Genomic DNA, 121,896 nt, shown 5'->3' with positions numbered 1-121,896 from the left:
TTTATCCTATAATCGAGTCGATAGGAGGGAATATGTTTAGCTCTATGAAAACTTCAAGGTTGTATCTTCCTGGTCGAATGTACTTATTGTAAGTGGCTTTGGATAAAAGCGTCAGCTAAATGCAATGTAATGTAATGTAAACACTGATTTAAACCACAATTATATTTCCTTGCATTTTAAAAACAAAAAAACAAGACAATTGATAAGAAAAATACTATTTATTAAAGAGAAAATAAAACAATCCTATTAAAATTCAAATGCATAATCCCTTTCTCTCTCCCAACACAGACATCCCAAACCAACATACAAACATTTGAAATGAATCGACCAAATGACATTCTTAAAGAGTTAATATGGCATCCCTTTCAATTTCATAAAATACATATAAAATGTAAATAAAGTCAGTCAAATGTTTGATGCTACAATACCACCACAATGTTCTTGGTTGCGATCAATTTACAAAATCCGATTGAGTTTAACAATATTTGAGCAGACAGTCGTCTAATAACAACATGACTCTAATTCATGAGCTTCAAAATGGCTACAACATACTGTAGACTCATGAAAAGAGGTCCAGTTTATCAGGAATGTGAACTTAGGAATCAAAGTTATTATGAAGTTGTGAAAAAATAAATAGGAGTGGCTCGAGTACACTAACCATTCGTCACTATAGTTAGTCATATTGCTCAGTCTTAGTTTTGATGGGCGGATAAATAAAGAGAAAACATGTTAAAGTTGTGACGTACCAGCAGCTACACTACCGTCAGAATATCATTTTAAATAAATAATTGTATTTAATGTATTTGATATGAGATCATAAGTAAGCTAGACTGGATTTTTTTCACATAACGATTACAAGTATTGATTGGACAAAAGAATACTACAATAATTATGTCAAGTTCATAAATAAGAATCAACCATCATTTCATTTCTGCATAAAAGTCTAGCATGTAAGGCCTTACTGAATATATATCTTTGAAGAATGTGCATTCAAATAAATCTGAACGTTAGGGCTCCAAACAATGCTTTACAAGAGAACATTTTGATCATCAAAAGAGAGGTTGGAGTTATTAGGTTCTGGAAATAAAGCCAGTTGGCACACGGCATCCCAAGCCTTAGTGTACGGCCTAAAATATTAACAAGAATGTCATTTTATTTTTGACGTTTAGAGCGCCTTCAAAATTAAATTCACTCATAAGCTTCTCATAGCTGAGCAAAATCAATATGAATGAGTCATTTCCAAAAGAATGTATTATAATTGAATATGACTTGGTATTATCAGCCCTCTGTTTGTGGTTATTGCTATTCAGCGGTACTTGAGTTTTCCCTTTACTGCACACAATAAGATGTTTTCCTTATATACCCAATGAAATCACTCACGTTATGAAATAGAGCCGTAATATTAACAGCAAACATTAGATAATGAAAACCTCAGATATTGGTTTTAATATGTTCACATCGTCCCATCGGTTGGACCCCACAGATGCATTCACAAAAACAATGATCTAACACTTGGTAAGTAGTGTTTTATAATCAATGATTTGAGTATATATATATTTAGATAAATTCCTTATTTAAATTAGACAATCATTTTTGTTAATCAGGGTGTAAAAAAAGCAACTATATAGAGCTCCAAAATGAATCAGTCTGTGTCTCCCATAGTCCTGAGACGGGGCGTCATTGGGCAACATGAGTGACTCCTCCTGTGTCTGTAGGGGCTTCAGAAAAAGGCCAAACAGAACGAAGCACAGCAAATACACATCGTTCATTTGTTTTCAGTTACCAACAATCTGCATGTTTTATGCCGTACTTTTTGTCACGTAGGCAACCGCATAATGCATAATTGAATGGCAGTTTGGCAGATAGAGGGCCGCCACATCTTGGCCCTCTTTTTTTAAGCATGCTGGTAACAATATTCAAACACATAATGCAAAAATGTGCAAAAAAACCTGTTAAACTTAAAAAGGTAACCTATTATGCAAAATCCACTTTTTCATGTCTCTTATACATAAACATGTATCCCCTCTGTTTAGAGACACCAACCAAGGTAACCAAGGTAACCCCCCATTGTGTTCTTTTTAACCAAATATCTCTCAGAGGGGCGTGGGGAGTGGCTCCTTATTTTCATCTAAAGTAACAAACAGAGAATCAGCACTTTTGAAACAGGGCTGAAACAGAGGGGATTATGGGTAATGCTGCAATGATCTGTTTGGTGTTTGGAGCCAAACACTTCAGAGACATGTTTTGTATATATCTGAGACCTATAATATATTGATGAAAAACAGTATAATAGGGGATCTTTAATTTAATGATGTAAACTTATCAAATCAATGTGTATTTTGTGTGCTAAATGTGGAGTCTTGTACACACATATAGCCTTTCTGCACTGAGCGGCCGAAACATTCTACATCAAATATATATTTGAATATCTTTTTTTGGTCACAGCGCGGCTTCCTGTTTGAAATCTCAACTCAGTGGCTTACCAATGTCCACGGTAACATTCACATATAGAGGGAGCCTCTCCAAGGACATTGTCTTATATGTGCAGCTGTTGAGTCCGTCCTTTCTCCAAACCAGCGGCGTACGTCCTAACAATCTCATTCTAGGGAGATGAATGAAAATAAATATCACAGATGCAGCATCAGATACAAACATTTCAACAAGTCAAAACACATTATCTGCATTGACTTACCTGTCTTTGTTTATTTCGTTGCCACTGTCCCGTTTGTGAAACACCATGGTGTAGCGAGCTATATCAGCGGGGGGGCGCACAATCTTCATTTTCTGCAGCTCCACCCTGCGCCAGAGGACGGATCAGTGTCGATTATTCAATGTTGGAAAAATGAATGAAATACTGTTTCACTTGCTTCTGTCTCTCACCTGACGCGGAGGTCATCATCCTCTCCGCCCCAGCCCCAGTAATTGTTTGAGAATCCATTCACTTGGAAAAACTGCTCTTTGTTCATAGCTGTGACTCCTCCAAAGTAGCCTTTGTAACGCAGCCTAGGAGTGGAAGAATAAGCAGGACAAATGAAAGTTCTTTGTTTTAAGATTACATCAGAGCTTTTATGATTAGGTCAGGTTAAGGACAATGCCATTCGCTATTATTGTGTTGTGTTTTCACGAGGGAAAAATAAAGTGTAACTGCGCTGACTCATGAATTACACTTACTTGTATCCTGTGGCGTTCCGGCCCACCACCAAGTGTTTGGGCTGCTTGTCACAGACGTATAAATTGTGATCGTTTTCAGGAACCAGGTCCACGTCATGGAAGATGAAGCAGTCCCAACTGTAGTCCTTCAGCGCCTCCAAATACCCGACATTGAGTAACTTGGCACGATTAAAAGTTACATCTCCAGCCTTTAAAAGAAGACAGAAGTATATCAATCACAATCTGCTGCTGTCCTTTTAGAAACCATCTTTAGTCGAAAGTTGAATATTAGTGTATCATTTCTACACAACAGCCACAGCTTAGAAAATATGTAATACTATTTGTAGGCCAGTTAATGGGTAACTTGTATAGTTGTAGTGGCGTCATTACATTCAGGCTGTTATTGAAAGAACGGCCTGGCTGGTGAATTGGATTAAGTAAACACCATCAAATGCCTAAGTAGTGCACCAGATGACCATATAACCAAAACATATAGACGTTCATACGTTTAATTATGAAAATTGTCTGTAATGAATACATATGGGGCTGTCAATTCAAATGTAGTAGTGCCTAAACTAGATAGCTGTGGGCGACTGTGGCTACGAGGAAGTGCGGTCATCTTTCAACCAGAAGGTTGTGGGTTCGATCCCAGCCCGTGTAGTCAACATGTCGATGTATCCTTGGGTGAGATTAGGGATGCACGATATTGGTTTTTTGAAACCGATACCGATAACTTCCTGCTTCTCAAGACCGATAGCGATAACCGATAATAATATAATATATATATATATTAAATGTACCTGTTGCCTTTTTCCCCTCCTCGTGGAACTTCTACATTGCATTTGTTAATACAAATAGCAAGCGAACTATCTAACTCTGAAACTTTGAAATAGTCCCATACTACCGACGACATGTTTGTTTACTGTCCTGGCATCACGGGCGCACACCATTTATGTCACAGCCAGGCATGAGTTAGGGAGCGCTGGATTTGTGAAAAACTCCCCTCAACCTAAACCACTAATACCACAGTACTGGCAAAACAGGAGGAGCCGAGTGAAAAACAAGCGCCCCTCATCCCAATCCACCCACACCGTAGTATTTTTTCTTTTTTTTACCCAAAAAATATATTGTATATTATCGGGGCTATTAATACTTTTATCGGGTTTATCGGGATGACGTCATAATTCCTAATATCGGACCGATAATTATCGGGCCGATAATTATCGTGCACCACTAGGTGAGATACTTAACCCTGAGTTTCTCCAGATGGCATGGCCAACGGTGTGTGAATGTGTGTGAATGTTAGTTCCTAGAGTAAGGTACACTGCTCTGTATGAATGGGTGTGAATGGGTGAATGACATGTAGTATGTAAAGCGCTTTGAGGGGTCTTAAAGACTGGATAAGGCGCTATATAAGTACAGTCCATAGCTAATCATTTAAGCCCTGTTGATTTGCATGTCTCTAACACAGGGGTGTCCAAACTTTTTTCACCGAGGGCCACATTGAGAAAAATATACGAAGGGCTGGGCCACTCACTAGAGGTGAGGTATACTGCCTCATAAGTTAAGTTATACGTTAGCTAAATCAATCAAAGGGAGGTAAAGGATGCTTGTGAGCAGCTCATCCCTTAATAAAACAGAAGCCTCAGAAATAGGAAGGGTGTCTTTCAAGCTTGTTATGTAAATAGGTCATTGGGCTTTTTTCTTATCAATTAGTGATAAAATGTTTCCAACTTGAATCGACTGAATTTATTTGAAAAGTGGTATATACTACTGTGTAATATATTTTTACATTTATAGTTAAGAAGTACAATATAAGACAAGCACAAGTTTCATTTGTGCATATTCCATTATACTTTTTGAATTTGCTGAGGGCCGATTCAAAATGGGGGCCGTAGTTTGGACACCCCTGCTCTAACACATTCTCCTGCCTCCAGTTACTGAACATGATACTTCCTTCTTCAAGTACTTAGAACATAATTTGGCTGCGGAGGATTTGCCCTTGGCAGGTGAAATATTTATCCTCACTAGTTTCTTTGTTTCCACAGCCACGCTTTTGTCTGCAAATGTTGCAAGATGTATGTCTCCCAAGGTGCTGGGGAAAAAACTGCTGGAAATGGATTTCAATTATTTAGAGAAAAACATTGAACGTGCCTTTTGTTTTATGTTCACCTCGTGGCATTTTGTCTTTTGAATAAATATGATGAAATCTAGTTAAACATCAAAGTCACATCTAATATTTATCTCTGAAGTAGATCTATTATTGGTGCAGTCGCATCACATTTGTTCATACTCACATTTGATTCACTTATGACTACATCATTGAGAGTCACAAAAACAGTGTTCAAAGAATGAGCTGATTTAAATGAAGCCAATTCTAACTTTTTTGGTTGAGAAATTCAGAAGAAATGAGGTGACAGACGCTTGAATTACAACTACTTCAACAAACGAATTATATTAATACTTCAACAGTGAACCCTAAAAAAGAGTTATTTTATAAAGACACATGTTGCTATGTGGCGTGTGTATACCTGCTGGATGATGTAAATGGCATAGTGTAGCTGCTGCCTCTGCAGAAAGGGGTGCAGGTGGTGCAGGAGGTAGAGGAGGTGTTTCTCTCTCCCGCGATGAGGGATGAGGATCGCCACGCTCTGCCTCGCTGTGCAGTCCGAGGGCTCGAACTCGCCTTCAATCACTGCTTTGTTATCGCTCTCCACGTCCTTCAGTTTCAGAGAGGATTCAAAGGACAGCTTCAAAGCTCCCTCTGTGGAAGTTAGCAAATTCAAAACAGAAATCTGAGTGATCATTCTGTTACACGTGACTGATTTTAATGCTTCCTTTTTGAACCAATACAGGACAGAAAACATGTAGCAAATGCAATTCAAACGTGTTTCTGTATAATGCCGTTGATAAGAAGTGGGGGGGGGAAACGTTTATAGAAAGACAATAAAAAAAAAAGGGGAATTAAACACTCAGTTGTAGTCAACAGTTTCCTAATGTCATGTTTGGTAAAGGTGGAGACCTTAAAAATGTTATATCATACAGAATGTGCAATATATACCTGGCTGCTAAATCCTCAGAACTATTACAGCGTGTGTATTTTTGTAGAATGTGTAACTTTTTTAAATTATTTTTGTAAAATGTGTAACTTTTTAAAATTATTTTTGTAAAATGTGTAACTTTTTCTAAATTATTTTTGTAAAATGTGTAACTTTTTCTAAATTATTTTTGTAAAATGTGTAACTTTTTTAAAATATTTTTGTAAAATGTGTAACTTTTTTAAATTATTTTTGTAAAATGTGTAACTTTAAAAAAAATTATACATTAATTTTTGTATCTTTAGTACTTTTTTTTATGCATGCTTAGGTAACATTAAGCTGTCTTTGGCTCTTTTCAGCTGTAACAATGGACATTTCCCCTCTGTGGGACTAATAAAGGTATTCTGATTCTGAACAAACCATTTGTACTTATTAAGCGGACACCACTGACAGGTGGATTAAGATTACTAATGAGAAGCCAAGCTGAATAAATAATACCAAGTAAAATTCCGTATTTAACCTGCACTTACGTAGCAGTGGAGACTCCTGAGGGCATTCTTCCTTTGTTGCTGGAGTGATCAAGCGATCGGGGGTTGCCGTCAAAGCATTCAGTTTCTCCCTCAGGCTCTCTCCTTTGACAAGAGCTTGTGGCGTGGCAAATGAAACCGAAGCATTCCTTATGGTTTCACCGGACAAATTTGCAATCCATGCCAGCACGGACAGCGAGATGAGGAAGAGCAAAATATATTTCCCTCTCCTAAAAACCTTGCACACAGGCGAACAGAAGCCCATAGCTGTGTGACTGATCTGACGTGAGGACAGTGAAAGAGGCAACTGTAGCTGCTGTTAGATTTAGTTCAAGATATTTCCTCTGCGCAGGACATTTCACCAAACAGAGTTTCCCTATCCAGTCATCCCATGGCAATGAAACATTCAGAACTACACAGTGAATACACTTTATGATCACTGTGGAGTAAGCAACACTTATTGATGAAGATCCATCGGTGATCTCTCAAACTCCACTTTCAGGGTGTGAGGCCAAGAACTTGACAACTGTAGAATGATATAGAGAGGAAATGTGTTACGAATAATACTGTGATACATGTATCCAAAACTACACACAGACAGGGCAGATCTAAGTTTCAAAGAAGTATCTACTACTTTTAAAATACAACAAAACACCTGGGTAGATGTTAATCATAGAAAATAAACTGATGTACCAGATTATTATTATTGTCCTTACTCTTTCAGGGCTATTTATTATGTTACACACTTCCTGAATGGTAATTTTAGACCCTGTGACTTAACACCTGTGTTCTCCTTGATAAAGTTCAGTACCACATCACAGAGCCACACCTTTCTCCTCATCTGTCCAAAAGAATCTATCAAAAATATTGTAATTATTAATAATCTGTTCATTGACTGCTCGATGAATCATTGATTACAATAAAACATTTCCTGCACAATTGTGTGCTCCTAAAATAACTTTTATTATCTCACGTGGCACTATAAAAGCTACCGTTAGACATAGACAACCACATCTAAATTGCTGAACACTGATTAAACTCTGAAACTAATACAAATGTTATACAAGATGATATCAAGGCAACGCCCCCCAGGTTATTAAACAGAACAGTGATTATGTATACAAAAACAAGTATATCATTTTAGTGTCCATTCTGAATTATGGCCTGTAGAAAATCGTATTAAAGAGTAAAGCTTAGATATTTAGTCAATTGTGTTTTTTACCCTGATTTGGGGGATGGACAGTATCAAGCTAACGTCGGCTAGCTGTGAGAAACACACCACATATCTATATCTGCTCATATTATGTACAACTGCATGACACTAGCGTTGCCTTTTACATGACTGACAGCTCCCATATCTCCTGATTACGGTCCATGTTTTAATAACATTAAAAGCTCAAATTTGTTGAGAGAACAGGATCTGCAGTTGTGCCCAGGTGAGCTGTGTTCAGGGTTAGCATAGCTAGCTGACGAATGCAGATGGATGTAGTTACTGGGAAGTGCTGTAAAAGTTCAACATTAGCACTAAGCTAACAGGAGCCCGAACACAGTATGACACTATTTCAGTGAAACACAAGAAAGAAAGCTGCTGTTTGTATTGATAGATCATTATAAATTAGAGATAAGTAGTTTGATTCGCGAATCTTACCTTTTTAGAGTCAAGTAGACGTTATAGTTATATCGTCCCGTGAGACATCAAACAGTGTGTCATGGCAACGTAGATAAACCCTACTTCCGCTGGGTGTCTTTCATAGTAAAAGCTTAAGCACTGAACAGAGAAAGACACATTAGCACATAGAGTTTATAAGAAGAAAAAAACGTTTCCTGTAAAAGGTATTTATTACCATTAACACGCACATGTTAGTAAGATACCCAGTGATAAAGGTTGCTCTTTTTTGCAAAGACACAGCAGCATCACAGCAGATCTTGGATTGCTTTTATTTTGAAGGCCACATAAACAAACAGGAAATCTTTGCTGTTTTTTAGGTGGCTTGATTAAGCACAAAGCATGAATCATGTTTGGTGTAATTACTTCCGTTGTGTGGTTTTCAAAACAATAGTTGCCCTTATTAAAATTTTTAGGTAATATTCTTCAAATATTTGCCGAAAATGAATGTTATTATATTACATTTAACAATGTTATATATGCAATAGTTTTGCATTCAATTATTGGTGTTAGCATCTTACATTTTTATATATTTGTATAGTTACTTGATGGTTACTAGAATGTGTATTACACTTTCTGCAACACTGATTGGGCCACGTATATCTGAGTCTAAATTATATTAATCTATTACCATATGTTTGACTATAATATGTGGTTCTCTTTAAAATGTAACAGAAATAGATTGTGACAGCACCGCCTTATATAATAGAAAACATTGATAACTAAAGGGGTGAAGGGGTTTCAATTGAATTTTGTAATATGTTACATGTCCAGTTGTACGAGTGTGGTCATTTTGCCTAATGTCTGTCTCATCATACCCTGCAGATCAAACAAACAACATGCTGCTCTCCCTGCTGGGCTACTCCGGCTCTGAGGATAAAGGTCGCGTCCTCCTGCCGACAGAGGAGGCTGTGCAGCTGCTCCTCAGCCAGCTCCAGGTCAGTCAGGATACTCAATGTCTCAGCATGTGATCCTACCATATGTGGGAGGTCTTGCACTCCTTAAAGGCCTTTTTACCTACTTTTGAATGTTGGACTTTCTCCCTCACTTGCATTTAATGTTGTTTGCCCCTCAATAATACCATTGAAATTGGAACTTGAGTGCATTTCTCAAGGTGTCGTTAGAAAGCTTAAAATACCTTTTTATACCTTGGCCAGCCTTACTCACATTCATACATTTAACCATAACTGTTCCAAGAAGGCCTTAAGGAATAGTTTTCTTGGTTCAACACTATTTATCAGCATTTCTCCTCTCAATTACCGTTACAGGAACCTTCAGTTGTTTATAAAAACAAAAGCAAAATAAACTCCTGTGTTTAAAAGAGAATAAGTATTAACATTAAAATATAGTGAGCACATACAGAATGGCCCCTTTCTCTTTGTTAAAATAAATATGTATACCATTTTATGATCTTATTATTACTCAATTGGCCATGAGTCTTTATAATTAGGACATAGTTACAGTTTAGATCCTTCACTCTTGATAATGAGATAGGGTGGATCAGTCAAAGTAGTTCCTTCTCCTCCCTCCTCTCTATACTGTGCCTCCTCCATGCTGTAAGGACATACCTGTGCAGTGTAGGCCTATTGCGATATTGACATTAACATGTGAGATAGACCAGTTCTGTTTGCTGTTGTCATTGACTTGTGAGAAGCAGACTGCAAGCAAAGAAAGGTTTTCTACACCAAAAAGTACCTCATTCAGCACGTTTCCTATTTCTTTTCAATCTGTGGGTTTTTAAGTATTCAGATCTATACTTCTGAGAGAATTTGGGTTATTTATAGCAGCATATTGGATCATATTTATCACAGTAAATATGTAATCATGTGTCAAAGTAATTAAAGTATTATTAGTTGTACAAGCTGCACAGTTGTACTCTTTGTGGGTGTATTACTTCAATTGTAAGTAATTAGGTGTTTATAAATTAGTCTTTGCCTGGAGGGGATCAAAAGAATACATTCGGAAATCCCAAATGTTATATTACAAAAAAGGTGATACTCCTGATGTTGCGTTTTGGTCTCTGACATTGTGATGACACGAGTGACACTTTTAATTTCAAGACACATATATTTAGATTATTTATGTCCCTCTTCGTACTAAGAGACCCTGAATAAGGTGGCATCAAATTGACAATGTAATGTCGAGGCTCAATAGTTATTTTTCTTTTGCTGTCTTGTGGTTGACCATAATGCAACGTAAGTACATTCTGTAGTGTTTTGATTTATAATGTGACTCATACTGCACATCTTCTGGTTTCATTAATCCACTTACAAATGGAAATACCAGGGTTGTCCACAAGTCAAATATTGATCCATGTTACCTGTCTTTGTGTTGTCCGTCCTAACAAACAGATGTTGTTAACTCTTGCTGTTACCGTTGGTTGGTTGGTAGGTTCATAGAGAGATGTGATAAACAAAATGAACGATCTAATGTAATGTTTTTATTTGTACAAAATCTTGTTTTAATATTAATAGGCTTAGTGTACATCAGGGTCATGCTGAAAATAATAAAAGTCACAGGATTCAGATAGTGTACAATATACATCTTTCTGAAAAAATGTTTAAAAAAAAAGAAGACAGGAAAAAAAGAAGATGGGGAGGTATAAGTGTAAATTAATTTCAAATACACACAGCCAATTATTGGTATTGATGAAGGGTTAGGGTTAGGGGTGTTTGACACAACCACATCATGCGATCACATGAGAGAGCTCCTCCTCGACTCCTCGAAGCTCAGGGACAGAGTTACTGTTCCACTGCCGAAGCTCATCCTTGGTTTGTGCTTTCCTGCATCGCTGTCATTGCCGTTGGTCTTGAGGCTGATGGATGAGGACGGGCTCGAGGCAGAAGATCCACCAATGCTACCGGATTTCTTTCTTGCAGCCGTATTATGTTTAAGTGTAGCTTTGGCAGCTACTTTGAAAGCGTGGGCCGCGGTGCTGCATCGGACTTCCTCAGTGGTGTTACTGGAGGGTTTGAAGAGGATGATGTAGACCTTGTTGAAGAAGATACAGGCCAGCATCCCAAAGCTGGATGCCAGTATAGCAATGACTTCCACAGCTGAAACAAACTTGCCGTAAGTACTAAAGTACGCAGGTATAAAAGAGATCCAAACAATAAAGAATATGAGCATGCTAAAGGTGATGAACTTTGCCTCTGTAAAGTTTTCTGGAAGTTTCCGAGATTTGAATGCAAAGAAAAAACATATAGCTGCCAGGAGGCACGTGTAGCCAATAAGAAACCCAAGAGCCATCACAGATCCCTCATTGCAGGTGATAAAAATGATTTCATCAATGTCGTGATTCCTGTAGCTTGAAGGAGGGGCGTTGTAAAGCCACACCACACATATCATGACTTGGACAAAAGTGCACAGAAACACCAGCAGGAACTGCAGGTTCAATCCCCACCATTTACGATGGAGACTTGTGGGGATCTTGGCTTCAAATACCAAAAGTACTCTGTTTGTTTTCACAAGTATGCAGGAGATACAGAGAACAAAGCTGATACCAAAGGCAGGTTGACGTAAACGACATGTCCAATCCTGTGGCTCTCCAATGAAGACGAGGGAGCTGGAGAAGCAACAGATCAGTGAGAATAGGAGGACGTAGGACAGTTCTCGGTTTGTGGCCTTCACTATTGGGGTGTTGCGAAATCTGACAAAGACTCCCATCACAAACGCTGTCATGAACACACCCAGTACTGCACATATGGCCAAAGCTATCCCGAATGGCTCTGTCCAGGAGAGAAACTCGATTTCCTTCAGGAAGCAGAATGTGTGGTTCCCATTGGACCAAGAGTTATAGGGACACTTGATGCAAACACTGGCATCTGTTTGAAAACAAAAGTAATTTGTGTCAGAACGGCCACATTAGAAAGGTTTTACATTAGTAGATTGGGAATGTTTGTCATTTCGATACCTTTATGATTACTGTACTCTCCATCTGAGCACTCAGTGCATTCAAAGCAGCATGTGGGCATACTGTCGATGATCCCCTTTCTGGTACCAGGTTCACAGTCCTCACTACAATTAGAGAATGGCACCTATAGGATGTAAAGGTGAGAACAAACAGTTGTAATGGACGTTCAAATATCATTGCTGTAAGGTTTTATAAACAAAGTGTGACTTTGCAAAAGGCTTATCTTTTTTTAGAGGACATTATCTGGTTTTACTACAAAGTCAGCTGTGATGTAACGGAAGGAAGTAAGGGGCGAGGGGTTATGATATTTAGATTAAGGACCTAAGAAAATTAAAACCCTTAGACTACCAGGATTTCTCCTGATCTTGGTAAATTGGCGTGTGAATATTCCCCAACATACAACTTACAGACACACTCTTAAATTAATTACACATAATGTGCAATGGAACAGCAGTTACATTGTTATTTATCAGCGAATTCTGCCACTCCCCTCAGCTAAAACAAGTGTTTTAGTATCTTTTATCCCATTGTTTTTGTTTTATTACACCTCACACATACTGATTAGTTCACTCCCACCACTCTCTGTGATTTTGTTTACAGCTCTGGTGAAACCAATGTATGCAACCTTCCCTATTTGAGCGGCTAGCACTTAATTAGTATTTGCTTACAATATTATCAGGTAATAATACAATGTTGTATTTACAGCTAGTTCTACTGCCTCCAAGTGGACATACCAAATACCAAGTCCCATTGTTGGTCCAAGGGCTAAGATCATCTTAGCCTTAATGTTAAAATATTGCCCGGCAGCAGTCGTAACAATGTACATTTGCAACAGTTTCAATAATTTTTCTTTCCTTGCTTTGATTATTAGGAATATCATTTCAGAGTAATGAAAAATACACCAAATGACAGTGGGAAACCGAATATGTTACTGTAATGGGGAGATCCTCTAAAAACAGTTAGACTGACCTCAGAGCTGTATCCATTCCACAAAATCTGAGTCTTATCGATAAACAGTTTGGCCCCCCTCTTGATGTGCATGTTGTAGTATCCAACGTCCTGAAACAACACAGAGCCGTCCTCAGCAGACCTGTGCCAGTTGATGATGGTGTAGTTTGCTGCCAAGTCTGCGTTCTCATCGAAGTGCATCTTTTCGCCCATACTGTTGGTGTAGTTCAAGTGTCTGAGCTGCTTCAGGACCTAAGAGACAGAACCACACATTTGAATGCTTCAAAATGGTAAATTATTAGGAATGTCATTGCTTTTTTTGGGGGTATTTGTGCAACATTTTACCTGCCATGCTTCCATTTTCTTTAAATCTGCACATGAATGGTTGGCAAACAGTCCTTGTCCATGTGTGCAGATGAGTATGTCATGCAGGGCCTGTGCAATGGAATAAACTGCAACATACACATTATAGGAGATACGAAGGTGTGTGAAGTCCAAGTATGGGGTCTCAACATTCGTGATGTCTTCTTCACCAGTACACAAAGGCCTGAAACTAGTGCTGCCATTCTCACACTCATGCTGCCTCGGAACGTCCTCCAGATAGCAGTTAAAAGTTTCTTCCCAAAACTCCCTGACAAATTCATTATGACTGTCTCTCTTTGGTTTGACTTGTTGTAAGAACCCTCTAAAGCCAGGTATATGCCCTGCCTTTAGGGCAACACCAATAGTCCCCGCTACAACATCAAGATACTCTGGTTTAGCAATGAGAGAGGAGCTAGCCCACGCTTCACTGGCTAACCAGGTGCGATCTGTGATGTTTCTCCTCACCATCTCTTTGATTAAAGGCTCCACATCTGGGCCACTGGCAAACACAACAATGACTTTAGCGGTGGAGTTCTCAATCCTGTCAGCCAGTGCTTGGATTTCATGATCCTCAAAGTACTGAGAAATGAGTTCATTAAGGTGAATGCAGATGTCTCGCTCTTCCATCTCCTTCTCAAACTTCTCGATGCCTGGGCGTCCGTAGTCATCATCTGAAGCCACAGCAATGACCCAGTTCCACTCAAAGTACTCAATGATGTCTGCCATGGCTGTGGCCTGGTACTCGTCAGTAGGAATGGTTCTCATGAAGGACTTGTACTGATTCTTGTTGCTCAGTAGGCGACTAGAAGAGGCATAGCTGATCTGAAACAGGAAATATTTCACGTAATTCAACATGAAGGTTTATCAAGTTGGTGATAAAACATCATCCAGGAGACCGAGTAAATGTTTTATCGAGTGCACATTTATTGTCGACAACATTTTCAGGATGCAGGTGAAGTGTTTTGCGGGACTCACCTGAGGAATATAGAAAAGACCCAGTAGGTTCGCGACAGCTGTAGAGACGGCAGACCCGGCTGCTCCTACTACTGCTATGGTGGCTGGGATGTGATCAGTGCAGTTACAAAATTCATCTAAATTCAGGGAGTCTATCTTATTTTGGGCCACAAAGCTAAGCGTAGCTTCCAGGGCTTTTGACACTGTGTTGCATGTGTCAAAGATCCTGTAGCCCAGGGTGATGTTAGGCAGGAGGTCACTGCTGTTGTTTATCTCGTCAATCGCAAAAATCATGGCCTGAACCCAACGGAAACCACGGAAATTGAACCTGTGGAAGCCAAAAACAGGTGGATGTTAGACAATTTGAGCAGACTCATTCAGTAAAATCATAAAAACCTGTTTCATAATTTTACCTGACACACTGTGTGGATTCAGGCCGAGCGGCGAGGTCTTGGTCTTTGGATGCGACTCCAAAGTGGATGGGGAAAAGACCTCCGAGCAAAATATCCCCGGTCTTCTGAGCTCTCTGATGGGGCCCGTAGGTTGAAATCACATAACTGGACCCCATCACGATCAGGTAATACAGAACAAATCTCATCTTGTCTTTCTAATGGACAGGATTATTTTTCCACAACTCCCTGGAGTGATGGCTCTCTCAGTTTTATCTTCTCCTGTCAATCTTCCTGCTGCGCTGTTTTGCGTTTTTCATGTTTACACTGACGAGATGTCTGACTGTAGAAAAAAGGAAAAATGTATTTTACTTTTGTATGGGCTGAATTCACATCCTTTTTAAAATAAAACAAAACTTTGTATTAATGCAAATAAAAGTGGCAATTAAATGCTTTTTATTTCTTGATAGCCTTAACAATATATATATATATCTATACATTCTTATAGGGATTTAGCAGTGTGGATAAACGTTTAAACATAAACACGACAAACACTTTCCCACATAAAGCGTGACAGAGGTAAAAAATGGTGTTAATAGCCAACATGACCTGAGGCTACTACCACCTATTCTAACAGGACTACGCAGTTACATATGTTTTGGAGTTAAGCGTTTCTGCTCTAGTAATGTTTTAAGAAAATAATCATTTTAACTTTTCACACCTCAGTAACACTGCAGTCCTGCAGCTGGAAATATCCATCTGAACCAAAATAGATTGTGGATTTACATTAGTGAAGTCACACTCTAATGACCCTCCTTCCTGCGAGCGCTCGGTCTCATGCTGTGGCCAGTGAACCCAGTCACCATGGAGAGAAGCCGTCTGCGCCTGGCTAATACTGCTGGAAAAATGCTGGGGCAGAGCTGTGATAATGAAGGAGCTAACGGCTGTAAGAGCCTCTGTTTGCCGCTTTCACAGCAGTTCCACACATAGCTATATCAAATTGGTTTTCATTTAATTTTGCCATTATTGTTGGTGGAAAGTGTATTCAGCAATAAATCCTCAAATACCTACAAAATACATTTTAGATTATAATCATTCAATTTTCCAATGTCAAACTTTGTGATGTCCTCCATGCACAATCAGCTTTTTCAAGCGTTGGAATTTGCTTGGTGCTGAGCTTAAAACGTGAGAATTATATATAAATCTGTACTTCTCTCTACTTTGTTTTAAAAGTGTTAGCGTGATAGACATTATGTACACTATGTGTGTACCTGCCAAAGGACTGCATCATCACAGAAAGGATTAGGGCCACATCTTTTAGATCTGACCAAAAGTGAATTTTGAGTTATTTGATTAAAGTCAGAATTTTGATAATTCATTCTGTATTTTTTCTCAGAATTCTGACTTTTTTCTCAGGACTGAAAAAAACCACGAGGTTCTTATTCTCTTGCGCACATCCTTTCTCTCTTTGAGACCAATATTTTTATTATATATGATCCTTGTTAAAAAAAATATATATATAATAATACAAAATAAATTACAATTGACCTACCTTTTCAATAAAAATTAAAAAAACAATGTTTACTAGCAAAGCAAAGTTTGCAGTGTGATCTTTTTTTTTTATTTAGTTAAATAGCCTTGTTTATTTCTACATAGAAAAGTTATTCAATGATTTTAAACTCCAATTAAAAAGTAATTAAAACAGCAAACGTGGAAAATAACATCAAACTTACCCCCTGAACTCCTGTGGGTTGTAAATAGGCTTGAAACAGTTAACCTGCAGGTATGCACAGATATTACGGCCTTTTCTCCAAAATGTCCCGAGTGCTGAATGAATTCACTGGACAATGGTGTGAGCTTATGAACCTCTCTCTGTAGATTAATCATTAACAGGGAGAGGGGTAGTCCATTTCCTTCAGCTAATGAAGTCTACTCACAGTTCACTTCACCTAAACTAAAGTCATCACAACCTACAGTGGTAAGATTAGACATAATAGACTTTTAGTACAGTGTTACAAGAATGCAATAATACAAATTGGTTTCATCATGTGACACCAGCTAGAATATGAGATGGAAAAAGTTATTGTCTACAGCCCTAATTTACGTGTTTTTCAAGTAGTGTAACCCGACTTTTGTGTCTGTACTACCACACATGGATTTTTTCGTATGACATCTCCAATTATAAATTAAATCTTCTAAAGTGGCTCTCTAATGGCGCTTTTCCACTGCAGGGCCTCGCTCGGCTTAGTACGGTATGGCTAGGCCTCGTTAGGCCTTGTTAGGCCAGGCTCACTTTATGCTGCGTTTCCATTACAGTTTAGGAACTGGGGTTGTAACTATAGTAACGCAGTGTGGGCGGAGCCGTGATGCCATCTTCAATGTGAAACACAAAGCCGTTAGCTGTTAGCCCTCAGAGCTCACAACTCCTCATATCTGTTCAGAAATTAGACAAAAGTTAAACAAGTACAAACCACAGACTGCCTGTGTCATGGCGAATACAGTCGCTGGTTTATTTATGTCTGTATAGGCCGTTGTTGTGAGTGTGGACGGTCGGAGCATATACTGCGTTAGCTTAGCCGATCTCCATTTAGAAAACACGCATTTTAAAAGGTTTTTCACCTGCCGTCTGTCTGCAGACTTGTCAAAGCATTAATTCATGGTTTTTACTAACCAGTATCAGTATGTTGTTACATCGGCATCATTTTGAAACGTGTATTACAATTAAATCAGGGTAAAATATGTTCATTTTGTAGTTGCCATTTTGCCGTTGCCAGTTGATTACTAGTCAAATTCTTAGTATGTGTGGAGCTACCTGGCAATAAACCTGTTTCTGATTCTGATTCTCTCACTAGTTTAGCATACTCAGCCCGGTTGATGGTCCGGAAGGAACCTCGATTTTGGAGAGCCAGAAAACTGTGAAAAAGTAAGCGCTAGCCGGAACTACGCCTAGAGGAAACACAACCAAAAACGGGCCGGGCATGGCACACTTAAACCGCGCTGTAGTGGAAATGCGCTATAAATGCAGAGGTGTTCATCAGTTGCCCTCTACCGCCAGTCAGAAGAGGAGTGGAGAGATTCAGCAGATTGTTCGCACTGAACACGTGGCTTTCAACTGCCTGTACTGACCATTCTGTCCATTTTATTGACAATTTTAACTTTTTCTGGGACCGCAGACATCTTTTTAAGGCAGATGGAGTTTGCATGAACAAGTCAGGAGTGAAATTATGTATCTCTAACATATTCAACTGCCTTTGTCATCAATCTGTTCCCTCTGCCAAGCACAAGCAACAAGAGGAGTCAAAGCAAGAGGAAGAAACAACACATCGCTCAGAAAACCTTGAAGATGTATCACTGCACCCGCCTGAGGAATGTCTTGATTATGGGAGACCTATGACACAAATGGAGGAGTCTCCACCGCCCTTCACCCCCCCTATCACCTTTGAGGATACTCTTCCTTCACCCCACAGCTCTCTCTACTCTCTGTTCACCCTTTCACCCTCGCCCACCCTCCTGGAGATCGCTGAACACATGAAGGAGATACAGAGAGTTGGCACCAATTCCTTCCTGGATTTCAATGACCGCATTAAGACCCCATTTACACGGGAACGTTTGCGTTTACGCACCGAATTCGTTTTCAAAAAAGTATTCCGTTCACACGCATTCGGCTCATTTAACGTGTCCGTTCACACGAGACCACTGGAAACACTGTAGTACATATGCCGGGCCTGTAAGTGGTGCTGTACTTCTGCACGAGACCGCTCGAAAGCGCTGGAGACGCTGTAGTACATATGCCGGGACTGTAAGTGGCGTAGTAATTTCCGCCACAAAATATACCAAAAGCAGCGAAGAAGACCTCCGAGCATGGTTGCCATGGTTGCCCATGGTTCATGTAATTCTCCATGTCCACTTGTTGCTGATGGTTGTGGTAGAGGAGCTGTAGACATGCTAACATCTGTAGCATGGTCAGTAGCCACTGACAGTACTGACCATGCTACAGCAGTGAGCAGCAGAGGTGGGGAGAGGTATTGCTTCATCGTTATCAGGAAATGATCGTATAGGGCGTACACACTGAGCCGTTTGGCCCCCCAGAGCGTTCCGGTTGCAGATCTATCCACCTTGGGACCGTTATCGTGTAAACAGCACATAAGGCGATACACAGGGTTGGCAGCATGTCCTTTATCCCCTTCCCTCAACGACGCCCACCACAATCACCAAAGTCCATACTTCTCAAAAATAGTATTATCAACTAATTTCTTTGAGTCAAAAATAATATACACATTTAAGTTCCACTTGTTAAACAACATGACCTTTTTATAACAAATGTTCTCAAATATGAAGTGAAAGTAAATACAAACATTAAATTAAAGGCATAAACCTGCTTCAACGTTTTTAACATCTCTTTTAGGCATCAGGTTGAGTTTGTATATTAGCCCCATAGGCACAGGCTCTTGTCGCATCTGAGATTTGAAGGACTTCTGTTCCTTCAATCATTATTCTTGCATCCGTACCCCTGGTCAAGACAATCTTCAGCACCTCATTGCTAACTTCCACTTCACCATCCTGGAATAAGTAGATTAGAAAATACATTTTAGTGTTTTTGGTGCACTCAGATTTGAAAACATTGCATTGTGTTTCAGGTTAACAAGTTACAGTATGATTTAAGCATCTTCTTTACTTACTTAAGTTTTCCTTTCAGAGATCCTCCTTTTCACGAAGACACACCACCAAGCACCAGATAGCAACCTCTTTTATTCTTTCCACTGAATCATCCTTAAAAGGAGAACATTTTAATGTTGAGAAAGAATAACAAAGGCTTGTTTGCAAAAACTGAACATGCCGAGCATTCTCAGTTGCTGTTCATATTTATTTTTAATTCGTTTTTATCAAATGTAACGTTAATTCTAACAAGAAAAAAAATATATCCATACTGTATTACAAATAATGAACTTTGACTGCAACTGTGAAACAAAGGATACAGGAGGATACAAACAGCTAGCTGAACAGTATAGCATGCTACAGTAGCTTAAAACAAGTAGCTGATGATACGTTACAGCCTGTGTTACACTGTGCAGTAAGCAGCTGTTTTAAATTAAGATGAACAAAAATGGCTACTTACCAGGTAACTTGATAGATCATGAAGTGCAAATCCTGTTGTTCCACTGCTATCTAGAGTTCTGCTTCCAGGATGAATGCAGATTGGTTGTACAGTATAGTCTGACCGCTGCAGGAAGGAAAGACCTGCGGTATCTCTCCTTGAGACAGCGGGGGTGCAGCAGTCTATGAGCTGCACAGTGAGGACAGGGTGTCCTGGAGGTGGGGGGGGGGGGGGGGGGGGGGGAGTGGGACACATTGTCCAGCAGGGAGGACAGCATGGCACTTGACATTCCATGTCAGCCACAGCTTGTCACAACAAATCTGGCTGATAGTGTATTTAACAAACTTAAACTAGCTTTATTAAATGTCAGGTCTTTGGCAGGAAAACATTTTTTAATCAAAGATTTTATCACTGAGCACAATCTCGATTTCATGTTTTTAACGGAAACATGGATTGAACAAAATAACAGTGCAGCTGTTCTTATCGAATCAACCCCTCCCAACTTCAGTTTTATGAGTCAGGAAAGAATGCATAAGAAAGGAGGTGGAGTTGCTATTTTGTTCAATGATTCCCTTCAATGCAGGAAGACCTCTTGTGGGAACTTTGCTTCTTTTGAATATGTGGCCCTTCAGCTGAAATGCTCCTCTCGAGCTCTGTTCCTAAATATCTATAGACCACCCAAATACTGTGCAAACATTTTTGATGACTTTACTGAACTGCTGTCTATAGTGTGTGTTGACTTTGACCGTCTAGTCATTGTTGGTGATTTTAACATCAATATTGACAACCCCCAGGACAGAGGGGCTAAAGAACTGTTTTGTGTTCTTGATAACTATGGACTGACTCAGCATGTGACGGAGCCCACGCACAATAAGGGGCACACTCTGGACTCAATTATCTCAAAGGGTCTGAATATCTCTGAGGTTGAGGTGACTGATGTTGCACTCTCTGATCATTCCTGTGTTTTCTTTGAGAGCTCTATTTCTGTTCACAAAAATGTTCAAAAAGAAGTGACCACAAAGCGATATTTAACTGAAAATACTAGGGAAATGTTTACTCAGAAAAAAATGTCCACACACTGCTCACATCGCAGTACGAGTAGATCATTTTAATTAAAAAAGTATCAAGTCCCCTCGTAGGTGGTTAAAGTCCCCTACGTGTGCCGTTTTGGTTTCAAGAACCTGGTTCACGGAGGATACTAAAAAGGCCTAGAAAGACAAGGTAAACTTAACTATGTGCATTTAAAAATAAAAAAGAGGAATAGTTTCGGCGAAAACTAAAAGGTACCATGGGGTCAGATTATAATTTTCCAATTTCTTGAAATAACTAAAGGACAAGTTAAACAAGAAAGAGGAAAGAAAGGGAGGTGATAGAAAACTATTTATGCTAAAAAGTTAGCAATGATTGAGAGTCAGACCTAAAGATTTCAGATGTGTGTATCTCACACTGCACTGTAACTTTTATTCATGTATCTTTGCTTATTAACGAGTGTTTTTAGATATCATTTTATAATATGTTTCTTAATGCTATTAATGTCTTTCATTTTTGTAAAGCACTTTGAATTGCCTTGTGTTGAGATGTGCTAAAATCAACTTGCCTTGCCTTGCCTTGTTTTAAGCATCCAGCGAATCAGTTCTCTCGGAAAATGTTTATCTTTTATTGCCAGTAGAGACACGATACCAGGAGCCCCTAGAAGCAGTGGATTGCAACATGACGTTCCTCAAACAATTAGCTGCTTACTTATGCTCTGCTGAACGCGTCTTCAATTTGTTGCTTAGCAGAAGTCGCCAGAGAAAAGAAAATTCACTTTACAACATGTTGACTTACCTGTGACATAACCTAACTCTGTGTGCATGAGACATGAGGCACATGTGACATCCAAACAAAAAATCTGAATTCTGAAGTCACTTTCTTTAGTTCCATAGTTTAGCTTTGTGGCTTCATTTCTTTCAATGTGCTAGAAAATGTTTAAAGGTCCCATGTCATGGCCATTTCCACTGATCATAATTCCATTGTTGAGGTCTACTAGAATATATTTATATTGTGCAATTTTCCAAACTCACATTGGTTTCTCATACAGCATCTCTGTATAGTATGTTTATTCACTCTCTGTCCTAAACGCCTTGTTGGAGCCCCCCCCTGTGAGCCCACTGCGCTCTGATGTGTGTTTATGTGTTACAACGGCGTTTGTTAGCAACCAGAAAATGACACCAGTATTGACAAACAGATGAGAATGCTGTGTGGGGTCTGGGTGCAGTGTTCAATCTTTTCTCAGCTGCAGCTCAGGCATTAGCTCTGCCTCCTCTTTTTTTTTTTTAAGCTAAGGACCCAAAATCTGCGTTTATCTAACAGGGCTGCAAAAGACGGGTTTGAGCAGTAGAGGCATGCTACAATGGGTGAACTGTTTGGTATTTTAAGCAAAAAACTTCACAGACATGTTTTGTATGGCCCTACAATATATTTTTCCAATATAGCATAATAGGTCCACTTTAAGTAGCCCTACAATTTTTGACTAGATTTTGCTGTTGTAATCCACAACAATGAGAGAAAAGGTAAAAGACTGGTGTACGACTCTGTGACTCTTGTTTTCACTCAGCATTGATCGTTTTCAGCCAACAATATAGTTACATAAAAGATATCTAACAACTGAGTGCATTTGAATAATAAATATTTTTTTTATGACACTCTTACAGTTACAAAAAAAAGTGACAACATTACTTTATACAGACCTCCAAAGGTTTAGATCTAAATGAAATAGCAGTGATTGGTTATCTTGTGTACCGCTCAGTATTAAAAACAATTGTAATATCCAGTTTTGAATATCTCAAATTAAATATATTATTAACTCGTATTTGAATTCAATCCTGAATGAGATTGTCTTTGATTTATTTAGAAAAATGTAAGGACATTTTGGCGTGAATGCCTCCATCTGCACACACATAAAGTCATTTATGGAATTCCTGTTATTGTTTGACATGCCAGAAAAGCCCTCAAACAAATCAAACTGATCCTCTCTTTTCAGAAATGACACGTGTGTATGAAATGTAACATAATGTGTCAAAAATGTTGAGCCGTAACAAGTTCACAGTGAGTGGATTTATCCTCACGGGTAGTGTGTGGACCAGTACGGATCAAAACACAGTCACACTGCAGTATTCAGAGGAAGGGTAAGGATGTCTTTCTTATGGGAATATAACCTATACTATACTGGATATTATTTATGTTAGTTTAAAAAAAACATGGTACTTGTTTTAAATTATATTTATATCTTTCACAGTGTCATTAAATAATTGACTTTGCATGTGGATGAAAATATTCCTCTTTAAAATCAATCTTACAGCAAACACACATAATAAATACATGCGGTGTCTGTTCAACCTGCACAAGTTTTACACATTCAAACTATTGCAGCATTTATTTATTAGACTCAAGATTCCTGCAATGGGACAAATGTTTCAAATTAAGAAAGGAGAGTTAGTTTGTGTCTAAACATTTTTAAAGGGAGCATTTGCTTTGGAAATATGCCTTTCACTTTATTTTCTAGAGAAAAGTTATTGAGTATGTGTTATTGTTGGAATAGTTTTCTTTATGTGTAAACCACACCTGGTATTTTCCTACCACTGCCTCTCATATATGCTTAAGTCTTGTTTATCCTTTTTTTTAATGATTCTCCACCTTCAGCAAACAATGAAATGTCTTTCTTTAGCAGGATGTCAGGTGCAAAGATCCTGCTGTTTCTGAAGAGCCTGTCCCGTAGGAAACCTCTGGAGCCTGAAGGAGAGGTGTCCAACTTCCGCCGATGCCTGACCACTCTGGACCTGGTGGCCCTGGGGGTCGGCAGCACGCTGGGGGCCGGTGTGTACGTGCTGTCGGGAGAAGTGGCCAGAGCTGTGGCCGGCCCGAGTATCATCATCGCCTTCCTGATAGCAGCCGTGGCCTCCGTCTTTGCAGGACTTTGCTATGCTGAATTTGGAGCACGTGTTCCCAAAACTGGCTCTGCCTACCTCTACAGCTACGTGACTGTGGGCGAGATATGGGCTTTTATCACCGGCTGGAACTTGTTGCTCTCCTATGTCATAGGTAGGGATATTGCTATATATATTTACTGTGTGAGAAAGCTTTAATAGTCATCTTGGAAAAGTCACTTCTATCCTCTTAACAGTGACATTGCTCCATACAAGCCTCAAGTCTAAAATAAAAAGATAGGTTGGATAATATGTTTGTTTTTACAACACAGGTTGCCCTATTTAGCCATTTATTTTGTCATTCAACCCATGCTTTATATCCTGCATTTAAAAATCTATTTATTTACTGCTTTTAAGGGACGTCAAGTGTTGCCAGAGCATGGAGTGGGACCTTTGATGATCTCATTGGAAATTTAATCTCCAACTCTCTGGGCAAACAGGCTGCCATGAATTTACCTGGATTGGCTCCGTACCCAGACTTCTTTGCAGCTGCCCTCATAATGCTATTGGCAGGCAAGTTTCATAATATAAACCCCTGTGACCCTTTGGCACGTGTACACATTTATTATTATGAATTATGTGTGGAAAGTGAAGGAAAAAAATGTAGATAATCACATTTTATGATATATCGTAATAACATTTTCATATCTTTATACAAACAAGGTTTCATGTTTCATGACCAACTTTATATTTTATGTGTTTCCCTCAGGGATTCTTGCATTTGGCGCCAAAGAGTCAGCTGTTGTAAATAAGGTTTTTACAGCAGTGAACGTCCTGGTGTTGCTGTTTGTTATCCTCGCTGGAGTCATTAAGGGGGACATCAACAACTGGCAACTTGGTGAAGAATCTCTGCTAAATCCATATGAGTACGGGTTCTCATTATTTTAATTCAACCAAGTAAAACTTTTCCACAACATACCACACCAACTCAACTTCTGATGTTGTTATCTGCTGTATTTAAAGGGGCCCAATTATGCTTTTTGGGTTTTTCCTTTTACTGTAGTGTGTTATTTATTTCTGTAACATATTGACATCACATTGTAAGACTTGCACTTCTATTGGCAAGCACTCAAACACATTATATTTGATAGGCTAAGTGGCGGACCACATTTAAGCGGTTGACCAATCACAAAAGAGCCGGCAAGCTAACCAATCAGAGCAGACTGGGCTCTGGTTTCAGACAGAGGGTGGAAAGAGGTGCTGCAGCACAGGCAGTATGAGAAAAATAAAGAGCTTTTTGAATATTAAAGCATGGAAATATCTCACAGTAGAGGCACAAAATACAAATATGAACCTGGAAATTAGCATAATAGGGCCCCTTTAATAAAAGTATTGTTAAGTAACCGTATTTTTAAGGCTGCTAATGTTGGCTTTTCTTTTTAAATGTTGGTTACAAATATTAAGTTATTATTTGGTTGGCAGATTATTGTTGCATGACCAAGCATCAACCTGTCTATTCTTTACAGAAACTTTACATCGATGAACGACACCGCCATATTTGGCACTGGAGGATTTTTCCCTTTTGGCTTTGAGGGGACATTAGCGGGCGCAGCCACATGCTTTTATGCATTTGTTGGATTTGACTGCATTGCCACAACAGGTAAATTATTTCACTCATGTGCGGTACACACATAGAGAAGAAGAGAGGATGCAGTGCCATAGCACGAAATTGAACATAATAAGTTACTATACGTTATAATAATAACGTTATTACAATAATGCACATTTTATGGACAATCTAGCACTAATATTTATTTTTGCACATTCGATGGACAATCTGCACTAATGTACATTCTCAAAATATTGAAGTGACTGTTATTTTGTATATATTGATTATTGGTGTTTTTATTTAGATCTTAATGTGTGCACATGTAGTAATGTTTCTTTGACTGTGTATATATACATATTTGCACACATATTTTTATATTTTATATACATTTGTTTTTATATTCGGGATTGTGGGAAACAGTATTTCGATCTCTCTGTCTGTACACACAAACTGGAAGATTGACAATAAAGTTGACTTTGACTTTGTTATGATAATAATGTGGGTTTTTTTTCAGGGGAGGAGGTTCAAAACCCTCAGAAGTCGATCCCACTCGGCATTGTGGCGTCACTCCTCATCTGCTTCCTCGCTTACTTTGGTGTGTCTGCGGCCCTGACTCTCATGATGCCGTACTATTTGCTCAGTGTTAACAGCCCCTTGCCGGTGGCCTTCACATACATCGGTTGGGGCCCTGCAAAGTATGTAGTGTCTGTGGGATCCCTCTGTGCACTGTCAACAAGGTATGAAACACAGTGTGCCTTTAACAAACTGCCACATGTATCAATTACATCATGTTATCCTTTGCTAATAGTACAGTACATCCTGTAGATCAGGGGTGTCAAACTCAAGGCCCGGGGGCCAAATCCGGCCCGCGACTAAATTTGATGTGACCCGCAAGAGCTTGCAAAGAATATAATACGTTTATTATACGGTTACATGCCACTTTACAGAAGCAGGTTGCCCATAAACTAGATGTCCCACAATGCATCTCGTTTTGTGACATGCGCACTGAAGAAACTTGCAATTATTTGCCCTGGACTTCTGCTTTCAGACGTAGTTAATTACTAAGTTATTATCCTATCCGATAATAATCCCAGTCAGAGGCAATAATCTCATATAATACATTATTTTATATATATTATGTATTTATTTATGTATATTTATATAGTTACCACCGACCCTTTGAGTGCAACCATAATGCTAATGTGGCCCGCGATGAAATTGACTGTGACACCCCTGCTGTAGATGAAGATCATTTGAATCAGAGTTACAGTACATATTCAACAGGAACAGAGACATTTATATGCATGACTTCTTTGTTCTTTTCCCCTCAGCCTACTAGGATCAATGTTCCCGATGCCCCGCGTTCTCTTTGCCATGGCCAGGGATGGACTTCTCTTTAGCCCTCTCAGTAAAATGAGTGAAAGACAAAGTCCTGTTATAGCGACTCTGGTTTCAGGTGCTGTAGCAGGTAAAGTTTGTCATATTCATTTGAATGCTTTTTCTCAGTAATTTTCTGAAAGTTGTAGTTTAAATATTATTCAATGACAGTATTTTTCTTATTATTGTTCATGTCTTTCAGCGGTCATGGCGTTGTTGTTTGACCTGAAGGCGCTGGTGGACATGATGTCCATTGGAACCCTCTTTGCCTACACTCTTGTTGCCATATGCATCCTAATATTAAGGTTTGATCATTTACTTTTTGAATAATTGTTGGCTCAGATTAGCCTTGGTTGGACAGTGAAAGTGTTGAAAGTGGGAGATAGAGGGGATGACACAGTGGGGACTGAGCCAAAGTACATGAGCCACCAGCTCTAACCACCCATACCCGTATTTGCCATACAGAAGCACTTCAGTTAAAGTAAAGTAATAATGAAAATATGTGTGGTATTATTACTCAATTGTTAACTACTACTATGATTGTTTGTGAAAAGAGCTCATGTTTATGTAAGTGGAAAATGGTAATGAGCCAGAATTCCATTTAACCTCCTGATAATGACAACGTATCATTAAATAAGATGACATGTGTGTGTTGGAAACATTAATAGAACATAACTTTATAATAGACAGGGATTTGAATACATTGGTTGACCAGAGGAAAAAAGGACAATAAGATCCACCAAACCTCCCTGTTTAAGTCAAACATATCACAATATAGAAAAATATTGTTTCCTCAAGGCTTGGTTGCATATAGTTATATTATCTTTACTTCAACAGGTACCAAGAACACCTCAGCGAGGAAAGCAAACCAGAACCCTTTTCAGTTACTGGAATATTATATCCTCCTTCACAAGCCACTTCACGGACATCAAAAAATGTGACTGTCTTAACTGTTTTTATGAGTAAGTGGTCTTTCTAACACAATCCTCTATACAGCATATACATGATTTTCATTGTTAGTAATCACTGGACTTTCCTTGTTCTCCTCAGTCTTTTTAGCTATCATCCTAAGCCTCGTCATAAATAGCGCTGTGGACTCCCTGCAGGCCCTGGAGTGGTGGAGTTTACTTTGTGTCTTTATCATTATACTGCTATTCGTCTTCATAACACTGATCATCTGGAGGCAACCACAGAACGCCACCAAAGCTGCTTTCATGGTATACTACATCTAACCTAAGTGCACAGAGCCTTCCATAAAACGTTGTAGAATAATATGTCATACTTGACATAAAAATATCAATGGCTAGTATAGTATGTATCCTAAACCAAACATTGTATATCAAAAAACTTTATGGAAAATGTTGAATTAATTTAGAACATAGCAGCCTTTCAAATTGATGACATAGTATCTCTAAAATAATAATATGGTATCTGTTAAACATTTATCATATTATAGCCCGTTAAATAGCATCAATCCATAACCATTACAACAACATTTAACTGTTTGTGATCCTCCATCCAGCAACACCTGTCACCTGAGTTAAACATGTATAGTATATAACAATTTACACCAAGCACAACAGTGACACCTGTTGGACCAATTTGGTACATGCATTTTGATAACTAATCAGAATCGATGTTATTACCAAGTAGGTTTGCACATACGAGGAATAAATAGTTAAAATCAAATTAATTTAAGACTATTGCAACAAATTAAAAATAAAGGCAATATTTACACAAAATCTATTTATGTAGAAAAGGAAAGGAGTGCAGTTAAATATAATAAAATATGACAATATTACACTTATATATTATAAGTGGAGAGTTATGCGGATTTAAAAAAGAGGTAGCGTGCAGCGGAAATGTGCAATATGTCGTGATTTACAAAATTCAAAAGAAGATATATGCTATACTATATTCTTTCCATCTATATAGTTTTTAGCAAGAAAATTGAATACGTTTTCCTTGTTATGACATAACTTTCCAATTTTTTTTTCTCTCTCATGTTTACAGGTTCCTTTTGTTCCGCTGCTTCCTATTTTCAGCACCTTTGTCAATGTCTATCTTATGGTTCAACTGGGCTCAGACACGTGGATCCGCTATGCAGTGTGGATGGCAATAGGTATGTGAAGAATATAAACTTTAAATTACACATTTTATTGAAAGAAAAACTGCAAAAAACGAAAATTGAACCCATCTGAGATGTAACGTTTTTTCCTACAGGTTTAATCATCTACTTCTGTTATGGTGTTCAGCACAGTGTGCAGAAACAAAGGCTCCAAAACTCACAGAACCACGTCAGTATTCACAGCATCACCACCACTATGGACCAACACTTTGAACCGGGGCACGACTTAAATGATTAAACAATACAACATATTTTGATACACTGATATAAGCACAACTGGGAGAATCTTCGAGCAAACAAAACACTTTCCTTTGAATAAAAAAAGTGGCCACTGTGTATAAATGTCCTTTTTCCTGCATTTCTTGGTCATAACTCACAATTACCTCACATTTTGCATATTTTATTTTTTACATGTTTGCTTTTTTACAAGAATATACAATATTACATTACTGTTGGCAGGATTTTCTTCTTTTGAGCTCCTTAATTGTTTATCAGCTTCCCCCAACTCAGCCTCATCGTGTTACTAATCCAGTATTACATTTATTTGTATCCATTTTTATAATCATGTAAAATGTAACATTTTTGTGAAATAAACATGACATTTTAAATGTGGGATAATGAAGTAAAAGATTTGTTACGTTTTTAGGGAAATGTTATAATATTGCAACGTTGGCCTTAGTGTCAGGGTGAGTGATGCAGGCAAGACCCAAATGCAGAATAAACTGAAAATACCTTTATTTCAAGGTTTCAAATAGGAACAAACAGAACACCCCGTGAACACAGTCATAGACCAACAAGGAACTAACAATGACAGACAGAAAAAACAGAACTTAAATACACACAAGACTAATCAAAGAAACAAGAGACAGGTTAGGAGGGAGGAGAAAACACAGGGGCACAAGGTGAACACAATCAGGTAATCAGACAGGAGGGAACACAGACAGAAAGCAACAGGCAAGACAGGGGTTGAACACTTTTCAAAATAAAACAGGAAACCAAAGACAGAAAAAGACAAGACAAAACAAAACACAGACAGATCGTGACACTTAGGTGGGAGCAGAATTCTGTACTCACATTGTCTAAATAAATATATTGAACAACTAAGGGTTAATTTGCAGGATTGATTGCTTACTTAGCCCCATATCAGTATATAGCATGAATAATAATCACACATCAGTCATAACTTTTATGAATAGTCATTTATTAAATAATAATGCATAGTCCCAAAAACAGTTCCTGTCGTCGGAAAAGCACACGGACGTCACACTTGTTGCATTGCGTGTTTGTGTACCCTTTACTGCAGCGTCTACAGCGTCCTCTCTTTTTCTTCACTGTAAAATGTGCCATTAGGTTCTTGCGTACATCCAGTGTGGGTCCTGGATGGGGCCCCGTTTGGTGGACTCCCATCACCTGAGGATTGTCTCTTCTGAGCATTCAACGGGCTCCTTGATGTCACTGTCGGTGCTGTGTGCACCTGATTAGAACAGAATCAATTTAGATACATGTCAAAAATACATTAGGATTCAAGTAAAAAAATCAGGATCTCCTCCTGCTTTGACATCTTTAAACCATGTAAGGCCCACTGTTGTAATTGTACAACATTACTTTAAGCAATCCTAAAAAAGTCAGTAAATGTTTTGTTTTTTTAAAGACTACATTTATATAGTCAATATGACCTTTTGTTCAGCCTCACAATGCTATTGGGTAGTAAATGTGTTGGTCCTGCCCTCTGGCCATACACTCACAAAACCTCCGAATCTTCAAACGAGCAACATCTCTTTGTTTTATTGGATTGGATTTGTCCAATTCAAGTAAGTAAAAAAAAGTGCGCTTACCCAACTGAAACCTTGAAAAGGAGAAGAGCTTGAAGAAAAAAGAGAGAGGAAGCTTTGACATCCGAGTGGAGACCAACCACAACATCTGTGCTGTCGAATGGTATTACATTACATGTTAGACACTTTTAACCAAAGCGATTTACATACTCAATACTGTGGGCAATCCCCACAGGAGCAATTTGGGGTGAAGTGTCTTGCCCAGGGACACAACAACATGACTTCAGTGGGGTTTGAACCTGTGACCCCCTGATCCCATCACCAAGGCTCTATCCACTGCGCCACACACCTCCCTAGTATGACAGCATGAGCGGTCACACTTGTCTCATCTGGACCACACCCTGTGCAGAACATTCAATGCTGGGACAAAGCCATTGTGGCTATACGTACAACAAGTACATGGGAGGTGTGGATTTGTTGGACTCGTTTACGGCCAAATATAAGTTCCCCATGAAGTCCTGACGCTGGTACACCATCATCCTTGCAGTGATCAACGCCTGGCTCCTCTACAAGCGGGACTGCAGCGCTCTAAAGATGGCAAAGCTGGAGATCCTGAACAGGAGACAGTGTCAGACAGATCTAGCATCCTCTCTCATCCTGGTAAGAATGTATTTCTGCTATTTGCCGTTTGTAATATTTTTTTATATTTCACTGTAATATTTTTGACTTGTATCCTAATGTATTTTTGTTCTAATCAGGTGAACACAACTCCCATAAAAACACCAAAGAGAGGACGACCATCTTCAGGCAACGGGAACCCAGCAGCGACGGTGACGTCAAGGAGCCTGTTGAATGCTCAGAAGAAGAGACAATCCTCAGGTGATGGGAGTCCACCAAACGGGGCCCCATCCAAGAGATCACATCCTCCACTGGATGTACGGAAGGACCTAGTGGCACATTTTCCAGGGAAGACCAAGAGAGGACGCTGTAGACACTGCAGTAAAGGGCAGGGGAGAACGGGGTAAGTTGAGCCAGTGGGTAAATTGAACCACCCCCTGTAACCAGGCAACGCCTTATAGTTGTAATCACGTGACCAGAAATTATGCAAGCTCCTCCCATTTCTCATTGCCTGTGAAAGAGAGATACTGGTCTGGTAAATAAACATTTTTACAAAAAAACGTTTTTTGATTGTCAAAGTAAATGTTCTAGATGTCAGCTATATCGGCTGTCATGTAAACAAATTTTTATCCAGGTTTAAACACATATATTGTTGATGTGTTGGCAATGTATTATGTGAATCATGCTGAATCTGAATTGTAAGGCTATTTCTTCTAAAATGGTGGCTATGGGGTAAGGTGAACCGTGGGCCTTGGGGTAAGTTGGGCCAGTTTTTCAATGGAGAAATGAATGAAAGTAGGCCAAGTTGATAATAAGAGCTCATTGTAGGCTACATTTAAAGTTGAATTTACCCTGTGTTTGATTGGTAAGATGTATGAAATTGTATCACCATTTGTATGATTACTTTTCGTTTTAACATGTTAAAAAAAATCAATCAATTCAATCAAAATTTATATTAAAAATATTTGAAAAACTAAACTTGTATTTGGTTTGTAATTTATTGTTTATAGTTACCTTTAAGATATGTTGTAGGTATGCCCAGGTTTGAACAGGTACGCCCAGGTTTGAACAGTGGTTAAATGTACCCCCTGACCTGGATCAACTTACCCCTAACCGGGGCAAGTTGAGCCACAAGACCAATTTTTTTTTAGAAGTAATATTTTCCCTGCCCTTGATCAAATTTTAATTCTTATAATTGCCATTGATAGGAGACATCCTGAATTATAGGTTTGTGTTTTAATTTTTACTATGTATAATTTCTCCTTGCTTAGAGCAGGGGTTCCCAAACTTTTCAGCCCGCGACCCCCAAAATAACAGTCTCTGTCGACGGGGGGGGGGGGGGGGGGGGGGGGGGGCGGGGGTCCACTGGTTAAGTGGTCCTTGGTATGAAAAAGTTTGAGAAACACTGCGCTAGTGGATTGTCAAAGTAGGAGCCTCGTTGCGGGGAAATTATACAGATGTCTAGTCCGCCCCTCAAAATGTCTATGCAAACGTTATTATTAATAATTTAAAAAACAAAAAAAATTATTAAAAAAATTAATCTATTTTTTTAAATAATTTTTATATTTTTTTATTTTGTAATCATCTCGCGACCCCCACTTTGGGAACCCCTGGCTTAGAGGACAGCATAGCTAAAAAATGGCTCAATTTACCCCACTCTCCCCTACACAAACACCCAATGCACCAAGTGTGACGTCCGTCTCTGTGCTTTTCTGATGACAGAAACTGTTTTTTGGACTACCATATTTTTATTTAATAAATGACTACTCGTAATAAATATGACTGATGTGTGATTATTATTCATGCTATATACTGATATAGGGCTAAGTGAGCAATCAATCCTGCAAATCAACCCTTAGTTGTTCAATATATTTATTCAGACAATGTGAGTTGAAATACTGGAATTCTGCTCTCACCTAAGCCCAACGTTGCAATATTACAACATTTCGCTAAAAACTTACCAAAACGTACAAAATGTGAAAACTCTTTCATTTCTGCTCCAGAGGCTCCCTACAACAACATCTGAAAGGTAAAACATTTTTTTTTTCTATTTTTGGTCTTTACAGGGTTATTAAAGTAACATTTACTGACTTTTTTAGGATAGCTTAAAGTGATGTTGTAAAATAACAACCGGGTGCCTTACAGTGTTAAAGCTTTACATGTGGATTTAAAGCTCTTGCAAGAAGCCTTCTAACGGCTTAATGTTTTTGATCAAATGCCACATTTATTTTCTACCTGTAATAGGAACCCATACAAGGCGTCGTTTGTTTGAGGAGGTACAGTTTAAAAAGCCCACCATGTGAATGCTTGCTAGCTTGCTAGCCAATCAGAAGGTAGATCTCGAGTTTTACGTCACTAGTTTTGGCCAATCGTTAACACGTTCTGCGGGGGAAGCGCATTGTTCAAAAACCAAACGCAATCGGTTATTATAACTCAGCTGAGCTTCAGACGCCAGTGCTCCGAGGTAGGGAAGAAGCAATAGGATAGTTTCAGGGAAGTTTAATACATATTAAATACAGTATCTCCGCTGTTTTTCTAGTACTTGAGTTACTTGAGAACATCTCGCTAACGTTACAGGGATCCAGGCGCTCATCGCACTTTCGACATTCAAAGTAAGTGAAACGAATCCCGTGGTGCTAACAACAACAACACATCTGTTAGTTTACACGATACAGCTGTGATAATAAACGTTAACCGAGCTAATATACACGTGTTTAACCAGATAACAGTTAGTTAAGACCAGCAAGACCAGAGCAACATTTGCATTATTGTGTCAGTTTGGTGGAAGTGACCACATGATTTCAAAATGTCCCAACAGGGTCACAGCTTCTCGTGCACGCTTAAACGTTAACTGACGTTAAGTAAATAATGTACTACTCACACACTTATACTTTTGATTCCAAATCTGCTTTAACTGTCTTTATAAAGTAATCCTAACCCGTGAAATATCCTTACTTAAACCAACTGTCCTAATAATGAAGTAATCTATATTTAGCAATCTCTTTCCTGGGGGGAAAGCGTTACTCATAGTTGGAATATGTATTTGTATGCTTAAAAGTTGCCATGTCTTACATCATTTGTAAAAACTATTAATGCCATTATTTTAAACATAACGTCTTGTGTTATTTTAAAATGTGATGTGCTTTTGGCATAATAAGTCCTAGTTAAAATGCAGAGAAACCCAGTTAGGTCAAAACCGTTAAAACATGTTTTAATTATGTCATTCTTTTGCAGAAATACAGTCTCTGTTCTGCACCAGTACTTGTCTGGACAGGTGATAGCATGAGATCATTTTCCTGTCTGACTAGTCTAAGTCGGACTATTTGGTTTTGAAGGGCAAAGTAGGCTTGAAACAGTTTCTATGTGTTTTAATCACCTCGACTGACACACCCATTCTCTCATAACAGCGAGTTTCTGCTTTGTCTTCTGTGATGGACTAAGTGTAGGTTCGTTTTTTGGTGTCAGAATAGTTAGGACAGGTGGTATTGATCTCTAAAATCAGGTTGTTGCTTAACTCTTTATATTGTATCCTAATATGTCCCCATAATAAATGCAACGGGTCACTAAAAAGTGGCTTGAGATTCTGGTACACAGCCAGGTTTGATTGTGTGATTACTTTAGATTTGCAATAACCACATACTAACTAAGATTTGTCTTCTTGTCACAGGGTAAGCATGGCGTTCTCTTTGTCCTCCCCGTGTGGATTCCGCTCTGATGAAGACGAGGAAATGGCTGTGTTTGAGTCTACAGCAGCAGAGCATGGAGGACCGTCCAGACCTGGTCTGCCTGAGTTGTCGGTCATTTCCCCCGGCCTGGACCCCAGGCCATCCATTATAGAACAGGTGAGAGTTGCTAGGAGTTTAATATTTTAGTGTTGCAATGTAAACGAATGCATTTAACCTACAGCATTTTCAAAGCCACCCATAAATGTTTTGTATCACATATATTTTTAATTGACTTGTCTTTCCTTAAAGAGCATCTTGCAGGGTTTTTTTTTTTCTACATTTATGCTTAAACTTGCTTGAAGTGAATGTAGGATTTGATATGTTTTAGGAGACATAAGGGCAGGAATTCAGAGGGAAAGGAGCAATTTTGAGCTCTGCTCTTAAAAACGGCTTTTTTTTTAGGTCATACGTCAAACACGTCATATTACATCACAAAGGGTAAACATCTCCGCTCTCTGACCGTGGGTATAGTTAGTAGTTGCGTTGAGTTGAGCGGTTGTGTTTTAGTGAGCTGGTATTTTTTGGTAGTTTTACATTGTATTTCACCATTTGTAATCATGGTGCAGTATTGTGTTTGTGCAGGTTGCACAAATACCAGCCTGTCAGGACATCGAGTCCACAGTTTCCCTCACGGGAAAAGGACCGGAGCTAGCGTTCGTTCCTGGGTGCGTTGTGCATCCACCTCCCTGCAGCACATACTCTCCACAGCTTTATCAGGAAACCGTATTACATCTCTCTCCCCCCCCCCTTCGCTGCTCTCTCTCTCTCCCCTCCGGTACACGGCACCGTAAGACGTAATGTGGAGTTGCATTAGGTAACGCTGTGGTGGCTGTACTGCTCCAGCCGTCTCCTTTGTATATGTTTGTTTCCCCCTGTCTGTGTTGTTTGTGTGTGCGTGGTGGCTGTCACTCCTGGCTCCCGGCTCAACCTCCACTCACCTGCTGCAATCAGCTGTGCACCCTCCCCGACTACACACCTGCTTTCCATCAAGCCATTTACAACGGCATATCAACGGAGGCTCCACAACCTTTCTCCGCCAGATCGTCAAGTATCAGCCGTATCTCGCGTCTCCCCTCCGGTACACAGCACCGTAGTGTGGAGTTGCATTAGGTAACGTGAGATACAGCTGATACTTGCGCATTAGTTTCTGTTATGGATCAGTATCAACAGTCCTGCCAGTAACGTTACTATATTATCAATGCTACTTTAGTTATAGCCTGATATATGATAGCTAACTTCACAATGTTGTGATGTGACGTTAGCTAACATTCTTTAGCTAACGCCGGTCACTCACCAAGATAGCTGCCCCGTTCTCCACTGGTTCTCCTCACACCACAGCTCAATTTCTCTCCGATGGCCGTTATTTCTTCTAATCCTTGGCTGCTCCTGGTCTCTTGGACGCCTAGCAGGCTCATAATTATAAGGTTGTGGTCCGTCATGCATTCGAATATTCATGTTCAACTTCTTCTGTGTCGAAACTAGCATTGGGATCCATGTTTATTAATACGTTACACCGGCCGCTCTCCCCCTTGTGTCCCCCGTGTTACGTCACACGCGGGAGGTCACGTGCCGAGGCTTTTTTATGCGGAAGTGAACATTTCTTACAAAAACGACGCCAGATGTCACTGTAGTGTATATTTCTGTATATTTTTTGAAAATCTAGTGTTTCATCATTTTTTACACATTTATTCACAGGTATCTTTAACCTGGAAGTTGCTCTTTAATGAATTTGGTTCTCCTACGTCTTCAATAAAACATTTAAAGATGTTTTTTATTTTTGTCTCTAGAAAGGAGTAAAACCTGTTGCGGCGAGGGTGGAGGTTTTTCTGCGTATCCGGCCACTAACTGAGGCGGAGAGTGAAAGGGGAGAAGAACAGGTAGGATTGTGTTGGTAGATAATCCACATTTCTTTTTATTTGACTTCTCCTGTGCTAATGGTTTGCTCTTCTTTTAGGGTTGTGTGGCTGTCCAAGATGAAGAAATTGTGCTTCTTAAAGCTCCAAAAGAATCTCACAGCATGAGGGCTGCAGAGAGGGGCATCACCCAGAGCATGCACAAGTTCAGCTTCTCAAAGGTAGGAGGGGGGTTATACATGTGCACAGTGTCAAATAAACAGGTTGCTTATCATCTGTTTATACATGATTGGTGATTCGCATTGGGTAAATGAGTGTACATAACTAGCAAGCAATGCCAGCAAAAGAAGGATCTGGAACAAAAACAAATATTTAGAAAAGGACTCATACTGACGTTTTCCCTATCACCCATCTTTTATAGATTATGGGGCCGGAGACCACACAGCAACAGTTTTACGAGTGCTCGATGAAGAAGATGGTGAAAGACGTGCTTCAAGGAGAGAACCGACTCCTCTACACTTATGGTGTCACCAATTCTGGAAAAACATACACAATTCAAGGTAAGATTTTTTAAATTTCTTAAACACATCTTTATAAAGCCACGGTTTGATGTGGATGTCTGTAAAATGATTGTTGATGGTGATATAGAATTCAACTCTTTTGTGGTCATGTAAGTCTCAACCTCTGTCTCGCAGGCAGCGGTCCAGAGGCGGGCCTCCTGCCACGGGCCCTGTCGTCTCTGTTCAGCAAGCTGCAGGGCCGCCTGTACGGCGCCATGGACATGAAGCCTATCATGTATCAGGATGTGAGGCACCTGAGCTCCGGAGAGATCAGGATGGAGGAACTCCGCAGAAACTCTCTGCTCAAAGAGGTAAAAGGAGTATATGGAATTCAAAATGTTATTCTGTGCCTCATGTGCCCCAGTGTCCATTGCTGCGTTGTTGCGCATAGATTTGAGCTGATGTCCTCCTCTTGTTTGCGACAGGATGACAACCTGCCTTTTCGCCGAGGTGGAAACACGACAGTCTGGGACAGCGGCATCGGAGGACTCTCCTGTACAAGTAACATCGCCACTCAGCTTGAAGGTGAGGACAGCAGTGCCAACTGTAGACATACATATTTGGCACATTTTCAAAGATTGGCACACACATTTAAATATGCTTCTGAGCTAATTATAGTCCATTTTCTTTTACTGAAAACGTTTCCAAATATTGTTTGGGAAAATGTTGGCTGATGTTACGGTATAGTGTAAGAAGTCTGCATATGACATTGTTGACTAGTTACAGAGTTTATAAGAAAAGCCCACAAGCTTTCTAGTTTGTAATTGCATACCAGATGATATTGTAGCATGCATCCAGTTAACTTTATGATTACTAATTTAGACCCTGACTGATTCATTTAAATCATAACTGCAATTGTAAAAAAAACTTTCAAAAAACTTCCATTGATAACCATGTCTCTCTCTGCAGACACAGACAGTGTGTGTCTGGAGCCCGACAGCCTGTCACACAGCGGAGGGGATGATCTGGAGGAAGGGGTGCAGTTTTCTATCTGGGTGTCCTTCTTCGAGATCTACAATGAGTTCCTGTATGATTTGCTCGATGCCTCTCCCTCCATGCAGCCCAGGAAAAGGGTCACTCTGCGGCTCGGTGACGACAAGCAGGGCAACCCCTATGTGAAAGGTAAAATGTTAATAGAACATGAAACTCTCTGCTACTTTGTATGTGTGTTTTTTCATGGATACTCTAAAATGTCTACACAAGAACATAAAACATGTTTTGTTGCTGCTTCTGGTGTCGCCTCATGTTTCTTTGCCTCTTGTTGTTGTATCAGACCTCGCCTGGATCCAGGTCCGCAGCGCTGACGAAGCTTGGAGGATTCTGAAGGCTGGGCGTCGCAACCAGAGCTTCGCCAGCACTCATCTCAACACAAACTCCAGCCGTAGGTAGGAGCAGATCAAACTTTTGCATTATTTTGATTTCATTTGACATTTGTGACCCGCTCTATCGAAATCAATCAGTCGGAAGTCGCAACGGCTCATTTAATAAATGTGGATTTGTGTAAAAAAAAAAAAAAAAAATCGGGGTTCGGGTGTTTTGTTTGATTTTAAATAAACAAAGTCTTGGCTTTCAGAATATGAAACTTTTATTTCCAAAATCAAACGATAAATACATGTTTGAAGCTCGTAAAGGGAAGATGACAGCTCTCACTCGCACTCTGCTCTTCCACACGCCGGCCCCCCTCCCTCCGGCTGACATTATGAATGTAAGGCGTATAGTAATCATAGATAACACGGCAGGGTCCGTTACAGTTTGTTTTCATCTGATTTCAAATAAACAAAGTCTTGGCTTTCAGAATATTCAACTTGTTTCGGCAAATTCAGATGATAAATACAACTCTGAAAGCTTGTAACGGCATAATTACAAGCGGAGAACGGAGTAACTTGACGTCACAGCAGGCATAACAACAGCCGGTGTTTCTCGTTAGTGTTTTCCCTGGGAAACAAACACAATACACACAAAGGCAAAAGCAAACACACACTCGCGAGCTTCCCCCAGACCAGTAATCTAAACGAAAATATCTTCCCTCCGTAGTATTTTGATCAATTACTCCGCTAATAACCAATCAGATCGATCGAGAGAAGAGGAAACTTTGAAGGCCTTTTTCTCAAATGATGACTCGCTGACAGTCATTATATAATGCAACATATTTGGAGTACAACAACAATCCTGATATCAGTAGAAAGCTAGGAATCTCCTCTTTTCAACAGTGTATACAACTCAAAATGTGTCTTCGGGTCAATGCGACTGATTTCGATGGAGCAGGTCACATATGTGTTTGACACACTTTTACTCGCTTGATGATGATGATGATGATGATGATGATGATGATGATGATAATACATTGATCACCATTCATTATGCAGCCACAGCATTTTCTCCATCCGAGTCCTGCACGTCAACCCAGAAGCAGATTCAGCCAAGTCCATGCACATCAGCGAGTAAGTTGAGATACTCCCTCTTAGTTTCAGCTTTGGTTGATTTTGTTACATTGTTTTTGGAAATGCAATAACACTCTGCTGTTTCTTGCAGACTGAGTGTGTGTGATCTAGCTGGGTCTGAGCGCTGTAAAGAGCAGCGAAACGGCGAGAGGATGAAGGAGGCCAACAACATCAACGCCTCCCTTCTAACACTGGGACGCTGCATCGCTGCTCTGAGGCACAACCAGAACAACAAGTACGTGTTTAACCATAACTTGGAAAGAAAGTTAATCACTCAGTTGATGTGGTGTGGCAAATAAAAAAAATACATACAAATCCTCATCCAGTAAGTGGACCCTTGAAATAGACGTGCTTCACATGCATTGATGTTGTTTTCTAATCATGAGATATTGAAATGAGCTGTTTGAGAAAGAGCCATAATTAAAAACGTTCCTGCGTTTCCACAGATCGCGACCCGCTCAAGTGGTGCCCTTCAGGGACAGTAAACTGACCCGGGTACTGCAGGGTTTCTTCTGTGGCCGAGGAACCTCCAGCATGGTGGTCAACATCAACCCGTGTGCCTCCATCTATGACGAGACCCTCCAGGCCCTCAAATTCTCAGCTCTAGCCTCTCAAGTAAAAACTTTTCTTAACGTCTGTGAATTTTCGAGACAGATTTAATTTTGCATGTCAAAAATAGCACGAAAGAAAAAGAAACATTACGTCATCATATCATTTCAGCTGGTGCACGGGCCGTCCACAAAGACCAGGGTGGCCTACATCCTGTCCTTACTGCGCGAGCCGGCTGCAGATGGAAACGAGAGTTCGGTCATGGAGGACGAGGAGGAGGAGAGTGATGTGGAAGATGGAGATATCTCCATGTTAAATACCGAGGTAACAGCCTTTGCCCTCATTCTCAACATCTAATTATTGAACTATAACCAAAATGTTTTGCATATTGAGATGAACACCTAGATGAGGCCTTTTGAGATCAACTCAAACCAGCATTTAAAATGTCTCAATAAGAGTGTTTCTAACAGCTGACTGCTTTATTTAGTCCATGCTGCAGGCCATCGATGTCCTGAAGAGAGAAGTGCAGCGCCAGCGGGAAGAGAAAGAGGTTCTTGAGGTGAATGTGAGAGAGCAGGTGGTCTCTGAGGTGATGGAGGTCATCTCGGGGATGGAAGCTGGCTTCAGGTATGTGTCTGCCTTTAAGAGTGAAATCAACATTGTAACTGAAATTGCTAGAAATTGTTTTGTGGGATAATTTAAGAACACCAAAAATTAAACTCCATTCCAAGATTTGATCAAAAAGATTGCCCCCAAAAGAAGCTGAAGTATTAAAATGCTGAGAAAATGCATGCATGTTTAACCACGGTAGACGATAAGCTTGGATTTCTTGTCCTACAGCGAGGCCTTGGAAGCAGAGAGAGCTCTAACTGAAGAGAGATACGAAGACAAGATATCCACTTTACAAAAACATTTGAAGATATTCTACGGCAAGGAGTTGAAGGTGAGAGCTAAATCTCTTCAACAGTGTCTGTCCCTGTAGCATTGTTTCAATACACACATGATCTGTAAAGAAATGGTCTCAGGGTGAATATATTGGAAATCGTGTTGCTGTTCCTCTGCAAAAATATTCCTCTCATTTTTTTCTTTTCATTTAGGAGCGTGATCAGGTGATCGAATGTTTGTCTGCTGCTCTTGAGAAAACCACGGCAGGCGGCGCGGCCCCCCCGCCGCTGCCTGCTGAGGACTCCATAGGATGCAGCGGTGGCCTACTTCGGCGTTCTGAGCGCATCAATAAAACAGAAAGTGGTCGGCTGCAAGTGGAGCTGGACCAGTGTCGCGCTGAGCTGCTCGCAAAGACACAAGGTGACTGAAACACTGCCCTGTGACGACGTGCTCATGTTAGGGTCTTGTTCATAGTGGTGTGTAACTCTCTTGTTCTGCTGTCCTGTGCAGAGCTCACAAAGCTGAAGACGCAGCTGGAAGCCCCCGGCTCAACTGGGACCCTCGCCGCTGACCGCAAGCTGGAGGACGGGCAGCGGGTCGGTTAACGCCTTAACATGGAATGCATTATGATTTTGCTGCATGTGAGAGTGTTTATCCTCAAAGACTCAAATTCTGACTTTTATTCTCACAGAACCTGCGGCAGCTGCGCCTGGATCTGCAGCGGCTCGGGGCCGACCTGCAGTCTGGAGAACGAGCCTGTTGCCGAAACACGGGGGGGGAGAAGCTGCGGCAGGCGCTGGCCGCTGCAGACGAGACGCTGGCCAAACAGGTACAGGCACAGACATGGATCGTATGACGTGGTTTAAAACCTTTTATTTTATTCACTCTAATGTTTATCATTTGAAACGTGTTGAGTGTGGCCTTCTGTAAACTATGCACAAAACAATAAATGTCATTATGTAGAAAGAGTTCACAATATGTGGTTGATAGTGTTTGACAGGTTTTAGTAATTGGGTTACTCCAAACCTTAAAGAATGAATCAAATTATTTAATTTGTGTTCTTTATTTTATTTGTACTGAAAGAAGAGCTTTACTCCTATCTGAAGAACCTTAAACCAACATAATGTTTTCACTGTACGTACTTTTTTAGTTAGAGCAGAATCTGACTGATATCTCTTCTCACTTTGAGGTTATGGAAGCTCTTAATAGAAGAGCAGTGATGATTTGCGTCTGAAAGCTGGATCTGTTTTTAATTGTATTTCTGAATTTCAAAAACGTTATTTTTCTCTCCCTCTGCTCTCTTCATTAACAATCCTGCTGCACAGCTGGCTTTTAAACTAAATCTAGGTTTCTAACCTCTGCACCAGGTGATCACTGTGCAAAAGCATGTTCCAGAGTTTGGTTTTGGCTCCCTTTTCTCTCCCTCCACCTCCCCCCTCCCCCTCCACCTCCCCCTCACTTTCCCCTCTGTGGTCTTGTCTAACCCTGTTCACTCACTTCTTCTTAGGACCAGATCCTTTTGGAGCTCCAGAACGGCCTGATGCTTGTAAAGGCTGATCTGAGGCGGAAAGCAGAGACCCTGGCCCAGACGCAGCTGGCCACCCCCCTCTCTGCTGCCCCCCCCACACCAGGTTACTGCAACAAGAGGGGCTGTGGGGCCACGGCACCTATTGACACTGAGAACCGGCCCCCACAGAAACGTCCCCTTTTTCAGTCTACTTTCCCCACACAAACCCCAACACGTAGATGGAACGCTCGTCTTGCAGAAGAAGCGAACGCCACCCCCTACTCAAGAATCTTGCGGTCCCGCCAGCAGTCCCCCCCTCGCAGCCCGGCCCCCACCCCTCGCAGCCTCAGGGGGAAGTACTGAGCTTCTTACAGCCTGTGTTCTTTGATATGATGCAAACAAAGTTTTATCTGCGTGGAGCTTTATAATATTTTTATATTTCTTTGTATATATTCACACTTTGCAGCAGTCCAAATAGTTCTGATGTGTTTAACAGTTACGCTTGAAATAGGGTAGCCGTACACTATTGAGGTGATTGTGAGCAGTATAACCGCTCAGTGGCTAATGGTTATGGCTTCTCTGCTCTTTCTATACTTTTTAAAAATCTAAGAGCTATTTCAGAAGAAGGCATTTTATTTTCATGTACTTTACAACGTGAAATAAAAATTACCAAAAAAACAGTCCAAGCAGGTATGCTTTCTTTATACTATTTACATATATACAGCATTGTTGATGGGCATGACTGCAGGTCAAAACAAGACGTGTTTGTGTGCTGCATTTGCTCTACGTGTGTATATATGTAAATAGTTCAAGGTGACCCTTCTCTAAATGAGGGGTCTTTTTATTTGTGCTTTTTTTTTTTTTTGCAGTTGAACTAGCCTTGAGTTGTATAAAGGCCTCGTGTAATAAAAAATCTATTTAAAGAAAACCCTTGTGTCTGAGGTATGTACATCAAGTTGAAAGTACACTGCATTTCTTATAACATTTGTCGCATAGAACTTGTCTTACCCTGAACAAAAACGATCAGGATTGCAAATTGTACAAACAATATTTTAATGTCATTAACAAGTCCGTGTTGACAAGTAATCCTTCGAACAATGTCTTTTCATCAAGTAAAACCCCAAAGCAGTTGGAAATACAAATTGTCCGTTTTGAAGCCAGTGAATGGAGGCGGGGGGGGGGTGTCAGGGTGTGAAGGAGATAAGGTTCAGCGGAGACACCCTCCTGACGGGAGTGTTGTTGTTGGAGAGCGGAGCAAACAGATCTGCTGATGGCGTCTCGATCTGATCTCTGACCTGTGAAATCTGCCTCAGCAGAGCCTTTCCCTCTTCACGAGCCTGCGAGCAGAGGGACCACAGTTAGTGTGTTTATACTGCATACAGCCCACCACAGGAACACAGCGCTCACTTTGTGCAGGCACACTCACATCGTTGTAGTCGCAGCAGCGCTGAGCGCAGAGGGACGCCTCGTCGTAGAGCTTGTTCTTGAAATAGTACTGACCCAGGTACCGCAGGGCTGTGCTCACCTCAGCATGCTCCAGTTGTTCCTGTGATGACAGGATTTTATTAGAAATGGATACAAAACCCTGAAGGGCATGGATGGGGTTAAAGTTCAAACCATTGCTTTGTGCACAGGGGAAAGGGCATTATGCAAACGACTAAAATGATATGCTGCTGTTCTAACGGTTTCCTTTATTGAAGCAAAGGGGCCAAGCCCAAATCAATAATACCCCTAGGTTTCTGAACATCTACAACTACCGGAGTATTCAGATACTTCAAAATGCTTACCCCACAGGAGAAAATGTCTTGGATGTAAAGCATGTAACACTGGGCAGCGTCATCAGACTCATTCAGCTGTTCATGGAGCCTGGGAAAAGAAAAATCTGAATTCATCCCATGTTTTTGGGCCATGTAGATCAAATCATTCTTTTGTGTTAATATGTTAATGTGATGTAAATAGTGTTTTGGGTCTACAAGATGATCCTTCAGTTGTATATCCTCAGGCTACAGTGATACACTTACTTTGCCAACTTGAGTAGAGCCATTTTCTCTACATCTCCAACAGAGTATGCCCTCCAGTAACACTAGACAACAAATAGAAAATGTCAAAAATAAGCCAGAAATCTGAGTGCTGTTATTACACAAACCGGGATTTGGTGAGAGTTGTGACGTGCGTACCTTCTTTGCTTCAAATTGCTGTGTCAGTTTTTCGTAGCTTTCCCCCAGTGCGACTAACATACGCGAGTCATTGGGCCTATTAAGACAAGCAACTGGTGTAAGAGCATTGCATTTACTTTGATCATTTGTTGTTAAACCTACATAAAGCATTATGTCACAAATCCTTACCTGAGCTGGTGAGCTTTTCGATAATAGTACAAACAGTAAAAAGGCATCTTGAGGATCTCGTACGTCTGACCCAGACCGTACCAGGCACGGTAGTCCCGCTTGTTCACTTCAATGGCATGCCTGACAGAAAAAATACACAAGTTAAAACACAAAGTATTCATAAAGATACTGAAATCTCTTCACAAATAAGTGTCTTCATGCTCTTCAGCTTCAGTCTGACCTGTAGGCCTGGATGGCCGCCGAAGTGTTTTTCATTTCCATGTACTCATGACCCATGAGGGTCCAGGCCCCGAGGCATCGAGGGTTCAGTTTGAGGGCCCGCTGGAAGTACAGAGCCGCCTTCTCATGCTGAGAGCGTAAGCTATAATAGTTACCTGTGGATCAGATTAAAAATATATATTAACAAGGAGTTAACGTAGAATAAAAAAAGCTAATACACCTGTGAAGCTGGAACAAGCCATTCCTTCATGACAATGCAAGATGCTTTTCACATATTCAACAACTAATAGTTTTATCACTAATTGTGAACAATGTGTAAATTGGGTATTAACGGTGATCAGATTGGCTCTGCACTTACCGATAACGCAGCATGTCTCCACCCTGTACTTGTCGATCTCCACCAGGTTGTGAGCCAAGTAGCTCAACTCTGGCTTCATGCTCTGTGGAAGCGACAATTAGATGTTTTAATGGTTCTTTGATCCTACTTAAACTCGGGCTTAAACATAACTTGCAGAGGTCATATAAAAACATCAAGGGAATATAATAAATGGCCATTAACTGTTCTTGTACAATGCCAACGTAATGTACAACTAGCTGATATTAGACCTCTAACCTAACTGTGAACATATGTTCTATGCTAATCAATAAGACATCACAACTCACTTTGACATAGAGCAGGTTGGAGAATGTGTCCATGTTATCGATGCGATAAGGATCCTGCTCCCTTAGCTCGTTGAAGAGAGCCAAAGCTTGGTCAATATCTGAAACAAACAGAGACAGAGTTCTGTCAGACTAAACCTGTCCCCATCACATTCTTCTGACAGGCAAAGCTCTTCTATGAAAAAGCAGAAATAAACCTCTGATGTTGTGGTAGGCGACGGCAATCTGTGAGATGATGTAGGTGCTCTTAGAAAAGCCGGCCTCGATGAGGTTCTGGTATTTCTGCAGCGCCTCTTTGATCATCTGCAGCTCTGTGTACATGTGCGCCATGAAGAAGTCTTTAATCCAGCAGTCTGGCAGGGACAGAGACTTCAGCTGTGGGGAAGATATAAAGAGACAAATGCAGATTTAATCAATTCAGCCCAAATATTTACTTCAGATTGAGTGTTTTATAAGTTTCTTAGCATTGGTTCAATATGACAAAAAGTGATTTTCTATTTGTTTTAAGGCAGAAATGATAGATTAATAGGGATGAGGCAGTGTTGTGAGCATTGACTTTGGTTTCATATGATGTTCGTTTACGCCAATCAGAATGCACCAAATGTGACGCCAATGTGGCGTCGGTGTGTAGTTATGCTAAAACAATGTCGGACACCGTAATCTTCTCTGGTCCCCTCCCCAATCTGATCAATGATGACATGTATAGCCGCATGTCATCATTTCAGCGCTGGTTGTCTTGGTGGTGCCCAGCAAACAATGTGGGCTTCGTGAATAATTGGACAGCCTTCTGGGGAAAACCTGGTCTGATTAAGAGAGACGGCATTCATCCTACTTTGGAAGGTGCAAATCTCATTTCGGCAAACATTTCAGGGCTCTGTGGACTTAATCCATGACAAACTGGAGTTGAGACCAGGAGGCAGAGTCGCAGTCTTACACGCTTCTCTGCGCTCTCTCCTAGGCAGTCATCTATAGGAATCCCGAACCCAATAAAATACCCAATATTAACGGTGTGTGTGTCTGCCCAAGGACAATTTAAGGTAAAACCTAATAGAGGTGTCATACATACACCTAATAAAAGTAAATGTAACAACTACTACAGTGCAACAAAACAGGAAGATTAAATGTGGTCTCTTAAACATAAGATCTCTAGCATCTAAAGCAATACTGGTAAATGATTTAATATCAGATTATAATATTGATATATGCTGTCTCACTGAAACTTGGTTGAGACATGAAGAATATGTCAGCATAAATGAGGCCACTCCACCCAGCCATATCAATACTCATATTGCCTGAGGCACGGGCCGAGGAGGTGGAGTTGCAGCAATCTTTGACTCAAGTTTACTTATCAATACTAAACAAAAATTAAATTATACCTCCTTTGAAAGCCTCATTTTCAGTCTTACGCATCCGACCTGGAAAACTTTGCAGCCAATCTTATTTGTTACAGTGTACCGTGCACCAGGTCCTTATTCAGAATTCTTATCAGAATTCTCTGAGTTTTTATCAGCTTTGGTACTTAAAACAGATAAAGTAATTATCGTAGGTGACTTTAATATTCATGTTGACGATGATAAAAATAGCCTTACTGTTGCATTTAACTCTGTATTAGATTCTATTGGTTTCTGTCAGAGTGTAAATAAACCAACCCACTGCTATAATCACACTCTTGACCTTGTTCTGACTTATGGTATTGAAATTGAGCAACTATTAGTCGAACCGCATAATCCTGCTTTATCCGACCATTTCTTAGTAACTTTTGAAGTACTGTTACTAGACTACAAAGCATTAGCCAAAAGCTCCTGCAGCAGAAACGTATCTGTTAGTGCTATAGCCAAATTTAAGGAAGAGATTCCACCAATACTTAACTCGATAGCATGTCTGCATGTAGGGAAGGAAACTTATACAAAATGTACACCACCCCAAATTGATCATGTTGTTGATAGTGCTACAGATACGCTGTGAATAAAATTAGACTCTGTTGCTCCTTTGAAAAAGAAGAAAATAAAACAACATAGACTAGCTCCATGGCATAATGCCGAAACCCGCAAAATAAAGCAAAAGTCGAGACAACTTGAAAGGATATGGCGTTCCACTAAACTTGAAGAATCTCGTTTAATTTGGCATATTACACTCAATGAATATAAGAAAGCACTGCATAAAGCGAGAGCAGCCTACTACTCTTCATTAATAGATGAGAATAAGAATAATGCAAGATTTCTTTTCAGCACTGTAACCAGGCTGACAGAGAGCCACAGCTCGACTGAGCCTTCTATTCCCATAGCACTCAGTAGTAATGATTTTATGTGCTTTTTTAACGATAAAATTGTTACTCTTAGAAACAAAATCAATGACCTCTTGCCTTTAACCAGTATAGTGTTATCAACAGCTCCCGGAAACGTAAGTTCTAATATTACACTAGATAGTAAACTAGAATGCTTTTCAGCCATAAACCTTGAACAATTACATTCAATGATTCTCTCTTCTAAACCATCAACGTGTATCTTAGACCCGATTCCAACTAAGCTGTTAAAAGAAGTTTTTCCATTAATTAGCACTTCTTTATTAAATATTATGAATGTGTCTTTATTATCAGGCTATGTTCCACAATCATTCAAAGTAGCAGTGATAAAACCGCTTCTTAAAAAGCAAAACCTCGATCCAGAGGTTTTAGCCAACTATAGACCTATTTCTAATCTTCCGTTCCTCTCAAAGATTCTTGAGAAAGCAGCTGCAAAACAGCTGTGTGATTACTTAAAAAACTATGATTTATTTGAAGATTTTCAGTCTGGCTTTAGAACACATCATAGCACAGAGACAGCTCTGGTTAAAGTCACAAATGACATTCTAATAGCCTCTGACAAGGGACTTGTCTCTATTCTTGTCTTGCTCGATCTTAGTGCTGCATTTGATACTATCGACCATGATATCCTATTGCAAAGACTAGAGCACTTAGTTGGCATACAGGGAACTGCTTTAGGCTGGTTTAGGTCCTATCTATCTGAACGCTCTCAGTTTGTACGTGTCAACGATGAATCTTCCATGCAAACCAAAGTTAGCCATGGAGTGCCACAGGGCTCAGTGCTTGGACCTATTTTGTTCACCCTATATATGCTTACGTTAGGCAATATTATAAGGAATCATTCTGTAAACTTTCATTGTTATGCGGATGATACTCAACTATATTTATCAATCAAGCCTGATGAAATTAATCATCTAAATAAAATTCAAGACTGCCTCAAGGACTTAAAAACGTGGATGACCTTACATTTTTTGATGTTAAACACGACCAAAACTGAAGTTATTGTACTTGGCCCGAAGAATCTACAAAACAAATTATCTAAAGATATATTAACTATGGATGGCATTAATTTGGCCTCCAGTGAGACTGTAAGGAATCTTGGTGTTATATTTGATCAGGATTTATCCTTTAACGCCCACATAAAATCAATTTCAAGGACCGCCTACTTCCATCTACGTAACATTGCAAAAATCAGGAATATCTTGCCTCAAAACGATGCAGAGAAACTAGTCCATGCATTTGTTACTTCAAGGCTGGATTATTGTAACTCCTTATTATCAGGGTGTACCAAGAAGTCAGTCAAGTCGCTTCAGCTGATTCAAAATGCTGCAGCTCGTGTACTAACCAGAGTTAGGAAAAGGGACCACATTACTCCTGTTCTGGCTGCCTTACACTGGCTCCCTATAGAACACAGGATAGAATTTAAAATTCTTCTTCTCGCCTACAAAGCCCTTAATGGGCAGGCACCATCTTACCTTAAAGAACTCATTATACCCTATTGTCCTACTAGGGCATTGCGTTCCAAGAATGCTGGGTGGTTGGTTGTTCCTAGAGTCTCTAAAAGTACAATGGGAGCCAGAGCCTTTTCTTATCAAGCTCCACTTTTGTGGAATCAGCTTCCAGTTTGTGTTCGGACGGCAGACACCCTATCCGTTTTTAAGAGTGCGCTTAAGACCTTCCTTTTTGATAAAGCTTATAGTTAGGGCTGATTAGATTCAGCCCCTAGTTTTGCTGATATAGGCTTAGTTTGTCGGGGGACATCTTACTTCTTCCTTCTCTCTGTCTATACCTGTGTACTCTCATGTTCCGATTAACCCAGCTTCCCCAAATTTCTTTCTTTTTGGTGTCTATATACGCCGGGATCCGGAGTCATGGATGATCCTGCGGTCCTGTGTCATGGATTGCGAGTCCTGGATCTTGAGTCGTGGCTGTGGTCCTGGATCATAAGTCCTGGATGGATATACTCATGGATTCATCTTCCTATTATACACACATGCATTTCCAAACATTTGGACTACCTATGTTGCAAATGTATTATCTTTTCAATTTACACACGGCATCTATTGCACGTCTGTCCGTCCTGGGAGAGGGATCCCTCCTCTGTTGCTCTCCCTGAGGTTTCTCCCATTTTTCCCTTTAAACTGGGTTTTCTCTGGGAGTTTTTCCTTGTACGATGTGAGGGTCTAAGGACAGAGGGTGTCGTATTGTCATACTGATATTCTGTACGAACTGTGAAGTCCACTGAGACAAATGTAACATTTGTGATATTGGGCTATATAAATAAACATTGATTGATTGATTGATTTCATATGGTAACTGGACCTGGGCCCATAAGGTTAATGACACAATGCTAATTACGATATGTGTTGTAGTTACCATTTCAATGTTGGTGACAAGGTTACTGAGCTCCAGCCAGGCTCCCCAGTGAAGAGGGAGCACGTGAATAGCCTCAACAAACACCTCCACCGCCTCCTTCAGCAGGTCCAGCTTTCGCAGCACCACCCCGTACCTGTGTTCCCACAATCACAATCACAATCACACATATGCAGTTTATGAGCTATCCACTGTGTTTTTCTGCATGTTATGAGGAAGGTATGCATGAAAGGTTCTTACAGGTACAGGGTGAAGCCGTCCAACTCTCCTGCGTTGTGTTTCTTACTGAGCTCAACCCTCAGCTCTCGCAGGGCTTCATTGCGCACCTGACCTTTCTCCAGTGGACCTAAAACACACAAAAAAGTTAGTGTTAAAGAGTAACTGAAGTACTTTAAGTTCTCTTTGAATGTCCACACAGACAGATCCTTACCCAGGCTGTCCACAGTCTCATCGTCCTTTTTTTTCTCGCCTGACTGAAGAAATAAAGGGGAACTTTTAAAATGGTCAACAAACATTACAAGCAACTTGAAAGCAGTCACGTCATGAAATAAAATCAAGGCTCGAAGGATGTGCCAGACTTCTAGAGAATCTTACCAGATAGCGAGAATACATATAGAGGAAATAAGCCTTCTGGCTGCAGCAGCCTTTCAGGAAGTAAGCAGCTCGGTCATACTCTTTCAGGTCAAAGTAGGATTTGGCCAGCGTAAGTGCATCCAGGTCCTGTGCATCTTCCTGTATGTGGGAAAGACGATCACAAGAACATGTATCCGAAAATATCTTTATCAAGTTAACTCTTTTAATAAAAAAGATAAATGAAGAAGAACACAAAAGCACTTCATAAAGTAATTGTGTTCATTGTTTTCCTTTTAGAAGAATAGCCTACTGTCACCAGGTGGCAGTATAACTTTTCCATTCAAGAGAACAGGACACACTTAATTACAACTAAAAAAGAGCTGCAGCTTTATACCTCATACTGTGTAATTCTTCAATGTGTGACTTTGCTTTAACTTCAAAAACATGTCTTTATTGTTTTTGTTGTCAACTTATCACAAGAAAATACCAAAGCTAACAATGGAGTATCCTACTAACAATTGTCTTTTTGGCAAAATCCTGATCTAGCTTCTACCTTTGTGCCAAAAACATAATTGTTATCCAGAAAAAGGAGTCAATTGGACTTTTGAATAAACTGAAACCTCGATTGTAGGTAGTTAAATGTTATATTGTGAAAAATAAATAAACCCAGGCACTCCTCTGTCCTGGCAGGGTACAAACCTCAGTGAAAGGATGGGACGGAGGTAATTCATCTTTGGGAAGAGGGTCCAAAGCAAAGGCCAATTCAGAAGTCCTGAAATGTAAACACAGGAAGCATATGACACAACTGCCATGCAATACAGTCCTTTTTAACGCCACATGTATTTGTACAGCAAGCAAACGTACCACAAAGGTTATTCATGTTTTGATGCATATTTGTCCAGTTACTTTTTATTTGCTAATCGATAGCAATCAACAACAAATACAAATGGAGCCCAGTAATGGTAAAGGAATAACACCATGTATCGTTACAACTTTAATAACATCTGTTTTGAATTTATTACGACTCTTTTCACTGAAATGCAACATTAATATAGTGGTATATTTAATGCATTTGTACACTTTATCTTGATTTTTTCTTGAGACATGTCAACAGGAGTGCTAACGTGCTAGCAGCATAACGGACGTTAACGCTGTTACCAAGGTAACACAGCAGAAAAACAGGCAGTTAACGGGACATTGTTCGCAGTCAGTCTCACCACTTGGAGCTGTGTAAGAGTCCTCTTTCTTTAGAAAGCGATATCACCGATATTAGCTGTTTCTTGATCTGTACCAGGTCCTCAAACTCACTACAGAGAGCCGCCATTTTCATATTTTACAAAGCAACTATGCTATTGGTGGAAGTTACAAAGCGGCAGTTCCGCCCACACAGCGTGACATCAGTTCTGCTTCCTCCGTGTTTCCAGAATAAAATAATAACTTGTGACTAAAACCATGTTATTCACCTATCCTAAAAATCATCAGTGTCTGCTTGACTCAAGATGCAAACATACACATATTGCATTGTATTGTTTTTAAATCACATTTAAATAGAAAGCCTCAGTGGATCGCAATGTAGTTCTGTACATGTAGCTATAGCCTACTGTACATCCACAAAATAACTAGTCTGTACAATTTAACTTAATTATTTCCATTCATTCTTTTATTTTATGCAACGTTATACTTCTTCTCTTCTGCACCTCAATACTTCCCTTTTTAGTAGGGTACACTAAATGTATGTATTTTTTTTTTTTTTACAATGAAATAATTTCACATGCTCTCATGATCTAGTCCTATAATACAGATAAATAAGTATAGTCTCAATTTGATGGCAAATTAAAGAACTACTGTCAAACCAACATGTATTCATAAGTGTTAAAGCAGAATAACAAGATAGTATGACAAATATTTAATTAAATTGTTCACACAGTTCTACATTATTCTGATAAAACATATTTTTCAATAAAGTGACATTTTGATTTCAGGAAATGTTCTTGTGATAAAGTATTTTTAGACTGTGGCATTATTAATTTGACTTACGCCTAGGAAAAGGACCTATTCCTAACATAATAAAACTGAAAAATCCATAAGCAATGATATATATATATATAAAAACAACAAAATATATGTTTTACATCATATTTATTATGTAATGCTAATTAATGGCATGCACCACTGTACAGTCTTCTCTCTTTGGAGTCACCTCAACAATAAAATGAATGCCAAGGTTCTCGAATGTCACCTTGCCAACATTAGCTCAAGAGCCAAAGTGGGAAGTGGGTCCTTTTTTATGCATCTGGTGGGAGGATTTTTCCATGCTTTGTCTGAGGACAGGCCCACAGTCTCATGCTTTGATAACCACCATTACCTATTTATTACATTGTTTATGATAAACTATACTATGACTTGTTTCTTGATTATTTTATGGCAGACTGGAGTATGACCTTTTTATGACACTTTTAAAACACCAATACTTTTATTAATGACATTTTTATGGCATATTATACTTTTGCTTCTTAATTATGTCGTAGCAAATTATAATATTCATTTATAATATTACTTTTTGCATGACTCTTTTATGACCAACTATAGTTTGAATTTGTTATGTTTTTTTTAACGACATACTATATTACGACCTGTCTTTATTTATTTATTTTCATGGCATATCATATTATGCATTTTCATTATTACTACTATTCATTTTGTTGTGCTTTTATGGCATGCAATGTGTTTTTTTGTGGTATCAAATAACCCAATCTTAATCCCATAACCAACTATTTTTACAAGCTTTGTCTGAGGGGAATATTGTGGTGTCTCCCTTTACTGCTTTGTTTTCTTCATCAGTAATCATATACTGCATAAAGACATCATATGGACTTTTCACACTATATTTAGCTTAGGCCTTGACCTCTGTTAGCTCAGGACTGAAGGTTCTGTTAGCCTTGAGTTTCAAGTAATTTCACACTCAAAACTTCAATTGTGTAGGATAACCTCACCCTGAGCCCAGGGCTTAACCCTCCTTCAGAGCAGGTTTATCCCTGACTTTCTGTGGTTATACCCAAAAGATCAGGCTTAAAATAACTCATGTGAACTGAGGTTAAAGCAAAGCAATAGGATGTTGTTCATATCCAATTAAATGATTATACTGTGGAACCAACTTGAGAGCGTTAAGTATTCTGGAGATTTGGACCCTGGACCCTGATTTTCGATCAGATGGGGCTTACTTATCTCTAGGCTTTATTTATTTATTTAAAACTCATACAACAAACGTAGCAACTGGCCCCTTTCAAATGCAAGCAGATGAACGCTATACTGTGTCTGTTACTATTTACAGCACACACATCCTAACCTGTAGCCTATTTCCAGACCTCTTTGTGATCTTGTGCTGTTATATACTGTAGTTAGGACACAGACCTGCCTGCATGGCTCTTTAAAGGACAGGGTTGGTCTGATCTGACTTTGAACTGACATTTCAAATTACCATATTTGAGGCATTAAATGTTACAAAGAACACAAAAGCATTGCCGTAACTTTTCATCAGTGCCTTTCACAATAGTACATGTGTTAGGTAAGTATAACAGAAAGCACCATCCTGGTTCAATCATACAATGACGTTTAAACCTTCTCAATGTGTATTAATGACCAAACCCAAGCTGATAATGTTAGCTTGCAATGCACTATACATCAACCAGGTCAATCTTTATTTAAGTCTTTAGAAAGGCTATTTTATGCTCTGCTTACCCCAACTTGTATTATTTCAGTATTATCTGCATTTGCTTTAATGGAAACATCAGTTACTTATTAAATCAATATCTAATTCTAAGTTGTGAGTTTTGAAAGAGCAGCATTATTATGACTCTTTCTTTTGCCAATAATGGGTCTTATTTGATCGCCAACCAGCCCCCCCGCTAGCCTCTGTGGTCTGCCACACTTCGCCGGTGCCGAGCTGACATGGCTCATCATGTTCTTGTCCGTCAAAATCTGCAGCCTAGCTGGCTCTGGTATTTCCACCACACTGCACAGAAGATGTTTTTTTGATGTATGATATTAAAATCCTCCCTTTTTTACTTAAATCCAATTTTAGGTTTAGTAACATTGACCTTCATCAAGTGAAAATGGAGTTAGGTTAACTTTAAAGCTTTCAACCATGACTTACTTAATAACAAAGACATTCTGACCAACCATGGACAGAGCATTAACATATTCAGCTGATGCACAGAGCTCAAAAGTTGTAAGTGAGAGAAATTGTAAATCATGCAAAGGCTCATGTTCCTAGCATGCGCCCTTGAAACAGTCGACCAACAGGTGTCCGACACTGAGCTGCCACGGCCACATGACAACCGCCAGCTGCTTTAGATCGTTAGCAGGCTTGTGCTTTAGGTATTTTTGAACAAGATGTTCCCCTTGTCAAAGCTGAATGAAAAGCACACCATTTCTTCCAAGCACAAAGGGTTATTTCATCACAGGCTTTATAGAGGTTGATGTCTTTATTCATCAATAGAGAAAAGCAAGAGGAATTCAAGTGTGCAATGCAGGATCAATAATCGTTCATCTGTTTTATTAAGCCTGAAAAGGAAAACTATTGGAGTTGGATCTTTATATGTACAAGTGGCTATTCAGTGAAAGCAATGTACAGCAGAAATCCTTGAGACATGAGCTTGGTACAAGTTGAGAAGAAAAAGCATTTGGTGTGCTTGAGGGGAAACTGTCTGAATATACACTGTTATTTAAAAAAGTTATCTAGATGTCTGTATAAGATCTGAATGTTATAGAACAAGATGTCCTCCAACGAAACGGAAAAAGCTTTGAATACAGAATTGAAAAAAAATGGGTATATAACTGTAAAACTACTCCTTCAGTGAATGTTGAGCGTGACCTCGCAATTTACTGTAAGTGTTTTATAAAGCCATCTGTATGAATGGTGCAGCTCTATCTAATGCTCTGATTATTCTTTACAAATGTAAACACAGGTTGCCAATCAATACATTTGTCCTTAACAGGTGCCAGTACATTATTTATTTTGTACTTTCAATCTTATTTGTGCATTAAATATATACTTTAACATTTCAGTAAGCAGAATATGTGCAGCAAGCAGACATGAGTACCTACATTTGCCAAAGGGTGGCACTGTCTAACTAAATAAGATGAAAACCCTAATGGCTTGCTGGATAACAGATTTTTTAAAACATTGCTTGATCAAGTCATCCAAGCAAAATGTTCTTCATTTTGCTAATGTGTTTTCCTTGGTTAAAATGATCTGCCAGTATCCTCATAAATCATTCAAACCTGACCACCCGCATCCTTCATTCCCTCTCCTTGAAATGTGCCTCAAGAGAAGTGTGTTTTAAATGTATTCTTAATTACTTGAATTGTATCCAAATAAGTGAAATGGGAATTAGGAATGAGAAATCAAATGTGTCTCATGTCTAGTTTTTGTTGTACACAGAAGAGGGAGAATGACCTCCACATAAATGACACAGAGGTCCTGGTTCACTCACAAAACAGCAAATTATAATTTCCTTTCATTTGGATTCAGCTCCTCCTCTGACCACCCTGAACCTTTTCCCACTGTTGGACATCCTCTGTCGGACTTGTCTCCCAAGTTTCTCCACTGAGCAAAAAGCCACTTTAGAAGACTGACAAAGTAATCAAGTAGCTCCGCAGTTTACGCGGCGGAGCACATGCGGCTCAGTGAGCAGGTTGAATGAGGAGCAGACATAAAGTCCATCTCCTCTCCTTCACTCAGCTCTTCCTCACTTCCTTATTTCCATATCTCTCTCTCTTATTCTCCACACATACACAGTCATGCACACACCATGCACAAATTCCTAATGTATATCCCCACACACACACACACACACACACACACGCACACGCACACACACACACACACACACACACACAAACACACACACGCACGCGCACGCGCACGCACACGCACACGCACACGCACACACACACACACACACACACACATATCCTGCAGGTATGGGGCAGTGGAGTGCATGATGGAGTTGCTGAGACTGAATTTTGAGACAGCAATGTAATTGAAAGTGAAAATATACCAACAAAGTTCTTGATTGTGCTTTTTTTGTGAGTATCTGTGTGTGTGTTAGTGTGTTAATTAACTTTCCCCTTGGGATTCAAACCTGTTTGTAAAAGTCCATACGATGCATTTTCATCTAACTAAGTATAAGTAGATTTGAATTACAAATGAACTTTAAACATAAAGCAGAGATGGTTCAAATGAGTTCAAATGGATGAGTTTTTATTAGCAGAAAAATACAAGCTCATCCTGGATACTTTTACTTTGTTTTTTTTCCTCCCCATGTTTCTCTCTACAGCTTTATGCCAAAGCTTTAGTTGGAGGAATATTTCTGTCTTCACTGGCATGGCTAGGAGAGGAAAATACTTGCAAATAATATGAGGCAAAAGTCTGAGGCAAACGAAAAACATATTTTGGAGAAAAAAAAATAACAGCAATAACTCCCCCTTTAAGCAAAACATTTCTGTACATCTGTCGTATTTGTGTAAGTAAGCGTGAAAAAGTGGCTCGCAGGCTAGCCCTGTCCCTGTGGTTTTGATCTTCAGGGCCCAGCGCATGACCCTGTGATTGGCTGTTGATGTTGTTGAGTTGGATTGAGAACAGCCAACGGTCATGTGTCATCAGGACAGCCACCACCTGAGCACTCTGCCTGCACTGCCTTCACAGGGACACACTCACTGGTCTGCACCGGATCTAATACAGGGCTTTAGTTGGATTTCTTGTACCATCATGCAATAGTAAAAGTACAAGTGGTGGAAGAAGTATTTAAATCCTTAAAAAGGCTAATATTTTGCTCATTTTCAGGTTCATATTTGTATTTTGTGCCTCTACTGTGACATGTTTACATACTTTTTTTGTATCATTCTGCCTGTGCTGCAGTAGCTCTTTTCAACCTCTGTCTGAAACTAGACCCCAGGCAAATATATTTTTGATTGAAGGGGAGGCAGATTCTTCAAAAGGGGGAAAGAAATACACTTCACATGATAGTTGCGCTAGTTAGACTGAGCTCTGCAGTAACCACATCCTTCATGTCAAAGTGGCATGTGTCCCAGAAACAAGCCAGGCTGTGGATAATGGCTGAGACAGATGTGGTATGGGGGGGGGGCGAGGGATATTTTTTGGGTGAAGGATTAATTTGTCTTTTGGGACAGGTGCTGAGAGGAGCGGGAGCAGACACAATAAATCTAATGTTACCCCCCCCCCATCCAACTTCACAGGACACTGGGAAAGTGTAACTGCCTGATTCATATGGAAAACCTCTGTCAGCGGCATGCTTTTACACCATTATTATTTCCTGTAATGTGATACTGTTTTTACTCTTACTCTTGGCTGGTCGCACTCATGCAGCCAGCTGGTGATCTCAAGTCAGTCTGAAACGCCCTTGATTTAAATCAGACATTACATCATGTTGGAAGCTGAAAAGCATGAAACTAATAATTGATATTGCAGGGTTGCCGGTCCAGTACACAAGTTATAGTCCACAAATACATTTTAACATGTGATAAGACAGTCAAACTTAATTATCAGCAGCTGTAATTTAGGTCAGAAAATGCAGCACATGCACAGGGAGGATGGGCATGATGCGCTGCTGCACCCAAGTCTATGTAAATACAGTGTTTAATATTTTATGATTCATGACTTAATACATGAAGTCTGATATCTATTCTCTTTCCTCCATAAAACCTCGAAGAGATATCACAAATGTATATGAGGACTTAATGTTCTCTCCACTAAATGGTGCAATGCTCGCAGGTAATTAAGAAATGTATATTGCAATGACACCTTTTCCAGCTTGTCTACTTCTGTAAGTGAAGTCATTCTTCATGGGATGTTCCCAAAAAATAATGGACAGAAATGTTTTATTAATATTAGAAAACAAAATGTTTCTTGGCCATTGCTGGAACAGAGACTAATGATGATGGCATCCAAGATCAATGTAAATATAATTTACCAACCAACATGTCAAAACTGGTTATTTGGAACTCCTAAACAACTGTAACAAAGTGCATATGCAATATTTAGACTGTTTTCCTCCTAAGTGGATGCGGAGATCTCTAGAAATCAACACTGAGGTTAAAGATTTGACCTCTCTTGCGCCCACAGCCACTCTGACCTCTGAAACCACGCTGACCTCCCAGCGGGACGGTCATTACAAACTCACTCTTTTCAAGTCATTTTTCAGACTTACAAAACTCTGCTTAACATTCATGTGGAGATCCCAAAGGTGTATACTAAATGATGCAGCAGACATGTTGAATATTTCCATTGATGTAACTGACTGTGCAGCCACAAAGAACGTAGAGTCTTGGGTTTGCATTTCTTATTCAGCATCAAATCAAAGAGATTCAATGAAGAGCTGGAACATGCTAGATGGTGATATAGATAGATAGATAGAGAGATAGAGAGATAGATAGATAGATAGATAGATAGATAGATAGATAGATAGATAGATAGATAGATAGATAGATAGATAGATAGAGAGATAGATAGAGAGATAGAGAGATAGAGAGATAGAGGGATAGATGGATAGATGGATATATATATATATATATATATATATATATATATAGATAGATAGATGGATAGATAGATGGATGGATATATGGATAGATAGATAGATAGATAGATAGATAGATAGATAGATAGATAGATAGATAGATAGATAGATAGATAGATAGATAGATAGATAGATAGATAGATAGATAGATAGATAGATTTTTGTTCAGGTTGTCATTTGATAAAAAAAAATGGTAAAATATTAATTATACTTGCTTTAATGCTTAAGACAATTACAAATGGGTGGGGGTAGGGGGCGGTAATATCAAGGGGTTTTAAATGTCACCAATTCAAGTATAAAATGAACTCTTTCAAACTATTTAAATCCAAAACACAAATCTGTACCAGAGCTTGAAATGACCCTTCTGGGCCACACTATGTTTCATGATGACAGACGAACAGAAATACCCTTTACAATTTGAAAGGTGAGGTTATTTGAACCGTGGTTATGCACTGCTGGTGCCACATTTCCACAACCAGTACTCCAGCGAACATGAACAGTTGTGTTCACCTAAATGTAAAATCACACAGTCCATTCTCCCTCCGTCCACAGTGAGTTTCCATTGTTGGTGCTGATGTTTACATCCTGCTTGAAACCACTGCCTTCTTTTGTGAGCTCCTCTCCTCAGTGCACGATTCCCACGCTGAGCACTGTTTGGTAACATTACCACACCAATCTGCCTTTTGAGCTCCATGATGATGACAAACAGAAGACAAGCCCTTGTGGACAAAACCTGACAAAACCCAGCACTGGAGCAGAGTTTGATGCTTCCCGCCTGTTGGGACTCACTGACCATGTCATGTTATTCCTCTCAGGGACTGATTTAAGTCTACAAACTGGGTTATGTTCACTGCGGCTCGGGCTCTTTTGATGACATGAGGACATCACACAAGTACATCACTCAGTGTGAAGATAGTGAGGCGCCGCATCCACTGACGGGGAACTGCTCTTTTTGAGATCAAGGCCCAGAAGAAAGCTGCATGTTGAAGATCTCATCAAGGCTCCAAGAGAGTTGAAACTTCACTGGGTTCCCATCATGCCACTATTTTATGCCTTCAATTCAGACCGCTTTCTGCGTCATTCATGCTCGTACATGGCGAAACACTTTGAACTTTTGAATGTTAAGGAAGCTATATCAATTTGGAAACCAAAAAAATACTATCCTTCCTGTCTCCCTGTCTTTCTGTCGAACCCTTTGTTTCTCGCTCTTAAATACATGCATTGGACTTCAAACTAAATTAATTAAAAACTGTGCAGAATAATTAAAGATTGATGTGAGAAAGGAAAAATAATCATTCAGATGAATTGACAGCTGCTAAACACTTGCTAATTTGAGTTTTTTTTTCAGAAAGAGTTTGATCTTCTGCATATCAGGTGAAATTAAGTTTTGATTGACATTTTTTACATATATTACTCTACGTTCCTCATAACTATGGGGTGTGACATATTTTAAAGGTTATAAGCCTAGATACTGTCCTTTGACAACACATCTCTTCTCTTGTCTTTTTCTGAATTTGTGATGTGCTTTTGTTAATCAAGCACAATCGACAGCGGGCCTGAGCTTTTGTTTTGAACTCTGATTTAATTATTGTACATTAATGACTTACTGGTGGTGTGCAGAGGAGTGCCGCATTTAATTATAACATTATGTATATTGCAGCTGTCATTCCAATGAGTGCCCCAAAGAAGATGAGACGACAAAAGAAACAAGAAAAGCAACGCAACAAAATGCAGTTATTGTTTTATGCAGTGCTACATCCAGGATTACGTAATCAGGATTAGAAAACAAGATGACTGTGATCCATTACAAAATATGTATTCAGATTACTGTTATTACTCTTTAAAATGGGGATAGCAGGATTACAGTGTTATCATACATTTTTAGATAAAGATGAATTATTATATCTTTTTTTAAATGCAGCAGATAAACACCTGTTTTTAATTCATGTGTTTAAGTAAAAGCGCATTTATGAACTATAGCCTACTACTCTGAATTCCTTAAGACGACACTTTCTGTTCTGTTGTCTTATTTATTTTGTATTTACAGTATTTGGATTGCATTTGATATCGAGGTAATCCAAAAGTAACAGAGAGCAATCTGGTTATATATTGTGATACTCCTCCGATTAGGTTACAATTATTAACAGTTACACATTAAATGTTTAAAGGTACCCTCCCAACACTGGGCAAATCTTACCATTAATTCATACAAAAACAAACATATAGATATTGGTATATATGCAACTAAGACAAATAATGGCCTGAATGAGGTCTGTGAGTTTGCAGACAGCAGAGTGTTGAGCTTCTGCCTCCGTTGTACATTATTCCAGGAGGATGAAGCAGCATGTCAGAATGTCCTGCTGTCACACCATCACATGTCCAGAAGACATTAACAATTGATTTACTAGAAAAATAAGAAGAGTTTCTCCCCAAAGTAGTCCTCAGCATTTGATTGAAGTCATGACTCAAACTTCAATGTGTGAGAAAATGTGCGAATGCAGGGATGAGTCATTTAGACACATTTATTATTAAACGGCGAGTGCATTGTGTGTCTAGACTCTTGCATCAGAACATCGTGAGCCATTAAAGAGCAACTTCCAGGTTAAAGACATCTGTGAATAAATGTGTAGGAAAATGATGAAACACTAGATTTTCAAAAAAATATACAGAAATATACACTACAGTGTCATCTGGCGTCGTTTTTGTAAGAAATGTTCACTTCCGCATAAAAAAGCCTCCGCACGTGACCTCCCGCGTGTGACGTAACACGGGGGACACAAGGGGGAGAGCGGCCGGTGTAACTGTAACGTATTAATAAACATGGATCCCAATGCTAGTTTCGACACAGAAGAAGTTGAATATTCGAATGCATATGACGGACCACAACCTTATAATTATGAGCCTGCTAGGCGTCCAAGAGACCAGGAGCAGCCAAGGATTAGAAGAAATAACGGCCATCGGAGAGAAATTGAGCTGTGGTGTGAGGAGAACCAGTGGAGAACTGGGCAGCTATCTTGGTGAGTGACCGGCGTTAGCTAAAGAATGTTAGCTAACGTCACATCACAACATTGTGAAGTTAGCTATCATATATCAGGCTATAACTAAAGTAGCATTGATAATATAGTAACGTTACTGGCAGGACTGTTGATACTGATCCATAACAGAAACTAATGCGCAAGTATCAGCCGTATCTCGCGTTTGCTAATGCAACTCCACACTACGGTGCTGTGTACCGGAGGAGAGACGCGAGATACGGCTGATACTTGACGATCTGGCGGAGAAAGGTTGTGGAGCCTCCGTTGATATGCCGTTGTAAATGGCTTGATGGAAAGCAGGTGTGTAGTCGGGGAGGGTGCACAGCTGATTGCAGCAGGTGAGTGGAGGTTGAGCCGGGAGCCAGGAGTGACAGCCACCACGCACACACAAACAACACGGACAGGGGGAAACAAACATACACAAAGGAGACGGCTGGAGCAGTACAGCCACCACAGCGTTACCTCTTACGGTGCCGTGTACCGGAGTAGAGAGAGAGAGAGCAGCGAAGGGAGGGGGGGGGGGGAGAGAGAGAAGTAATACGGTTTCCTGATAAAGCTGTGGAGAGTAGGGAGGTGGAAGCACAACGCACCCAGGAACGAACGCTAGCTCCGGTCCTTTTTACTGTGGACTCGATGTTCTGACAGGCTGGTATTTGTGCAACCTGCACAAACACAATACTGCACCATGATTACAAATGGTGAAATACAATGTAAAACTACCGAAAAATACCAGTTCCTTAAAACACAACCGCTCTACTCAACGCAACTCTACTATACCCACGGTCAGAGAGCGGAGATGTGTCCCCTGTGTGATGTAATATGACGCGTTTGACGTATGACCTTAAAAAAAAGACGTTTTTAAGAGCAGAGCTCAAAATTGCTCCTTTCCCTCTGAATTCCTGCACACACACACACACACACACACACACACACACACACACACACACACACACACACACACACACACACACACACACACACACAAAGAGGGAGATAGAGGGAGTTGTTTTTCTCCACACACTTCAAATAAAGAGATAATGTGTGAAAAAACTCAATTTCTACTTCAAAAATAAATATGATTACAATCAATTTATCCATAGCACCATCACTGTTTAAAATGTCTAAAACTTCAATATGTCCATAAAATGTTTGTGAAAAATATGATATTACAGAACCAGGCTGAGAGAAAGGGACACTATACATTTGTATGTGTCAACGCTGGAAAGTAAGTATACTTTTTATAATGTCAAAAACAATTAAATAAAAAAATATTGCAACTGAAGCATGATGAAACTGGGATGTGATTACAGCCTCTTTCTGATGTGTACAAAATATATACAACCCCCCTTAGTTTAATCTTCTTAAAAGCCTTACACCAAACTCACCAACAGCCTCATAGAACTGCATGTGATGTAATTATTATTTAATTATGTTTTTAAGCTTTAGGATGACAATGCTGTTGCTTATGATTCAAGCAGATTCTTGCTCCTGATACCAAAGAAAAGGAATACTGATCCACGTCTCTCATGGTTGTCAGAGGATGTGTTTGTCTTTTCATAACACAGCGACACTGGGTCCTCAGAAACTTGTTGAGAAAGTCAGAGCCCTCTATGGTCAATTAATGTGGTACCACTCTGGATTTCAAAAAGTAACATCTAAAACAAAGTATCCCATATTTTAAGACCATCTTCTCTTCTAACGGACACTCTAAAGACACCTCTTGAGTCAGCTCTTGATTAAATAGATCTGTGGATCAATCTTTCATCCACAAAAACATTTTTTAAATGACTCGAGGCAATTACTGCAGAGTTTGGCAAAGGTCTCATCTCTCTTTCTCTTTCCATGCTCGATCTCTCTAGTGCTCCTTCTGCTTTCCCTGCTTGCATCAGTCACATCTGCCTTTGTGGAGTGAATTAGTAAAAGACTGCTCTAATAAAAAAGCAGCCAACCGGAGCTGACAGATTGAATTAATAAGCAACATAATCATAGCTGATCTGTTAAGTTTTTCTACAAGCCCGAGCACTGAGAGCAGCGGGTGTATCTCGCAAGAGAGGGTCTGGCTGCCTGTCACTTCTATGCATCTGCTCCCTGCTGCCGTCAATCCCATCTTCACCTAATTGCTTCAGATAGATGGTTGCAAATTGTCTAAAAGAGCTCCCTCTTCTGCTAGATATTGCTCAAACTAAAAAGTACGATATGCTTGGTTTGTTTATTCCTGCCTCCTTTGAATGTTTACCGCAGTATAATCAAAATAAATGGAGAGATTAAACGCCCCTTATAAATCTTGCAGTTCCAGTTTGAGAAAGATGATTTGAATACTATGACGTGACAACTTCAACAGGTTACCAAAATATCACAAAAAACCTTTCTTACAGTAAGTCACATATTTCCCAAAATGCAGAGGCCTTCTAGATATTTTTAGACACGTAGCACGACTCTTGAAAAAGCAATGTTCATCTGTTTTTCGGTCCACCAGACTCAAATATCTCAGCAACTATTAGACCTGAGAGGAAGAGGTTCTCAGATATTTTGCTTTAGTTAAAGTAGAAATACTAAATTGTGGACATATGTTGTTACAAGTAAAAGTCCTTCATTCAAAATCTTACTTATGTAAAAGTACAAAACTTCTGGCATAAAAATATAGAGTACTTAACCTGTTAAGTCCCGAGCCTGTTTTCCAGTTTCTCAGGCTCGAAAATGACATTCCCAGAACAAATTACTATATCTTCCGTTCTAAAAGGGGTCAATTAATAATCTTTTTTCTCAAAGCAATGATAAACCTGTGAGCTGGATGTAGAGGAGTCAGAATAAATATAGATTCATTTTTTTTTCAAAGTAAATTCAGATTGAACATATGAAAAAGAAAAGGAGAATTTAAATTATAAATTACTTAAGGTGAAAACCACCCTTGCATGATGTAGACTAAAAGCTTTAGGAATCCAAACTATAACATAATAAGTACCCTTTATCAAGATTGATAAAGACAAGTGACATTTGACCTTTTTAGAGACTTTGAAAAAAAACACACTTCTGGGGTCATTGGGTGGATTTGTGGCCCCCCTTGGTCGAATTTGATGATTGACATCTCTTTTTAACCGTTAGAGCCAATGGAATCGAGGAGAAGTTCAACATACACACACACATGACCAAATAAGGAGTGAGAGTGATGCGTAGCCTGAATACCCAAAACAGGAAGCTGTCATACACTCTGGTAGCTATAGTAGCTAATATGAAAACTCAGTTTTTGACATAAAAATTGAATGATGGATTATCAGTCATTTTTTCAAAGTGACACAGACACATTGGATTAACCTATGGATTAACCTTCAGCCGCGTTTTTATCGTTTCAATGCCATTGAACACAACTTTTTATCAGAACAAAAGCAAAAGGTAAGAATATCTCAGTTTTTGCTACCTAAAGCTACATTGTGTGTTGTCTGGGTTTGCTTTCCATGTCGCGAGTTCTGATCGCCCAGTGATGATACTTATATTTCTGGAATCTGTGGAATCTCAGCTTGCTAGCTAATATCTTGTATGTGCAGATACGATAAGTAATAAAGTATTTATACCTAGAGTTCTGTGCTAAGTGTGTTAGCATTTTTTCGCTCAGGGTTCATTTAGACGCTTCTGGTGAAACTTGTGTTTTGTTTCGGTAAAAATGGTTTGTATCGTCAGTTAGCTGAGTTTCTTCCCGTTACGTGAGTATGACACATTCATAGTTTATAAATCTTAAGAAGCCCTGAGACACATTTTCGTGAAAAAGCCTGTAGCCCACAAACAAATTAACTAAATGACTGGACCCTGATTCAACCCAGTCTCATGGCATTTCGTGTTCACCAACACGATTTTTAATCTATTGATTCGTGTTCACCAACACGATTTTGCCTTTTTTTCGTGTTGCACAGCACGATTTTAAAAGCAATGTATTTCTATTGGTAGTCTCACGGCATTACGTGTTATAGGAAGACCGGAAGCTGTGTGGTTCATAAAAGCATGTTCTTACTCAATATCAAGCCACAATTATTGCTTTTATTTTAAATCGTATAATTTCTGACTTTTGTTGCCGTCTGTGAGGAAAATAAATGGGGGTGAGAGCCTCAGGATAGTGAAATCTGTATTTTTTAAAATCTTTTTTTCCTTCTAATTTGTTATTCTTTTCAAAATAACACACTGTTATTTACTCACCAATAACACACAATTATCCTTGTTTTTATTTATTTGTTTAATTCCATAATCTCTGTTTTTTTTTACGTCCGTCAGGAACTGAATTTCAAAATAAAAATAACCGGAAACAGACGTAGGCATTTCGAGTGATTACCCAAGATCCTCAGCTATGGTTTGGTCCCAAGGTGGATAGAACGGCATACGCAACGCTCTGGGGGGGTCCAACGGCTCCGTGTGTACACCCTCTAGTCTATACGATCATTTTCTGATAATGATGACGCAATAGCCCCGCCTCTCCCCACCTCTGCTGCTCACCCCCACGTCAAAGTAAACTGCACACCGAATTCAGATTATTTATCTTTCTGTCGATATGGACATAAACGCGAGTGAAATCTAATCTGACAGGACAGAGACACGCAGCTCTGCTCACCTGCAGCTCCTCCCGCTGTGATGCAGCGGTGAACGGAGCAAAACACACACTTCAAGTCAGATCATCACCCTTAGCTATTTTAATTACCTCTCAAACTACCTAAACTAGTTATAAATATGTTTATTTTTACTGTCGGCCGGGTCACTCATTACTGGATCAGCTGCTGCATGAGACAGACAGTAGGCTTGTTTGAGACGCTTTGCGGCTCGACTCGAAAGTAGACGAGAATAGCCGATCGCAGCCGGGGGAGGTCTCAAAAAGCTCGCCTGAAGTCGGACAGCTCCAAGTCGGCTTCTTCTTCTTCGCCTTCTTCTTCTTCTTCTCTCGGTTTTTTGGCAGATTGCAAACAACTTTAAGGTGCATACCGCCACCTCCGGAGTCGGCTTGACTCGGTTTGCATTTATAAAGAATGCACACATGCGTTTAATCGTTAATGTCAGATATGTACTAAGTAAATACATTTGTTCCTGCTCAAGATTAGATTCAACTCTATTGTTATTGCACATATTACAGGTACTGAGACAACGAAATGCAGTTTAGCTTCCAACCAGGAGTGCAACAAGCAGTAAAGTGAAAAGTAATGTACACAATCTACAGAATAAAATATAGAATGAATTGAATGATGAATAAACAGTGAGGGGTATGAATATACACAGCAGCCTGTGAGCAGTATGAACAGTGTGTATGAATATGTTAAGATATATAAAGTATGAAAACGGTAAGCAGTGCAAGTATAGAATAACATATATAGATATTCATTTCATGATGATAAACATTGTGGAACAATGATGAAAAATGTTAATGGAGGGGGCGACGTAAAACTGACACAAAAACACAACAAACTTTTGCCGAGCCAATTGGAGAGTTTCATCACCAGCACGTGGTAAAAACCACCAATGAGCGCTCAGCTCGAGATACCAGCGGGTCGTTTCCCATCAAGCATTTCAACAAAGAAGACCTTTGGCCGGCACTTTTATAATTTTGTCAGGAAGATTTAAACTTTAATACACGTTGACTGGCGAAAAACTCTGCCCGGTTCCCTCGGCCCCCACCGCGGAGAATAAACAGAAGGGCAACCATGACAACCATGCTTCTTCGCTGCGTTTGTGGAGGAAGTTACAGCGCCACGTACAGGTTCCTGCATTGCAGCTTCTCCAGCGGTTGGAGCTAAACGGAGCTGTCTCCTGTGGACAGACACTATCCGGTGAACATTGCGTGTGGACGGAAGCTTTTTGGCGATTGCGTTTGCGTTAACGGCCCGTCCACACTACAGCTTCGACAGCTTCAAAAACGGTTTCCAACGCGTCTGCCCATTCACTTTGAATGGGGTGACGTCACGTTGCCTCGCTTTTCGCCGAACTGAATTGTGGGTAGCATACCGGTCCGTCTCCACCGTCTCCGGCCGGAGACACCGGAGTAGCCAGCGTCAGCCAATCAAATCCTGTTTATGCAAATCTGACAGTTCAAGCGCTAGCCAATCAAACCGCGTGCAAGCTGGGAGAGCCAGACCGCAGTTCATTTCCTCATATTCCAAACGAGAAATTACGGTAGCAAATCACCCGGTTCTTTACGACCAGAACTATTTACCGGGATAAAAACCGGAGGAACCAGGCATGGAGGGAGGTGGCAGAGACAGTGTGTTTTCGCCTGTTTGGGGAGTTTATATATATATATATAAAATCCCCGGGGTTTTTTGCTTTGTATGCCGGGGGCGGGACATTCATGTGATTGGTTGTTGGTCGCGGTGCTCGAATAAAATCCCCAAGCTTCAGACACGCCCAGCTCCAAGCTTTTTTTTGAAGCTGTAGTGTGGATGGGCCGTTAATCCTATGCGTTTAGCCGTATGCGTCCTCGTGTGGCCGGGGCCTAATTCGGCTGATTTTTACATTTGATCTAATTCATAGATAGGTTATATTTACACCATAACGGTGCACAGCTGATATAAAAGGACTTGTAGTTTTTAAAGATATTACTGATTTTCTTTGAATATAAGAATGTAAATACTGAGTCTGAAATAGTATAGCAAGATGCTGTAAAATTATGTGAAAGCATGAATACAACTACACATCTTCAGATGTAAGTGTCCTACAAATAATACAAAGTTATTATTTCCTTCTAATTTGTTATTCTTTTCAAAATAACACACTGTTATTTATTCAACAATAACACACAATTATCATTGTTTTTATTTATTGGTTTATTTCCATAGTCTCTGGCTTTTTTGGCGTCCGTCCGGAAGTGAATTTCAAAATCAAAATAACCGGAAACAGACGTAGGCCTCTAGGAGTTTAGGATGGCCGAAGACACTACACTACCCATAATCCCCAGCTATCGTTGAGGACTACAGTCCCCGTGATTAATCTTCAAGCTCTGGGATTGGATGTTGGAGTGGCGGTGCGCCAAGGTTACGCCGAGTGTCAAACAGCTGTTTGAAATGGAACGAAACCACGCCAGACTATCCAAAACTGGATTCGAACGCCCCCCCAGAACTACACATGCTGGCTATTGTGTTTCGCAAAATGTTCTATGGGACGTCTCTACTGAACGTTTTCGTTTTTCCCACAATTAGAAGTTGCCATGACATTGGTGTTATCAAATGTAAAACATATCATTAATAAATGGGTGAAAATCGCTTGTGTCCATAATGCGCAGCATTAATATATACCCACATGACAGCTCATTGTTACTTTCTAATTCTACTCCACTACAATTCAGAGGTTAACCTGGTATTTTTACTCCACTACATTTATTTGAGTTACTTTGCAGATTCTGATTAATGATGTGAAATATTAACAACCCTTAAATCAGACTTTAGTTACACCTGAGTAAAATTCAGGGAAGGTGATTGTCAAGTGCCAACAATCAAGAGAGATATTTGATAGTTGGTGCTTGAGAAGACTAAACATTTATCTGCAATTGACATGAATGGAAACGAGTAATAAAGTATATTCATTACTCGTTATTCTCTACTAATAGTTAATTAAAGACTGTATATTATGGCTATTTTACACATCCCTTTCAAGATTTCAAGATTTTCAAAGGTTTATTGACATATACACAAGTACGGTGTATGCAATGAATGAAAATCTTGGGTCACAGGTTCCTCGACAGCGCATTACAAGACATCTATCAATATGTTTGTACCTCCACCATTAAACTGTCATATTCTGCACATTTCTTATACTATCTACATACATAAGAGTATAATGTATAATATCAGTTAAAATAAGTGCTTCAACATAGTTAACATTGCAGGGAAGCAATATATTAGACGTTAAGTCCTTTGTCAGGCTTAATATTTAACTGTAGATACCCCCAAAGCTTTTTTCTTATTTAAAAGAAGACCTTAATCTAAAGTATTATTTAATGTTTGAATAAAGGTTAATTCATTTTTCTGTTTTGCACCTCCTCCTATTAATATCTTTGTACATCCTGCATTAAAATGTTTTATTGTAGAGATCACTTATAGTATCTTCTTGATTTTTTATATTTTATATTTCTATCATTGACCTTCTACTTTCCCCCTATGAAAGTATGTACTCTTAATATTTTTTTAATCAAATATAACACATAAAAACAATAATTCAATAACGTGCTTTAACCACTAGGCGGTGCACACAAGGTACACACAGCCATAATAACTTTGTATTATTAGTGTAGGCCACTTACAGTATGTATGTAACATCTGAAGATGTGTAGTTTTATTCATGCTTTCACATAATTTTACAGCATATTGCTATACTATTTCAGACTCAGTATTTACATTCTTATATTCAAAGAAAATCTGTAATATCTTTAAAAACTACAACTCCTTTTATATCAGCTGTGCACCGTTATGGTGTAAATATAACCTATCTATGAATTAGATCAAATGTAAAAGTCAGCCGGATTAGTCTTGATACTGCAGGGAGACGTATTGTGTGAAGAGAAATTGAAGATATTGTTTAATTGTTGATATATTTATGATCCACGTCAAGTATTCAGTTTCGGCGGCATTTCTTCCAGTTTTTCCGAAGGTCTTCTCATCAGGGCCCTATAAATAAAGAACTACGGCAGATCTGTAATATGTAATGCAGCCGAACCGTGTATTACAATGCCGTTATGTGATGACTTTTAAAGAGAAAAGCAAGAACACTCGGAATTAAGTATTATTTTATTGTTTTAAAATGTTTTTCCGATTTCATATCATATAAACACCAAATCCCAACATGCATTGCGGCTAAAACATCCAATCAGCGAGCTTAAACCATAGCTGAGGATCTTGGGTTATCACTCGAAATGCCCACGTCTGTTTCCGGTTATTTTTATTTTGAAATTCAGTTCCTGACGGACGCCAAAAAAGCCTGAGATTATGGAACTAAACAAATAAATAAAAACAAGGATAATTGTGTGTTATTGGTGAGTAAATAACAGTGTGTTATTTTGAAAAGAATAACAAATTAGAAGGAACATTTAAAAAATACAGATTTCAGTATCCTGAGGCTCTCAGCCCCATTTATTTTCCTCACAGACGGCAACAAAAGTCAGAAATGATACGATTTAAAATAAAAGCAAGAATTGTGGCTTGATATTGAGTAAGAACATGCTTTTATGAACCACACAGCTTCCGGTCTCCCTATAACACGTAATGCCGTGAGACTACCAATATAAATACATTGCTTTTAAAATCGTGCTGTGCAACACAAAAAAAAGGGGAAAATCGTGTTGGTGAACACGAATCAATAGATTAAAAATCGTGTTGGTGAACACGAAATGCCATGAGACTGGGTTGCCTGATTAGTGATAAATAAATGTGTCTGTTGTAGTGCCGAGAGATAGGAGTCGGAGGCGGTGCATTGAAGATGCAAAGTTGTCTTTATTCAAGAGCAGAAAAGGGCATGTTGTCGGGTCGCAGCCCTGGAAGACAAGAGAAAGAGACAAGGAGGGCACACAAAATATATAGGTAGCAACACATATGTCCGTGCGGAAACAATACCCCTACCCCACAGTTCTGTGTTGAATTATGTCAACCAGTGATCACTACTGTACACTGTAAACTAGAGACAATCTTTAAATACATGTAATAACTGCTACTGGATTCGTTGACCAATAATACAATGTCCATGTTCATTTATCAGTTTTTTTATATGCTGTGTTAGCTAATAATCTCAACTAAAATCGTCATATAATTGCGGTACATTAAAAAGTACAATATTGGCGCTGGAAATGCAGTGAAGTAAAGGACTATAGTAGCATAAAATAAAGGAATTCAGATGTTTTTTTATCTTTTATACAAAAAAAATATAAAAAATGTCTTTCAGATTGGGCCACCCGCTGCAGTCGCCTGAGAAAATTACAGACAGATTTCTGACAATTTTAGTGCTTCTGAATCTCCTACAAATAAAATTGCATTTCTTCCACTCCATGACACCCCATTGATATTGATTCTTGAACAATCACTAAAAGGAAAATACATAGAAATAGGGAACGAGATATCACCATGCTCCTTTTTCATTTCGTGCTTCATACTGTGACTTTCAAAACATAATTACTGAACAAATTTGCTCTCCATAGAAAAGAATATAGCTCTGACAAAGACCTTAAAGATTCAAAGCTCTCACATCTCCTCTATCTTTCGCCCACACAGAAAACCCATTAACCACCAAGATGGTCATCACACCAGTGGCCACACACTCCTCATGGCAATAAACAATTCAGCACGCTGCTCGTTAATGCTGCTTGACTCTACCTCAGGCTGTGGCCCAGTTATTAATATCCATGTAGAGGTATCTGTGTTTATTTATCCACAGAATCCCAGTAAATAATAGTTGTTTGCGGTGGAGAGCAGCAGTGTGAGAGAGTCACTGATAGCCAGTCTATTAACTTGTTGACACTTTGGGGTCAGCCTGACTCTGGGCTAATGTGCAGTGTGACCGAGCAGAACCTTCATTATCCCGCCGTAATGTTTCATCGCTTCAGGCCCGTGCACTGATGGCCACCCGCCTACTTCTCAGATCCAACCTTATTGCTGTCTCTATCTTTGGTAAATTTGAAACGGCCGCTCGCCATATTTAAAAATATATTTTCCCAGTGGTTTCTAGTTTATTTCAGCCTCTGTCCATCTGTCTCCACCTTCTACTCCCATCGTTCTCTGTACTGCCAGAGCTTAATTTCATCATCTTTTCTTTGTGAACTCATATTTCCTCCTCTCAATTTGTTTTTCCTTGAGATTTTGCCATCTGTCTGCACTTGCACTTTCTCTTGTATTATTTGTAAATCTTTTTCACAATATTGCTGGGCCAAATCACAGCGGCTCCCTCTGTAATTTTCTCTTTCCTCTGATTTAGTTTGTCTCTTTGGCACACAAGGTTTTCAAAAATGTTTAAGGGGAATAGCAGGGCGTCTCTTGATACCTGAAAGAATTTTTGATTGACTGCTGCTTGAAAATATTTAATTTCAATGTCAATATAGACGCAGTTATGCATTACAGTTGTGTGAGAAAAGCAGTTATAAAACTCAAAAATGGCATGCTGTGCTTTTTGAAGTAATGACATTTCAGCACTGCGCTCTGAAGGGGAGCCAGGGGAACAGACCGGCTTTTCAAACATGTCCCCATTTTACTTTATTTGCATTCTTGATGCTTATTGTAAATCATTGCACATCTACATGAGCTGTGCCAATTAAAGTTCAGGGAGTAAACAGCTTCAGAATAATTATGCATTTGAGGAATAAGTAATATGAAGCTGTCCACAAGAGTCTCTCGCTGCCTTCCCACTCCTTTCACAGCCTGTCATTTTGTCACTTAATCTGTCAGGAGCTCTTAAGTCACGCTAGCATGGAAGCATGAAAAACACAAATAAATTACCTTTTCCTTAGTAACATTAATCAACACAGATATGCGGAAGAAGAAGGCTAAAAAAAAAGGTTGAAATCAGCCAGGTGCAAACTATTGAAAACATGACCTTTTTAACACATCCTCCCCAATTATCTCCCACAATTCCCTCCCTATCTAAAAGCTGCATCTTCATAATGGAGCCTCACCTTATTTTGCTGCAGTATTTAATGGAAATCATTGTGGGAGAAACATTGAAGGGTTCTATGAGTTCTATGTTAGCATTGACGTCATCATATGTAAATAGAAACATGAATGGGTGAGAGGGAAAGTTGTTATTGTATGAATTACAGCCCTTCATTAATATTTGTATTTCATCATATATTAAACAGGTATATTATAAATGTCATTGAGATTCAGATCTCCTTTTCAATAGAGACCTGTGTATACAAAAAATAAATATACATACGTCTAATGTTCTTCTTTTCTTTATGCTTCATTATAAGCTGAATGTTGTCCATTGGGGTTTAAGGTCTGGCAGTGGCTCAGTCAGTAGGGGATTGGACTGGGAGCTGTAGGTTCGCCGGTTCAAGTCCCCGACCAGACCTAAAATTGGAGTGTGGATTGCTACTTGGTGAGGTCCCAGTTCACCTCCTGCCCTGCCGTGGTGCCCTTGAGCAAGGCACCAGACAACCCCCTTCCCCCCCTCCCTCCCATTGCTCTCTTGGCGCTGTGCAATAGCTGCCCACCGCTCCTAGTACTAGACTCCTGGTACTAGGATGGTTCAAAAGCTGAGAACAAATGTCACTGTGTGTGCTGTGTGCTCTGCATGTGTGACCATTAAAGAGGGTTTCATCCCTCCCAATATGAATTTAATTAATTAATTAATAAGGTTTAAAGTGTCTGAAACGTCAAATACATTTCACCATAACAGGAATGACTGATGTACAACAAGCTAAAAATATTAAGCAGAAACGTTTTCAAAAGAGTGTTTTCAAGATGTTTAAAATCACCATGTTGTTGTCCTGCAGCCTTTAGTGTGGTCTAAAAACAGCTGGAGTGGCTGTGTCAACGCCCCCCCCGCCCCCTCGTTCCCTAAGCTCCAGCTAGTGAGTGTGACACGATGAAGACCAGCCCCCTCTTCTCTGCTGTGATTGGAGCTCCAGTTCCCCTCAGAGGTCAATCCTGTTGATCCTGCTAAAGAAGAAGTTCAGCTGGATGACAAAGAGACAGAATGACCTCTCTCTGATTGCTGTGTTCCTCCAACATTAAACACACATAAGTAAGTCCTGGTTAGAGTTTTAATCTCATTTTTAAACGTCTATTTAGTTCTGCTCACATCACTTTATTGCACACGTTTCTACAGATATTCACTGACTTCCAACTTTATAATCCCTGCCAATAAAAAAAACTGCTCTTACAACAAAACAATAACACCATTTTCTATGGAATTAATAATATGACACGTATTTCCTCTTCAGTTGTTATGCAGTACTTTATTATTAATATTATTAACCAATAAGCTTAAAGGTGCAATAAACACGTGAGTGAGTGAATATTGTGTTCTGTCTGGTAGTGTGCAGGTCTGAATGGATTGCTGGTAGTTTTGAGAACATTCTCTTGTTGTTTCCTAAAGTGGTCACGGTATACATTTTCCAAACCCTCCATCAAAATGAGTCTGAACATCTTAATGAGTTCCTCTTAGTGTTAAATAGACTGAAAACAATATCCCCGGGACTAAACTCGAGCCCTCATGGTACGTAGTCTCCTGATGTTTTCTAATCATTTTTTGTTACAATCTTTGTAACATTAATGCCGTTTATAAGCAATGATGTTCTTTGTACTGTCAAAGCTTGTTTACAGAAGAACAAGCTGACCCTTTGTTAGCCTCACAAAAATCATTTGTTTTTTGTAATGATCAATTTCATTGGTTGTGATTGTCCACAAATGTCTAATGCATTGTTTGACATGATTGCGTTTGCTGCAGATGTCATGGACATTTTAGCCGTGAGTAATGTCTGCATAATCTCAGAATATGTTATAGTAACCTAAAAATGTTTGGTTGTTTTTATATGACCTTGAGAATGTTTGCCTATTTGACCGTTAGACATGCTGCGTCACGTCAGAGAAGATGGCGCTTTGTGTATGCTTTGATTTCCTTAAGTCTTTGCAGCATTTGAACCTTTTTCAGTTCAGGTTTACGTCTCCCTCTCTGTGCTATGACTCCTTTGGCAGGGGCCCCATAGCTAATCAAAGCCTCTTCTGATTAGCTGTCATGCACACAAATTCCCAGCAGCACATCCTTATTAGCCCCGAGTCTAAAGCGCACCGAAGTCAACTGACAAGTCCTTCAGACCCTGCAAGAGCAATTCTTAAGAAGTGTTTCTTTCTGTCTGTCAGACACATGTGGATCTGGGCTGATGACTTTGCATATTATGTCGGATTCCTTCTCCTCCCACCTCGGCGTCTGTGTTCAGGGTGAAATGATTTCAGTGGCGGTGGGAATTATCAACGTGAGTAGCTGCTGGAATAATTTTGACCAAAGTAGAGATAAAACTTGATGGGAGAAGAAGGTACAGATTGTTCCCAGAGTAACTTTAATAACCTCCCATCATCAGTACTGTCCTACTTGTCCCCAGAAACTAGAACCAGATTTCTGTTTTTAGAGTGAAAATATACTAAGGTGCAAGAATTTTCTGCAGTGTTTAGCGAACTGATGTCAATGGGTAAACTGGTACGGAATGAAAAAGCTCTTTTGAAAGCTAAAACCCGAACTCGTAATGTATTTTAACCAAATGTGACTGCTTTTAATTTCCAATGTTGCATGGCCTCCTTTTCAGGTTCATATGTCTTGTTCCTCTGTGACATGTCTCCATGCTTTAATGTTCAAAAAGCTCTTCCTTTTTCTCCTACTGCCTGTGCTGCAGCTCCTCTTTTCACCCTCTTTCTGAAACCAGAGCCCACTCTGCTCTGATTGGTTAGCTGGCCGGCTCTGTTCTGATTGGTCAACCGCTTAGAGATGTCCTGACCCTTAGCTATCAAATACAATGTGTTGGCCGGTTAGCCAATAGAAGCGCAAGTGTTACATAGTGATGTCACCATGTTATGGAAATAATTAAAGGGGTCCAATGGAGGGAACTTTTGGATTTTAGTCTTTGCAGACCATGAAAACAAAACCTATATAACCGACTAAAGGAAAGAAAATACCTTGAAAATCATCATAGGGCCCCTTAAGGACTTGGCAGTGACAGTCCAGGGACTTGACTTGCTCCAGACTCTTGTGGATAGATGAATGGCTGCTCTTAAACTTCTGAGAATCTTCTGTACAATCAAAGGAAATATGAAGCTCTCTGTAGGTCTTCTCCCGCTGCGATCGCCTGAAGATGAGCTCACTCTGGAGCTTATTCTGCTCTTCTGTGACGGAGCCGATGGATTATTCAATAGTGTAATGAATGAGGCTTCATTCAGCTCCGCTGTTGGGCAGAATGATTTCTCTCTGTCTACCTCTGCCTGGCTATACGTTGCTGTTATTGATTATGATGAGGCTTTCTCCTCTCCAGTTATTACAATATTGATCTCAGACACGCGCAGAAGAACGGAGCGAATAGAGGAGAGAAGTTTCAGGCTGATAGGCTAAGAGCGGACGCAGTGAGAAGGATCGATGCTGGCAGATGAGCACATTAAGGTTTGGTGTTGCTGTAGGAGAGGTAGACAGTTCATGTGTCTGGAGATGTGTTTTTGAGGACTTTATTATAGTAGGTGACACACTAGAATAGGTACAGTAAATACAAAGAAGTTTGTTGCATGATCTCACACCAACTCGTTTCCAGTCCAGAAATTGTTTAAGCTACTGTCACACTGTCCCGAAATTGACACCCGATGGACACACGATAAAGGAAATGTTCAAATTTGGCTCTGATCATAACAACATCAGGCCATTCGTGAGGGCATCTTAAGCCATCGTATGACCGCTGGTGGAGTTTCTCAGGCTCCGGCAACAACTTCGTGAGCGGCAACTTCGTAAGGCACTCGTGAGGGCATCTTGTCAAATCATGTCATCTTCGTTTTATCATTGGTGCCATCGGGCATTCGCCCTCACTCTGATCGGGGCGAATGCCCGATGGCACAGATGATAACAAGATGCCCTCACGATGGCCTTACGAAGGGCAAAATGTACACACAAATTCAACACGAAAATGAACTTTCTCAACTTCCTTCGTACATTTTTTGGCATAAAGATTTTGCCACCACTCACGAACTTGCTGCCGGTGTCGGTACCATATGTGTTCGGGGTACCATATGTGTTCGGGGTCCGTCTCCTACCAATGATGTCACAACGTCATGACTTGAATGACGTCACGCATTGTGATGTGTAACGTTACGGCTTTAAACAGAACAAAGCCTTCAATCAAGCTGTTTTCACTCTCACTCTTATGGTGATGGGGCAACTGTGTCAAGTGTCCATCTTGGGTTGCCGTCCGGAGTTGTCCAATATGGCGGACCATCTCGCACATGCGTAGTACCGATCGGGCAGGGGGACAAATCGGGTAGTGACAGGCCGAACACATATGATACCCACACCGGAGCCTGAGAAACTCCACCGGCAGTCATACGATGGCTTAAGATGCCCTCACGAATGTCCCGATGTTGTTACGATCAGAGCCGAATTTGAACATTTCCGTTGTGTGTCAATCGGGTTGTTTTATTGCACAACAAAATCATGTAAACATATTATGAAAATAAACCAATTTGTGTTCTGTGAAACTGAAAAGGATATAATATATTATTTTGAAGGCGGGTTGACAGGAAGTTGTTGTTGCTATGGAAACAACATTACGGAGAAAACTTAATATCTTCTACATGTAAAGATGGATAAAGTAAAGAACAAAGTCTGAAAATATCAGTACAGTATCATAGTACTTTAACATAATTGCTTTTGTTACTTTCGTTGCAGTTGTATGTCTTAAATGTAATGTAAATGTTGCCTTCGTGTATGGTTCGGGGCCGTCTTCGTGCGAAATTCACAATTCCATATTCATGTGTCCATCGGGTGTCAATTTCGGGACAGTGTGACGCCAGCCTTAGGGTAATTCTACAAACATTTCGTCTTAGGCTTTAACACTGTAATGACACTGAAACCATTCAAGCTCCAGCAGTCTGGTTTTTTTCATTGCAGTGCTTAACTAACATTTAAGTTGTTTGGAGACTTGCCATTCACTTTTGTGATGCATGTCAGACCTGTACAGCCCTACAAACGTTAAAGCATATTTTTCACAAATTTCTAAAAAAGTTTAATTTAATTCAAGACATCAGATGCTTTACAACATTTGATGTTTTTTAATGTATATTTCAGTTGGGAAGTGAAAGTGTCAGCTCAGCTAGCTAGCTAGTGTGAACTGATTCCCGCTAAACATATTTTAATGTTATATACATCTGTTGATTTGTTGTCTGCTCCAACACAGTGTTGTGTTCAGCTCCTATAACACAGCAGAGCACATTCTCTGTTGATCTTTCTGTCGATTATTTGGAAAACACTGCTGGCTTTTATCTCGCCCGATTTCTCCGTCTTGTCTTAAATGTACATCTGCGGTATTTAAGTCAGGTCGTCCTTCACTCTGTCTCTAAACACAAACTCTACAGTCGAAGGTCTGGGGAGGATTGCATCCCCTCACTTCCTTTCTGTGTCTGTTTGCTCCCCCCTCAGGGCTTAAAAAAGCAGAAAGCCAGTCTCTCTCCAAACTCAGCCTCCCCTGGTGAGCGACCTCAATTACAGAGTCAGGGAGATTACGGGTCAGAATTAATACGACTCTTAATCTGTACACACTCCTCTCCAACTCTCTGCATGCCCTCACCTACCGTCTTTTGTGTCCTGATTTAACACCAGTATAATTTAATAAACATAAAATAGATGGAGCACTCACTCTTCTGTCACTTCTCTTCTTTTCTGTATCTTATCTCTTTCATCACACGTGCACAGACATCAACTTCCTTCACCTTTGCTCTGCTGGCGTTTCATTTTCACGGCTAACCCCTGATGTTTGGCTGTCCTGAAATTAATTTGAGTTTTCAACATTTCCCATAACGTTTACAGAATATGTCCTTCAGGTCCTCAAGCATATTCTGAAGATGTTGTTATCTGACCAAAAATGAAATCATGACCCTGTCCCTTTTAGTTATTTTATTTAAATCAAGCTTTTGCTGTAACTTGCCAGCTATGTTGATCCTTCAAAGAAAGATGGAGGTTGTTCCTTCACTGCAACAATATTAAATATCATAGCCCCAAACACTGCCAATACATTTTCAAACTATTGTTAGTCTAAACCTTTTCATAATAAATGTTCTTATATTCACATAAGCCAAACTACACTGTCACTATGTCACTTCATTTACTTGCACATTAAGCAGTCTAATAGCATTAGTGAATCTGGGCATATCATGCCAATTTTCAGGTTCGTAATTGTATGTTGTTCCTCTACTGTGACGTGTTTACATGCTTTAATGTTCAAAAAGCTCTTTATTACACTCATACTGCCTGTGCTGCAGCACCTCTTTTCACCCTCTGTCTGAAACCAGAGCCCAGTCTGCTCTGATTGGTTAGCTCAGGGGTCGGCAACCTGCGGCCCTCGGGCCCTTTAAGCCCTCTGCTCTGGCTCCCTTGAGCTTAGACAAAAATAAGAAGGAAATAAAATAAAAGTATTTGTAGGACTATTAAAATGTTCTTGCACGGTTGAAAATGTTTCGTATCTTGTATTTTGAGGTGATACTGTGACACATAAATAAAAAACAAAACGGTTTTAATTAGGTCAACTAAAATATGCGTCACATCCTGCTACGGTACCGCGCTAGCGCCTTTTCTTGCAGGCGAATAACTGACCCCCGGCTCTATGGATAAACTATGGATAAATCAAAGAAAAGAAAAGTACCGGAGGAACACAGGATTTAATTCTGCGTGGAGAGAGTTATATGTTTCACAGCAAGTGATGCTGGCTTACCGGTATGTTTGATATGTAGAGAGAAGTTGTCAAAGGTGCTGCAGCCTTTACGTATCGAGGAACAACACGGCAGAGGAAGACAGCTGACGATCTTCAGTCATAATTCAATGGGGTATGTAATTTATTTCAGAAAACACTTTTTGTTATATTCCATGGAATGCTCTTAACGTCCCGATAGCAATGAATACATTAAATGCTTTGACAATAAATACATAAACAAATTAATCTCTGGAAGCCGTAGCGCTGTAAATACATGACCAATCATCTGAGCCGGCCCGGCTAAAATAACTGGATGGCCTACCTGCCTGTTAGCCTACCATCTGTGCACAAACTTATCTCGTGCCCTCATTGGTCGTGTGCACGTTCGTGTGTGTTGGAGGAGGGGCTCTGTAAGGAAGTCTGAAGGAAGAGGCAGATTTTTTACGGTTGTGTATTTTCAAATTCTAGCGCACTCAAGCTGGTTTCTCCATTCTTACCTACCCCACCGTTAAGTATTTTTAGGGTGCAGCTATATGTTTTATTTATTTCAAAGTGGGCCCATTTTAATTATATATTTTTCCTTCAAATGTGCAGAGAACGCCCCAAGTGCTGTGTTTAATTTAGTTTAAAGTAGGCCTGTGTATTATTTTTTTATTCTCTTTTGTTTCTTATTAGAGGCTAACAGTTTTATATAATGTAATAAATAGCCTAATAAATGCAAAAAAACTGTAGTTTTTGTCTGATATAACAATAAATACAACTTTATAAGCTATCAAGCTATGAAATATGTTTTGCGGCTCCATACAAAAAAATGTTGGGGAAAAAGGAGCAAAATGGCTCTTTTGGTCAAAAAGGTTGCAGACCCCTGGGTTAGCTGGAAGGCTCTGTTGTGATTGGTCAACAACTTAGAGATGTCCCTCCTCTTAGCCTATCACAAATAATGTGTTGGAGCTCTAGCCAATAGGAGCGCAAGGGTAACATAGTGATATCATTATGTTACTCAAGTAAACAAAGGAGTCAAATAGAGGGGTTTCAGGCAGGGGGGGACGTTTGGGAGAGAAAGTCCCTCTGAAAGGGTCCCTGGGTTTTTAGCCTGAACAAAAACCTAAAAGCACAATAGGACCTCTTTAATTAAACTCCAGTCCATAACTATTTTTATATAAGATTTCCGCCACGATTGGTTTGGTCATCTTGATTGACGAGACAACTTGGTAACAGTTTGGTCCTGATTTCCATATAAACACATCATCCCATATGTGCAGAAAAAGTGAAAATGTAAGAAACAGGGAATCACTGAACTTAATGCAAGATGCAAATACAAGGCAAACTTTTCATAAAGTATGTTTCCTGATTTAGCAACAGCATCTTCCTCATTGCTTATTTTTAAGTATAAAACACCAAAAGTGTGTGCAGACTGCTTGCTCCTACACTCAGTACTGACATATTTACATATGGCTGAGAAAGCTGATACGCAGGCAACAGAAAAGTAAACAAGAATATTCAAATTGAATACACACATACAAATGCCTCACGTTGAGACAGCCCGGGGTGTTTCAGCAGTCAAAGTGTGAGCATTCAGTGAGATAAAGTGTAAGAATAGCATTTGTGTTCCTGCACGACAAACTGTGAATTATTTAGGCAATTTGGGGGATATCAAAATTAGCTTTGTCTTATAAATGTATACAGTAGGAGCTCTATAAAGTGGTGATGAGTTTTAGTTCACAGGTCATTCAAAATATATTTTCCTGCCTTTAAAGTGTGAATTCCACACTGTGTTCTTCAAGATGAAATAATATCAACCTACTTTCTAATACTTCAGGCTACTACACCATAGCTGGACTTCATGGAAAGTCCTGTTAGAGTACATTTGTGCATTTATGTTAGTATGTGTCTGTATTTATGACCGGCTGGGTGGAAAGGAATTAGAGTAAGAGGGAGGAAAAACCCACATTTCTTGAAGAAAGGAGGGTTTACAGCTTTAAAGCCCTTGGCAGTATCTTTACCTCTGAGATATCCCATCTTCCCTTCTCCTCCACTCCCATTCTTATATCCCTTCATCCCCCAGTAATTCTCCACATTCCCACACCTTTCACTGTGTTCACTCCAGCCTATCTATTTCAGCAGAGATGCATCCATTAAGTTGCATAATTTACCCGCAAAGCAAAAACCTCTGCCATTGTGCATGTTTCAATGGAGAGGAAGTGCTTTGTGACTGTAGGCTTTTTAGGTCTGACCACTGGACCTCAAAGGGCTGAAATACCGGTTGGGAATCAGCTGACATCTTCCCTGATACGACTTTTACTCCAGAGACAACATCACAAACAACTACACATAGGAGTATGTTTGGCTTCAAATGGTTTATAAGATTTTCTTAAGGATTTGTTGGTAAGCGTCACCGCAGTGAAGTTATTTTCAGGTTGGATATTTGACAGACATTATTCACTCCATTTAGCTCTTTAACCCAGGGACCATTAAAACATTACAGTTTGTATGACACAAAACCAATGAAATGTCAATACCTCTGTGCTACCATGCCAATATTATTGAAACAAATCATAACGAATATGTCCTATGGCATACCTTTTTTTACCAACGTGAAATGAATTGATTAAGAAAATAGCTTTAATGCCATAGGAACCAGTGACCCTACATGTATAACATGGTATAACTATACTGGATTAATACGACACACCTCTTTTTAGTGGATTTCTTGCAATAGCTTCCTTGTCATGCGAGCCAGTGACTCAAATAAATAAAATATTGCATTTAACTTTAGGGGACGCCACTTTTTATAAGATTGTATTCAATTAAATGTTTTACTCTCCATCAATGCCAGATTTGATCACTTCCTGGACTAAAAAGTCACACCTCGTTGTTATTGTATTTAAATGTGTCTCTTTATGAATACATTTGCAGTTTTTGCAGCTTCATGACTGATTGCATATACATGACAACTCAAAATCAATGCAGCATTGTATTGCTACACCGGACAAGTAGGACACACCTCTTTCTATTGGATTTGAGTGTTTTTGTTTTCTGTCTGACACTAAGAAGAACTGAGGGAATGTCGGTCAAATTTCCAACATAAAACTAACTTCATCGCAGCGTACGTTTCTTGGTTACAGCTACACCAGTCTATAATATTGTGTATTTGTTGTACGTGAGTGTGACAATAGAACACAGGGTTGTCATGTCAGCTCTACATAAGTAAGTGCAATGACATCATCAGAGACACACTCTGCGTGGCATTTATAACTCATAACAGTCTTACTTTGCGTGTATAGGTGGCTCAAGGTAGCAGCTTGTTTGTATTTCCATTTATGTGTCTGGGTGTTTAGGGTGTTTAAATATGAGCACTTTAAATTCAAGGTGGATTTTTAACCTCAAGGTGAAATACAACAAAGACAGAGATGTCTGTTTATAAAGATGCTGCTACAGGCTTTAGACTGAACTCACTGCTATGATCAAAGAGGCAGACCAACCAAAGGGCCCTACTATTCTTTTGGTTGTTTTCCCTGTCCTGTGGTGTAGTGTGTTATATAGATTTGTGTGCATATAAATGGTCCGCAAAGGCTAAAATGCCTGTGTTCCCTCCAGAGGGAGTTTCTCTCACACACTCCCATCCTGCCTGAAACACCTCCATTGGACTCCTTTGTTTACTTATGTAACATAATAACATCACTATGTAACACTATCGCTTCTATTGGCTAGCGCTCCAACACAGTGTACATGATGGGCTGAGGGGCGGGACATTTCTAAGCGATTGAAAAATCACAACAGAGCCGGCCAGCTAACCAATCAGAGCAGACTGGGCTCTGGTTTCAGGGTGAAAAGAGGTGCTGCAGCACAGGCAGCATGAGAAAGATAAATACCTTTTTGAACATTAAAGCATGGAGACATGTCACAGCAGAGGCACACAATACTAATATGAACCTGAAAATGAGCATAATCTGATTTTTAGATTACTTCACATATTATTAAACCAACACTTTATCTAATACGTCATGTCTTGCCCAATGACACAGTTGTCAGTAGGTGGGATGTAACTGCTGACCCTTGAATTTGCAGATCAGAGTACCCCATCAGCTACCACTGCCTCTTGGAAGACAGAATTGTTCTGGCCAAAAAAAAAAGGAAAACATTTAAAGTGAGAAGGATTCTTAATCTTGAATGTAATTGGTTTGCTTTAATATGCTGATTGGACAGAGTTGTATTTTATAAATGTATTTGAAAGCGCTGTGATCACACATGAGACATATAGGAAGAGACATGACTTAATAATTGAGTTCCTTAGACAACAGGTGCTTACAAGGCAATGAAACCTTCAAACAAATAAGAGTTTTAAAATACCAACTTCACAATGCTTGGTTGTGTATTCAGATCAGGTGAAAGGAGAACTTGTTTTAAATAACCAGCAGAAAAGTCGACATGGTGCAGAATAAAAATCCTTTTAGTTTTGTATCCTGTTGGCCTACATCATAACTGGCTGAAGCTCCTTTTCATCGTCAGTTTTATGAAATTACGGCTCCAAGCTATATTCAGAATTGCACATGATGATTGGACTGTGCTACTGAAAGGAATTGGGAAATTGGAGTGGTTTAGAATATCAATGAAAACTGTTAATCGTAGACAAGACAACTAAATATTTTATATCAGCCAGGAAATAACACTTTCTTTTATTCATTTCCTGAATGATTATGCTAACCTAGACGGCAATTCCGACTTTCCTACACACCAACAATTTTATATAGAATTACATTTCTTTAATATTGTTACACTCATCACGGACAGATTTAAAAAAGGTACCAAGAATAAAAGCAGGAAACCAGAGGTATTGTCTTTTTGTATACCATCCATTCTTCTTGCTTGTTAAACCCTGCATTACATATGGAATATGTAAATGGGGGATTTACTGTAAATGCATTCTTCTTTAATCGTCACTGCACACACAGTAAATAGTCTTTGCATTCAACCCATCATATGAGCTGTGTACAGTGAACAGTTTACAGAGTACAGAGTAGACCGCCCGGGAAGCAGTGGGTGTCTGATGCGTTGTTCAATGAAAGTATTCATTTCATTTCATTTCAATCTTTATTTCGAACAGATTAAGAAAATAACAAATAAAAAATAACAAATGTGAATGCTTTACACCCAGGAAGTAAACTGACACCTTTCATAGTGCTAGTAAACATTTAAATGTGTCTAACTTGTGCCTTCTCATTGCTGCTACTGCTGCTTTTATCACTGCTTTTATTTATATCTGCCTTTTTCTTTACTGCATTGAGAGAAGCCTACGAAATTTTGTTAAACCTAAGTACGATGACAATAAAGATATTCTGATTCGGATACCAGTCACTCTCCATACTTGGGCTCTGGACTTTAGTACTTGAACCCTCTGGTTCCAAGTCCACGTCCCTGCAGATTGAGCAAATCCCACCCACAATGCACCTGAGGTGAAGTCTGGAAAAGGTCTGCAACTGTCTAACTCCACACGGGCTTTTTATATGACATAGCCTTTATAAGCTAAATAATGTATTTTTTGGAAGTTAGTGGCACATACACCTTTCATAACTGAGAGTGAGACCTAAGGAAATGCAAACACTTTCAGAAGTTGTTCAAGCACTTTCTGGCATTCAGGCAGGTTCCCTGTGTGAAGCATTAAAGTGGTAGAGAAACAACCGATAACAGCCACTTAATGGGCTAATGACATTTTAAACAGGTGGATATCTTTCCTCTTAAACTTGTAGTCTCCAATTATGCTGAGTCAAGTGATTTCGATTGAGGCAATTTATCAGACTCCAGGCAGCTCCCTGTGGAGCAATAAGATACTTTAACCCACTTTTTAAACATGCAGTAGTTCTCTCTAGGACTTGTAAACAAATTGATTTATAAATGGATCCATTTCCCCTTCAACCCTAACCCTCTGACAGGAGTTTGATCCCCACAATGCGGCAGTGTGAACGTTGTCCCAATAATACAATGAGAAAACACCTGGAATAAACCAGAGCGTATTTTCATGCGGTTTAGTCACTCAGTTACATGAGTTATTTATGTTAAATATAACAGTTTACTGAAATAAAGTTCTGAATCAGGAGTTCTTATTGGCTAAACATAGTTGGTCCTGCATTAAAGGTCCCCTATTATACTGTTTTTCATCAATATATTATAGGTCTCAGATATATACAACACATGTCTCTGAAGTGTTTGGCTCTAAATACCAAACAGATCATTGTAGCATTACCCATAATCCCCTCTGTTTCAGCCCTGTTTCAAAAGTGCTGATTCTCTGTCTGTTACTTTATATTAAAATAAGGAGCACTCCCCACGCCCCTCTGATGCCCCTTTCACATCAACATGGTTCCAGGGCCGGTTCGGAGCTAGAGCCTGATAAGCACCGGTTTTTCCTGTTCACACCGCGGCGGAGCCGGCTCTTTTCCCCGAAAACCGGTTCTTACCAAACAAGAAAGAATTGTCGGTCTATAAAGCAAGAACCGCATACGTCCCGCTTATTACGCAGGGGGGCGAGATTAACCTGAGCTAGAAGTTTATGGCGAGTACGACAAATAAAAGTTGTAACAAGCAGTAGCGCTGAGAAAAGTGACAAGACACTTAAACCACAAACTTATAAAAAAACAAAACTTTATAAATTCAGGCAACACTAACCAGGCTTCGTGTGATTCTGTTTATTTGTACCTTACTTTGACCATCCGTTTGCTGTTATTGATCATTGTGGAGAGCAGGCAGACGTTTTGTTTTGTGCTATCGGATGGAATCAATACATCGGCTACACAGGTTGTCATGTCCGACTATCACAAGTAGAATCATAATGAAAAATACGCCGGTAAAACGTGCCCATAGAAAACGGCTTATGCCACAATAGGATAGCAACAAGTAGCCGAGATAGTCAGTTTAGCTTCGGTTGCTATGCTAATATCACCCATTTTATACCAGAGAAACTTTCACAACAGCGTTGTGATACCAAACAGCGTGCAGCACTGCACCGGTCGGTAAATTCCGCTGAAACACATCAATAAACAATGAACCACGGCACTCTGGAGAAAAGCATAAGGTTGGAGAAGTCGTTATTTAATTTAATCTGGCTTCGTATGATTAAAAGCAACACGATCATCGACCCGACGCAGTCCCCCATTGTTGTTGTTGTGAGCGCCGTTGGGGAGAAAATCAGCGACGTAAACGGTGAAGTCATGACGCAGCAGCGGCAGCACCAGTCGGCCTCTGGGCGGTGTGAACAGAGCGGGACCTGAAAATAAAAAAACTGTTCCGAACCAGAAGAGCACTAGCATGGAGCTAGAACGGGAACCGCGTTGGTGTGAAAGGGGCAGAGAGATATTTGGTTAAAAATAACACAATGGTGGGGGAGATTCAGGTGATAAGGTGGGGGGGGGGGGGGGGGGTTACCTTGGTTGGTGATTGGCTAATGGTTACACAAGCCAAAAAATCGTTAAAAAAGTGGCCAAAATCTGATCAGCTCATTTTCAGACAGGTTTTTATAGAAATGGATCAGGACAAAAAGAGAGAATCTTTTTTCCTGAAACTTTCAGAATCTCTTTACACATAGGGGACACATGCTGATGTATAAAAGACATGAAGAAGTGGATTTAGCATAATAGGTGACCTTTAATATCAGCACTTAATTACAATATAGCTATATTTTATATTCCCAGGCCTCTTCTCCACTCTGCATCCTGGAGCATGAAGGTTTAACAGTGCAGAGCTCTCACTCATCGCCTTTTATGCTTACGCTGACAGGCCCGCACTGTCCACTGGCAGACTAATTCATTGGCAGTGTTTTATCATTAAGGCCATTCTTGTTCTCAAGACATACATCAAACACTTACTCTTCATTCCCCTCCTCCTCCTCCTCCTCCTCCTCCTCCTCCTCCTCCTCCTCCTCCTCCTCCTCCTCCTCCTCCTCCTCCTCCTCCTCCCTCGCTCTTTCTATCTCCCCTCACTTGAAGCGGACACATTATGCTTGTACATTGTTGTGGAATGTGCAATTTGGTGGAAGAGGAGGCGTAATGACACACCGCTAGCCGGCACCAAATATATTATGCAATCTTAGGCGAAGAATAACCATTACTTTTTGAATATGAAATCAACATTTACATTTTTTTTAAATCAGAATCACCACCTCAAGCCTAATAGGCACTAAACATCAACACATTGAGGGATGATTTTAGAGCACATTATTGATTTTCTTAATAAGGTTGTGATAGTTGTTCAGTGGACGCAGGGCTCCTTCTGTCTCTGGAGGATCACTGCTGCCTGGGCCTCTTCTCTCCATCTGTTGCCTCACGTCTCTCACTATGTGCTCTCTCACGGAAACATTTCCCCCACCACCCCATTATCCAACCCTGAAATCCCTTTCCTTCCTGCTTTTTGCCTATTACAAGATCCACAAAATTGCAGGACGCCCTGTTGAAAAATAAACTAAGGCATTAGTTTCTAATTCTCCTTTCTACTCTCTTCACACACGTTGCCTAAAGCTCTTGCTTTTCACTTTGCAAAAAAAGCAAAAGTGTCTGCAACGCTCACACTTTCTCCCATGTGCCTGTTTTTTCTCTCTTTGTGTGTTATTCTGTGGGAATTGCCTCCTCTCATCATTGTGTTTCTTCTCAAGGTGGCTTTACAGATTCAGCCAGCAGCTGTGTTTTGGCCGAGGCTGATTCCTCCCCCTGCCTGCGTTATTTATCCTGGGTTTTCTTGTCTTATGTATCATGTCTGCATCCAAACATCCTCATGTGGTCGCTGCAGTGATCAATATTCAAACTTTTCTGAGTCTTAGACCAACTTATTTGCAGCACTTGCAAATGTGCCAAACTTACAATATACAGCTATTCTATGTGCAGCACAATCTGTTGCTCATAAAACATGAGGAATCCCTAAAGTCATAGATAATAATCAAAAACTCTAACAGAATTTGAAGAATAGAGAAAACTATCACCTCACGTTTATAAATAAGGTAGTCTGAAAAGTGTGTACTACATTCCCTTAACAATTCACTTAAAGAATGTGTGCTCTTCTTAAAATAAGTTGTCTTTTGGATACTTTCATCAGGTATTTTAGTATTTCTTATAGGTTGTAAATTGCTGTTTGACCTTATATTGTACAGGATGTGTGATGTTTTAATATCTAGCAAGTATCTGCCTTTTAGAGACTTTAATTCAATTTAAACTTGGTTATTTAAACTGTTATTTACAGTAAATTGTTTAGTTTGTATAGCTCTCTTTAAAAAATATTGGATTTGCATGTCTTATAAACAGGCAATGCAGAGTTTAAATCCCAGCAGTGCCTCAATTAGAAGATTTCATACATAAACAACTACCTTGGCTTATTACTGTGGTCCGAGGGTAAAATTAACATCATTCAATTGTGCTTTATTTAAGTGTCCTTGGGCAAAATACTGAACCGCACAATGCTCCTGAAATGAAATGCAATCTTGTGCATTATACTAAGTTAGTTTTAGATAAAAAAGTGAACAATTTGAAATGAAGGCTAATTTATTTAATTATAGCGGCCTTAAAAGGTCAAAGCAGAATATAAATGTACCAAATGTCAAATGTACTGCATGCATTGCTCACCAAGTATCTAAATGACGAATTAACCGACTAGAAAGCCTAGATGGATTTAGATCGCCACTGTTTGCAGAAGCCCAGCAAGACTTTAGGGACATAAAAAAGTGCCAAACAGCAGAATCAGAAGTTAAAGTCACCCTAGTGTGGCTTTGTAGTGGCAGGGCAGATAAACATATCCAAACTAATTAAAAAGTTTAAGTGTGTGAAAGTAAAAGGTACAATAAAACTGACAGCATTAGAGTTTAAAGATGAAATAACCAGAGCTGCAGGACAGTTTGAGCAGGATGCAAATCAAACGGAGGAGACAGAGCCAACAGGAAGTCAGAGCTCAGACATCACGGGATAGCAGGGCAGGTGCATCATGGGCCACGGGGCCATCGGGGGAAAAAAATGGATACAGAACAAACACGGGAGAAGGCAGTGACGCTTGTCACAGGAAACTCTTAGGCAAAGCAGGGTCAGAGGCTGAAATGTGAGCCTTTCGGTATTAAAAACACTACGATGTCTTCCTATGAAAGCACTCAATGTTCTTTATTCAACTCGTGTGCTCACCATCCTCTTTAAATCTTCTCAAGACTTTAATAGTCACTCTGCTACTCCCCATAGAGAGATATCAAAAGATCCTGGATCATTTGCCAAAGCCTTCCTCACGCGGCAGCCAGCTTCATGCTGACATCACTGAAAACTATCCAGTACAGCACAGATTCAATGACCCGTGTTATTGCAGCCTATATGGTCAATAAAATTGGAATTGGCCCTCAGCTGATAAACGTACAATTATCACAAAGTTCGATTTATGACATTACATCTTCACATCATCTTTCCATGTCGGATGAACACAATGTTCCCGTACATTTGTGTCCACAAAACAAAATCTGCATTTCTCAGGAAAACCCATTTAATAAAAAGAGTTGAATTAGCAGCGGTGTTTGACAGCCTCGCAGGCTTGTCATTGTCATTATTGTCATAATGGATATTTAGCACTGTGGGGCAGGGTTTATTTGCCACTACTGTAGGTATAGAGAACATTGTGTGAATGTTTTTAAATGTTGGCAATCAGCAGTGAGAGGTGCTTTCAGTGAGCCGCTGTGATTGTGAGCGTTTTGGTTTCAGAGGGAGATGTGTTTTTTTGCAAACAATTGGAAAGTTGTTTTATTATAAGTTAGATTTCTTGGATCTTCTTATGTCTGCAAATGTTTGACCATTGCTTTAATGTATTAGTCAATACAATACAATATCAAATACATTAAAAAATATATAAACTATCAAGTAAAATGCAAACATGTTGTGAAATGTGCCCTTCTCTCTGGAAGTTGAACTAAAAGTCATGCTTCTTTGTGTCAATGAATTGTGAGTAGTGGTATTTGTTGGGAGCTTACTATGAAGTCCAAAGAAGTGCATCGAAGAAATAAGAAAAGTTAACAACAAAACAAATTGTTTCTTAAAACAAGTTGCTGTTTGGTTGATGCCATTCATTCATTGTGATATTAGTGGAAGGGGGAAGAGAGACACATGTCATGACAGGTGTGTAACTAGCTCCGTGATATTTAGGCTCTGAAAACACACGCATGTATGTTGGGATCATATTGACCTACAATCAGGCATGTGCACACATAGACATCAAAGTGGGCTTGAGCCCCTGCCCCTTTTCTTCCTCCAGAGAAAGTGCCCTTTTTCCCCCCTTTTTTATTATTATTAAATAAATGAATATATATATCTACTGCTGTTTGCAAACAGTTTCCCTTTCCAAAAATATATTGATTGAATATAAAATAAAAATATCAGGTCGGGAGATTAGACTAAAGTTCTGATGTTTTTGATTGTTGGCTGCTCATTTAATAACTATTAATTGTACTAGTTTGTTGTCTGCTCTTGTGCGTAGTGAATAAAGAAGACTCTGTCTCAGCTGATTATTTTGTAGAAATCTGTTGAGTATTAAACAATTGCGTGAGTGGGAGGGCATTCAAATAAGTTGGTCAGTAAGTCAGAGATGTGCAACTATATTTAACTTTTAGTTTTACATTTTTTTATAAATAATTATGGGAAGTGCCCTTTTTCTGACTTGAGCACCTGCCCCCCAAAATGTCTGTGCACGTCCCTGCTTACAATCATTCTCACAATGCTAAATGTTACCCTTTAACCTTTAACCTAGTCATTATTGTAACTTAAAACCAAGCCTGAGCCTAAAAATAAAAGCTTTAACACATGGAGAGACTCACACACAAGCCACAAGGGAAACATTGAGACTGAAAGACTTGTGTTTCCTTTGCAGCAGCTGACTTCATTACATCAACACACACTACAAATGGAGGATTGGTGTGTCAATGCTTTACCACAAATAGTATCAAATTGAGCTCATCGGCCTGAAATCATCACATAAAAAAGAGCCATAGATTGATGATTTGGACATTACATGGCCGCCATAATAGTTGTTCCAGCACCGAGGCTTCATTCACTGGTGTAATGAGATCAAATGCTCTGTAACTCAGTCGGTGAGACTTCGGAGACGCGTGGATAATGAAAAGAAGAGAGGAGATGAACACATTTTGTTGACAGAGAGGTGGAAACCCTAATAGAAAATAGGGACTGTGCGAAGCTAGACATTGGATAGGTAGAACAATAACAACAGACCTTTTTGTACGTCTGAGATAAAAGTGAATCTGTACCTGCAGCCAGTACTTTAGCAAATTAACCCCTTTTCACAAAATTGTAACAATGCAGTCTTTCTCTTTAATACAATTGTAAGAAACGAATTGAGCAATGTCATTTCTAAATAATGGGGCAGCAGAACCATGGCTGCGAACATCCTTTTGAGGAGAACAATGAAAGCCCATAATAATAAAATGAAAAGGTGCAGATGATTAAAACATATTTCTCATTTATTATTATTAAGATTGTTTTTGAAGCCGGCAGTCAAGGACACTAAAACTTTAAATGCGGAAGGAGGTGCATATGTTTTATTTATTCATTATGAATTTTCACGTTATGTTCTTATTCTGTGAGAGTCTGCTCATTCATCTGCAGAGAGCTCAATAATAGAACCACATTGGAAATAAAGCTCAAAGCTCCAGGTTCACATCAAGAGGACCTCTCCTCTTTCCTCACATGCAGTCACCATAAATGTAAGGAGGCCTATTTTCTTTTCAAAATGTCAGCGCACATTACAATCAACATCTACAATAAATAACTGGGGGTATATAATGATTGGAAATAATTGTGCATGTATCACTTTTCTATATTTTTCTGAGAGATAACTGCTTTAAGGGGATTCATGCAAAGGTGTGGTGACTGTTGTTAATTTTGCAGAACGTTTTGAGTCCATCATTGAACTCTTTTTGTTTGAGTTTTGTCATTTTGGTAAAGTGAGTATTGAGTATTGGATGATGCAACCATGAATAATTAGTCAAATCGACATCTTGTAACCCTATTCAACGCCCATAAGACACCTTTATTGTGTCCCTATTATGCTCAAATCCCCAAGTTCTCTCTCCAAAGGAAGTTTCTCTCCCAAACTCCACGCCCAACCCCGAATATTTCCTCTTTAATAACACTGTCTGTTGACACTTCATGTGCAGCAAGCACACATAGTCGTATCGATTTTAACATCTATCTCTGAGCAAGAAAGCAAAAAAGCATATATCCAAAATGTAAAACAGTTACTTCGAATAAAGAGGCCCTATCAGAACATCTGCAAAGAAGAAGACAACATTCAGCTGTTGACCTCAGACCACTATCACAACATCAACCTCAATTTAAAAGCAATGCAGTATCCCTTCAAAGCGTCTCTGCATACCGAAAGCCTGACGTCCTTTTGCAGCAAAAGTAGAGCTGCATTGAGTCTTTTAAGAACAAAGACAGGATTTGCCTGATTAGTGAAGCCTTTCTGGCTCGAGGTGTGCGATCAGTGAAATTACATTACATTGCATTTGACCAATGTGAATCGAAGTGCATTCGACCAACAAGATACAAAGTTGAAGAAAAGCTGAATCATATAAGTACATCAGGTTTCATAGAGCTAAAACATTTCAAGTGCTACTCAACTGGTTTTAGATAAGCCAGCCTTTTATTAGTATATAAGTGTTTTGTTAGCAATTCTTTGATAGTAATTCTATCGATCGAAGTGGAGTCGAAAGAGATGAGTTTTCAGTCTCCCCGAAATAATCCAATGTTGTGTTACATGATGAAAGCCTGAAGGCACCAGACCAGGTCACACTGTTTCCCTTTCATTGCTCAATTTATATATTTATTTTCACTCTAAAAAAACATGCTTAAATGTTGTCCTTCTGCACGGTCAGTTAGTTGAGAGACCTTTTCTTATTTCATTGATGTCTGTCTGTAAGAGGATTTGTTCTTCAGCACTAAAGAGTTGTTGCTCCCTCATTGGCTGCAGGCTGGAGAGCAGAATTCAATCTGATTGTTTCGAAGACTGCCAAATCTAAAAGAGAGAGACTTGAATAACAGTTGCTGTAGTGTTTGCTATATCTCTTAACCCATGAAGGTCCTGTTTAATAGAAAAATCCCCAACACAACATGTGTACTATATACAATTAAGATACAATCATCCAAAGTACTTTTGTCACTGAAGTTTGGATATACATAATCTGTTAATCTTCCCCTATGGGATGACATTCTAGGAGCAACCAACTGGAAACACAAGGAGTTCACTGAAGAGCTTCGAATTGATGTCGACACTGAAGATTTATTGGAAGATACCGTCGGGGAATTGACACAGACATTTGCTGAGAGACCATAGAGACCAACTCTGAAGTTAACTTCCCCTCCCCCCGACACTTAACACCTCCTAAGAGCATAATCGACATTAGAAAGCTGCAGGTCCTGTCCCTGGTGGGGTCAAACTGTCCTGTTATTATCAGAAGGAGAGGTGGTTGTATGGTCAAATCTAAGACACAGCTGTGGTTGAAGACTCATACCAGAGGAAACAGCTCTTCAAAGGCCTGTGCTGGGAGAGAGAGGGGAGTCAGAGGAGGCTAGAACGATCAGGACATTTCATAAAGGACAGTGGTGCAGGAATGAGCCCTAAAACCCAGAAATGACTCAGTATTTTACTACGTCTGGTCTCGAAGTCAGTGTTTTTTTTTACCCCTGACATACACAAGCAAAGACGTTTTGTTCTATGAAACAAAACACCCCAATCGTGAATATCCAAAGACCTACACTTAAACAACATCACTGCACCACTCTGCAGTCCCAAACACAACATTATAAAATCAGTAAAAACCCTAAAATACCTAAAGGACATCATAAAACATTCACACTGTTACCATCTGGAGAGTTGCGTTTTCTTTTTTTAACCTTATAGACAGAACTCTAGGGAAGCAAGCATTAGCATTCTCCCCAAAACCTGTCCAGCTGTCTGTTATTAAGCCTTATGATGCCCTCAGACTCCTTCATTAGACCACCATAGGATTTCACGCTTGAGCTGCTTTTGTGTCTGTTTGTGTAGAAAACTATCCCCCTTTTATTGATCAACTTGTCCACATAGCAATCGGGAGAAGATATGTTGTTGATCCACCAGATGATGTCTTTAAGACGTGTTTTTTTGTCGATTCTTTATGTAAATATTATTTATGTTACATGCCTGTGTGGAACTAATTCTTGGGAAAACACAAGAACAGCGACAACATTAGAACCTGAAGAGAAACTAAGTGTGTGATCTGATAAGACTGAGCCGTTTTTGCTGCACTTATTAACATATTAATAAGAAAATGTAATTTACCTCAGTGCTTGATGATTCAGGGTTCATGCCTGAGTTCATATGAACACATCCCGTATACTGAAGAAAAGTACTGTATGTTGACACAGGATTATCTGCAAATGAGTGCACTGATTGTACTTAATTAATAGCCACATTAACATAACTGCTTATCTTTATATATTATAAGGACGCTGCTGGGATATTAGACAGCTGAAGAGCCTCCTGGGGCGGAGCACTGGCTCAGTTCTGATTACTGTCCCCTCACAGAAAGAAGTCCCCAGTTTCAACCCAAAAAGAGCTGCACAGTGAGAGCATTTCTCCTCCGTCTCTGCTCATTTTTCCTCAACGCCCCAATTTTTAAATGGACCGGCTATTCCTGCTGTTGCCCTTCAAAGCGTGTTAACAGGTCTAAGAATAAGAAAATCATGTGTACTCTACAATTGTTCTAAATACTTCGATTTTTCAATATAGTTTAGGGATTTTTTGCTATATTTGCTGTTCCAGAAAACTGTTGGTTTCCATTCATTTCAGTAGAGTTTGGAATTAAATGAGCATGGCAGTGTAACCACATTAATTACAATAGCTAAAAATAACAAGAAATAGAATGATTTCTCACTGTAAACAAAACTAAAAATGTCTCCTAGTTAGAATTCAAGGACAAAACATCTTTGCTTCAAGGTTCAACTGCTTGCCCCACATCTGAATGGCTCATCCATTAGGAGAAACTATTAAATGTTGCAATGGTGTTGAATAGGTTTGAATTCATAATTTGACCTTCAATTGAAAAAAAACTAATCTGAATTTGCAAATCATATTTTGATTATTTCGGGGAATTTCTTAATTTACAAATGTCAGTTCCTCAAAATGACTCCAGTATTTATTGTTTTTCTCAATTAAAGGTGGGGTAGGTAAGTTTGAGAAACCGGCTCGAGATACACTTTTTGTTATATTCCATGGAATGCTCTTAACATCCCGATAGCAATGAATATCTGAAGTGCTTTGACAAAAAATCCATTAAAAAAATGTCATCTGTGGAAGCCGTAGTACTGTAAAAAGCACGACCAATCATTTTATCCGGCCCGGCTAAAATAACTGGATGGCCTACCTGCCTGTCAGCCTTCCATCTGTGCACAAACTTATCTCGTGCCCTCATTGGTCATGTGCACGTTCATGTGTGTTAGAGGAGGGGCTCTGTAAGGAAGTGGCAGATTTTTTCCGGCTGTGTATTTTCAAATTCTAGCGCACTCGCTGGTTTCTCCAAAACCCCACCTTTAACCAAAATCCAACAATTTTACTCATCTCTGTGAACATTATTTCCTGATCGATTTTCTCTTCATAATACCCTCAAATGTTTCAATCTCAAGACAAGGCCAATATATTATATAATAAATAAGCTATAAACAGGAGGCATGGTGTTAAAAAAGTTGGGAGCGACTTTATGTCTTCACCCTGAATTAGCAAAACTCACACAAAATCATTGTTCTCTTGTTTACTTTCTGCCATTGTTTTAATTGGATGCTTTGGTCATGTGACCCATAGTTCAGAGATCAGGAAATGATGCATTAGTAGCATACTTTATAGATACAGCCTATGGTAGCATCCCATGTGGTCAGCTAGCAGCTCTTATCCTCAACTTCCTCTACTTGAACATCGGAAAGCTTCCCCTTGAGTTGTATTTACACCAAACACTTCATTATATGAGTACACAATGATCACACAATGCGTTTAGTAATGTTGCATTTAAAAACATTGTTTATTTAAATGTGAACACTGCCTTTGTTTAACTATCTGTGCATCTATTGTGTTCTCTAGTGTAATAGCTATTTGATAGCTTTCCTGCTGCATTTATGCCAGTACTGTTTCTATTACTGTTTTTAAGCGGCTGAACTTTATGTGCATTATTTACAAGACATTTACAATTTAAGTAGAACTATTTACATATCATTTCAATGTGGTAGATGATGGCAATATCTTTTTAAGCCCTCATTTACATCATTGAATGTCTTTGGATGTGTGATGTCCTTTAAATAGCACTCAGTAATTTCGACTGTCATTTCAATTTGACAAAAAACAACAGTTAAGGGCTTTCATCTGCGCTCCAGTTTCTGACTCTCTTGAAGCAGTGAGCTATCTGTGGATCTACGCATAGAGGCACACAGTAGGGCAGAATATTAGAAGTGAACGGGCTAAAAAATGCAAACCACAGATATCTTTTTCTCCTTTTTACTTTCTCCCGCTGCTCCTGAATAGTACGGATGGATAACATGCAGAAGATAATTCCTCCTCGGGGGATAAATAAAGCAGAACTTAACTTTGGAGACCGTTGGCTGGATTTGGAAATTAAAAACAAAGGCCCAGTGTCCTCATGCTGCACTTTTTATAATTAAAGCAAAGGCTGATGCCAGTTTCCATAACAATTCTCAAAGTACTCCACTGTTTCTGCCACACTGGTGTCATTATGCATGGGGCATGTGGATTTTAATTAAAGAAAATGAATGTCTAAATGCTAGCGAAGCTGTATATTTCAACATGTATTTCCAAAAATGTACATAGGTCATTAACTCACCAATTTGCACTGAAATTAACATTACACTTAACATAAATATCAACATGTTAGATGTTCACACAAAGCAGTCAGTGATTGATCATTAAAAGCCAATTTCTTTACCTGACAGACGTGGAAATGTGAATTTTATTCTTCTTTTTACCGAAACGGCACACTGCTCAGCTATGTCACAAAAAATACAGTTATTACACATTACAGTCAGAGTTATTTGGCATGTTTGATATGTCTTTTAAAGAAGGTTAGCATGTAGAACATAGTACTGTACAGCGTCTCTAAACCGTATTCTCAAGATACAATCTAAAAACAGTCAAATTTAGGGAATATTCACATATTTTCTTAAAGAATTTAAATTGATGGATGAAGAATAAGCTTTCTTTTCTTTTAAACTCTTCAACTCATCAAAAAAAAAACAGCCATGTTTAATGCAAGTGTTTACTTGTAGTTTACAAATATTAACAAACCTACTGAAGTGTGAAAAGACATGTAAACTCACATTCAGTCCTTAAGGCCAGAGCTCACTGGATGATATTATTGACACGTGTTTCTCAATGCCGTTCATTTTAAGCATCATTGACACTGCGTTGTTACAGTGATGGGTAAAGTGTGTTTATCATTTTAATCCATCAACATGCCTCTTCTATAGTGTCTATTTCATATACAGTATGCGCACTAGCTTTAAAATATTCTGTCCAAATTGTTTTTTGAACCCACTAAGCTTGCAGTCACACTTCAGAGCTTTGTTAACTGACCTTTCCCTCCTCCACTGCTTAGCTTCCTGCAGCCAAACTCTTAATAAAGTCTGCATGATGTCATGTTGGCCGAAGTGTGCAACAGCCACCACAGGTCTCCCAAACTCAAAGCTTCCATTTACTTTGACTTCTGGAAATTCAAAACCAAGTTTGAAGTGGTCATGGATCTGCATTTGCAAAAGCATAGATCATACAGACACTTCATACTTTTCTGCCTTCATACTTTAAGTTCAGTCCTCATGTCAACAAGTCATTGTATAAACAAGTCTAGTAGTTGAGGCGCGATGAAATAATATTCAAGCACTCAACAATGTTTTTTTTCAATGATATGTCTTTAGAAATCTCCCGTGTTGATGGTATAGATATTTCTATCATGAGAGAGCATTTCCATTGCGGAGCTAAGGTAACTTCTTGTGAACTCATCCTTAAATTAGACGAGTTTACCCCTCCACAAAGACTTCTCCATACTTCACTTTACCTACATCCCTTGCAGCTGCGTAATTTCACAAGAAAATGAGCCATAAGAGAAAGAAAATCATTAACATCAGTAGAAGCTATTTCAGGAAGAGAGAATGGCTCAATGTTCTGCTCAACGATGGGAGCAGCCAGCAGGCTTTAGAGTCTCCTGTGTCCATCCGTCTCTCCGCATCTCGCTCTCAAAACATCCAGAGCACATTACGGGCAAGAAGCACTAAAACCACACCTCCTCAGGACAAGAAAAAGAGAGGGGGTATGACAGAAGTAAATTGGCTATTTCCACCCTTGAGCTTTACTCCAGACTTTCCCCCGCATGCTGAGCAATTTGAATTGTGCTGTAATTGCTCGTGTTGCTTTTCTCTTGCTCGTCATTCCAACAATATAATTTGATCTCATTACTTTTGCGTATGGTTGGATCCTCAGTCTCAAACACTGGTAGGAATAACACTAAGTGGCATTTACACAAAAGGACCACTGTTGCACTCTGCTTTTCTCCGCACAAAGGGAGCAGGAGACATAAAGATGTGTCATACATAAATGTGAGGAAAAAAAACAGCACATTTCAAAACCATATTCTTCTCCAATGGAGCAGTTTAAGTGCGGAGACGTTTCTGATTAGCTTGTTTTAAAGTGGATTGTGTTACTCAGCCAGCGTATGGCGCCGGGAGAGGAAGATCCGAAGGGGCCCACAGAGAAATGGATGTCACATGATTCACGAAATAGAAATAAAAAGCCGTGCTCCAGCCTGGTTGCAGCGGAGTGGACTGGTTATGGTTTTTGTGAGTGTGTATAGTGGATGTTGCCGTGGGCGATGTGCTTCTTTTTAAAAAGAGAGGATGTACTTTGAGTGTGAAGCAGGCTCTAGATAGAGTATTTGCCCAGACAGCATTTCTAAATCCACCCATGCACTCATTTATCTGCTCACGTTTTCCCGATGTGTTTCATAGGAGAGATACTGCGGGACTACAGATATCTTTCAGCTCTTGAGGAGGCAGTGATAGGAGAAACGGAATAATAAACTAAAGGCAGGGTATTTTAAAAAAGGAAGAAGAAGAAATGTTTCCTCTGTGGCTCATTCTGCGATGGATTTGAAAGCGGTAGTGCGTGTGAAATAAGAGCGGAGAATGAGAGAGGCTTCAGTAGCTCCAACAAGCCCCGTCCAGGATGAGAGTAGGCAGCAGCAGTAATGTGAGGAAGGGTAGTGCCCGGCCGGCGGCTCCTCGTGTGCTGCCTCTGGCCCCAGATTCAGTGTTAGAGTCCTTCTCAGAGTACGGAGGGATTACGTTGAATTCCTCGCTTTCCTCCTCCTGCTGCTGATCCTCTTCCTCGCTGTCCTCCATCTGTAAAAGCAGAGGAAAGAGTGATTCTATATGCAGCTGTTTTTGAACAGCAACATATAGTTAGGTTTGGCGTCTTGGCGTCTTCGGCCTAATCTTTCTTTCAATAATTTTCCCCCGGAGCCCACAGGCGGATGCTGGGATGGTGATGGTTTTGTGAGGCGGAAAGCAGCAGGACAGCAGCTTTAGGCCCCGGCCACACGAGGACGAAAACGGTCGTTTGCGTTACTGTTTAGTGTCATATAGACCGTTCTGCCACACGGGGACGACCGAATGTGACAGTAAACAACTGCGGAAACGATAACGGGTCCCAAGGTGGATAGAACGCCATACGCAACGCTCTGGGGGATCCAACGACGACTTTATTATTACATTATATAGATTCGTTATTCATTTGTTTTAAAGCTCAATAAATAACAAAGAAGACCTTTGACCGGCACTTTTATAATTTTGTCCGGAAGATTTAAACTTTTAACACACGTTGACTGGCGAAAAACTCTGCCCGGTTCCCTCGGCCCCCACCGCGGAGAATAAACAGAAGGGCAACCATGACAACCATGCTTCTTCGCCGCTTTTGTGGAGGAAGTTACAGCGCCACCTACAGGCTCCTGCATGTACTGCAGCTTCTCCAGCGGTTGGAGCTAGATGGAGCTGTCTCGTGTGGACAGACACTATCCGGTGAACATTGCGTGTTGACCGGTGGACGGAAGCTTTTTTGCGATTGCGTTAATCCTATGCGTTTAGCCATATGCGTCCTCGTGTGGCCGGGGCCTTAGAGAGGCAGAGGGAGAGATGGTAATTCTTGCAGACTTTGTTCGATTGGCACTGTCGTTAAAAGTAGAGAAGAGCACTTGTTGTTTCTCAATGATGTTCAATTTATAGTCACTCTAAGGGCAATTGAGTTTGAGGTTTTCCTTAAATATAATATGTTGTGATTCATTTCAGGAGGAATTCACTTTGTAGCTCAACGCATCTCTACCTTTTTAACTACAAAACTCAAATGTATCATCTTTAAATTAACTGGAGTTTTTCTCTGCAGCCCAGCAGTGGCACGGCCGGTATAGAAGAACGAATGGGGACTATGCAGCAGATGGATATGCATACATGAATATTAACCGTAAAGGTTGAGTCTAATACTGTAAACACCTACGGCTAATCCTCAGCCACAATGAGAGGCGGAGTACAGGAGGGTGGAGGAGCTGCTTGGTCCCCCCCGATACTTTGGTGTTACCTCCTGATACACTGTCTACTGTTTCTAACACATATGGTGTGACAGAGAGAGGAGGTGCTTACACTGTTGAATTCCGGGAGAGTGTTAACACCGACATGGACCCTTTCCTGGTAGACGCGAGGGGGGGGCGGAGACGCTGGCACCGGAGTGTTTTCCACAGGAGGAGGTGCGGAGATTCCCATGGAGCTGATGGCGTTGCCTGAAACACAATCAGCGGGGGACATCTTCAATAGGTTCACATGGTTATTCATCCTTGAAGCATCATCAGAGTATTATCAGTGGCTTTAAAAAAGCACAGTTAGGGGATATATGTAAGTACTGTGCATGATTGGGCGACATTTGAATAGGTTGGATAAACCACATTGTGGCTTAGATCGCAGGATTGTAATATTGTTATGTGGTCCAAGCTGATTTATTTCAACTATTGTGTGGCTTACCTTCAAATTGGTGACAGGCAATAATCTGCCAATCCAGTTGCTCAATGGGGAAGACCTCAATTACAAAGTGACAACAACAGCGATTCTCTCTTTTTTTGCTTTAAACTTAAGTCGATAAAAATGATTGAGGTCACGTCCATGTGTTTTTAGATAAATCGATATTGTACTTGTGACAGGCCTTTTGGTGCACCCACGTCCCCTGAAGGTGAATTGTAACACCTGTGGGGATCTTTTGAGTTTTCATGTTCATAAACGTGAGGAAAACTGATAGTGAGTTCAAAGAGGGCGCCAAACCAATTTCCATTATACAGTTGCTCACTATGTGCAGATAAGCAAACAGACTTTTATATCATGCACACTATAGAGTATTCCAGTGCATCGGAGACCTCTGACTTCCTTTTGGCTCCCAGCACACGCGATAAAATAATGTCACTGGACTGAACGGACAAATCTAATAATACACTGAATAATTTATCCGGGTTCGCTCTCTATTTTACAGCCACTCCTTCACCAATGGTGGTTTATACAGAAGTCAGTGGAGGAGTGTAACAAAGTACTTTTACTATTTTACTTAAGTTTTGATATACATTATATGATACATATTTGACTCAATTACATTTTGGATGGCAACATGGTACTTTTTACTGTACTGCATTTATTTAAAGGGGTCGTTTTGTGCTTTTTCCAATTCAGCTCTTTTACTTCTATTGAATTATGGATGGTATTATTTCTACTTTTCCTCAAGTAAAGGATCTGAGTACTTCCTCCTCCACCTCTAAATGGGACATTTCGATTAAATAAACCCAACTCTGCAGTCCATAGTGTTACACGGTGCACACTAATTGTTGTTAATGTAAGCACATTCTACAGCAATGGTTAGTTTAATATTTTAAAAAGTGATTCTTATATGGGGTGTTTTGATGCCTTTTTCAATTACTACTAGTTTGGCAACAATTCAACAAGAAGCCTCTTTGTGTTTATCGCTGTAATTCATTGACTCCACAGAACTTGGAGAAATGTCATGCACATTTGGCAAGCAACCAAAGAGTGTCTCTTGGTGCTTACTTATTTATAAGAAAACATAACGGTTCAATGGTTTACCCTCTCAATCATCAATTATGACCCACCTCGTCTGAATTCTGCATTAATTCACATTAAAAACCGCTTAGTTTGAGCAGCATCTCCAGAGATCAAGTTAGTTATTCTCAGGTTTGACAGCTCAAAGTGAAATGTTCCTTTGTTGTTATCTAGACGCAGAAAAAACGCTTTAGGGTGTTTTCCATTTCCTGTAGTGTGTTATATAGATATATACTGTATATAAATATACTCCTACTCCTCCCCATCAATTGGACTCCTTTGTTTACTTCCGTAGCATAATGACATCACTATGTAACAATCACACTTAAATTGACTAGCGCTCCAACAGATTGTACATGATAGACTGAGGGGCGGGCCATTTCTAAGCGGTTGACCAATCACAATAGCTCAGGCTAACTAACCAATCAGAGCAGACTGGGCTCTGGTTTCAGACAGAGGGTGAAAAGAGGTGCTGCAGCACAGGCAGTACGAGACAATAAAGAGCTTTTTGAACATTAAAGCATGGGGACACGTCACAGGAGAGGAACAAAATACAAATATGAACCTACAGATTATCATAAAGGGTCCCTTTAAACATTTATGACTCAAATCACTAAATAAAGTTGCAAGAACTATCACATGTTCATTTTTCTACTATAAACGTTGGTAAGTTTCTATATGTTTACAACACATGACTATTATTTACATGTGATTTCAAATCATCTTTAATAGGTTATAAGGCTTTTTGTCTTTGTCAATCCTGCAGGTATTTTGTACTGCATGCTGTAACATAATAACATTCGACTCACGTAGACACAAGTTGCCGCTGAACATGTGCATGATGCGCTGACAGCCCTGCCACTCGTTCCCGCTGCCGTCACACGAGCACCACTGGGACACCTCTGTGCTGATGTTGTTCACATAGTTAGGAGTCATGATGGTGCCTGGTTTTAGAAAGAACACAAAAGTCATATTGTAGCTGCGACTTTATAAACTCTTCCCGAAATATTTTCTTTTGGCAGAAGATTGAAATTCTCAGCACACATCTTCATGGTAGGTGAAATGCAACAACAATTTAAGAGTGTAAAGACTTATCAAGCTCTTAATGTGGAAAATCGCATGCCTGCAAGATTATTATTTTAAGATACAGTTTTAAATACAATATAGAGGTGGATTATTATTAAAATGTCCTTTTGTAGCGCTGATGGTTGGCTTTATGCAGCTGTACTCCTTTAGATTCCTTGTGCAACCAAGTGAAAATGATGTAAGCCAAACATCACGGATAAGGCTTTTTTACAAAAACCTCTTTAATTTATTTGTCCTCCATCTCACCTATGAGTCCAGCGTAGGCCTTCAAGCACATGGCTCTGCTTTCTCGCACGCAGCCAGAAGCAGACAGAGGGGAGGGCTGGCAGTTGTGTTGGAAATCAGCAAAGCGGGATCTGAAACACACACACACACACACACACACACACACACACACACACACACACACACACACACACACACACACACACACACACACACACACACACACACACACACACACACACACACACACACACACACACACACACACACACACACACACACACACACACACACACACACACACAGAAGAGAAAACAGTTTCATCCGCCAGCACAGGGAAGCAGAGTGTGCATTTGAAAGTGTTTAGACAATTCGGGATTTGGGGTCTAGCAACAAAAACAAACACAGCGTAAGCAACAATATGAGCAAAACACAAAACAGAGACATGGATAGCTGTGCTGAGACATTAAAACAATGTGTTGGTTTACCTTTAAGTAGTACAAATACACAACCTACTACTCTTCTCTGAAATACAAATGTCAGTTAATTCGATTGTTTAAGCCACTGGTACTGAGGGTGAGGACAACACTTCGTCTCAGAGGTTTCAAGCTACTGTATATATTTTACAAGTAGATTTGGTTATTCTAATAAACATGCACACACGTTTAAAACATCTTGTCATTTGTAGCAGATATAAAATACTTTATAACTTGAGCTAACATTGAGTTTCTCCTTTGCTTTCCCTACGATTTCCAGAAGAAACACATGATAGCCACACAGGTGGAAAAGAAGACGCTCATGTCAGCTAAAGTCAAGGCTGCTCTCTTTTCTTATTTGAAATGAGTTAATAATACTACAGAGGAGGGATTTTGTGTGACCTTCTCAGTTTCAATTTACTGGAACTCTACCATTTTCATTAATAACCTCTGTAACATTTACACAGATTAGAGCGGTATTAGTGTAAGAAAGACCTATGCATTTTTAAGCAGAGTGAAATTAGAGTCACTAATGCCATTACAATCACACAAATGATTAGGGGCATAGCTATGCATTCTGGGACACTAAAAGCAAACTCCCCCTATCCATACATCATCGAATATTTTTCGAGTTATAGTGGGACCACAGATTCAAAAACTGTTCATATTTCCCTCCGATCAGTGATGAAAGTGTAAAAAAACAAACAAATGTAGTCATTATTTTTACAGACCTTTATCCCTGAGCAGAGAAAGAAGTAAATACCCGAATGTATGCAAGTAAATAAACTCACAGGCTTACTCCAGACAGTTTGTTATTTTAAGGACATATTTGATGTTTTTGTTGTGTTTACATGGCCACTGACCAAAGGCAGGCAACAAACTTCTTTATTAAACATCTGCTGAGGTGATTATAGTTCCTGCATTTGCTGTTGAACAACCATATCTTACACTATTACTGCTATATGTTGAATAGAGCGTGAAAACAAGATGTGTTTTTTATAGTTGCAAGCACTAAATTCTATCTGGTTCTATGTGCATATGCTGTCAGAGTAGAGGGTTAGAGCTAAAACTTCAATCAATTAACACATTCAACACTATTTTGATAACTGATTAATAATTTAAGTCTTTCTTTAAACTGATTTGATTGTTCCAATTTCTTCAAACTAAGACTTTGCTGCTTTTTCCCAGTAATCTGAATATTGTTGATTGTGACTGTTGGTCCGGATAAAGAAAACTAAATTTTTTTTAATTTGGGCTCTGGTGATAGTTCTTCTAGTGATTCAACAATTGTTCATGAAAATATTTGGTGCTTTAACTTCCCTTTGTGAGTTACAAATCAAACTGGGACCCATTTATCAAAACACTGCCTACAAATGCAACAACTGTTCTAAAAAACTCCACAAAAGGCCTTTAATACTGACGTTTTGAGGTACTAGAGTAGTTCATTGTAATTTATGGTAAATGGTCTGACAGCATACCTCGGTGCTTTGTAGGACACTTTGTTAAATCTTAATTTCCTGTGTGGTCCCATGCGGAAACCCTCATTAAGGGCACTTGTGTGTCGTTGCCCCCAATCAGCCGTCTCACCTACACAGCTCGTCTCTGGAGCAGTAGTTCTGCAGGCTCAGGCAGTTGGGCTTTCCCACTCGTTCCTCCCCTCTCCCGTTCTCCTCGTAGGAACACGACGGGACGATGGTCTTCCTCCGCCTCTCCCCGCACAGAGTGTCCGAGCAGGGGCAGAAGAGCAGAGCGAAGCTGTACTCCTCGGGCACGCGCTCCAGGAAGCGCCGCAGGGCTTTGTGGCATTTCTGCCGGTTGCAGCTGTCGTCTGTGACTGTCGCTCGCTTAGTGCAGGCCACGACATACTCTGACCGCAGGGAGCCACATTTCTCATACAGGCCACAGTCCTGTGCTGCCTTCAGACACTGGTTCTGGCCATCCACAGAAAGAGAAGAAGCTGGAGGGGGGGGAAAAACGTTTATTGGGAAATAAAAACCATGACATGCAGCATGCAGAACTTTAATGATTTGTGACCAGAGCAGTACCTGCCATGATGGAGGCCATACGTGTCATCTCTAAGTGTTTCGCCAGATTCAACTGCAGTTCTACATATGGAGACACTTCATACTCCTCATAAGCTGAAACAACAGTACAGAGTATTTATCACATGGACTATGCAATGGAGATTTCAAACACATGATGGAAACTTCTGAAGCAATGGAGACAGGACTCAGAGAGACACGGGGGAGAGCAGGAATTTGATGGCAAACACTGATGGTTTATTCGGAGCTTCGGCCGGAGAATTCAAAAGACATGTGCTGTGCCACGAGTTGACACAGCCGTTGCCAAACCAATTCTGAAGATCTCTACCCCAGACCCATGTATTTAATAACACCTCTATCAGCTGACGCCAACAGGCAGGAACAGGGAGACAACACACTGAGCGCACAGCACCCAAGGTTGCAGGTGCTCATTGTACAAACTGATAAACTAGGTCAAAGTTATGGGCCTAGGAAACATATTTCCCCAACAGTAGATACCAATGCTGAACCCACCTGCAAATCTGGCCGTCCAGTAGACCTTGAGGCAGTGCTCCTCCCTGCGAGAGCCGCGCTGACACTTGCAGACCTGCAGCGGGCGGTAACGCTGCAAAGAGTTCTGGGCCTCCAGGCACTCGAGTCGGGCGTCTGAGCCGAGAGGAGACACGGCCTCCTCCGCCGCGCAGTACTCCAGCAGCCGATAGAGCCCTATGCAGGACGGCTCCTGGACGCAGCGCTGCTCCGCCACCACACAGTCTGAGGAGGCAGACACTGGGGCACTACCTGCAGAGGTGGGAAGTAGTGCAGTACAAATACTTCGTTAAGTACATATTTCTGGTATCACCCCTGAATGGTTTAGGACCAAATTATATTAACGATCTCCTGCAAAACTATGAACCATCCAGGATTCTCAGGTCTTCTGGGACGGGTCTCTGTTCCAAGAGTAAGAACTAAAGATGGAGAAGCAGTGTTTAGCTATTATGCCCCGACCATCTGGAACAAACTCCCTGAATCCTGCAGGTCCGCTGCAACTCTTACTACTTTCAATCCAGACTGAAAACGTATCTTTTTGCCGCTGCTTTTGATTATATCCACACTGCAGTGTGGCTTTTATTCATATATTCTATACCTGTTGTGTTTATTTGATTATCTTTGCTTTTTAATGCCTGTTGCTAAATGCCATTTTATAATGTGTTTCTGCTGTATTTATTCTTAAATGTCTTTTATTTTGTTTTGTAAAGCACTTTCAATTGCTGTGTGCTGAAAGGTGCTATATAAAGAAACTTGCCTTGCCTTGGCTATCAGTACTTTACTCCAGCAGCCTACTTATTTTTCTGACGACTTTTTACTTTTACCTCTTACATTTTCAAAACAGGTTCGTTACTTTAGTCTGAATGTGTGTTTAGTGGCGTGATCATTATTATCTAGAGTCATTGTGTGCCTAGTGATTTTAACACGATCCGTGTATCCATCACTTCCTGGTCTTCTCTAAAGAAGAGGGACCAATGAAAACTTTGTCATGTTGCCGTTGTTCAGCATCGAAACATTCATTAGCTAACAATAACATTATTGTTCTATTAATATAAAGGGAGGTCAGTTACTCTTTAAAACAGCTGGTAGTTATGGGTACTTTTTACTTAAGTACATTTCAAAGCCCATACTCCTTTACTTTTACTTGAGTAAAGAAGTTTAGTCAGTACTTCTACTTTTACCAGAGTATTTTTAAACACGAGTATCTGTACTCTTACTTGAGTAAAGGATGGGTGTATTTTTGCCATCTCTGACTACCTGGAGGAGGGGTTGATAGTGTCAGTACTGGCTGCCAACATTATCACCAATATGTGAATTTGTGTATGTGCAAAGGCTTTGGTTTATAGTCATAATCCAGTCGGACTCTTTAAGCTAATTAGGCTGTGATTACAGTACACCAGAGCTAAGGAATTGCTCTCCACCGCACTGCAAGTTACTATAATGTCCAACAAGGAGGATTAAAATGAAAGCACACAAGTGTTAGTGCCAACGTGGGCGAGTCCTCAGTGTCTCTTGGATAATTTAACAACACTATGGACTATGTTATTATGGTTAATTATGATAATTAACTGTTTCTTCTTCCTTCTGTTGGGGCTCCTAGTTAACACATAATGATTTATCTACACAGTCTTCACTTTGTGCTTATGTACCATATCTTTGCCTCACAGTGTCTCAACATTCGTACTAAATAACCTGCATGAGCTGCCAGTCACCTCACATCAACATTTATTATAAATCAAAAGACCTTTTATAAATCAATGATGCCAAAACCTGCTGTCCTTCCTCCCTGCTCTGCAACTATGTTAAAATGATGTTAGTTTTGGTGCGACAAATAAGAGCTGCTGAATAAGAACGTTTTGATTTTTTTGTTTTATCTGTTCAGTTTTTCTTAGTAAAAAGGCCATCCAAGATTTGAGGGTACGCTGCCCAACTCCTTTGCATTCACAAGCTAGTTGAAAAATAAAAGTACGACCCAAAAGGGAGGTAGGGAATTTGTTAGTTTCCGGGATTAAAAAATGAAGCCGTCCAAAAGCCAACTCTCAAGTCTTGGAAGCTTCTTGGATCTTCCTGCAAAGACTTGAACCGCTAACAAGGGAGCATTGCCAAAAAAGTATCTTTTCATATTTCAAAAATAAAATGTTGGCTAAAAATAATAAACCTTCCTCAAGCAAGTGTGGAGTTTATTTACTTTCACCATACTGGATGACATCCAAATCCCATAGCCATCTGGAAAGAAGTAAACATGCAATAATTACTCTAAGAACCTGTCGAGTGCTGGCAGCATTTAAAAAATAGATAGTTAAAATGTATTTAAAGATTTCAAAACACTAGTGTGGTGTCTAGGTATTTAACATGTGACACATTAAGTCATATGTTCTCATGGATGTTAAAGCACTGCTGTTATTAGTGTTAAGGACACTTAAACAGCGGGGGGCCAAACATTTTGCAGCAGGGGGCCGCTTCACTTAGAACATGTCAGACACTTTCTCCCCATGTTATGCTAAAGAGCCCTTTATCCAGCACAGCTTACACAAAACCAACGGGTTTCCAATATGGTGCCTGGCGTCTATTTTGAGATCAGGTCAGGGGGGGAGTGTGTGGGACAGAAACTCCTTCTGGCGTGATTTTAAACTTTGCTGGACCATGTACATGCACAAAAACCTATACAACACACTACAGGGAAGTTAAAACCCCCAAAAGCATAGTAGGACCCCTTTAAAGTTATCACAAAAAGTCTGCTTCACGTACAAAAATACTCCAATTGAAGATATTGTAGAATTGTGTTGGCTGTATATGTATTTAAAACAATTCAACCCATTCATTTTTATAAGGGGTCATTGAGAAAAAATGTGTTGCTTATCATCAAATACATTCCCTCTAAAGGAATACATTTTTCAGGAGAATCACAGCCATGCTGGTCCGCAGTGATTAAGAGTGTTCTGATTGAGAGTGTTCAGTCTAAAAACATTTCATATTAATGATTGTTGCTCCACGTGCAACACAATGCAGGAAGACCAGAAGGCAGCCTGAGGGAGATGAGAGCATTTCAAGAAACTAATGTTCTCAAATGTGACACATAATTGTCCCCGCAAATGACACTTTATGCATTGTAGAAAAGGAAAATGGCTTGGCTGTTTTATCTTTCTAATTTGCTGTATCCTGTCACTTTTTAACTGCACAAAAGAAACTGACTGGCAAGCATTTAAGAATATGTTGTGAAACTACAAATGAATGGAGGATTGTTTGAACTCTCCTGTTAACAAATATCTGTACCTATTTTATCCTCATATGGACTTGTGCTTCGGAACATTACCATATACATCAAACACACGCACACACACGGCATTGTGTTAGATTGGTCACACACTTCGATTAAGCTCCTGCTGACTGGCGGCACAAAGCGCGGCTGTAATCCAATTCTGCAGCTGCATGTTTTGCAATCTCAGGCTCCACATGAGGTCCATGTCCCACTTTGGCATTAGACATATCATAAACCGAGGCTCCGCTTCAGCGCAGGAAACCTGACAAGACGACTGCATCGACTCCAGGGGTTTGAAAAGGAAAAAACACTAGTGACACAAAAAGCAATAACTCACAGTCACAGATTCCCAAAGGTGTGTAAAGGTGATGATTACCTGCCTATCTATGGATCGTGATACTTTGATTATTATTCTAAAGTATTAAATTCAGCCATGTTTAGCTGCACTTTTAAACAGCCTTCGTGTAATCTCCTGTTTGGGCAGAGAATTCATTATTCATTCTCACTGTTTGCTCCCCCTGGCTTAACAATGATAAAGAGAGACTATCAGCAAATTTAGCTTCCGAGAGCTTTGATTTGCACACACACACACACACACACACACACACACACACACACACACACACACACACACACACACACACACACACACACACACACACACACACACACACACACACACACACACACACACACACACACACACACACACACACACACACACACACATTCACGCCCATCACAGATAACAAAAACCTTTATAAAGTACACAGTACCTCCATTTAATCTTGTGTAGTAGACAGGTCATATTTACGGAGCCCCTAAGGGGTCATGAAAAAAAAAAAAAAGTACCTGTTATCCTGACTTTTTATTTTTTTGAGAAAGTTACCGGTGCGCCAAGGAGGAAGTGGAGCGCACAGGAGACAACCATTTCATTGCAGACTGTTATGTTTATGTGCGGAAATGACAGTGTATACATTATTTGAGATATATTTCGTACTCAGACTTCATTTTAAGGACATTTCGGCCAGGGGTGTGTGCAGGGCCGTCCCTGGCCGACTTGAGGCCCGACGCAAAGTTAGATGATGAGGCCCTCTGTTTCGTGAGCGTCGACGGGGGGGGAGGCACACACACACACACACACACACACACACACCTCTACACACATCAAACTGCCCGGTTACTCCCCCTTTTATTAGTTTTATGAAGGAGATGTCTGGTCACCAAGGGGCATGATGGGCGGACTGGGAATAAAAATCAGCCCGGGAATGTCACCCAACAGCATTAGCAACATAAACAGTGCCACATCTAATGTTCCAAAAGGAGTGTGTGCTCCACTTCCTCCTTTGCGCACCGGTAACTTTCTCAAAAGATTTTAGAAAATAAAGTCAGGATAACAGGGTTAGTTTCTCATGCGCATGAGATACTAACCCGTTATGTCTTCCTCTCTATGTTTTTTTTAGGGCTCCGTACATATTCATTTAAAAAAAATGATTTGACATCATGATGATAGAGAAGCAGTGTGATCACATGTTGCTGTTTGAGATGCAACACATCCCCAAAGTGAAAGTCTAGGTTGAGGGATTTGTCAGTGTGTTTTAAGGAAAAAAGAAAAGTAGCGAGAAGCGAGATGAATTAATTTGATATGTGAACCATAATGGTACACCCTATTGATTTCTCACTGAGGTGATTAATAGAACTGGTGAGGCAAAGCTGATGAAGGTTAATGCCATAAATGACAAACCACACACACACACACACACACACACACACACACACACAGACAGACAGACAGACAGACAGACACAGACACAGACACAGACACAGACACAGACACAGACACAGACACACAGACACACAGACACACAGACACACAGACAGACAGACAGACAGACAGACAGACACACACACACACACAGACACACAGACAGATATTCATGTATAAACTTGTTTGGTGAAATTTCTCTTCCGTTGATTTCAAATGCGTGGGATGGGTAGTAGAGCATCCAGATTGTCGGGCAATAATTTGACTTGAGAGGAGACCGGGGTGTGATTCTGATGTGAAATGTGTTCACAGGGATCGTGTCAGGAGGGACATTTTGGAAATAAGTCGTAAGCTTGGAGGAGGAAATGGCAGAAAGGCGTCAAGACGAAGCTAAAGTGAGACTACAGAAACGTGTTACTTGTTACTACTTCTGTTACACACATTCAACTGAATTACAGTCAAACCAGTGGCATTACTGAGGGAACTATGCATGAGTGTGTTCACATGCACACTTCTTATAAAGCCACATATATGGACTTAAGTGAAAAATGGTACCAGTAAAGAATGTTTATACCTGTCAGTTTTCCCCTCAAAATGCAGCTTCAGTAATCAGTCAGAAAATCAATTACACTGAAAATGAATCAGCAGACATTTGTTCAACCAATTAATAGTTCAGGTCATTTGGGACTAAATTTACTACTTTAAGATCTCGTCAGACTTCAGTGAAAGAAAACAAGCCGTTTGGCCAAGTTTATAGTACAGTGTATCCTAACATTTCATAGATCTTACAAATAATTGATCAAAAAGATACAGTTTAGCTTTAAAGGGGCCCTATTCTGCTTATGTTCAGGTTCATATCAGTATGTTCTGTCTCCACTGTGACATGTCTCCATGCTTTAATGTTCAAAAAGCTCTTCATTTGTCTCGTACTGCCTGTGCTGCAGCACCTCTTTTCACCCTCTGTCTGAAACCAGAGCCCAGTCTGCTCTGATAGGTTAGCTGGCCGGCTTTGTTGCGATTAGTCAACCGCTTAGAGATGTCCTTAGCATATCAATAGCCAATAGAAGCACGAGTGTTACGTAGTGAGGTCACTATGTTATAGAAGTAAACAAAGGAGTCCAATGGAGGAAAGGGTAAACCCCAAAAAGCATAGGGCCCCTTTAATGCTTAATCCTGTTTTATTGTAAATACATGTATAAATAATATATGAATGTTCCCAATATGCAGCTGTGCAGCAAATGGAGTGCTAATGTGAAGCTAATTGACCTCACAAGACCATACTGGGAACGAGTAAGCTACCGGACAATAGAGCACATGTTTGTTTGTCAAAACAATGGTGTTCCTGCCAACACGACTGATTTAAATTTTTATTTAAGCTACTTCATTCATTCAAAAATATATATATTTATTAAAAGTTGGACAGAGCAGATGGCAAACGAAAAGGGGGGGTCTTTGCAAACATTTGCAACAGAAACTAGTATATTAGGTCCAAGTCTAAAAATAAACAAAAGACAAAACTCAAAATGGCTGACCCCATTACCTTCCAATAATTAAAGTTAGATTAAAAACACGGATCTCTGCACTGCTTATAGAGAACATCAATTGTATATAAAAGGTAAAGAGACATTTCAGTTTCCTGATTTTTTATTATATCAGATATGATGTGTAATGAACTAGACTTCCTCTCTATTTGTGTAGCCGTGGACAGATGAGTTTCTTCTTGACGGATTCTTTTTTGTGCTTATTTAAACCTGTGTGCGCCCTGACTGAGTTATTTCTGCTGAGCTCTAAATTTGGCCCTTTCCAACCAATCAGTTCACTGTCTTGCAACATTAGACTTTCTATTAACGTTAAACATAATCTTAGCAGTTTGCACATTTCTCTCTTTGTTATGAGATAACTTCAGGCACTGCCCTGGGCACCTCGGTGGAGCAGCTCTGTTTAAAGACACAGTATGAGTTCCGTTTCATTTTTCAGAATGTATTTTCTTGATACCAAATCAAGATTAATTTTTTTTTAATGTGTTCTGCATTGTGGGTTTCAAAATTACGTAAAAATATGTGCAAATTTGTGTGGTTGTACTTACCACTAAGCAGGCTTTGGAGTACTGTTATCAGGTGACAGTTTGTTTAACAGTAATTTCCCTTAAAGCTACATAAAAAAGAGGTAATAAAAAAAATTGTTACATTTCTATAAATTGGTGATTTCTAGTAGGATTAGATTGTATTTATTTTTTGTAAACTGTACTGTTCTGTAGGCTAATACTTTACTGCCTGAATCTGCTTTATAGTTTTCGCTTTCTTTGGTTCATTTGCTCATTTTTGTATTCAGTAGATGAACCTATATGTTCACAAAATAGTGTGTGTGAGCTTTTCTGTATGTATTAAACTCAAATGAAGCATTTTCTGTCAACTCAGATTTAATGTTTTTTTTCTTTAAACTGTAGAATGTGCTCATGTGTTTCATTGTTGGTGTATAGGCTACTGCTTGAATATGCTTAATGAAAGGCAGGCTTCCATGAATAAAAAATCCCTGAGCTGAGGACACATTTGAATACCTTGGTTTCTTCTTTTCTAAGGTTACATTGTTCAGTTGGCTTGCATAATATACTTAAGTAATTAAAGTAGAATTAATTTAGATTAGGTCGCTGATTACATCTTACAGGAAACTATTGGAGGAAGACATGTTTTATGTTACCCTTCCAACCCTGTCCTTTAGTCAGACATGTTTTCCTGAACCCTCCACTTTCTTTCTTTGAGTATGTTACTTTCATTTCTTCTCAATGCCTCCATGATGCTGCACATGCCAGATTTCATTTCTGCCGTTTTATCCTCACTTTATGTCTATCCAACATCTTTTCCACTAGAGGCTCCTACGGCTTTCTTTCCATCAGGACCGCCAGCACAAACAGAAAGTCCACTTCAAAAGACAACTTGATTTCACTCCCCTGATTTCACAAAAAGCTACAATTTCAGTTAATCGGCTTAAAATGATGCCTTGTCTGTCGTCTTCATAAATAGTGATGGCAGTAAACCTGGCAAGCGTGTAACATAATGCAGCGTAATGACAGAGGACATATATATACTTTACCTAGGATAAAGAAATTGCAAAGAAAAACTTGATGTGACTAAAATAACAATAAGCAAGCCCATCACAACTCAAGGTCACTCAAGGTTAGGTGCTTTTATGTGGTCTCTTCTAAGGAAAACGACAATCACAAACCCATTTGTATATATCATCGCCAAGGGCCAATCATTGTCATTTTCCATCCGTCCAACAGATGATACTTTCCTTCTATTCCCAATCATGAGACCCACACCCATCTACACACCTGTCCCCTCCTCCCTCCTCTGCTCCACCTTCCTCCTCTTCCTTCTGATTAAATCCAGCTCCACACACTGACCTGGATCCTAAGTCTTATCTGTCAGTTTGTCATCGTTGCAATCTGATGTTTTGTTGCGTGTAACCTGCCTGCCTGCTTTATTTGGACTGTGTAAGAATATCTCAATAATAAACCACTGAGTTCATCCTGCCGCCTCCTCAACTGTCTGCATTTGGGTCCAATCCCTGATCCAGTATGTGACAGTCCTCATTATAATGGCATAAAGATAGGGACAGTTCAACTAAAAGGGAACAACTCTGCCACATGACAGACAGGTTGTTGGCTAGAGCAGAGTGTGATGACCGAGAGCTGAGAAAAGAAGAATAACTTGATTATGCCTGTACTTTAGGTGCTTTTAACACGTGTAGGTTCTTAAAGCGTATTGTCTAGACTCTAGACAACTCTCCAAGTGCGTGCAAAACTCAGTGTTTTATCTTCTGAATCAACTGATGCCAAGTGTATTCACTACATGGAGGCCTCGTCTAATGAGGTGCTCCATCGTGCAGCCACATCACGCAGGAAAACACCTCTCCTCTGTACTTCAGGTAAAGTACATACTTGCATCAGCCAGTTAGGGTGTGTGGAGCTGTGTGAATATTTCAGGCTCCTGCCTCCTGCTACCTGGTGCAGTCCAAAATAATGTCTCTGCATTACAGCGACACACCTATGTACAGTTTCCATCCTGCTGTGGTGTTTTGTTGGTGCCATCAAGATGCCAAAGAAAGCATAGGAGGCAATAACACTTTAATTCACATTCATGAGAGTGAGTAGATTTCAGGTGTCATTCACAAACCCACATTTTGATGTTGAAGTTATCCTCTATTTTTATTTATAAGTAAAAGATCACATAGGTGAAATAATTGCTTATTCAGAAAGTGTATTCCATGTTATTTTTGTATCTAAGTAATGTCCAATGGGCACGTTGCCAATTTAATCTCTGTGTGCTGTCGTCCTAAACGAAAACTGAATTACAGGCACAGGGTGCATAAAGACAATGCCTCAGCAGAAAGAGGGAAGAGTCCTCGGCACGGTGGGAAAGATAAAGAGGCAAAGGATTGGAAAACGTGTGCATGAGGGCGCTCAGACCCCTACACAGTGCATACATCAAAAAGTCAAACCCTTAAAGGAAAAACAGCTCGAGCGTGTGAATATTAACTCAATGTAGACCTGTGTAATTTAACACAGCCGGAAAATTAGCTCTAATAAATCTATGACAACGGTGGCACGGCTCAATAGCGTCCACTAAATGAAGCACCAAAAATAGCAGCACTCTATCACCAGGGGTGATAACAGAGCAGCAAAGGGTCAACGTCGGGTTTAATAAGATTCAACAATAGCCTGCAGTCCATTGATTTATCTGAAAAAGGTACTGTACGCTGATCTCATGCATAATTTGTAACCATTACATTGGTATTAATTTGGAAAAAGATACAGATGAATGCATCAATGCATTTCAACAATGGAAAATGAGAGGGATAGAAAAAGTGGAATGTCATCTGAGTTTTAGGGTCAAATCAGTGACACACAACTCGGGGAAATGACAGTTTATAAAATATGTTCTATAAGCTCAGGATGCTTTTTATGTTTTCTTGATGTCAAAGTGTGACGTCATGCAGCAGCTGTGGGTTTTTCTTCACATATAGTTGATAGAGAATACGTGATCTTTACAAGCAGGTGCAAATATCCTCTTTCTTTTTGGATGTTTCAATGTTGTGACGACACATTAATGAGAGCAGAGCTCAGTGGAGCGTCAGTGGTGACAGACATTTTGGGAAGGCTGTTACCTCTAAGGGTCCAACTGAGGGCCATTGTTTGGATCACGGAGGTCAAGGCAATAAGCGATATATAACAAGGTAAAAATAATATTGTTTGAAATGAAATACAGTTCTCATGGGCTATATATATGATAACTGTGGACCTAGAAAGAAAGTCATTCAGACTGAACACAAAGTAGAAAATAACAGATCTATCCAACAGATTTGTCTAAAAAACAACCTGATTACTCTACTGAGTTCTGCCAAGATTTCACCTTTACTAAATGATGTCAATTAACCAAATTGAAATGTCATCAATGACTTTGCAATCAGGTATAAGAGTATAAATCAACATCACAACAGTCTGTCTAATTTGCCTCTCTAATGACTCAGATCTCCATTAAATAGTACTTAAAGATACCTGCTTTTTTGGGTGTGATTCCCCCTAAGTGCCGGCCAGGTGGTTTGACACACATGATAAACTGGGTGCCTGAGAGGTTTGACATTCACAAGAGAACATGTATCCTTTTATGATACTAATCTCTAATGGGCAGCCTCCCCTGATAGTATCTGAATTGTGCTGGATGCAGTGAAGCATGCATTTCCTGCACTAATGAAATAATCCCAACAATTATAGTATTTACATTGCATTTCCGCAGTGAACAGCACGGATGTGTTGTGTTTCATCTGTTCAATGTTAACTATGGATTAGGATACGAACTGCAGACAACCACAATCAAATAATGAAAAGACATGTCTGATCTTGAGCACTGAATAACACTTGTGATTAAAAATGACATAGATAGCAGATAATCAATAACCACAGATCAACAAGCGTTATGCTCCACTGGGAGATGTATTATCCAGCCTCAGCCACATGATTGACTTTAATAATTATAACTCATTTTGTGGTAGCAGCAGATTCCAAATGCATCAACTGTAATGTCAAATTTCACCACGTTTCCCTTTAATGACCAGCAAGACAAAGCCTTTTTAAATCAGTGATACTACAAACTGACACAGTGCAGTTTTGAATTTTAACTTTAAATCTCTCATCCTTTCAACTTCTAATGCACAATTTGTGTAAAATGTCGATGAATCACAGATGTGGCAGCCAAATGCTTTTAATGTAAAGGAGTACATAATTTAATTTAACTGCATGTGTGATATTTCCTTGATCTGGAGACAGGGTAATCAATATATGGGATTTTTGGAACGTGGCCAAGGTAGATAGCAGACCTATGATGTCATCCAGATGTAAAAGGTGTCTGCTACAATAAACCTGGTTTTATGGACCTTTTTAATATTTTGACTTTAAGGTCCTTTTACAAAGTTTCACTGAAACCTGGAATAGTAAATCTCTGTCTTATTATTAAACGTGCAGTCATTCTTTATTTCCCTCCTTTGTTTTGAGCCACATGTTATATATCAGAACTGTCAAAGTATTTTCAAAAACTTAGCGCTTAAAGTTCATTTCTGGGGAGCCTGGGGAATCTAAATAAAATATACTGGAACAAAATCAGACTACAATTTGGTGGATCTGGGCAGAGGGCTTAATAGCAATCCATTTTTATAGTCATCACATTTTTCATGAATGGTTGAAACAACTGGAATTCATATGTGCATTATTATTCAAGTTCTGGCTACTGAAAGACACCTTTGGAGCCCCACACTACCAGATTCAACAGACTAAATGTATGATAGCCTACAGTTTAAAAGGTGGCTGATTCAATAACAGAGATGCCAGCTGTTAGAAATAAGAAATGCAATGCTCACCATGGGATAAGACGTTGAGCAGGAGTCCGATGATCATCATCCTGTCCGGTGACATTGGAGAGTTGGGGTCTGGGGAAACTCGCACCCGGCTCTACAGCTCAGTGACCCGTCTCCTGCCACATCCAGCCTCCTGCTCTGCACGGACGGATGGGCTACCGCACAAAGTTGGCTAAACTGGAGGGAATCAAGTTCTCGCGATTTGTGATGTCCCATTTATTTTTACGGATCCCGGTTTTATTGATCTCTGTTGGACGAGTAACATTTATCCAAAAAGTTTCTCTGCAGCTTATCACCAGTCAGTTCCAGTCACACTACAGCCTCAAAGTGCGCGTTGTGTCGCATTTGGACTTGCTTCTGGTTACGTCGCAGCTCCGGGAGTTGTCCAGCAGCCAGAGTTGAGATCAGTGCGCTCAGACTGCGCGGCGCATCTCTGGTTAGGGCGCCGTGTGATTGGCCCCTGTAAAGACTGAGTATACCCATGAGGTGTTAAAATGTTTCCTGTGGGAGAACAGCTGTGCTGTTTTAGCCATTAGTCCAGACTCCAGGCAACACCATTATGGAGGTGTATAGCCTACCACTATAGACTGCATTACAAATATATATTTAGTTGGTTACATGCACACAATAATCTCTCTTTAATCCACTTATTTAAGCGAACTCTTTGTTTTTATTGTGTTTAAAGGGTTTAAAGGTGTGTTCTTCTAGGCTCTTTTGAATCAACAGTGATGGCTTTGACCTTCACACTGAACTATTAATATTAATGAGTTTTTATCCAACCATTTTATTTTGAGCTAAAGAAGCAGAGAAAGACTTTCCTCTATTTCCATATGGACCCATTTATATGTGCCATGTTTTTAATTTTGGTTATAAAATTGGTTTTTTTTTTTTCTCTGAGGTGCCTTTATGTCTGCTGAGGTAAGCTTAAATGTTAAATTAAATATGTTCCCCTCCTCTGCCTTGAG

At 39.8% G+C, this 121,896-nt stretch overlaps 6 protein-coding genes across 8 annotated transcripts; 2 read left to right on the top strand and 4 right to left on the bottom strand.

Annotated features, from left to right (window-relative positions):
- Positions 1-203: 203 nt before the first annotated feature.
- b4galt4 (UDP-Gal:betaGlcNAc beta 1,4- galactosyltransferase, polypeptide 4) lies at positions 204-8,479 on the bottom strand. Its single transcript, XM_079649857.1, has 7 exons — positions 8,364-8,479; positions 6,719-7,241; positions 5,682-5,914; positions 3,172-3,359; positions 2,881-3,003; positions 2,693-2,797; positions 204-2,602 (listed from the first exon to the last, which is right to left on the bottom strand). The coding sequence occupies exons 2-7, from the start codon at positions 6,978-6,980 to the stop codon at positions 2,467-2,469; spliced, it is 1,047 nt and encodes a 348-aa protein (XP_079505983.1). The 5' UTR covers positions 6,981-7,241; positions 8,364-8,479; the 3' UTR covers positions 204-2,466.
- A 2,367-nt stretch (positions 8,480-10,846) lies between these two features.
- On the bottom strand, positions 10,847-20,206 carry casr (calcium-sensing receptor). The gene is made up of 9 exons (XM_079652250.1): positions 20,065-20,206; positions 19,628-19,718; positions 19,324-19,508; positions 14,973-15,291; positions 14,581-14,887; positions 13,588-14,427; positions 13,264-13,494; positions 12,295-12,418; positions 10,847-12,205 (listed from the first exon to the last, which is right to left on the bottom strand). Exons 4-9 carry the CDS (start codon positions 15,155-15,157, stop codon positions 11,076-11,078), a joined length of 2,817 nt encoding a protein of 938 aa, XP_079508376.1. The 5' UTR covers positions 15,158-15,291; positions 19,324-19,508; positions 19,628-19,718; positions 20,065-20,206; the 3' UTR covers positions 10,847-11,075.
- A 3,547-nt stretch (positions 20,207-23,753) lies between these two features.
- On the top strand, positions 23,754-29,300 carry LOC307018441 (cationic amino acid transporter 2; the record flags this gene model as incomplete). Its single annotated transcript, XM_079648676.1, has 11 exons — positions 23,754-24,123; positions 24,366-24,521; positions 24,718-24,874; positions 25,475-25,608; positions 26,072-26,294; positions 26,889-27,025; positions 27,137-27,239; positions 27,772-27,896; positions 27,985-28,151; positions 28,948-29,056; positions 29,158-29,300. 11 exons carry the CDS (start codon positions 23,754-23,756, stop codon positions 29,298-29,300), a joined length of 1,824 nt encoding a protein of 607 aa, XP_079504802.1.
- Positions 29,301-33,852: 4,552 nt separating this feature from the next.
- Positions 33,853-43,900, top strand: kif20a (kinesin family member 20A). Of its 3 annotated transcripts, none has more exons than XM_079647477.1 (19): positions 33,853-34,064; positions 35,120-35,294; positions 36,965-37,054; positions 37,132-37,251; positions 37,452-37,590; positions 37,726-37,901; positions 38,016-38,115; positions 38,500-38,712; positions 38,864-38,975; positions 39,957-40,031; positions 40,123-40,266; positions 40,478-40,646; positions 40,752-40,904; positions 41,068-41,207; positions 41,421-41,523; positions 41,678-41,885; positions 41,976-42,061; positions 42,157-42,300; positions 42,973-43,900. In XM_079647477.1, exons 2-19 carry the CDS (start codon positions 35,127-35,129, stop codon positions 43,333-43,335), a joined length of 2,703 nt encoding a protein of 900 aa, XP_079503603.1. In that variant the 5' UTR covers positions 33,853-34,064; positions 35,120-35,126; the 3' UTR covers positions 43,336-43,900. The 3 variants fall into 3 exon arrangements, with proteins under 3 accessions (XP_079503603.1, XP_079503605.1, XP_079503604.1); XM_079647479.1 differs by having other exon boundaries at positions 33,855-34,064; positions 42,157-42,294; XM_079647478.1 differs by lacking the exon at positions 33,853-34,064 and adding an exon at positions 34,682-34,793.
- A 108-nt stretch (positions 43,901-44,008) lies between these two features.
- On the bottom strand, positions 44,009-52,818 carry cdc23 (CDC23 (cell division cycle 23, yeast, homolog)). The gene is made up of 16 exons (XM_079647505.1): positions 52,662-52,818; positions 52,144-52,216; positions 51,466-51,603; positions 51,302-51,344; positions 51,112-51,217; positions 50,875-51,007; positions 46,394-46,571; positions 46,200-46,297; positions 45,895-45,976; positions 45,538-45,691; positions 45,318-45,437; positions 45,150-45,225; positions 44,994-45,055; positions 44,760-44,838; positions 44,399-44,518; positions 44,009-44,309 (listed from the first exon to the last, which is right to left on the bottom strand). Exons 1-16 carry the CDS (start codon positions 52,772-52,774, stop codon positions 44,157-44,159), a joined length of 1,728 nt encoding a protein of 575 aa, XP_079503631.1. The 5' UTR covers positions 52,775-52,818; the 3' UTR covers positions 44,009-44,156.
- A 46,597-nt stretch (positions 52,819-99,415) lies between these two features.
- On the bottom strand, positions 99,416-121,297 carry LOC307020388 (GDNF family receptor alpha-4-like). The gene is made up of 8 exons (XM_079651716.1): positions 120,935-121,297; positions 108,984-109,250; positions 108,474-108,566; positions 108,016-108,385; positions 105,974-106,083; positions 105,451-105,585; positions 103,190-103,326; positions 99,416-101,899 (listed from the first exon to the last, which is right to left on the bottom strand). Exons 1-8 carry the CDS (start codon positions 120,987-120,989, stop codon positions 101,696-101,698), a joined length of 1,371 nt encoding a protein of 456 aa, XP_079507842.1. The 5' UTR covers positions 120,990-121,297; the 3' UTR covers positions 99,416-101,695.
- Between the last annotated feature and the right edge of the window lie 599 nt (positions 121,298-121,896).

The sequence above is a fragment of the Notothenia rossii genome, assembly GCF_949606895.1.
Source record: "Notothenia rossii genome assembly, chromosome: 9".
In the NCBI taxonomy this organism is placed as follows: Eukaryota; Metazoa; Chordata; class Actinopteri; order Perciformes; family Nototheniidae; genus Notothenia; species Notothenia rossii.
This window is presented reverse-complemented; position numbering and strand designations above follow the sequence as displayed.

Coding starts and splice junctions, on each gene's coding strand:
- kif20a (XM_079647477.1), top strand. CDS start 35,127: ATGGCGTTCTCTTTGTCCTCCCCGTGTGGATTCCGCTCTGATGAAGAC. Junction 38,713..38,863: donor GGGCAACCCCTATGTGAAAG/GTAAAATGTTAA, acceptor TTGTTGTATCAG/ACCTCGCCTGGATCCAGGTC. Junction 41,524..41,677: donor TCTACGGCAAGGAGTTGAAG/GTGAGAGCTAAA, acceptor CTTTTCATTTAG/GAGCGTGATCAGGTGATCGA.
- b4galt4 (XM_079649857.1), bottom strand. CDS start 6,980: ATGGGCTTCTGTTCGCCTGTGTGCAAGGTTTTTAGGAGAGGGAAATAT. Junction 3,004..3,171: donor CGGAACGCCACAGGATACAA/GTAAGTGTAATT, acceptor TTCCACTCCTAG/GCTGCGTTACAAAGGCTACT. Junction 2,798..2,880: donor GATGATGACCTCCGCGTCAG/GTGAGAGACAGA, acceptor CCTCTGGCGCAG/GGTGGAGCTGCAGAAAATGA.
- casr (XM_079652250.1), bottom strand. CDS start 15,157: ATGAGATTTGTTCTGTATTACCTGATCGTGATGGGGTCCAGTTATGTG. Junction 14,888..14,972: donor GAATCCACACAGTGTGTCAG/GTAAAATTATGA, acceptor TGGCTTCCACAG/GTTCAATTTCCGTGGTTTCC. Junction 12,419..13,263: donor GGAATGGATACAGCTCTGAG/GTCAGTCTAACT, acceptor TACATCCTATAG/GTGCCATTCTCTAATTGTAG.
- LOC307020388 (XM_079651716.1), bottom strand. CDS start 120,989: ATGTCACCGGACAGGATGATGATCATCGGACTCCTGCTCAACGTCTTA. Junction 105,586..105,973: donor GGCCTACGCTGGACTCATAG/GTGAGATGGAGG, acceptor TTCTAAAACCAG/GCACCATCATGACTCCTAAC. Junction 101,900..103,189: donor CTCTCCCGGAATTCAACAGT/GTAAGCACCTCC, acceptor CTGCTTTTACAG/ATGGAGGACAGCGAGGAAGA.
- cdc23 (XM_079647505.1), bottom strand. CDS start 52,774: ATGAAAATGGCGGCTCTCTGTAGTGAGTTTGAGGACCTGGTACAGATC. Junction 51,604..52,143: donor CGTCCCATCCTTTCACTGAG/GTTTGTACCCTG, acceptor TCCCACATACAG/GAAGATGCACAGGACCTGGA. Junction 44,839..44,993: donor GCTCTACTCAAGTTGGCAAA/GTAAGTGTATCA, acceptor TTCTTTTCCCAG/GCTCCATGAACAGCTGAATG.